Source organism: Corapipo altera, unplaced genomic scaffold, assembly GCF_003945725.1.
Source record: "Corapipo altera isolate COAL_440 unplaced genomic scaffold, ASM394572v1 46, whole genome shotgun sequence".
NCBI lineage: Eukaryota > Metazoa > Chordata > Aves > Passeriformes > Pipridae > Corapipo > Corapipo altera.
The window spans coordinates 11,828,515-11,972,693 of NW_020884883.1; the positions used below are offsets into that span (position 1 = coordinate 11,828,515).

At 38.4% G+C, this 144,179-nt stretch overlaps 2 protein-coding genes across 12 annotated transcripts; one reads left to right on the forward strand and one right to left on the reverse strand.

Moving 5' to 3' along the window:
- Window positions 1–40,338: 40,338 nt before the first annotated feature.
- Window positions 40,339–94,121, reverse strand: FAM49A (family with sequence similarity 49 member A). 11 transcript variants are annotated; one of them, XM_027641033.1, is made up of 14 exons: window positions 93,992–94,121; window positions 78,156–78,206; window positions 76,301–76,369; window positions 59,527–59,606; window positions 59,259–59,338; window positions 50,478–50,599; window positions 49,451–49,556; window positions 48,557–48,693; window positions 48,396–48,473; window positions 48,008–48,124; window positions 47,833–47,912; window positions 45,944–46,070; window positions 43,245–43,366; window positions 40,339–42,509 (listed from the first exon to the last, which is right to left on the reverse strand). In XM_027641033.1, the coding sequence occupies exons 5-14, from the start codon at window positions 59,329–59,331 to the stop codon at window positions 42,446–42,448; spliced, it is 1,026 nt and encodes a 341-aa protein (XP_027496834.1). In that variant the 5' UTR covers window positions 59,332–59,338; window positions 59,527–59,606; window positions 76,301–76,369; window positions 78,156–78,206; window positions 93,992–94,121; the 3' UTR covers window positions 40,339–42,445. The 11 variants fall into 11 exon arrangements, with proteins under 11 accessions (XP_027496834.1, XP_027496839.1, XP_027496833.1 ...); XM_027641038.1 differs by lacking the exon at window positions 59,259–59,338 and adding an exon at window positions 63,473–63,618; XM_027641032.1 differs by lacking the exon at window positions 59,527–59,606.
- LOC113946060 (basic proline-rich protein-like) lies at window positions 93,250–94,275 on the forward strand. Its single transcript, XM_027640926.1, has one exon. The coding sequence runs from the start codon at window positions 93,250–93,252 to the stop codon at window positions 94,273–94,275; it is 1,026 nt and encodes a 341-aa protein (XP_027496727.1).
- The last annotated feature ends 49,904 nt before the right edge of the window (window positions 94,276–144,179 follow it).

Consider the following 144,179-nt stretch of genomic DNA (forward strand, 5'->3'; position numbering starts at 1 on the left):
GTCTGGTAAGCCCACAAAGGAAAATAATTAATCCCCTACAGTTACTGGGAGAGGCTATTTTGGCTGCTGTCTATCCTCCTGATCATCAAGCCTTGGAATTTGGATAGTAAACATACTACCTTCTTAACATTCCTCATCCAGCAGTGCCCAGAGAGTCATTATTACCAACTGCCTCCAGAGGGTCACAGTGGAGTTGTTTATTGAGCACTGTTAGTGGGGCTGGCACTGCAAAGCAAATAGTAGGAGATGTGAACATTATCCCGAAAGAGAATGTTTGTGATGTCTATTAGAGAAAGTACTTCTGAGACACAAGCTTCTGCCTTTGGTCTTGGGAGAAAATGACAATGTAATTTGTTTGATCTGAGTTTGAGAAGTGATTTACATGTTGCATATTGACTGTTAAAGCTAGATTCTCACCTTGTGTACAAACAGCTGCTTAACAGAAGGACAACTGATCCAGCATTCCTGGGGAAATTCCCACACATCTTACTGTTTGTGCTGCATCTGTTGGTTTCTGCCATCTCCTGACTTTCACTTTAGACTCCTCTGTTAATATCTTTAAAACTGGGCCAGACACAATCTTTTCCTTGTGTGTTGGTATCACACAGGACATAAGAAGAGAGCCTGTGCAGCCCTATGATGTCTGTACCACTTGCTGGAGCAGCGCGAGATCAAGCCAGGGCCTGAGCCAACTGTGCCTGTACAGATGTGTGGCCAGAGCTCCAACATAAGCAAGTCTGGGACAAGAGTTGGGCCATCAGGCCATTTGGGCTCCAGTGTAGACTACCCTGAAAAGAGAGACTTTAGGTGGGGTTTCACATCTGCCTTGAGCTCATCTACTCTTCTTCTGACAGGATAATCTTGCTCTGTTCCTACCCCGACTACTTCCCAGCTAATCCTTCATACCAGTACAAGTCTCTTTATGACATAAACTACGCTCCTTGTTTCCAAATTTGTTCTCACAATACATATAAAATGTAAAAAGTAATTTCTTTTTAAATTCAAACCCATAGAGCCAAATACATTATTCTCGACAGACACCACTATGATAGTGAGTGGGAGCAGAAAGGACCTGTGAATGGTATTCACAGGATCATAGAATGGTTTAGGTTGGAAGGGACCTTAAAGATCATCTAGTTCTAGTCCTGCTTCCATGGGCAGGGACACATTCCACTAGACCAGGTTGCTCAAAGCCCCAGCTAAACTCTTCTCAAAACTTGTAGGGGTGTGGCATCCACAACTTCTCTGGGCAACCTGTTCCAGTGTCACACCACCCTCACAGCAAAGAATTTTTTCTTAGTACTTAATCTAAATGTGCTCTCTTTTGGTTTAAAACCATTCCCCCTATTATGAAGAGTCCTTCCCCAGCTCTCTTGTAGCCCCTTTAGGTACTGTAGGTCTCCACAAAGCTTTTTCTTCTCCAGGCCAAAGAGCCCCAGCTCTCTCAGCCTGTCTTCACAAGAGAGTTATTCCAGCCCTCTGATCATCTTTGTGGCCTCCTCTGGACTATTTTTAGGTCAAACCTTGCTTATTAAAATTGATGCAATGTCAAGTTCAACATTTCTTTAGCTTTCTGTCTGGGGTTTGTAAGATATAATTTGAGTAGACTGTGTAAATCATTGTCATACACAAGTAGAAGTTCAGATAGCTTGCAAAGTAGCTATATCAGAACTTTTTTACTTCTTACAATATTTTGTCTAGAAGGATGGGGGATATCTCTTTCAATATTGTATTCAATATTTCAATATTTTTATTTTAATCATTAATGAGAGGGGGAACATTTACATGCCAAATAATTCACAGAGGAAAATGAACACTGCCTCCAGCATGCTCTCCAGCCAGCCCATCTTACAGCAACATTCCCTAAATGAAATTGTAGTGAAGATGTACAAACATAGACCAACTAAAAAATACTGAATAAGGTGTGATTTTTAAGGTCATTTTACCGAGAAAATATTTCAATATCACTCTTTCATTGCAAATTACTGTGGTTTTCCAAATCAATAATTCTAAGTTAAAGATCCATAAGGATACTATTGTCAGATAGCATAAGTGATTCTACAGGAAAAGTCTGGAGGGGTTACAGTTTCAGCAATGGGCAGAAGGAGACTTATAGGCAGGTTAGGATACTAACTACAGAATCCTACTACAAAACTGAATTCGAAAGAGTATATTTTTGAATAAAAAGTCTTGTCTATTTTGAGAAGTTCAATCACTTGTAGTTGAACTCATTCTCATTATGCTGTTGAAATACAACCTGTTCAGAACTTCCACACTAGCTGGATTTACTCAGGGTCAGGACACTCTTTAATCCTTGACCCAAACTAGCTCACAATACACAGATTTAGCTGCAGTGCTTTCTGGTGTTGTAGCCTGCAGTCTCTGACAAAACAGCACATCTGGGGAATTTTAAGCATTCTTCTGGAAGGGTCCACACATTCACAAATTGTATGAGAAGCTGCTATTTCCCTGCGATTCCTGGGCTAGGGGGGAGTTCAGCTGGGTTAGAAGCCAGTTATGCTGTTGCAGGACATTTTTCATACCTGTGAGTTTAACATTACTGGCATTTCATTTTTCTCTTAATCTGCTTTCAGTGGAGTTGATCTTGACTTAAGATAGGGGATGACCTCTCAAGGTCATACCCTTTCTGTCATCTGAAAAGCATTAGCCATGGGCCAGTCTAAGACTTTTTTTTCAATTGGCAAGCTTGTTGCCTGAGAGTAGAGCTTCAGATTTTACTTTTAGTGCTTTATAGTATGAACTTTCTTTTTCTTTACAAATTCTTCTGTATACAAATTCTTCTGTACATATTATATTCTCTGCCTGTGAGTATGAGATTTCAACTCTTTCCAGTTCAAAATCAGTGTCAGCAAACTGATTGTTCTGAGCAGTAAACAAAACTTGCAACCAGGTCACTGTTCTTAAAAACAACAGTGAGAAAGTCATATGGTGTTTTTCATGCCCTTTCAAAAAATTATATCTTTCTAAAGGCACAGACTTGACTAAAGCTGGCCATTCCCCTGATAATTTCTTTCAGTGATGTATACATACTAACAATAATACATTTTAACCCAAATGTGCATGTCTTCATCTTCCAGACACTGGTTCTTGTTACTTCCTTCCTCCTAGATTGAAGGGTTATTTAATACCCATTATGTTCTCCCTGTGAAAGTAGTGTGATTGTGATCAAGGGCAAAACTACCTCATGCTGGCAGAGGCATCCAAAGCATCTGAGCTGTCTCAGTTTATAGCAACCAGCACAAGAGATAGTGTAGAGAAGTGCAGCACAGACATCAGCACTGACTGCATGTGAAAGAGCCTGAATCCAGAGAACAGAAGAGTTGCATTTGCAGATAGAGTTGCATTTGCAATTAGAGTTAATCATCAGCACTTGTACCATGCTGAGACCTCACATTAGGGCATTCCTTCATTTTGATCCCTAGGTCTTTTTCAGGGTCCCATTTCTGAAAAGACCCAGATCATTTTGCCTCATTGACTTTTCCTTATGTACTATTTCAACAAGTTGTGGGGTTTTTTTCCAGTTTTTTTTTACAAATATTATCATAAGTGATTTATTATTTGCAATAAAAAATAATCAGTGAAGTCGTTGAATGGTATCAGGTCTGCTACTGATCCCCATGAAACTCCATTATAAGTGTGTTCAGCTGTTGATAATTTCCCAGAGACAATCTCTTTCTAAGATCTATCACTTAACCAGTTTTTAATTCATAAAACATTTGCTTTATTAATGGTATATGATGCCAATGTTTAAATCAGAACATGCTGTGCTGCAAAATTCAAATATTTTACAAAAATCAGATTACTCAAACAACCTTGCAATTTCATCAAAGAATAAAGTGAGATTTCTTTGGCATGATCTGTTTTTCATAAAACCATGTTGTCTGGAATTAATTTTATTTCCATCTTTTAATTATTTCTCAGCTGATTTTCTTCCCAACTTTCCTATTATATTTTCTGGAACAGATGTCCGACTAATTGACCAACACTGACTTCAGTCATCTTGACAGATTTTTTTGAATATTGGCCCACTGTAAACTCGCTTTCAGCCTTCTGGAATTTTCCTGCTATTCCGGAATGCGTTAAAAATGAGGAAAAAATATTTCCCAGATCAGTTTGTATGCAAAATATCTGTGTCCACTGAATTAGAAGTGTTTAATTCTACTTAAAGTCACTTTATATTTCCCTCAGACCATGACAAGACAGAAAGAAATTTGTTATTCTTATACTGTAGAAGTACAGCATCTGTATTTTATTTTTATGAATTTTAGCTATTCTATGTCTTCTAATAAGAGTTTGATGATTTGTTTCCAAAATTAGGACAATTTTATGCCAAGATATACTTTTATTCCAACATACATTAAAAATCTACATTTTATCATGCTAATATTTTCCCTTCATATTTTTAGCTTCTCACATAATTTTTTTCAGCATTTTTTTAACATCCAAGTTACATACATAAGTATTTCTACATGTTGTATATCATTGTGTTGGTTTTTCCCCCAAACTGCCACTATCAAACTGGTTTTGCCTTAATAAATTAAGCCTTTTTGAAGACACTTTGAAGTAATAATAAAAAAAAAAATTAATATTTTATATATACCTTCTTCGCCTTAAATATAGACAAATTGCAATCAATGGTCTTTAAGCAGCACATTTCCAGTTCAAGACCACTCGTTACCATCACTTACTGCATCCTGTTACATTGCTGGGAAAACTTGAAGGGATGGAAAGAAGCTTCACTTGTTCCATTTATTTTTAATCATGTTATAACTTATAATCACATTAATGACTTTTATAAACACATGAATCCCTGTCCTGAAGACTAAAATGAAGTTTTTCCCACTTCAGTGGAAGTAGCCTTCCTTATTTCTCTGCTAACTGTTCTAAACATGAATTCTCTTTACAAACGTGCTTGCCATGACTGATTATACAGACAAAAAAAAGGGAAAATTTGGAAACTGCATAGCAACTTTACATGTAAAAAGCCATTGAACAAGTGTCACAGAGAAAGGAAAACATGAAAAACATCAGCCTGCATGCAAAGGCAGGATTAGTAAGGTAATTTACAAAATATTGCAGTGATTCATAAGGTATTTAAGTGAACTCTCTGCTATCTGATCATATCATAAGCTTTGCAATATTCCTACAATACAGAATTTTTTCTGTATTTTAGTGTAGTTTTTTACTAGTAGGAAACTGTTCAAATGAATTGTTCAAGATCATACACAAAACATGCAGTAAAGCAGGGATTTGAACCCTATGCTGCAAAAAACTAGAGGCATTAACTTATGGACGGAGGTCCCTTTCTGTAAAAACTACAGCTGTTCTTTGGCTGAACAAGGAATGTACTTCCTGTGCAGTCAATTCACCCCCCAGAAGCTCTCAGATTTACTTTCTTCCAGTTCTGTTACGTAGTTTGTTTGCTCCTAGTTCTGAAAATCAGATAGAGAAATGGGCAGTTCTGGAATGAATTTTGTGATTAAATGAATTATAATAGTGCCAGGTAGCTTACTAAACTCTTATCAGTCTATGATGACAACAAGTTTACAATACTCTGTATTCCTGTCATCATCTTTCGTTGTTCTAGTTAGGTTGTTTGTTTAAGCCTCTTAACTTAATTACTGAAATTCGTTGTTCTCATTAGTGCCATTTGTCACCAAAAGAGAAAAAAAATGGGGTTTCTGATGGAATTGGAAAACTCCCAAAGTATGTGGTTGGCTCCAGCACTTCTCTCATTCTCTCAAGCTTAGGCCAGCACAGAACATCTTTGTTTTGCAATTGCCAGGGTTCTAAGCAGTTGTTGGGGTCTCTGCACACTTGCCATCATTTTTGGACAATATAAAATATATTGACAGCAACATGGGTATAATTCCCATATGAGATTACTAAAGGTAATTTTTCAGGAAATGTAAATTCTGTGAATTGATGCTAGTGTAAAGATTTACAGGAAGAGAACACAAACAAAGACTTTCCTGTGTCAAATATCATTCTTGTCTTGTGACAGACCTATAACTGGTTGTTGCCAAAGGAGTTTGCGGGAATTACAACTTGCATTCTTGGCCATCTCATTCCAGTTCATTGGCCAGACTCTTTTTCCCACAGTGCATCTATATTCATAACTGCTTTTTTATACAAAATTAAGTTCCATCTAGAAGCTCATCCTCTACTTAATTGAAAACATGGGAAAAGTGAGGATCTGTGTTAACAATTCTTCAGTCCCATCCTCAGACTCTAGTGTTTGACTTTTCATTTGCAAGCCAACTTTTACTACAGACTGTGGACATGGTCAGATAAAATTTCAGTTGGAAGTGCAATTTTTATTTGCATAACAGGTGCACTGAAAATATGTGGTGTAAACCCTTGGCAATGAGATTAGAGTGAGTGTCATTTTTTTGCATGTGACATGACTGAAAAAATGTGTGCTTGTTCTTGTATACACTTTGAGAACTTCCTTGTAAAAAAAATCTGATTTTTAGGATGACATCAAAATTTTCTAAACTTGTTGAATTTCAAGAGCTCTAAGACACGTGCATCCACACCATATGTGAAAACCTGTTTCTAAAATACAGAATTTCTATGTATCCTGTGTTTGAACACACAAATGACCTGGCATCTCTATTTAACAAGTCTGTGTTCTTTATGTTATTTTTCTGAAGCTACATTTTGGCCTCTTAGCTCTATCCATATATTAATAAACACATTGCATCTTATTCACAAGCAGAAATAACTACTCAAAATAAATTATCTAGCACAAATCTTATGCTGGTTGATTCAAAACTTATTTTAATGAGGTTTAAGAAAACAGTTTGGCTAGGAAGTAATAAGTAAAAACTTTACCTTAAGCCACTAGGGATGCAAGGAAAGGCAAAGAGGAGAAAGAGATAGAGGAGTTTGTTTCAATTTCTGTTTCATTTTACACTTCTGCTGTTATCACTGAACAAGCAGGGCATGAGGTTGAGTTAGAAAACTATGTTTAATCCCCAGTCCTACAAGCTTGCTGTTGTCTGTCCATAGGCGAGTTCCTTCAGCTTCAGATGTTTCTTGCCCTGTTATTTATCCATCTAAGTTATGGATACTGCTCTCTTCAGCAGCAGTTGACACAGAATTAGTGCCAAAGTCCACTCAATAGCATCACATCATCCAGTGGGTCATGGACATGCTATTTAATGTTCAATATGTAAAATGGTACCTTGTTCCTGATTGAAAAGGAAAGGTCCTTGTGCCAGTTATTCCACACAGGTAAACTGTACCTAAAATACCATTTCCCATGAGATGTCCAGTGCCAAAGCATGTTGTAATGTAAATATGAACTAGAAATATGCAGCAATATTACCCTTTTTACCTGTCTTCCTCTTCTTCCCTTCCCTTTGCCTCCACCTTGAGCTTAGTAGTAGAAGCAGTCACTTTCTGGCCTTTAAACCTACTCTTCTTCAGACCACAGGTCATAAACATATAATTCTTTCCTGATTTTTTCCTTCTGCTGCAGTGAATAACCTGATCAGTTAAAACATTCCTTCCTGACACCATGATGAATCACAAATCCCTTAGATACATAGGAACCTGAGTCAATTTAAGGGAAAGAATCCAGAAAATCTAACATTTTACTTAATTTTGTAAACAAGACCTGCCCTTTTAGTGTTTAAACAAAATATATTAGAATAAAATTAGAAAACAGTTTCAATTAAGTATTTACATTAAGTATACCTGTAGAATGTTTTTTTATTTCCTATGTAGGTAAAAGAAGCATTGACTACACTGAAGCATGTTGCTGAACTATTATTATTTCAAAGTGTTAAAGCTGAGTAATATGGAGGTATAATTCTTCAATATTACGAACTTAAATCTTAACTTTAGTGGATCAAGGGGATGGCAGCTTTTATTTCTATGGTACTGAGATTTCACCTTCTGTGGTAAACTCAGCAATTCCCTTTGCTCACAAAGTGTTTGGATGAGGCCCCTAGGACATTGCAAAGACCAAAGCATTTTCGTCTTCAGAAGCTTTTCAGAAAGGCCTAGAAATAAAAACAAGCTTTTGATTTGGATGTGTCTGTAGGGTCAATTCCACCAGGGCAGGAAGTTCATCCCTTTTTCCTTCATGGAGCTCAGGGGAATGGGAAAAAGAGGATCCCCTGAGTACATACACTGAGTTCATCCTTCAGTAATGAATCACATGCTTGTTACTAAGCAAGCGTAATAATTATATTATATCCATGTGCAGCTTTTTATATTTGAATTAACTGAGTTGTATTAACATATTATTTGATTAATTTTGCAATATACATATAATATTTCGATCTCTTTCGCCAGACTTCCTGAGTTACAGTATTTTATGCTGAACAGTTACTTACTGCAACACGGAAACATATCTGCACCAGTAAATTAAATTTGAGCCATATTGTTCTCTGCCACTGAGGTCAAAGGACACAGTAAAACCTGTACTTAGAACATTGCACTCATTGTGAATGCCCAAATGGAGGCCATTCACCCAAAGTGCCTCCTGGAAATGGTATGTGCATACCTGTGAGAACTTCTGAATAATTCTGAGGCATTTGGGGTAAGCAGGTTGGCTCCAGCTAAAGATGTGCCAAGGATCTCCCTAAGAATTTAGCATCAAAGATGATGAATCCAGGTATCTTCAGTGGAGTCATTAGATGTGCAGTAATATATGACACAGCTGAACAGCAGCGGGACGAGGACTCAGAGCACATCAAGCTGAGACCATCCAGCAACACTCTTGCCTACATTCTCTGCCATCACCTGTAGGATTTGAAGGTGCTAGCGAGTGTGGAGGAGGATAATAGGGACATATGATAGATGCACCGCTAAAGCCAGCCAAATGATTAATTTAAGTGGTTCTGTGACTGAATAAAGAGTTAACAGCTGATCTCTGACTGTAGGATGGGATGCAGTGTATTTAGCACTCAGAGCTAATTTCATAGTTGAACCCAGTAGGTGCAAATCCTCTGCAGTTCTCTCTTCTGAGCTAATTCTCTGACCCTTGATTAATAAGACTTGGTGGAAATTAGACAAACATAGAGCATCAACACAAATAGAAAATGTGTTCTAATCTCAAATAATTTGAATCAGCATCTTATCTACATTTCCTGCCTTTTACAAGTGTCAGTATTTAGCTCACCACAGTGACTTCAGTGTCAGTATATTTCACAACTCAATTGGTCATTCCCAAGTGAAGTATTGTAATTGATTCTTTTTTTGGTCTCCACTGGTGATAAAGGTAATGAATATTTTTGTCAAGCAAATGGACTTCCTCTAAATATCTGCTTCTCCATGTCACTGCCTCCGAAGTAAATGGAGAGGTGTATTTCTATAAATAGACAAGTAGCTGGCAAGAGGGAAAAAAAGAGAAGGGGAAGAAAGAGTGGAGAACCATATATTTCCTGACATTGCAACTTTCAGGACGGTTTAATTACCACAAACGTACATTCTTAAACCACTCTTATCTCAGGGAGCATTGCAGGAAGCAGACAATAACTTGAATGCTAACAGATATTGCTTAAAATATGAAAGGAAAATGAATCAAATGCCCCCATACAGTGTCCGTGGTTTCAGTTTGGGGGAATTGATGTTTCCAGAAAAGGCTGAAGTAGCACCCCAAACTAAGAGCTGTGGCTTACAGCAAGAATTGATATAACATCCTCCAGCAGCTGGTCTGCACTTGAAAAACAGAGCAAGCAACGCCTGAGAAAAGCAATCAATCAGCTGCATTTGTCACAGCTCTCTGAAGTCCCCAGTTATGGATATCATTATCTGAACACAGTTTCCCTGTGTGCAGTGAGGGGCAGCAGGCCAAGAGCAGGGTTAGAGTTACCTCCAAAAACACCCCGATTGCCAGGTTTTAGGGCCTTTCTCTTCATGTTGCTTCCTTTCACCACGTGGAAAAGACTTGCAGACCTAAGAAAAATCCTGGTTCACATTAAAATCCCATCACATAGGAACTCTCTGGGAAGAATTTTTTCCTCATGGAAACCAAATCTGCTGATTCCTTGGCTTTTTGCCAACACTGCGATGTAACAGCACAGGAACGTCTGGCATCTTGCCAAGAACGTGCACATGGTTTTGGGAGGTGCATGAGCAGCCAGAAGTGGTAGAAAAATGTTTTAATTTATCTGTCAGTAGTGACCCTTTCCTTCTCAGAATTGAAAGGAAGATATTAAAATAAGAAATTTTGGTATTCTGAGATTTCAAAAAATTAAAAGATAATGGGGCTACTGTGGTTCCATCTTTCCATTTAGCTGTTATGAAAGAAGGTCATGCATCACACACGATGGAATATGCTTCACCGTAGTCATGAAACCTGTTGGATCTGACATAAATCAAGGACTTCTAGAACTGTACCAAGAGAAGAAATATTTCAGAAAATTCTGATGACGTTTTCCCTAAATTGTGTTAAAGCCCTTCATGCTGTTGCCCTTGGGTGACACAAAAATGTGATGGAGGCCTTTGCATATTGCAGTGCATATTTTCCAAAGCAAAACATATTAATCTGCAGCCAAATTTGTTTGGGGATAGGTGGTTTTCTGAAATTTCTCAGCTATCTCGGTAACTTATATCTTTTTTCCTCTAGCCTGTCTTAAAATCTATAGTGGTACTGGCATGTTCTTCCAGTACACTGCAGAATTTTACATTAAAGATGGATAAAAATGTCCATAGTTTTTATAATAATTAGGAAAGTAATATGAATCAAAAAGTCTTATATGCTAATATAAAGTTGGATTTATTATAATTATACTTATAAAGGATTGATTAGATCTCATAACAGTAAGATTTAAAGTTGGCTTTAATAAAAAAAATATACTTCCTAGGAATTAACATCTTTAACGCTTGATTTTTTTCTTTTCTTTTTAGTTTTTAGGCATGGAAGCACATCCACAGATCAACACCAGGGACTTCCTGACATTCAGTTCAATTCAGTTAACACATACCCTGGATTAAAACAGCACTGCTTTTTTGATATCCAAGACATTTTCATACCATTTCCATACTGGTGTGCCCAGTCTTTGCTCAACAGCAACACTGAGCCAGTGTTCTTGTAACACCCGATACTTCAAGTCTGAAATATCAGCCCTTCTGCTTAGTATTTTTTTATAAACAAAAACATTGCATTTGATCACATAAAAGTTTTGTATCTGCAAACTCAGATTTATAGTTTTATTCTTAATTTTTACAAAATTACATTTTAAGAAGTAAATAAAAGCCATTTCCATTAGTCCACTGCTCTCTAAGGTGTAAATGTACATTGTAAACTTGCCAGTTTTAATACAGACATGTTCTGTATCTTGACAATTGTCTACAAGAAATTAAACTAGAGTCTGATGAAACATAATAAATAATGATTAAGGAATGGAAAACTACACACCAGCAAATAGAAAATATAAACTTTTAAGAAGTCATACTTGGTTCTATTACAGCCACCTCTTCAAAAATCAAACATTCAGTTTCTCATTTATAAAGTACAGCAGTACTGCATTACCCTTATTGGCATATTTGAATGAAGATCTTTTAAATGAAATACTGTCCATGGAAATAAACCAAGTGAACTACAACTACAAGAAACTTAGACTAATTAACTCAGGACAGGAGTAGTTCTTTTTAAAAAATATTGACTGTTGAATTTCCTTTTCCTAGTAACCTATATGAAGTCCCTGATCATTTGGAGGTTTTTAAGAATCTGTTAGTTAAAGTAGTACATCTGATTTGAAACTAAGGATGACAGCTTAAAGGTTTTCCTTCTTCCACAGGTAAAGAGCACTATAAATCAAACTTGAAGGGCCAGATAACGTCTCTATGAGCCCATGGTCATCATGTGGAATTGTATCTTGTTCCTCACACTCAGCAAAGAGAATGCAGAGTTCCCATGTGGGATGAAAAACAGCTGACTTCAGTGGCCTCTTGACCATTTGAGTTGGTGATAGAATAGCCCTTAACCAAGAAACAGATTTTATTTTTAGATTTTTTTTTTCTCTCTACTATGCTAACCTTCACAAGACTTTTTGTGTCAGTATTTCTTTTCCTACTGATAGAGATGGGAATAGAGAAAGTACCACAAATCACTTGGCTCTTCTCAAGACCACAGCTACCTCCCTAGCATTTTCTATTTGGTGAAAATAAAACAGTGTTATTTTGAGTCCACATCCTTAGCTGATGCTTTATTAACACGATCTTACTGATTTTGATGGCTGCTGATGCCAGTTATTTCAAATAAGAACTGGGCTGTCATCAAAAACATCATTTAAGTTTCAACCCTCCTTTCTCAATTGGATATTATGTTCTGCTTTATGTTATGTTCATGACTGGTTATAGTCCATGTATTTTAAGTAATATTTTGTAACATATTTTCAACTATGTTCAAGTTTAGATACCTAATCAAAGCTACTTATCAAGACACACTGCTCCTCCATATTAGTTATATATGTAGGCACTGTGAAAGAGTGTCTGTAACATGTCCTAAAAACAGCTGGCCTGAATGCCTCTCTTCAGATGCTTGCTTTTTTCTGTAGAGGGTGATCTTTTCAGCAATTCAAAAAGAGAGGAAAATCTGGGGTTTATAGAGACAGGAAAAAACAATTTATTGATAATAGGAGGTTGTACCAAGCTTGCTCAGACAACTGGATTTAGTTTAGGGATAAAATACATATGTTCCCAAACCAACTCACTGGGTCCATTAGCCAACCCTGGGAAACTGGAGGTGGTCTTTTTGGAAAAAGATAAAGTTAAATAAAGTTTGGATAAAGGAGTTGCAGATTTTTTTTTCCCCCTGTAAATATAAGAGTACTCTCTGTGAAACCTTCTCTGATCCACAGCTGCACTGTAATAGCTCAAAGTACTCAGGGATTGAAAAGGGAGCGGATGTGGCAGAATCGCACAGAGCAGAACTGAGATGGTACCAGCCAAGTTCACCAAGCAGCAGTCAGGGACCGCATACATCTGTTCCTCAGAGCTCAGCAGGCCAGCTGCGATGGAGAGAGATTAGCTCAAATGAAATGGAACATGAAAAGTCTGGTGGAATTGCCACAAATAAAGTAAAGAGTGGTTCCTGGAGAGACAAGCAGTTCCATCTGCAACAGAGCTAATGAAGCTTGGGGTTTTTAATGGATTTGTGCCTTGTGGTTGGATTCTTTGGTGTGAGTACCAATTAAAACTCTTCCTGTGGTTGAGGCAGCCATAATAGTTGTCTTCTGTGTGAATTCTCCAGAGGATGGAGAGCATACTGCAATCCTGTAATCAGAAAAGGTCTGACTCTCTTTGTCCGCTAATGACATCTCTTGTTCCTCCTCAGCCACCTATTCCTACAAAACTGGATATTTAATTCCTGTTAACTTCTACTGTACTGGGTTGAAACCAGTTAAGTGAGTCAGAATTATTGGGATATAGATGGATTTGATGGCAGACCCATGTGCATAGATTCCTGTTTATGTACAAGTGGAGTGTAATCTCACATTGTTCACTGCAGGGATCGTCATATGGACTTATGATATTATCTCCTGGGTAATGTTGGCTTGTGATTTACATAATAAAAGCTGAAACACGCTTTGTGTCAAGGTGATGATGTTTACTAAGATGACAGTTCTCAAAGACCCATGTCTTTCAGCTTAACAGGGTCAGTATAGCCTAGTGGGAAGATTTCCTTAGTGTGGGACAAAGCAAATATGAAATTTAACTTTATTTGGAAAAGCGACTTAAGCTACAATTCCTGTTTGTAACAGAAAAAGAGAAAGTCCACAGCCCTAATGTAAAGGTCTGCAAAATTAGAGTGAACCTTTTTGACGTTCAGTTATTCTTGGCAGTGGGACAAGTGGATCAGTTCTCTGAGCTACTTACTTAACTCCTATTTTTAGTAATCATTAAAGAGTGACAAGAAAATAGGAGAGATGGTGTTATATTTGGCACTACCAAAGTAATTTCCTGACTTGGTCACAACTTTTCTTTGTCAGTTGAAATCTTGTACCATTTTTTGCACTGTCTAACAAGGTCACTGTAAGCTACTACTCCTTTCTCTTTTTTAGGTATAAAGGTACTAAAGCAAAAAAGTCTACATACATCCATGTAAATATTAAGTCAAGATTAATATAATTCCAAAGCTACTTAGCCACTCACAGAGATAGGATGAGTTCAGAAAAAAACTATTTGCAGAATTCTTATTCTCCTCATTATTTTAGCAAAAACAAACAAGCAAACAAAAACCAAAACTTTTTTTTTTTTCCCAAATCTTCTCTCAGCTATAGATTTAAACATTAAACAGAACATTTATATCAGGGTAACTATTTCACATTGTGTTCAATGATTATAATAATTATAATCCATTGCTCCAGAATTATTGCCCTAGACTCACTGCTGTGGATTTTGTTGTAATAGGACTCTCAGAACAAGACCATTTCTAAGATCCAGTCAAAGTAGGGATCCTATCTGGTTGCTGTCAGAACTGGAACATAGATTAAAACCAACTCTTCCCAGATGTCAGCAGAGAATTGCCATGTATTTGTGGATCGTATTCTTGAGAAATGTTATGCCAAGAACACCCCCACTTGGCCAAGGAAAGAAATGGAATCAGAGAAAGATCATCACATCTGAAATATATTGCACAAAAAACTACTATTCTGTTCTCATTTTTTGGAAGTTGCTGCCCATGAATGTCAGCGTGAATGAAATTGTACAGTTCACTGAGGGACAAAATAAAGCTATAAATGACAATTTTTAGTGTTTTGGTATTGTTCATTGACAATTTTTCACACAAACCACATATATCAGACTGTAGTGTAAACGCCCAAGTTATCTTGCCTGGCATCAATAGTCAGGCTTCTACAACATCATCCTTAGTACAAGCTAGCTTCTTTTGTTGTTATGGGGAACGTGTTTTCCTAAATAATAATCTCAGCTCTAGATATGCAAGTCTTGTGTCTACAGGAACTGTATCATAATGTATATATTTATTATTGAATTCTTTACAGATGGCTGTTTATGTTCCCATTCTTTAATTCACCATTAACTCTTAATTTCTAGAATCTAACAAGCTGTTTTAATCCTCATTAAGATTCCCTTTGAGTTTTTCAGTGTTACTTTAGTGATGCTTGGACTGTAGCTTGGTCAGATCCCATTGAGAATTTAAAGCAAACTGCCTGTTACAGAATTTAAAGAATTGAAAGAGTAATGGAAATATATTACCAGACTTACAATCTCATGAAGGATTCATATAATAATTTTGCATTGAAAGAATGCTGTGAATTTTAACCCTTTTTAAAAAATTTATTTTTATTTACTTTTTTCTTTTAGCAAGAAGTTTTGTACAGGGTTGAACACTCACAGAGAAGCCACGTACGTACAGCCATGCACAAAGCACAACATCACACAAGCATTTTTCCTGCAACCACTCTCAACTTTCCTAGAAGAGCAGAAAAGAATCAAGAAGGCCTATTTTATTTGCTGTAGACAATCAACTTTGAATCATCACTAATTAGGCTTCTGACAAGATGTCTGATTCCAGTCCAGAAGTTCATAATCTCTATAGCTATCAATTTGAAGAGGAGTTTTACCTGAGTGAGAATTTTGAATGAGGTCATGAGGAATGAGTGAGCCTTGAGGAAGCAAACGGAGCCTCACCCTTGTGCAGATGCGCAGGTGAAATTACAAGGAGAGTCACCACTCTCTGCGATCTTTTTAGTCCCCTATAGGTAAAAGGCTGTAGCTCTAGTATGGCACAAAAGGAATTTAGAAGCATCCACATATGGTTAATTGTGCTTCAGAAAAGGAAAAGATCCCAGGAAAATCAAGGAAAAAAAATGTAGGGAAAAGGAATTCACAATAAAGTTCAGGAACAGTAAAGCTTTAGGAATATGAAATGAGGGTTTGAACTTGACAGTGGGTTTCTGTGAAAATAATTAACAAAACCACCACCACCAATAATAATAATAATAATAATAATGATAATCAGTTTGTGGCAGGAGACTGGGAGGAAATTATAAGCAGAAGAGCAGAGGAGTAGTGCCAGTGAGGAGCTTGAAATCAGCTGCCTGAGAGGGGGCTTTCTGAGGTCCCTGTCCAAACCTTCCACTCAGGCCCCAAAAAAGCCTTGGCCCGAGAACATGTGGGTCTGTAAAAGTGAAGACAATGAAATGAGAAAAAGGAATGGCTTTACAGACAGAATGTGGTGACATGGTTGTGCTGCTGTGGAAAGACAAGGACCAAGACCCTGTAAAAGGCATGTCTCCCCAGTCTGACAAATTTAAAGTCTCCCGGTATGTAGGTAATTGGATTACTTAAAGTAAATCACCTCTGTAACAGCAACAAAATCATACACTTTTCTTAAAACCAATGTATTAGTTTTCTGAAACAGCTGAAGAATTTTGGATAAAATTTTCTCTGCATGTACACAGAATTCCACACAGACTTGACTTAAAAGAATAGCCCAGAAAACAGAAAAAACTTCTAAACAACTGAAATTAGATTCCTGTATGCAGCAATACTTCTATTCTTAATACCTAATAACCTTAATAATAACCTTAATACAGGTCACCCTCTAAGACTTTAAAATATGAATTCAAAGATCTGGCAGACTGTGTGCACATAACAGTAGACAGATGAGGAAGGCCTGTAAACATGACTATAGCAATCAATATGTATGTATTGGCTGTGTAATTATCTTCCTATAAATGCTAAATTAGCTAAGGTGTATTTCAGAGATCTGTTATAATTTAGAGGATTGCTGATAATTTTTATCTTGTTGAAAAAAAGATTATTCCCTATTGGAAAAGCCATAAAGCAAACCTGAAAATCTTTACCTAATAGCCCACGGTGTCGTCAATAAAACATGTCATGGACCACTCACTGTTGCTGCGCAGGCTGAGAACTATTAAAAGCAGGAGGTGTTGATAATTTTCTTTCCTGATGCACCCTAACATGTGTTTTAATGGTTGTATTGCTCTTGGATCGTGTCTCACTCCTTTAGGATATGTCAGTTTCATCACCCAGTTGACCTATTCAGCATTCCTGGCATACCTTCAGTCAAGTCCAATGAGCTGATATCCATAAAAATCCACTTTAGCTGACAGAAAGGGGTACAAGACCCTAGTTTTAATTGCCTGTTTTTAAAAATCTGCTTCATAAAACTTATTTTTGCCTGAGACTCCAGTTCAGTTTTCTTTTACGCTGCAAGGAGCAGCTTGCATCTTCCCCTCTAGCTGATACCAAACAGTTTGAGAGATAAGGCATTGGTTAAATATCTCACAATCCAAATGATAAGTCTCACAAATCACCTGTGGGGGGAAGAGTCTGCCTTTTCAAGCTGTTATATATTCTGTGCATGCTGCAGTTTCTCTACAGTGCAGCCCAGGTAGTTTTCTCAGGATTATGTGATTTACATTCTGCATAGGCCTACATGGATCCATGCAGCTCAGCAGGAGTGATTTTTACAGATTTACTGTAGCAGCCAGAGGCCAGGGGGAAGAATTTTTTCATACTTAGATGTGATTCACAGCAGAGTCTCAAGTGCAGAACAGCCCCGAGCTGCTGCAGGTTTAAACTCCTGTGAAAATCATACCTGTCCAAGGTGGAAGGTCCTTCCCAAGGCACAATCCCTGTGTAAGACTTTCTAAAGGAGCTAAAGAAAACTGAGGGCTCTGACTCATGATCAAGTTGTTGAATATTAATGAGTTACCATGCATCAGCTGAACCAACAGCTCCTGCATACTTAATCCATTGCTGCCGCCAAGGATAACATACGAGTATTACCTCTTTTACCGAGGTCTGTTGTGACTCATTTTATCTACATTTGCTACAAACTAGAGCCACGCACACAAAGTGAGCTACTACCACTCAGTTGACATACACTAAGTCATAAAACTACAGTCACAGGGGATATAGGAAAACCAGGAGTCAAGTTCACCAAAGTTGCTCATACACTTCTGAAATGCCATGTCAAATGTCAGTATGGTAGAAAAAGCATTAGCAAATATCTCCTGTCTTAAAAAAGACGTCCTTCAGCTATCAAGAGAACAGCTTCAGTAGTATGCTGAGCACTGCTTTGACTTTGCCTACACAGTAGCTCTGTTCCTAAGCTCTCCCTCCTCCCAAGGAGCTTGTACATCACACCAAAAGACCTTGTTTCTCACCAGAACTCCTTTGCATGGCCACCATGCTCTTGATGAGGGGACAAAGAAATGGTTTGCTGATCAGTGTAGCCCCACCTTCAGTAAGATATTTCAGTCTGGTCCTCTCCTCTTCAATATGCGGCACATTGTAGCTTTTAAATAATATCAAGTTTATGCACAGAAGCAAGTCTTGTAAGTTACTGAGAAAAGTGGTTTTCTGGATTTTGGAGATGATTTGGTTTTGTTGGGACTTTTTTTTTGCGACTGCAGTAAATGGCATATGGAGTCTATGCACAAGAATTGCTTTGCTTTTAGATAATACCAGCCAGTTGTGGGCAGGGAGTAGGACCGCTAGTATGTAATTGGCATTTTGGGTACTCTCAAGGGGCATAAGCCACTGAACACCCTTAAAATGGTATTGCCAAGGAGGAAAATATGCTCAGCTAAAGTGATCATCAAAAGTTTATGAACACAAATGCTGGGAGAGGAGACTTTCTATGGCCCACCAGGTGTTCCAGTGTAAGAAATGTTAGATCCTTGCTTTCAAAATTCCTCCCTGGAAATACATGTTTCAAGTGTAACACATTAACATAGCTTGGAGTTGTCTATATTTGTTCCTATTTTGGTACTGTGCAGCTGCAATTCAGCCTCACTATTCTAAGGGAATTGAGTATTCTTATAGGCCAAGAGAAGTAAAATCTCACTTTAGCTTAATTCAAGCTATCAGCATGCAAATACAAGAGTACAGTGCATGTGTCTGTGATGTTTGTGCATCTAGACCTCCTGTTCACTAATCTGAAAAATTACCTTTGGTTGGGTTAGTTGCACTGAGATAACCTGAAGTATAGAAATCTCTTTGCAAGTCCATTCTTCCCTACTTCCTGTAAAAACTGATTTAAAGAAAGGCATATTCCCTCGTTATATATGCATTACCTGCATTCTGTCAACCTCATTGATTGTTTCCCACTAAAATCTGAATTTTCCAGTATCTTCAAAATGAAAATTCTAAGGTGGGATTTCAAAAAGCATGTCATTAAGTGAATTTTGCACAAACCAAAGTCACTGGGAAAACTCCAGAAAGAGTAGAGTTATGTCAAAGCTAGTAGATTTTCAGAAAAAAATATCAATCCAAAGAATCACTGACCAAGAACTCTTTTGCCTGCTACTGCAAAATAACTTCACAAAGTGAGACAGGACCATATTGTTTTGACTGGTGAAAAAATAATAGTGAGAGGCTAATAATAATGTGAAAAAGACATTTCTTTCTTTTCATAGCATTTAAATTCCAGTTCTGTTATCATATCATACTGATGACATGCAGGAGTAATATCAATTTAAACCATGATTGTACTTTATTTCCATAGTACATAGTACTCTTAGCCATCTGAGAACTTTATGCTTTTCCACACAAGACAGTTTAAGACCTTATGAAGGCAGGATTTTTGCCAATAGCCTTCACTTTTTTGCACATTGTTAAATCAACGGACGTTTTGCATCCTCACTTTTTTTTCCCTCCTCACATGCATTCCTTGGAGCCATGAATCATAGAATCATAGAATCAGCTGGGTTGGAAGGGACCTCTGAGATCATCAAGTCCAACCCTTGATCCACTACTGCTGCAGTTGCTAGACCATGGCACTGAGTGCCACATCCAGTCTCATCTTAAAAACCTTCAGGGACAGAGAATCCACCACTTCCCTGGGCAGCTCATTCCAATGTCTGATTACCCTCTCTGTAAAGAAATTCTTTCTAATATCTAACCTAAACCTCCCCTGGCAGAGCTTAAGACCATGCCCTCTTGTCTTGTTGATAGTTGCCTGGGAAAAGAGACCAACCCCCACCTGGCTACAACCTCTTTTCAGGGAGTTGTAGAGAGTGATGAGGTCTCCCTTGAGCCTCCTCTTCTCCAGACTGAACAGCCCCAGCTCCCTCAGCCTCTCCTCATAGGGACTTGTGCTGGAGTCCCTTCACCAGCCTCATTGCTCTTCTCTGGACCTGCTCCAGCACCTCAACATCTTTCCTGAACTGAGGGGCCCAGAACTGGACACAGTACTCGAGGTGTGGCCTCACCAGCGTTGAGTACAGGGGAAGAATCACTCCCTTGGACCTGTTGGCCATGCTGTTCCTGACCCAGGCCAGGATGCCATTGGCCTTCTTGGCCACCTGGGCACACTGCTGGCTCATGTTCAGCTTCCTGTCAATCCAAACTCCCAGGTCCCTTTCTGCCTGGCTGCTCTCCAGCCACTCTGTGCCCAGCCTGTAGTGCTGCTTGTAGAATAATTCATCACCCTCATCATCCTGACTGGGTGGTCTGTAACAGACTCCCACCAGGATATCAGCCTTGTTGGTCTTCTGCCTGATTCTGATCCACAGGCACTCAACCTTATTGTTAGTGACTTCAACTTCTACAGAGTCAAGAGACTCTCTAACATATAGAGCTACCCCTCCAGAAGCCTGTCCCTTCTGAAGAGCCTGTAGCCACCCATGATAGCACTCCAGCCATGCGAGTCATCCCACCACCTTTCTGTGATAGTGACTACATCACAGATTTCCTGCTGCACAATGGCTTCCAGCTCCTCTTGTTTGTTACCCATGCTGCATGCACTGGTGTACATGCACTTCAGCTGGGCTGCTAATTTGACTCTTAACTTGGGCTGTCCACCCTTAGGCTCCTTTCTGGAGAGCCTGGTTTCAACCCCTTTCCCCTTCAAACCTAGTTTAAAGCCCTCCTTATCAGCCCCAACAACTCATGGGCTAGAGTCCTATTGCCCTTGCTAGATAGATGAAGCCCATCTGGTTTGAAGAGACTAGGTATGATGGAATTTGCCCCATGGTCAAAAAACTCAAAGTTCTACCAGTGGCACCAATCCTTTAGCCACCTATTGATAAGATGGGTTTTCCTACTCCTTTCCTCATTCATCCCTGCTACTGCAGGAACTGAGGTAAATACCACCTGTGCTCCTGTCTCATCAACTAATTGACCCAGAGTCTTGAAGTCCTTTTTAATTGCCTTGGTACTTCTTTCATTAATGTCATCACTGCCAGCCTGGACTACCAACAGTGGATAATAATCTGAGGGCCAAATTAGCTGAGGGAGTCTCCTACTAATATCCCTCCCCCAGGCCCCAGGAAGGCAGCAGACCTCCCCGTGCTCCCTGGGAGCACAGAGGAAGAAAAGTCCCATCCTTGGTCTCCCAGATCAGTCAGTAAGAGCTGCCCATGACCACAGTATTAAGCTCTTAGAATCACAGAATAGTTTGGGCTGGAAGGGATCTTTAAGGCTCATCTGGTCCAACCCTCTTGCAAATGGGTAAGGACATCTTCCACTAGGATCAGGATGCTCAAAGTCCCTCAAACCTACCTTGAATGTTTCCAGAGACAGAGTATCTACCACCTCTCTGGGCAACTTGTTTTCGTTGTTTCATCATCCTCATAGTTGTAGATATCCTGAATCTACCCTCTTTTAGTTCAAATTACTCCTTGTCCCATTGCTACAGACCCTACTAAAAAGTCCATCCCCATCTTTCTTATGAGCCTCCTTTAAGTATCGAAAGGCTGCAATAAGGTGTCCCCAAAGCCTTCTCTTCTCCAGGCTGAACAACCCCAATTCTCTCAGCTTATCTTCACAGGAGAGGTACTCCATCCCTCTAATCATCTTGGTGGCCTCCTCTGGACTTACTCCAACTGATCAATGTCCTTCCTGTTCTGGAGATCCCAGAGCTGGATGCAGTGCTCTAGGTGGGGTCTCACCAGAGTAGAGGAGCAGAATCCCCTCACTTCACCTGCTGGCCAAGGTGTTTTAGATGCAGCCCAAGACATGGTTGGCTTTCTGGGCTGTGAGAGCACATTGCCGGCTCATATCCAGCCTCTCACCCACGAGCATCTTCAAGTCCTTCTCCACAGGGTTGATCTCAATGAGTTCTTCTCTCAGTCTTCACTCGTGTCTGGGATTGCCCCTATCCACGTGCAGCACCTTGCATTTGGACTTGTTGAACTTCACGAGATTCTTGTTGGCCACTTCTCAAGCTTGTCCAAGTCTCCCTGGATGGCATCTTGTCCTTCTGCTGTGTCAATTGTACCACTCAGCTTGGTGTCACCTGCAAACTTGCTGAGGGTGCACTCAATCCCAATGTCACTGATGAAGATATTCAACAGTAATAATGAAGATATTAAACTGGATTAAAGAGTCCCCAATACGGACCCCTCAGGACACCATTCATCACCAATCTTGGTGCTTCCAGAACAAATATCCTGTGTTCAAACTGGTACTGGGATAAGTTGTTCTTGTAGAATCAAAGATGCCTCACACATACCAGTCTATGTAGTTTAGTGTTAAGGCGCAAGTCCTCACTCTCTACTAGTGCATGTCTAATAGATATTTTTTTACGTTTATTATCTGCTTAACAGATACCAGAAAGCTTGCAGGGAGTTGTGTGTGGCTTTGCACAGAACATGGTGTCAGTGATACCACAGACGGGCAGAGAGAGACCCGGACCCCTGGCTGGGAAAACGCTGGCAGAGGTGCAGGGCCGCACGACAGGGAGGGTAATGCAGGGAAGGTAACGCAGGGAAGGTAAAGCCATAGAACATCTGTCCCAAAACGATTGCTCACTAACTCACTGGCCAGGCAGCCCCCGGCTCACCGGAACTCACATCAACGCTCCGACGCGGGAGCAGTTCCAGACTGGCCAGCGAGAGAGACAATGGACAAAGTGGGGCCCTTTCATCCCGGGGCTGCCGGGCAGAGCCCCGGCGGGTGATGGATGAGCAGAAGCCGGCATGACTTCCCGGCGCTCCCGGACCGCGCGGTCCCTGGCCCGGCACAGGGAGCCCTTCTCCCGGCCCGCGACCGCCGGGGCCGCAGCCCCACCAGCGGTCGGAGTCGGGACTGTGCCGAAGAGACTCTGCTGGGGAGTGTGACACTGCTGGGGGAGTGACACTGCTGGAGGTGACATTGCTACGGGGTGACACTGCTCAGGGGGTGACAGTGCTGTGGGGTGTGACACTGCTGGGGAGTGTGACACTGCTGAGAGGGTGACACTGTTGGGGGTGTGTGTGACACTGCTGGGGGGGTGACAATGCTGGGGGGGGGACACTGCAATGGGGTGTGACACTATTGTGGGTATGTGACATTGCTGTGGGGTGTGACAGTGCTTGTGGGGGTGTCACAGTGCTCTGTGTGGGTGGCAAGGGCACCCAAGACTGTGGACCTTTCACTGATCCATGTTCCTGGATCTTCCCTGCCATCACCCCCTCATACTTTTACTCACCTATGGCACTGGATGGCCCACTCAGCTCTCTGTCACTTTAGGTACTCTGTGCTTTATGTTTGTAATTGCCATCAGATGTAATTGCCAACTGCACAAATGCTATGGAATATATTCTTTAAGACTCCCGGAGGAAGACATTCGGAGAGGAACAGGAGCACAAGAGGTGTATTCCTCCTGCTCCATCCTTCACCGGACACTTGAATCCACCCTTTCACAAGCATCAGCTCAGAAGGATTTTAGCCCGTGAACATACACGGTGCTTGTCCAAAAAGACAGAAACTATCTAACCCCCTTGGAAGGTCAAGACTTTTAGGTCTAGTTGCTTCCATCTGCAAAAATATCCATTCCACACCTCTACAGCAGCTTGTTTAGGTCTCCAGGGATAGAAACATCTAACTCTGTAATTCAATCACTTCCTACAAAATTGTCCTAGATCACAGAATCACAGAATGGTTAAGGCTGAAAGGGACCACTGGAGGTTCCCTCCTCCAACCTCCCTGCTGAAGCAGGGTTCCCTAGAGCATGTTATTCAGGACTGTGTTCAGGCAGTTTTGAATATCTCCAGTGAGGGAGATTCCACAACCTCTCCAGGCAGCCTGTTCCAGTCTGTAGGCACCTGCACAGCAAAGTTCTTCACTTTCACGTGGGATTTTCTATACATCAGTGCCTACCTGTTGCCTTTTGTCCTATTGCTGGGCACCACTGACAAGAGCCCAGCTCCATCCTCTTCACACCCTCCCTTCAAGCACTTATAGACATTGATGAGGTTCCCTCTCAGTTGTCTCTTCTTGAGGCTGAACAGGCCCAGCTCCCTTAGTCTTTTCTCACAAGAGAAGTGCTCCTGTTCCCTGATCATCTTTGTAGCCCTATTGATGTTCTAAAGTATCTAAAGTTCTCTTGGATATGTACTTCAAACTTATATTTAGAAAAAAATGAAGCTTTAAAAATTCTGGTAGCACAGCAGTAGTGCCACTTTTAAGCTAAAAAAGGATCTCTGATTAGAAAGCAGGAAACACGCTGCAGTTTAACCTGGATTTTTTCAATCGCTTTCGATTATATTTTAGATAATGAGACAAGAAGGATCATGAAGGATTAAGTACAAATATTATAAAAGAGATAATGTAATTAATTGGGCTAGGGAGGGGATAGGGACTGAATGAAGAATAAGTCATCTTCAAAAAGAGTTTAATGGAGGGTTATGTGTACAAAATGTAGAGTATTTCTAGATATTATTATCACAGGTTTAGAAATACCACACCTATGGCCTTTTTTTATGCATCAGCATAAGAGTGTGCTTTCTCTGAAAACAGTTATTGAGCATAGCTAATTTGGGAGGGGTTTTTGTACTTTAGGGATAAATTACAGAAAGGACTAAATGTTTGTCTTTGATGTGCGCATACACATGAATCAGAGGCATAAAAAGAAGGTTGGGAAGCTTGGGAAAGCAATGAGAAACTGTCTGAGCTTGCTTCTGATAGACCTTGACTGATATGCCAAGTATTCCCTGAGTTAATAGGCAATATAAAAAAAATAATACTTCAGCGAAACACAGAAAAACTGATTGATATAGAAGCTTTTGAGTCCACAGTGTTATATAGCTCACAGTTTATACATTTAAACTTCAGGTGAGCAATGAAGAATGCACACTGTTACATTGAATAACAACACTATGATGCTAAACAAGAAAGCATTAATATACATGACAACTACATGGATTGGAAAAGCAACAAGATAGAAAGTTTAGGTGAACTGCTCTGACTTTCAAAGGTAAAAGGTAAACCTGATTTCAGCTTTTGGGTTCTTTTGCTTTGTAAGACTGGCAATTTCCTGACCTCACAAAACACACAGACCTGTTCTTACTAATTTCATGAAGCACTTCACAGTGCTGATGATCAGACTTTGTTTAGATTTTGTCAGCACATAAACAGGCCATTTAAAAGCAGTGTAGTAAAGTAATTTTAGGCAGTAAAAAAAATTATTTACATACAATATCAGATAGGTTTTCAAAAAATTAAAGCTCTGATTGGCACTGCATACCAAATGCTACCCTTCTCATCAAGGGATGGATGGATTTATCTAAAAAAACCCACAAAACTCACAAACAAACAAAAAGCCATTCCAATTCCTTTATTTCTATAACTTGCAATACATGACTTTAGATTGCTTGTTCTCAAAACATTGCTGGCATTTCCATGCTGCTCAATGTATTTGGTTGGTGAAAGCACTTTTCTGTGCTCAGTTTAAGGCATGAACTGGTGGTACCTATGAAAATTTTTCAGAATTTGCAGAAAGTGGAGTGGTCCTAGTTAATTAATAAATGGTTCATTTTGTAGTTTACTGTGATTAGCAAACATAATTTTGAGACCCAGGTGAAGTTTAACTGTTGCCTTAGAGGTTCCCTCCCACACCACCCTGTAACTTGCCCATTTTCTGGTGCTGTGACTTTTGTTTCTGAGACCAGCTTTAATAAGGCTGTTGGGGTGGTGGAGCATAATTGTTTGCAAGCTCATAAGTTTTGCTTTGAAATCACAGGTGATCTTGACATTTTTAGCAGACAGAACTTGCACTTCTGTAAAGTTGCTGGATTCAGTCCAAAGAATTTGACCTGGATGAGTGAATACAGCCGAACAGAAGTCCTGGGAATACTTCACTATGACTCAGAGAGGCACTGCTGAGCATAGTCAAAATATTAAATTAAAATTAAAAACCTGCTTGTTTTGTCATCCATGTGTTTCTGATGATTTTAATGAAACTATTCACATAGGGGAATTGTGCAACATTTATCCCATTTTCCAATGAACACTACTGCATTACATAACATCGTGCCATTAAAGTTTGGCTATCTGCACTGATAGAAGTTAGCTGTGTCACAGTATTTATTTTTGTCTTTCTAATATGTTCCCATAAATTACAGTATGTGATCTTTCTATATACAGTCCCTGTCCATGTGTGAAAGTCCAACTTGTTCCTTACTGTTCTTACTAATGAAAAACATTGCTATGAGCAATTTTCTCTCCACATATATTAACTTTGGATTAATGAGATTGCTTAATGAGATTATAATTTTCTGTTAAATATTTCTGACAGAGAATATACAGTACAGAATTTGGAAAACTTCTTTATCTCATGAGGAAACCAACTTTTAGAAGATTTTGTTGGAAATATTCCCAAGACATTTTTCACAGTTCTGCGAGAAATTATCCTGCATAAGACTAACAAAACAGAATTAGTTCAGGTTGCTGCTGACAGCAAAAAGTTCTTAATTGTTTCATCCTATCAGGCTTACACACTTGGAAATTATTACAAGCAACTGCTAGGAACAAGAAAATGAACATGGGAAAAAGTGGAGCAGGACTTTTGGTTTTGGCCCCTTGGGATGATCATCCTAAACTGGATTCCAGCTCAGTCATCTGGATGAAGTTGCCTCCAATGGAGCACATCTCCAGACATGGGCAAACATTCAGGCTGGTTTTCTAGGAATTCCAATTTTTACAGAACCTTGGGACTATGCTTTATTATGCAACACTGGAAGAGTAGGGTTTAAAGGGAAGATTATTTTTCTCAAATTAATTTTGAAGTAAGCTGCTATACAGCAGTGTGCTTTACTCACTGATGTTCACAGGTAGGAATTCATCTGGTTGTAGGGAAGGTGGGCTTTGCTTATTTTTGGTATAGTTTACTGGGAGGATTTTTGCTGGTTCCTATTTGAGATGCTGCAGCTCTGGCCAGCTTCATACAAATTTTTTCTAAAGGTGAATATTACACCCTCCTGTGATTGCTGGGAGATCAGGGAAGAGGCTGAGCCTTTGATGTTGTTTGTTGTCCTGTTGATTGTGGCAATAAAGAAGTGTAGACTAAAGCTCCACTAGCATTAAATGACAATGAATTTGGCCCAATTTATTGTTTTGGTCAAAAAGGAGTGAATTTGCAGAGCAAAACTTGTGGTGTTGATATGATATCCCCCGTATACACATTTGGGGGGTTTTATTTAAGGCCAGATCTATTCTGGTGACATGGACTGAATGCTCATTAGAAACCAGAGCTGTGAACTTTTAGAGCACATCACCTTGTTTATTATCAGGGCAAAGTAGTTGTTTCGTGTGCTTCAAGACAACTCCACTGCATGGGTCAGAGACCTGCTTCAAAACCTGTGATCTAAATTAAAAAATTAAGGCAGATACACCCAAATATGTTATTACCATGGGGCCTGCTGCATATGGATTCAAACTGCCATATCACTCGCCCTTATCTCAGATCCAGCCACGGGTTACTATGCTTGCACAACAGTCTTGCCCCCACCACACACACATTTCATGTGCAAGAGAAGTGGGGGTAAATGCAACTCACATTTCCTCGACTTAACCTGAAGATTGGATATTAAGGAAGTGGGAAATATGTGTCTGATGACCTCAGGCTATGTCTATGCTTGAAAATAAATGAAGCCAAAGACCACAGCTTGGCTCACACTCATACAGCTCTCTTCCCTCCAAACCCAGGGACTCCTCAGGTAAAAGCCCTGATTTTTTGTAGTGAAGTTGCACATACCTTTCCTCCACTTCCTGGGGTTTTTATTGTTTAATGTTCTCGAGAATTGAATAAAAAGTTCCATCAGAGTCAGATAAATCTTTCTCTTCAAAAAAGTGTCACTACAGCTATTTCTCTTGGGAATAATAAAACTTTCTAAATTTGTTGTACACTCTGGCAAAGACTGCTGAAAGAGTACGTGATGATGAAATTAAGTCCCCCTCTTTGGGGACTTGGTATGATGTACCCATTCCTTATTTTACCATCTCTGATGGTAAAATGTAGAACGCAGAGTGTATGAGCACACCTTAAGTCTGCAGCACTTACCACCTGACCTCAGAGACCACGCTTTGCAGAAAACCAGTACAACTAAAACCCATTCTGAAGATTCTATATAAGTGCTCAGCTTTCCTGCCACTGATGAAGATGCTGCTGATGCCCAGGGGTCCCAGTCATCATCATTTCTAGTGTGAGTAGTTCTGCAGCTGATGTGGTCTAATATGTAAAAATTGCATTTCATCCTCAGCTCATATTGGAATCTTCACAGTTTTCTACTTTTGCCTTTTGCTTTTGGATTTTTTTTTTATTTATAACTGAACACTGAAAATAAGAGCCTGTATTTCTACACAGGCTTCATGTCTCTCCTGTTGTCTATCCACAATTAAACCCAACATGGAGGTCTTTCCTCATTCTTCAAGTAGACCTTACTCAGGTGGAAACCTTGTGGAAAGGTTCAGCTCACCAGAGATCTCAGCTGCCTTCTCTAAATATCATTCTGTCTTTATATGAATTTGCTTTCACAGACAGGCACTCCAAAACTGTACCTGCACCCTTCTACAATTCAACAGGGTACGAGGCCTATATAATTTCCTATACTGCCCTTATTACCTTCCCACCGTGAATGTGGCAACATTATATGTATCTAACATGTGAGATTTCTCTTCCTAGGCTTTTACCAGAGGGATAATAATTTATTTTCTTAATGTTTAGATTAAAGGAAAGTGTTGTTTTGTTTTTTTTTTTTCTGATGTGATTTAAACTAATGGAATTACATTAGAATATAAACAATATGCAAAAGAAGAGATTTGGGCTCCTAAGTCATGTTTACATACATGTCTGAGTGAGGAAACCCTTGTTCTGGGCGGCACACACATAGTTCTCCATGAAGCATGGCTTGTATAAAGCTGCATTGTTCCCTCTTCCAGCTCACTCAGAGGCCTTTTTGTGTTTTTTGCTGCTTTCCTCACACCCAATCCTACACACAGCCCATTTTTCTCCTTCGACTCTTATTGCTGCCGTGTTCTGCTTCCTTCTTTGGCCTCTTTGCAGGATGTAACAGAGCTTGCACTCCTGCCTTTCAGCACAAATGGTATCTCTCCCTAAGCCAGCCTGCAGACTGCAGGAACACACTGCTGCATCAGCCCTGGCCAGGGACCGGGAGCTCCTCTGAAGCTCCAGATCCCAAGACCCCTGGTTTTGGTAGCAAAGTGAATCACAGGGTGGGGAAGTCAATGGCTCAGCATTTAGCCTATGTCAGCCATAACTCACATGCCACTGGTTTTACTCCATAGGCATTAAAAAAACCCAAACAAACAACACAAAAACCAAACCAAAAATATAAAATGCATAATACTTAAGTTTGCTTCCAAAACTTTGTTTTCAACAGTTTATACTGAAAAGAGAGAAGGGTCTTTTCTTCCCCAGGTAAGATCAAGAGTGATGGAAGTGAGATAAAGAATGGTTCACAAAACTCTGCTGTTGTTTAGCACCCATGTTTATTAAATCCAGCATAAGTATCAGACTTTGATTTGTTCTTGTTTTACTTATTTTGACCATCTGCTGATAATGATTATATAGCAAGAATAAGAGAGTGAAACTAACATTTTTCCCATATTCAGTTATACTACACTTCACCTTTCTTAGATTATATTAATTAAAATTCATGGCTTTTGCAGACCACTCATAGTTAAAGGGCACTCAAATAAGGACGAAAACCAAACGTAATCTCTGACTCCAGGGTACTCATACAAGCCCTGGTAACGAACTGATTAAATGACCCAGCCTTGCCTAATTATTCCTGTTTTATGAACTGGTAAACAAAGGCAAAGAGGTAGCTTTCCTAGTGAGAACCAGCACAAGGATATTTTATCCATTCATTTCCACTGAAGCTTTAAAATATTATTATTATTAGAATGTTAGTATTTTGTCTTAATGTTCATAAACTTCAGTCAGGATAAATTCTTACAGTTTAAATCAATTAAAGTGCTTCAGCAGAGGATGAGAGATGCCTTCTAAGTCCTTCATATTTTAGACTACATGGCAGAGTTGCTATTTCATCACCTGGCTACAGTTTTATATAATACCAGTTACTAATGAACCATTTAAACGAATGTTTTTCTTAATACAAACTAACATATTTTAGTGTTTGTTTAAAGGAATAACTACACAAAAGGTGTAATGTAATTCAAAACATGTCTGGTGAACCATTTTTTTCCTCATCCAACATCTCTGCCTTCTTGAATCATAGTTATAGTAAGATCCAAAGAGCCTACGCAAAAAGGTTATATCACTACTGATAAATTGTACACGTCTAGTCTCTGGCCAGTGGGCTGACTGGCATGATAAGGCTACAACCATACCCTTGTTCTGTCTCTGCCTCCAAAACAGCACTGTCACAACTGACACAGCAAAGGCTGAAGGCATTTCTCGTGGGACTGAAGTATGCCAGGCACTGAGAGGCTCTGGGCGCTCACACCTGTGCCCTGGCCCCTGTACAGCTGGAGTGTCTGCATTCCAGGGTTCACCCTGTAACAGATTTATCTAGATCACATTCCTTTAGCTGTTTACAGACCATCTGTGTGAGGTGGTATCAAAAGCTTCATGGAGGCAAATGACTTGATATTGCTGCTTCTTCTCTGCTACTTTTTTCTGTTGAGACTGCACTGCTTTGACATGGTGTGACACAGCCCATTATCTAAGAAGGCTCTTATTTTCACACCCCGACCTGATTTCTAAGGGCAGGCACAAGACTCACCTCTCCTTTAGAAGTGTCAAACTACACTCTGTGCTAAGCCAGTTCATCAAATTCTTTATGATGAAGTTCATCAGACCCAACCTGCTCCAGAATATTGCAATTAGCTAAGGCTGGTGTACTGAAGCATGAACTCAGTATTTAAGGATATTACTTGCAGCATATCTCCTACTTGCTATGGGATAATGGTGAAAAACCACTAGCTAATGGACTGAGCAGCAAGTAACACTGTATAGCTCTTCTGTTACTGGAGTTCTGCTTTCTCATATCAGTATTGTGCCACTGGAAGTATAATTCCTTTCCTTTTTCAGTCCATTTTAATGCTTCCAGATCTTTAACATTTTATGTTGAAAAAGTTTCTTCTCTAAAAATATCTCCATTCCTATCAGTCTACAGTAACCCCATCAAGTCAGTACAGCAGTGCGCACAGGACAAAATTTCTGTTTTTAAGTATTCCAAAGAGCTGAACTGCTTTTCAATACCTCAAGGTCACGGCCTAGTTCTAGAGGCTTTTTGTGAATCCTAAACATTTCCAGGTCTCCCTGTCCCTGGTTGTTTGTATTCGCCTCTCACGTTCTGATTTCACTGTTCAAAGGGCAAGGAAAGTTTACTGAATGGAAAGACCTTAGAGTCTACAATATCAAACAGCAGAGTGACCTCAAAGGAAAACATATTTCATTAGAAAGAAAAAAGAGTTTCCTTACAAATCCAGCTTGTTTTACCCACCCAGATCTGCCTTTTTGCTGCCTCTGTGGTGACATATGTTTTGTATGAATCTATATTAAGATGAATTTTAACCTACAAATAACTAGATACAGCCATGCAGTAGGAGGGAATTCCTACAAGATGATGTAAAGTTTTTTAAGCAGTAAAATTAAAAATAGCACATAAAACCTGACCAGTAGATTTGGATTTGAACCAAGGCAACACATTTGGGAAACATTATCAAGTTTATCAGGGGTAACATATCACAGAAAATCTGCTTCTGTTTATATGCCATTTATTATTCATTTTTTACATTTCCCTTTTTTCCTCAACCTTTTTTACCTCTAAGCAAATATATGTTAGACTTAACTGAAATGTGAGATAACAGACCAGTCTTTTAATTTTCTTTCCCTATAAGAAAAAAGCAGATCTGATCAGAAGTAGAAAAAAAAATAAAAAAATTCTATGAAATATAAGTACAGGGAAAAAAAGCTGCCAGAGTAGGAACTGATAATAAGGGAGAAATCTGCCTCACAATGAAAACCAAGAAAAAATAAATGCTAATAAGATTAAACTAAGGGTCAAATTCTATCCTTCCCTATGCTGCATTGCATTTCATGATATAAACAGCACATTACAGCCTTTGCCTCATGCAACATACCATATCTGTGATAAAGGCTGCTTTTTATGTCTAGGACACTTATATTAATAGGGTTATGCCAGCAGAGAGGTTTTACCCATGGTTGGTAGAATGTTTGCAGTTTATAGCAATCAAGTGTAACTCAGGGAAAAACACTAACAGTGAAAGCAAATTCAGTCTTAGTAAATGACCCAGTCCTTCAACTTTACTCAGAAAAGTTCTCACTCATATCATCAATATAAACTTACAATGAGAATGAGCTATAACTTAGTCATGCCTGATCTATCTTCAGAATAAAGGTAATCATTAAAAGTCAGCTTAAACCTGTCCCAAAGTCAGCCAAGACTCATGTAGTCTTTCTACTGAATGCAGTTCAAGTTGAAGTTCAACTTAAATTTGAATTCTTTTGTTAGCTGTTTGCCCATCAGTAGTTTGTCATTTTCTTCAAAGGCTTTAAATGTAAAACATCAACACAGTTTTGAAAGCTGTTATTGAACAGTGGTTTGGTCTGATGTTGAAATCTCCAGCTGAGTTGAATGTTTACTATTCTTTGTTTGGATAAGCAAAATTTTTGGAGTGGTTTCAGGAGCAAATCTTTCCTCTGTGTGCTCTAGAATCCACACTTAGACCCTGTTCTATCAGTGAACACTCCTTATATCTCAAAGAAAGCAAACACAGTAATGGGCATAAAATGGGGAGTATATTTATTTTAAAATGCAAACAAACCCCCAGAATATAATAATATAAACAGATATTATTTGAATTTAATCTTTAGTTTTATTTTAGTATGTGCTGCAGTTTTGTAAGTAGAGACTTTTTCTAGAATCTGTTATAAAACAGCTCTGTGATTTTATGAATTGTTGCATACTGTTACTGATGTAAGTGCTCTATCTATTGAATAGTTCCAATTGAACAATTACTTGTAATTAGAATTGAAAATTATTTCAAACTACAATTAAGATTCTTGTAATTACAACATACAATGAATACAGAATCTCAACCAGACATCACTAAAGAAATTTTGGGTAACTCTCCACCACTGTTGCAGAGCACGAAACGTGTGTTTGGGCAAATGTAAGGTAACATGTCTTAAAACATTGTATTTAGAGGACATTTATTCTAAGTGGATACAGATGGAAGAGACCAGAGAGAGTAAGTCAAAGGAGTTCCTAGTAACCCAGTAAGGTTGAACTGCTGAACCCTGTTGAGGAAATTAGCATTGCTGGTGATGCTGTCAGGTAGCTGAGTGCTACTAGACAGAAAAGATGATTTATTAGCACACATGAAGAAAAAGTTACAACTTGTAAGAATAAAGAGGTTTTGCTTGGCCTTTTTTTGGTTTATTTTCAGCTTGGCAATTTGAAGGCTAATGACTCAAACAGGCTTTGAATCAGATCCTCAAAGATAAACTAAATGAAAATGAAAGCCATTTCATTTATTTTATATTGCTGCTTTTGTTGCCTCTCTCATGCTGTTGCAGAAATCCCAGTACAGGATAGCAACAGGCAACGCTCAAAGCAAAAACTATCAGATACTGGGAACACTTTCACAGTTAGTCACCTCTCCTGAAGGTAATTGTAAGAGATGGCATTTCATCCAAGGTAATAATCCAGGATCTCCACAGGCAACAGTGGAGAGACAGAGAAGTGGGCCCATGGGAATCTCATGCAGTTTATCAAGACCAAGTTCAAGGTGCTGCACCTGGGTCAGGACAATCCCTGGTATCCATACAAGCAGGGGGCTGAACAGATGGAGAAGAGCCCTGCAGAGAAGGATTTGGAGTGCTGGTCGATTACAGGCTGCACATGAGCCAACAGTGTGCACTCACAGCCCAGGAACACAATTGTATCCTGGGCCACACCCAAAACAGTGTGGGCAGCAGGGTGAGGGAGGGGATTCTGTCCCTCTGCTCTGCTCTGCTGAGACCCCACCTGGAGTGCTGCATCCAGCCCTGGGGTCCCCAGCACAGGAAGGACATTGACCTGTTGGAGCAAGTCCAGAGGAGGGCCACCAAGATGATCAGAGGGATGGAGCACCTCTTCTATGAGGAAAGGCTGAGGGAATTGGGATTGTTCAGCCTGGAGAAGAGAAGGCTGTGGGGTAACCTAATTGTGACCTTCCAGTACCTGAAGGGAGCCTACAAGAAAGATGGAGAGAGACTGTTTACAAAGGTGTATAGTAACAGAAGAAGGGGCAATGGCTTCAAACTGGAAGAGAGTAGGTTCAGATTAGGTATTAGGAACAAATTCTTTACTGTGGGGGTGGTGAGGCACTGGAAAAGGTTGCCCAGAGAAGTTGTTGATGCACCATCCCTGGGAGTGTTAAAGGCTCTGAATAACCTGGTATAGTGAAAGGTGTCTCTGCCCATTGCAGAGCAGTTGGAACTGGATGATCTTTAAGGTCCCTTCCAAACCAAAGCATTCTATGATTCTGTGATTTCTGGAGGCAATTTAGTCTACCCTAACACAAAGAATGAGGTTCTTTAGAGGTCTGTCTCTCCATACTCTTTGGAGGACTGCACATAGGACATAATTTCCTACCTCAAGCAAAGCCTATGGCTGTTCCAAGTGTTGTCCCCTGAAATGTCATATGAAAACTAAGGTCGTAACTCCTGTCACTTCTATTTTCAAGATGTTTATGGCAGACAGGACACAAAATTCTATGCTTCAAAAAGCATATCAGGTTAAGACAAACAAAGCTATGGAAGAATTAATCTACTTCAAATGGAGGCAAAAATATATTTTCTAATTTTGAAAAGAGATGATAAAAAGAAATTAAAAAATTAATACCACTAAAAAGAGGGTGAGAGGATGACATTTTAGGAGCTCTGATACCAGTACTGCGACCATTAGTTATTTTAATTTTGCTTTCAAGATCAGGGAGGTAAATGACCTGTCACTGCCAAGTCTAGAATGCTATCTTTCATTTTTATGCTTCTTGACCCATGAAGTCAATAGAAGATGTCCCAGAGAATTTTGCAGCAGAAGTTTCTAATTGTGATACAACTGAATGAACACCCCAGGAGAACTGAACTTTCCATATACACGCAAAATCAAAAATGACTTTTCATGAGGCCAAATCTTTGCCATTTCCTGGGCCTTTTGTCTTACACATAAATAGCCCCACTACTACCTGGCATGAAAATAATCTGAATTAAATTGAAGACTGTACTTTTCAAAAGCTAAAACCCACAGTGTTTGCTTGTTAGACTGTATAGGCTGATTTCTATTAAGTACGGCATTTCAAATTGTTCTTGGGGTCAGAGAGGAATGGCTTTTTTTTTTTTTTACATTTCATCAGTATGAAAGAACTGAGGAATCTCTAACTTTCCAACATGAAGAGTGATCATTGCCTTGGGCATCTGGGTCAAACTCTTAACAAAATTGTTCTGTGTTTTCTCAGCTCAGTTACACTGTGCTTCTTGATTTGAACTACTTGCACACTCAGGTAATATCTGTAATAGTGACCCCCCCAGGTTTATATATATGAGAAGGACTAATGATACTTGTTTGAAAAATAATCTTGTCTCAGAAGTTTTCAGCAATTTTCTGGTAGCATGCATTTGAGTACTTTTGCTGACTTCATTTAACCTACGCTGGATTGTATTATTTAAAAATCTGGACAGTTATATAGTGAATGACAAAAATAAAGAAAAAAAATTGGTCTTATTTGTGTCTCAAAGTAATTACAGTTGTACAACGTATAATCAGAATAGTGGGCTTCAATGTGAATGTGAAACTACTGAACAAAAGTAATCCTAAGCTTCCAAATTTAATAAAGCAAACGTCAATTTGACAGGCTGTGTAAAACAAATGTGGTATTCACTCTGTAGTTTTAAAACGCAGCTGCAAAGAATTGGCTGTCAGTGGTTAAAAGAATTTCTCATTGTATGAGTATCATTGATATTATTATGAATGTACACCTGGGTATGGGTAATCCAAAACTGACCAGAAGAACCAATACATACATTTCATCAGAAACACATAACAAAAATCTCCACAAAATCCTTTAATTAGGTAGCACAACTTTTCTTTCTCTAAACTGAAAACTTCCATAGAGATTCAATGGCTGCTTCAGTCTTCTATTGATATATTCGGTATCTCAGCAGCTAGGACCACATATACGTGTTCAGTAAGTTCACCTAAGAAATCTAATTCAAGTCCCCTCTAAGGAATCTTGTTTGGGAAGGTTTCTATTAAGGAGCCTTTGAGTTTTGATGCTGCATGTTATTTAAGCCTGAGTTTAATAGTTGAAGTGTTTATAATTAACCACAGCCCTTATATGAAATACAAAAAAAAAGTACATTAAATTGATTTAAACATTTGTTTTCCCAGAATCTACTCCATCAGATATTTCTTTATTATGAGTAAAAAGACACAAATAGGAACTGCATAGACAATTCTAGTACAAAAAATTAAAATCATAAAACCCACAGCATTTGATTTAGAAATATATCTGAAATTGCCAAATCTTAATATTATTAAGAAAATTGTGCAAGACCAGCTTTTTCAATAACCTTATCAGAAATGTTCTCAAAATGAGGTTCAATGCCCATCTCTCTAAATTCATTCTGTGTAAAGGACCAGAAGGCAGATGGAGGTTGCACACAGATGAGCCAAAGTGAGCCACCCCACATTCCCTCACACACTGCTTTATATTGGTCAGTAACGACAAGCACCAAAGAGCAGAAGTCATGGCCTGAGGAGGGTCCTCAGGCAGCAGCTAGAGTGGAATCTGAGGCTCTGCACAGTGCTGTGCAGCTGCCCTGGGGAGAGAGGCAAGGTTGGAGAGACCCCCTAAGTTTCCTCCTACCATGGCATCCTAAAATTGTGTTTGTAAAGCAAAGTTTCTTCATTTTGGGTAGAGTCCTTTCCTGGTCAAAGCCTTTCATGTCAGTCTAACACGGACTTGGATGACATTGCCATGTCAACCACCCACGGGACAGGTGACTGCGTCCATGTTGAGCCTCCTTCTTTGTTCTCTCTTCATTATGGAAGATCTAAGCTAGTTGAGGTTGATCATCTTTCACTGTCCTCTTTCAGCTTCTTTTGTGTGTTTAGAGAAGACAAACTCTTCCACAATTTTCAAGACAGTAAGAGAGCGGTTGTTTGACACATCACTAAAATCCACAGAAAACTTCTTTAAACCTTGGAATTTCATTGAAGTGGATGCAGAATCAGAATGAGAATTATCATGAGTTGTAACAGCAACTTTGATCCAAGTCACATAGTAATATTTTAACCTTTAAATTCTGTTAGCAATTTTAAAATGTCAAGAGGTATGCTAAGTTCTTAATACCCAAGTCTACATATTTAATTGTCAACAGCCGAAATATCCAAGACAAGAGAGTTATATTAATTCCAGCTGGACCCCAAATTAATATCTGTTAGAAAATCATGATATGTCTTCCTCTTAAACAAGGAATAGTACTTGGTTGGTCTACATTTAAACTATATACTTATTTTCTGGAACACCTACTGCATTGTTCATTTTAATTTTATTTATTTAATTGTTCATTTAATTTTATTTTCAAAGCAGTCAAGCACAGGAGATCTTTGCAAGATTATCATGTTATGTCATTGATCCTCACTAGAAGTCTCAATTTGTTCAGCAGTAAGAAATTTGGGTCAAAGGCCATGGCTGAGAAAAGACAAAGAGTATCATTTACACCTGTGTCGATCAGAAACAGGTCTATTGAAATCAACTGAGTTACCTTTGTCTCAAATCAGTGTGAAAGAGAATTCTGTGTTTGCAGAATCTGGATTATGTGGCAGTCAGGAATTCACATTTATTAGTCTGTAGCAGGAAGCATTACTAAAAGATTGCTAAATTAAAATCCTAGTTTTTTCATGATGGCTTTTTAATCAAAATGGAGTTTATCCTCTTATTGGCAAATCAAATTCATGTCACTGTTTAAGCCTGCTTGCTTGCATTGTGTTATCTAACATGCTTCAAGGTATGAAGTAACAGACTCTGTAATTTTGCCTTAGAGAATTAATCTGAGGTAAGAGAACAGTAATTAGTGCCCTAGTTTTTAAAGCAAAAAAATCAAAACCTCACCTTTTCCAATTATTCATAACTACTAGCAAACTTTTGGATACGCAAGATTTTGTATTTCTTGACTTTTGATGTTCACAGAATCATGCACTTCTAATAGTCCTAGAAAACATGCAATTTTAAAAAGCATATTTCTGACTACACAGCCACAAGATGATTTACGAAAAAGATTTTGCTTGGGAGTTTTAACTTGGCTTGTTCAGGGATCTGGTTGGAAGCATTGCATGGGATACAGCACCGGAGAAACGATCTTGCCCAGGAGAGCTGGCTTATTTCCATGGATCACCTCCTCCAAGCTCAAGAATGGCCCTTCCTGGTAAGCATGAAACCAAACAAAGATGGCAGGAGGCCTGCAGGGATAAACACAAAGCTGCTGGATAAACTCAAACAGAAAGAGGAAGCATGCAGGAATTTAGAGCAAGGATGAGACACTCAGGAGAAATGTAAAGACTTTGTCTGAGCACGCATGGTTGGGCTTAGGAAAGCCAAAGCTCTTCTGAATTTAAATATGGTGAAAGACATGAAGGTCTACAAAAAAGAGCTTCTACAGGTTTATCAGCAGCAACTGGAAAGCTATGGAAAATGTGTGCCTGCTGCTAAACGGGGTATGGGACCTGGTGATAAAGAATGTAGAAAAGATCAAGGAATTCAGTGCTGCCTTTCCCTCAGTCCTTTAATGGTAGGATTTGCCTTCAGGAATCCCAGGCCTCTCAGACCAGAGGAAAAATCTGGAGCACGGAAGACTTAACTTTTGGCAGAGAAGGATCACATTGGGAACATTTAAACAAACTGGACCTACACAAGTCTATAGGACCTGATGGGATGCACCACAAATGTCGAGTGAGCTGGCTGATGTCCCTGAAGGCTTGTTTATCTTAACTTTAGCAAGGCTTCTGATACTGCCTCTCATAACTTCCTCATGGATAAACTGATGAACCACGGATGAGATAAACAGGCAGTGAGCTATACTGAGAACTGGCTGAACTCCAGGCTCAAAGGGGATGTCATTAGCAGCACAAAATGCATCTAGAGGACAGTCACTACTGGTGTACCCCAGTGGTTGATACTGGGACCAATACCATTTAACATCTTCGTTAGTGATGCAGAGGGCAGGGCAGAATGTACCTTCAGGAATTTTGCAGATGATACAAAACTGGGAAGAGTTGTTGATACACCAGATGGCTGTGTTGCCATGCAGAGGGACCTTGACAGACTGAGAACTGGACACCTGGACTGCTTTCATTCAGATATGGTATGAAAAAATGATGCAGAGTTTTCCCAAATCTACTTAGAAGTCATAAATTATGTTTCAAACACATTCATTTGAAGTGACAAACTTTAGTCTTTTAAATTCATACCACTCTAAAATAGTATTTTCTTCCACCACAAAACTAGCAAATTTGTAGGGCTCTTATGATCCAAACTGTTCACAGTCATTTATGAACATTCTGAAGTGCTATCACTACAAGGCTTAAATATTTATCATACCACAAACATGTATTCTTAGATAATGATGAGACAAAATAAGAAGAAACACCATCAAAATGGAGAACAATAACTTTGACCATTAGTCTACACAGCTCTGCTTCCAAAAGCAATCCATTTGCACTTATCTTATGATTAAATCAATCATCCTCTGGTGACCTTATTGACTGTAAACACAAACCTGAGATGGCCACCATAGGCTAGGATGACTAATGTGAAGATATAAAAGTCACAGAAAAGAGACTCATGCCCTCAGCAATATCAACATTTTTCCCTTATCAAGATGACAGACAAGTGTCAAGAACTGTCAGAAAAAGACAGGAATTGTTTAAGTGACGTGAGGTTATACTATTCTAGCGTACAAATGAAACATCTTCAATGGTTTTAAAATAAAATATAAACTGGATACATAAATGTGAGACTACTGTATCACTGATCCAAAACATTAAATGAGGTATTTCGCAACCTGTTTATGTTGTCTCTAAACACAGGGAGTCCCAATGCTTACTGTACCAAACTTTTTATTATTTCAAACAAACTTCTGTACAAAAACATCAAAGCAGGCAAAGAAATTCTGTGACTTCAGCAAACAGCACATGACAACTCACGGAATGATTTAAGGTTTACACTTTTATTATACAAGTGACAAACAGCTTTTCTCTGGGCTACTTAAAGAGAAGACTTAATTGTTTGACAAATAATTGCAGGTAAGCATGTATTAACTTCAAAGCTCAACAGAATGATCTGTCATCCACCTAGATTCACCTAACTGGAAGTGACTATGAACAAAGCAAGATTTTCCCTAATATACATTTTTAAATGTCCTCCCATTAAAAATGGAGCTTGTAAACAGTGGATTTACTACTGGGAAAAAACAGTGTGATCATTGCTTCCAGAAAAAAAACAACAACCTAATGTGAGTGCTAATTCTGTTCCCGACAACAACACAGTGATCGGCTGCTGCAACTGCAGGCATGTGACAGGAATGCTGGAGATGTGGTGCTGCCCCGTATCACCACATGTATGAGTTGGCACCTGTGGGTTCTGATCAGGTCTGAGAAACCTCATAGTGGTTGTTCTGCTCAGAAATAAACTCTCAAGCCAATCCCTATTCCAGAGAACTTGTGATATTAATACTGTTTAAGAACTGAGTTCAATGATACAATTTGTCACAGTGCAGCCAAGTTTCAGCAGACCAAATGCATCTTCAAAGTCTCAAGGTAATGTTTTTAGAAGTGATATGTATGAAAATTCCAGTGAAAGCATACAAACCCTGATATATGTACACAGGAATAAGCAAACGTAAATCTGAATCTGTGCACAAGCACTGGAGTTTTCACACATATAATGCAAGCAAAGTACACAAAATCAAACACATTTTCGGAATGTGACCTCTGCAAAAATATGTACAGCAACTGCAGACCACCCAGAAGACACACTTAACAGAGCATGAGCACTTTGCTGCTTTTGGCAAAGTATTTCTATTCCATTTACTGGAAAATTTACTAGAAAGTAAGAACAAACAACGCAGCAAGGAACTCAACTCCTTGAAGTATCAATCACATCTCAAAAACCAATGAAGAGCTGTCAGCTGACAAATATTTCTGTGTTGACTCTGAATCATCTAATGAATAACATTGTAAGGAACTTGATAGAGTTCCTAGGAACAGCTCAGCTCTTAAATTTATATCATCCCTAGTTTGATAAGGCCAATTTGACACTAGGGAAATTTGCTGCTACAGACGAGTGTACCAGTTTAGATCAGCAAAAAAATTACTTACCAGCTAGAGCTGCCAAAGAGCTAATGTTCATTGTGATATACTTACACTGACAAACTCTTTCAGTTAAGTCAAGGCATTAGTATTTTCCCTTTTCTTTCTAAATCTAATAAAATTATACAGAATTTTCAAAATTTATCAGTGGTCTTCAAACACATTTACTGTTTATTTATATTGAATCTGAAAAAGGATATTAATTTCTTCAATTGTCGAAAGGTACATTATACTTAATTAAAAAGGTAAAATTACCTCTTTTCAATACATTTTTGGATGACAGCCAGCATATAATTCTTAAAATTAGGTGGCTCTCCACTTATTACAGGAAAGACAATGTGTTTTATGAGAGTGATGAACATTCAGGTATTCTCCTATTCATAGTAGTTTGATGAGATCCTAAAACTGACCAAAAAACTGCGCACATGTTCTTAAAACACATCCAATGAATTTTCCTTTTCCTCATATTAACTTTCTCTTTCTTTAAAGCTCCTTTTTTGTGGTACCTTTGACATTTCAGTTTATTTGATTTCCATTTTGTCTTCACTACTACTTAATTCTCTGATAGAGAAGGTGTTTAAGGATTAAAATGCACAGATAAACTGTCATAACTGAAGTATCTAAGTAAAAAAGTATTTTAAAGGTCAGAAGATAAAGCCTAGCATAAAACCAGGCTGCACTATATAAAGTCAGTCAGGTTATGAACAGATTCATATATTTTAGCAATGTGAAGAAAATGGTTATGTAAATACACACAAGTATTAACATCAAACTGTATTAAATTATGTAAACATACACATCTTCTGTGATCAATACAAACATCTACTTGTCTCAGGATACTACTGCAGCATAGCTCGAATTTGTTTTGAAGTAGATTCATCGTTCAGGTGTTTTGTAGTGAACCTAGAAATTACAAGTTAAAACAATATTTTATAAAATGAATGGGCATTAGGGAAGTCTGAAAACTTGAAGCCCCTTTTTGAAATCAGCACAGTTCAGTTTCACAAAGGAGGAATTTACATGTTTCACTGGAATTTAACTGGTAATAGTCTGGTGCTCTTCATCTTCTAAATACTCTTTGCAATAAATTATTCCCTTCTAAAAGATGGAGAATTGTGGCTAAATCCTGTTTTCTACCAATCTACAACACTGTCATAATTTGGGTCAAAATTATCTCCCTTTTTTTCCCAGTTAAAAGCCTCAAAAGAAGCAAAATCATGGAAAGACATAAGAAATATGGTAAATATTAAAAGTACTTAGGAATTCAGACTGACTTTTGGCATAATCTATTACTTAAAGCAGCTTTCTTAAATGTCCTGGGAAGACTGAAGAGCTTTATTGTTTTTTTTTTTCCAAGTTTGAGAAACAGAAATCCTACACTTGGCTTCTAAAATGTTCTAGTTGCTGGGGCATTTTATATAACAAATCTTAGCTTAGATACACTGTTGACAATATTTATAATCCTTGCTTATCCAACTGAAATGAAACTCAGAGAAATGAATGCTACTTAAGAAAACTCCAGGTAATGAAGGCAAACCTCAAAGGACAGTCTTAATAAATCAAGTTTCTAAGGTGAAGAGTCTTAATTATAAAGAGAGAACTTTCTAAGGCTGAATCACACAATTATTCCATACATACCTGAGAGCATTCAGAAGTCCTTCCACAGTGTCAGGTGGTTGTTCCTTTAAAACTTTTATGCATCCCTTCATCTGGGAACAGAAGCATGCCACTATTGAACAATAATATATGAACTGCACTAGCTGAAAACAAGGAAAAATTTCACCATAGACAGGCAGGGTTTTTTTCCTACTGAGTGTTAATGCTGCTTTACATGACACAATAAAAGCATTAAAACTTATTAACAATTATATCTAAGTTAAAAACCCAACTTTGGAGAAAATATCTCCTTTAATAAGCATTTGTAGAGAGTAAATTACATATCAAGTATATATATTTTCACTTGAACGTGATTTCTCCAATTCCAAGTTAGAAAAAAAAAATTAAGAACAGCTGATACAAGCTAAAAAAAAACGATTTGGGGAGTTCCATCTCATTGTTGTTAGCAACTATCAGAAGAGATGTTTTAACTTTGACTTTTATTTTTATGTTTGAAGACAAGGAAGTAATTTTCAGTATTCAGTTTTAGTTGTAAATTTAACTGGTGACATCTTATGATTAGTTTCATAACAAGGGGTTACAAATTTAATCTGAGATAAGAAGTCCATGATGTTGACTTTAAACACTACACTGACTGAACATCTTTGTGGAAACTGCAAAAAACAGGCTGAAACTCTGTCCAAATTTACAAAAAGGGAAATAAAGCAGAGAAAGCAGGGGTAGAACTCATTTGACCCACTGTACAGACTCCTTATCTATTCAATAGAGAGAAACAAGAAATCTCTCTAACCTATTCAGAATATACTTTTATATGTAATGAATTATGCCCCAGAAGTACCTAGTTCTTCCCACTGTTATGAAGACATCTAATATAGTTATCCAGAAATTAGTCTAGATGAATTCCATCTTATTCAAAATTACAGATAAATGCACGGTTGACTCAAGATCTGAATCTTCTGATTTTCCAGGTCACATTAGAGTGCTAAATCTATGCACCAGTATTTTCTTTGCAGTTAAAAGGCACCTCTGACTTATTAAGGAAGTGGTTGATGAAAAACTTAACTGAAGTCAGGGTCCATTTATTTGCCAACAAAAATTACTCAGAAAAGTAGTTCAGCCTCCTTGGCAGTGACCAGCCTAACAGACACTGATTACTGCTCAGTTGGCTCATTTCTACCTGGAAAGAATAACTAGCTTTGCAAATAGGAGATCAGATGAAATTCTCAGGGTAGCACCATGTGTTTTGAAGTGACGCCGCTACTGTTCCCAAACTAGAGACACTCAAGACTATATGTACATCACTCAGTAGAGTGTACACGTCCTGTCAGATCCCCTTCAAAGGAGATGAAAATTCAAACAGTTCTTTTTAATTTTTGTTAGAATCAGAATCCCTAGAACAGTCAAAAAGAGAAGCTATTAGGCTGCCTAAGCTAGGAGCCTGTAATTAACAGCTTGAAATACAGCCTCCAGTTTTGAAAGAGTAAGGAAAGGGTAATATACTCCACTGTCCCTGAAATTCTCTTGAAATGGCTCCCAAGAAGTGGGAGAAACAAATTGTTTTTCACAGTAAAACAAACTCATCATCTGAAATATTAGAAGATGTTTTAATTCGAGAAGAATCACTAAACTAATTAGTTTTAGTCAAGATTTGGGACCATGTAGTCATTAAAAAAAACCTGAGTCATACATCTCCCACTTCCCATTTACCTCTCCATAACTTTACTGCAAGATTACAGGGCTTTAGGATAAACGTGAGAAACAAAGTACACACACTGTATATTTGGTCCTATCAAAATTTCACTTGTGTTATCTCTGTAGGCAAGAAACTGAACTGGCAGTCAGGAAATCTGCATTCAAGTCCCACACTCTATCTGCTTCATGACCTTGAGCAGATCAATTCACCTCTCTGTGACACATCGTTCCCTCTGCACAGAGTCAAAAAGGAGATGCGGCAAAACACTGGTATCTGCAGAAGCAAAATGCTAATGAAGACCCAGGGTCATGGAGGGCAATAATATATATGTTTTTTCTTTTCTTTTGAAGCGGGCTGTCTTGTAAAGGGAAAGACTTGGCATCTTTTTTCATGAATAACGGATTATTTCTGCTGAAAGACGTCGTGCATAAGATTTAGGTTTGTAAAAACATGTAGAAAAAAATAAGAGTGCTTTTATTACATGTGCTTGCAGTTTTTGAAACGGAAAAATAAGGTTGATTTCCCTGTGACTGGCCATGCTAATGCCAAAACCAAAGGGTCATTATCAGCATTACAACAGTAACATTTCAGTTCTGCTACTTCAGATCTCACACAAAGCAGAGACAATGTCGAACATCTACTTATTTACAAGAGAACTACTGCCAAAGAAGAGCATTTCAGGGTCAATAAAATACGTGATTAAAAAAAAATTATGACCATGGACCATATTCCAGGGCAGATGTAATAAAAAATTATTTTAGTGTAACTATACACTTGGCAAGAAAGTAGAGCTAACAAAAAAAAAATTATTATCTGTATCTGGAAGAAAATGCAAATAAAAAAAATTGATCCTTATTTTACTTTCAAACAAACTGATGTATTAAAGTACACAGGTGAAGACAAATTCTAAATTTTGCCATCCAAAAGGAATTAAAATTATTTGTACCAAGTCATAAGCTCGTGCTGAAAGAGAGCTGTAGACTAGTATTCCCAAACCTACAGAGTATTAAAGAAAAGCATCTCTTACATCAATCTTTGATGTCTTTGAGAAAGCTCCCACAGGATGAACGTGATCATACAGAATAATAACTCCCACCATTACTCGCATGCAGAACATAAGGGTCTCTTCACTGGTGAATCTACTCCTATACTCTCTGGAAAACAGAATAAAAGAAACAAACAGTCTTGATTTTTTCTAGACAATTAAAAAAAATTAGACAGTGAGTGCCTGAAATCTGAACCAAAAGTGTATTTTAAGGGTGAAGATGCACCTTAGTAAGACTTCAAAGATCTTCGAGTATCATAAACCCTTGCCAATTTAGAAGAATGGTTAGAAAGCAAATAGAGAGATGCAAACCTCTGCTAATACTCATGCACAGTTGAGATCCTCACTTCACAAAATGAATGTGAAGATGGCTTCACAAAAAAGGTCATGAAATATGATGGAGACTGATCATACTTCTGTTTAATTTCAGAGACCCAACACACTGGAGTCCCAGTATGAAGTACCACTAGATAGGACTGGTCTGAATTAATTCCAGAGTTTTTCTCTGACTTTCCATAAGAGTATGAATGGCACTGTTAAGACAGCCCCTCTAGGCTGTAATCCCTGAAACCATTGTCAGGAAATGAAAAATGAACTGCAGCACAGAAAAATAGAAACTGGGAAAAAAATAAATTATCATATTTATTCTAATAAATATTATTTTGAGTATATAATACATAGATTTGTTTAGTGTCATTAATTTCAACAGAAAATTCATTTAAATATAAATTAATTTATAAATATAAATAATATGTAGAAATATTTCAATATAAATATCAATTTATTTTCAATACAAAACTTGATTTTTTCACTTAAACGACATTAAAAATATTAAAATCTGTACTACAGTACCTCTCAGTTTCCAGTTTGAACTTTTATTCTTACACAGCATCATAACATGAACAGATTTAAAGGCTACGACATTTTGATGTGGTAATGCTTGATTATCCCACAATTAGAATTAAATATCAGATAATCTTCTAGTAGATGAATCACAACTTTGTTTCTCTTCTTTGGCCAAAAAAAGAGCTGACACATAAGGCTACTTTTCAATTACTACTCCTACGATGTCCTGGGATTGTGAGATGAGTCCTGCCCCAATATATACTTCTCCAGAATTTTCATAAACAAACCTCAGAAATTCTGCCTTTTACATGGTGCCATGAGCAAACGATTCAAAGGCAGAAAACTCTACTTTGGCTCTATCTGGTATGTGTTTTCCACTAAAGAGACATCTAACCTAAAAAATACTCCGCTAAATGCACAGCAAAACAATAATAAACAACCCCACTGGCTATTAGCTACACCAGTAGATATGAACACAACTGTATAGCTGAATACATTCATATGAATGAAAAAATCATACAGCTGAATTTTTTCATATCTAGAATAAGATGGCTGCATCCAAAAAAATATCTACTTCAATGATCCTTGAAATAATCCTTGTGTATCATTTGCTAAAGCTCTGTGAGGAAGAGCCAAAATCTTGTCTCTGTGTGCTAATTATTGAGCAGCACGGGCAAACAGAAGCAGCAGTTGGCCTATGGGCCAGGCTAGACAAGACATGGACACTGAAGCCTATGAGTGCATGAGATTTCACTCATATTTTAAACTTTTGTTGAAATGCAGGCTGACCATGTAAGCTCCCTCGAACAAAACTCAATGCTGATTCACAAAAAACATCATAAGGTGGTTAAAACAGGAGGCAAGGCTTTCTAATACCAGGCTGTGCTCTGTGTACAAAAAGAGGTAACAGCTTAAGGTAAAGATACAGTTTTTATTGGAAAAAACTGAGATGCCCCAGGTGGCAACTTAAAACACAATACAGGTTTCTCTCATACAAACCCCCCAAGATTTAAGATAAAACTTACGGTGTTTCCAACATGACTTTACATACACTGGCCATAGTGCTTAGACAATCCGTCGTATTTTCAATTGGTAACGTTTTGTTCTGGAAGGTAAAAAAAGAAGTCCATGTTCAGTAAACCACCATGCAAAATTAAAATCAAGGATGCCTGTGTTAGACCTTTCTCCCCCATTACCTACTTCTGATACAAAATGTGTCGTTGCATTACTGAGTGTCTTCAGCATTGGTGTGGCTTCTGCATAAAACAGGGACATCCTATTGGCCATTTCATTGTTCACTTCATTCTCAATGTCTAGCTGATGAAAACAGGAGAAAAAATAGTCAGTAAAGCTCTTTAAATCTTGCCAGCAGCAAGAAAAAGATACAGTACATGTTCATGTCAGCAAGTAGATTGTTGCATGAATAGTTCCACTCTAATTACTTCATCCGGACTGCTGATTAACTCTCAGTGTGAAGGAGAGAACACGACAGCTAGCGAATCAAAAGCAAAAACTTTACTACAAATGGCATAAATGTATCCTGATAAATACCTCAGTGTGAGCAGGAGATCAGAGTTTATTTACTTACATGCATGTTGTTTATTCTGTTGCGACTTATTGTCCGCCTGTAATAACTGAAGTCATTCTGAATTGCTGGGTTTCTCATCTTTCAAGAAGACGAATAGGAAATAATCAGTTTTGGTTCAAAACACATGGCAAAATCAAAATGTATTAAAAGATTTTATTAACCTTAAGTTCATCAAAACGAAGAGTAAAATGTAATATTTCTGCAAACTCTTTTGCTAGAGCCTGTTCCCGTTCCAGGTGCTGAGTCGGAGTGTAAGGAGGGCAGGTCAGTGATTCCAGTAAGCTCTGCAGGGCTTTCTCTGAATATAAAATCAGAAGCACAAATTCTAGTCAGTCCACATTATGACAAAGTTTTAAGTGCATATCTAAATATACTACTTTTTAAGGGAAGGAACCCTCTGAACATGCAGAGCCCTAATAGAAATGCTTTTTCTTACTATCCTAAAGTGAGAAACATTAGTCAAAGTCAGAGCCTCTTCAGGTTCTGCCATTTTCTCTTCATTTTGTATCACTGAGCTCTTTTCCCTTTATCTGGGATCCCTATCAAGAATTCTAGAGGAACCATTTTTCTTGCATTCAACTCTTATATTCATTTAAGATATTCAGCTCTTTCTCTTTCATCTTCCCCAATTAGCCATCAGCTCAGTATAGATTATTCTGGCATCTCTGTTACTAAAAGTGTACTCCTAGGCACTGATAGCAATATAAATCAGCTCTTGTGGCTATAATTACCAGCATAACTCAAAAAGTGAAAGACGGAGTTAGCAGGATGCTGTAGAATTCCCTTGCATTGGGAGCTCTCCCACTTCATACATATATTCTTGCAAACTTTTTTCTTCCAGTCCTAATTCAAAGAGTAATTATATAATTTTTTGTGTTTATAGAGATGACAAAGTTAAATTAAGATTAAAAATATGCCTTGACAAATGTAATGCAGTTAAATGCTGATATCAAACAGAAAGAATATTAGTTCTTTAAAAGTCTGTGTATAAAGAAAGTTTCTATTTTTCTATATATAAATAACCTATTAAACAAACATACTAAAACAGGGCTCACCTAATCTGAGTGAAAACTCATAAAACCGCTTCAGCCTTACAACCAGAGGACAGACTGAATTCCATGCTTTTTCTTGCAACTGGATATCATTGGGATTTTGTATTGCCTGAAATGAAAATATTACTGTAAAGAACTGTGATAAACAAATAACAAGCAAAAGGTAGTCTGTAATTTTTCTACATTATTTTAAAAAGTAAGTATTGTAAAACATAGAACAATTCTGAGAAATTATATTACATAGGAACAGAAAATTAATAAGTAAAAAAATACCATGTTTTTCCACCTTCCCTGTCCCCCTGTAACATAACGATTTAAAATCATTCATTACAGTGCACCACTGACATAGGGAAACATGCTCTAGTGTATTCTCTTGGGAACAAAACTATTGTAAAAGCACCAGGTAAAAAGCCTTTTATATGACTACTGGTTACAGAAGTAGCCTTTTATTCAAGGTTTTGGTGATTTTGAGATCTTCAACACGTTGAAGTTCTTAAGTAATCAACAGCTCACAGTAACAGTAACTGCAAAGCTGATGCAGGAAAAGGTTTGGTCACCTGAGTTTGTAAGTTACAGTTCAAAACTGTACTTCAGGACCAGTTTCACAGAATAAAGTAGATGTAAGGTTAAAATTTACTGTGGTTCATTATTCCACTTACACAGAAGAACAACTACTCTTGTCATGTATTATTTAATTAAATACATCCAAGTATTATTTCTTCCATGTCCTCAACTTCTCTACCAGGAGATACATGAAACAGGGTATATAAAATGGTGTTTCTTAAAGTGAAAAATAATTACTAATTACTAACAGAAAACCTAAAAGAAGTTCCAACAGCCATCATTTAATGACTTCACATTAGGCATTTATATTGAATATTATGCATAATCTGTAACGTATTTTATAGATACAATTTTAATGAGACTTTCATATAAATTCATTCAATGTCCTTGGATAGAGAACAGAAGCTAGGAACACATTGAGTTTTGCTTGATTTTGCTTCCAAAGAACTCTCATTAACAAACATACATCTCTAATTTCTTGTCCTGCTCCTTTGTAAGCCTGAAGGTCTGCAAGCATACTTTCCGAGTCCTGTAAAACTGCACTGATCTGATTCCATACCTCCCTTTCTCCATCTGTGGGCTGTGCATCTATAGAAACAGAAAAGCAAAATGCACAAAGTCAAAAGGAAGCTGCAATACAAATGGCAAGATTACTCAGTTCTACTTAACACTATATCCAGCTTGACTATGAGTAACTCCATACTGATGTAGATTTTTTTTTAATATACAATTATACTGCATTGCCATTCTGCTAACATCCAAGTCTCTGCCTTTTATAGCAAGGAAGGAAAAATAGTACAGTTTTTGTATGCTCTGGCTCATAATGCCTCTTCTCAAAATGCAGCATTTTAAAGAGCAGCAGTATCATAAAGCAATGTTATTAGAAAATAGGATAACGCATCAGTCCCTCTCTTTTATGAGCTCCACAGCTCAATTACAAAGAATTGTTCACTTTTCTTGCAGCTTGGGGATAAAATCAGGTCTTTCAATGGACAGAGCAGTGGGATATTACTCCACTTTGACTTTGCTCTGGGTTTCCTTAACTAGGGTAATTTATTTCTCCTTTTGTAAAACACAGATACGCTACTGTTAAAAATACATTTTTTCTCAGTATGCCAGAGATCATTTCTGTCACTAAAATAAATCCAGATCTGCCAATAATCAGTTTTCAGGGTGGGAGTGACCTGTAGACCTTTATTGTTCAGAGGAATGACATTTGAAAGTAGATCAATTTTCCCATTCAAATCTAATCCTATAGGATTTACACAGCAATGTGACACCAAGGAGTGATGTTATGACCAGAACATAGGCATGTTAGACAAGGTAGAGATCTTCTGTCTTCTTTTGCTTTAAAACATAAAGATGACAAGCACTGACCAAAGACTAGATGACCTATATATGGGATTGTAGTCAGTATGTGTAGGAACAATGACATTGTCCTAGCAGATTTCTACAGAGATACAACTATTTTTTTTTTTTACTTAGTTTTGTATTAGCTTGTAAAGACAGAATTTTAATTTTTAGGGAAGAAAAAAATTACTTTGAAGGTGAATCTTAGAACTCAGTGACTATTTGTCTGAATTAAAAGGAATGAGATAACTTCAAAACTCATCAGTTAAGACGAGCTACAGTACACATCTCTACATTACTAGACAAGAATTATTAAAAATACTTTTTCTATTTAGTCTTATCGCTCTTCTTAAGACAACAGACACATTTTTATACCCATGTATCAGTACAGGATTCATTTACCCAGCCCCCATCAGAAGCAAATGAACCAGTTCACATTGGAGTGTATGGAAAGAACAGTCACCCTCTCCATGATGTTTCAGGTGAGGATAATTTGTTTAGATGTTTCAAGTTATCTATGGACCTTGCATGAATGGGACACAAATGGCTGAGATTTACATGTCTGTAGTTCTGAAGCAACTAGCACATAAAATCTTTCCTATATTCCTATGACATCATGAGTACCATGAGACTGGCCACATAAAACAACATTGATTTGACTTTTATTCTGGAAGTTTTCCTTAATCTTATTTAAAAAGTGAAAGCAAACATAAGCTGGGCTTACTTAGCTGGGTTTTATAGCCAAAATACTTCATGTGACTAAAAAATTCCATTATCTTTCAAAAAGTGAGGGAAAGTAGCATTACAGGGAAAAACCCCACAGGAAAATCCCATCTGGATGTTGAACCAGTTATCAGTTACATTAAGTTTACAGTGTTCCAGACTGGTTCTTTCCTCAAGCTGCAAGAAATCTCAGGTATACACAGGAAGGGGTCTGTCACCTTGTGATAAAAAAGCAAAACAGAAGACCCTTCTGAATTTAATGAGGAAAGTGGTGATCTTACTAAGCAGCTACCAATCATATAACAACAGAGTAGGGAAAGGTAAGAGTTGCACATAAATCAGTATCTGTATTTTAATAGTTAAATAAAAGTTAATTAAAATAACATTTTCAGTGAATACTAACACCAAAGAGAACAAATAACTTGATAATGCAGCTCATGAATGTAAAATTTGCATGTGAAGCATGTTGTTAACCTTGTTGGTTAATAAAGTACTTCTATGTTACTTTTCACAATTTCTTTGCTTAAAAAAAAATTAGTGCCTAAGAGGGATGCTATAGATTGCTCAGCACTTTTGGACTTCAAAATGGCCTTTAGTTACACCCTTTATTGTAAATATTTTTCAAATTTATCTTTTGGAGTTGGGGAAGGAGGAATATTTGAAACTCATTGAGCTTTCTGTAGTATCACAGCACCTGGGGAAGTAGGAGCAAGAGGAAGGTAGGTATGTGGGAGATGGGAAAGAAAGAGAAGGGAGAGGAATAGGGCTGCAAAGGCTACAGAGCAACAGGTTTAGCTTGCATTTGCAGAAGCTGTTTATATTTATGCTGGAAATGTTTAGCTTAAAAATAAGGTAGGGAGGATGATTCAGGCTTTTAAAAAAAAACATGCATCTTATTTATGAAATACATGTTATGCAAACAGATGTTCTGAAAAGACTATGGCCATGTTTCAAAAGGGATTTTACATGAAGATCCTGCCAAAAATGGTCAGCTAAATTAACTTCAATGGATCACTTTGAAAACAATTTTATCTTACTGTCAACAACAACAATAAAAACAGCAACAAGAACTAAAAGGAATAGAGACTTCATGGCAGATTTTGGCTTTTAAAACCGGCTTTCTATTCCAACGATACCAAAGCCTGTTTCTCTGTTCTGAACTAAAAAATGCCAGTCCTGAATCACTGTATGGGATCACTGCCTGGCAGCGCTCACCACTTATCCTCATGCCACCACAGAACCAGCACACACTTAAGCAATCTGAGCCCATTTATAAATAAAACCACTGCCACTGACTAACTCATGCTGGATGCAGGCCTTCTTAGTAATAAGCTAATGACCAGACTTTGATTTCAAGTCTGAGTTTTTGGAGTACTCATGAGTAGCATTCAGAGCATGCTGTCTTTAATAAGATAAAATAGAAAGCCCTTTTACCTCCCTTTGGCCAAATATTTCTAATGTGAACACTAAACCCAACAACTACATGAATCCCAGTAGAGGTCTGAATCTTCCATATACAGATTCTATCAGTAAAATTTCAAAATTTTAGCTCTGGAGAGAAATGCAGTTCTATTGGCTCCATCAGAAATAACCAGGACATGATAATTCATCCCTTCCTCATGCTCTCTTTCACCTTCATGGTCTGTACCATGTTTTGGATGGCACTTTGCATTTCATAAAAACAAGGAGGAAAGCTGGATCCAACACAATCCATTTGTAGATGCATTAAGTATTTCAGGTGAATGGTCAGGCATGAAAGTGGGATCTTCATTATTTTCTTCAAAAAATACCTGTCATTTGTTTCAGAAAACCCCTCCAGCAGCGCGAGGTATCTATCTCATCCTTCACCAAATGTGCATTAGAAACTGCTAGGGAGGTAAGACAGTTGTACTCATAGGACCAGATTAAATATAGAAAGGATATGAAGCCTTTATCAGTACAAAATGAAGGATAACAGTATCTCAGTAATTAATTTTAGTGAAGAGATAACAAAACAGTACTAAAAGAAGCACTTCAAACTCACACACCCTTTCTCAATCTGAAATGCAGACCAAAAGCTCAGAAGTTTATTCCACTCTCAGGTGGTTAAGAAGATTCCCACTGAGGATGGTTAGTGCTTCTATTTCAGTGAATATGGAATCATATTTGTCATAAAAATACCATACCCTTCTGACCTCAATACCACAGTAAAAGAAAGTGAGTTAAACAAGAGCTCTCATAGGCTCTGCTTTCAGCTTTTCATGTCATCTGCTGAAGGTGGCCAATAATTCCATCAGCCAGCCAGTTAAGAGAGCAGTACACATATTTAACTGCATAATGCTAAAGTCCTATTTCAAGTTTGTAACCATGACAATATTTTTTTCCATGCCAATTTGGCACAAAATTAGATGAAAAACTCCTAGAAAAGAGCAAAGGCATTACAACTACAGTGAGTAATACACTTTAGAGGGTACCAGAACCTTCTATACTCCATATATTAAAAAACCCTAGTACTGGACAGCACCAGTACCCTATCCAGGCTACAATGGGTTCTTGAATTTTATCCTACAGGCAGAGTGCTGTGCCAAGGACGTCAGCGCCAGGCTCAGCTCTGTGGTGGACATGGAATGGACACCCAGCCTCTCTCCAGCTGAGCTGTAGCTCCTGCTTAGGGCATTCTGCACAGGAGGTGAGTGTAACTTTCTGCAGGCTGGGTCCAGATCATATCCCCAGTCTTGCTGCCTGTGCAGTAAGGGTATTAATTAATATCCTATTATGTCTAAAGTGGGCAGTTGTTTTGCTGCCAGACATGTGCTAATAATAGACCCTTTTAATCATACATGAACAATAACTGAAAATTTCATGAATCATTCTAGGGATGGGGGGGAATCTTAGAAAATAAGAATCATGGGGGCTATGAGAGGGATTAAATTAGGATCAGGTAACAAGCCTACCCAGCTAACATTTAAGAAAAAAAGGAACCTGCTCACACTAAGGTTAGAGAGTTTGGTCTTATAAAAGGTATTTGAGGAGAGGATGGGACTGTAGATGTCCCTTAAGGACACCTCCTCTCAATAATCTATAAGCTTTAGTCTTTTAGATTCAAAATAAATTGTTGTTGCCTCAAACTCCAAATTATTTCCAAGAATTCATGTGGAATTATTTGTTTACTCTGCCTGAAAAAGGTAGCAGTAATTTGACAATAGATTTTCTGCAAAAAAGAGCAATTGTAAGCTGCTATGCAAAGAGCTCAAATACCCAGAATTCATCTATCTGTGACTAATTTAAATAAGGTCAACATCTAAAGAACAAAACAGTTCTTGAACTGACAAAATCCATTTCAACAGAATTCACCCTGTGGGCTTGTGAAATCCTGAAATCCAGGACTCTCAAGACCTGCCAGGCACTCTCTCTTCCTAACATTATTTTTCAAGTTGAGAGCTAAGAAGAACTTAAGGTAAAGTAAGTGGTACATAATCAAATCCAATAGGTAGCAGTTTGATTAAAAATACCCACACCAAGATCCCAGTATAAAACAGCCATACAGTGCCCTTTCCAAGAAGCATGAAATTCTTTTTCCTTATGTAAACCTTTCAGTGGACCTTAAAAAGAGTAATTTGGCTAAATACATATAGTTTGCAATTCACCTCAAAGAAAAGGCTTTTCCACCTGCATAGGAGAACACTATTCCCCACATGCCCACAATTCCCATTTCTCATTTGCTTTCAAGGCTGGATTGAATGTTTCTTCAGATTGCTTCTTGCACAGATCCAGAGTAACTGCCTAACGCTAAAATTAATACTGGGGAGCAAACAGAATTGCTTTTGCTATACAACATTAACTAAAATGAATGCTGGATTCAAGTTTTTTCAGGTATGACCATGGAGTTACAAAACCTGGTTCCCAATTTGGATTGAAGAATAATGTCAGCAACAGGTGTCAAAAGGAATTACAACTGATGATGTGGACAGCTGCAGGAAAGCAGTGGAAAAGAGATGATTTTAAAGCTTTTTTTTTTTAACCTAAACTTTTCTAGGGAAAAATTAAAATAGCTATTAAAAATAAAAAAACAAAACCAAAAAAACCAACAACAAAAAATGGAAGATGAAATTTTGAAACTTACTTCTTTTTTTTTCATGATTCCTTCCCATTTTCAAATATAGCACAAGGCAGAGTTTGAAAAAGTAACAGAATACATTGAAAAAACTTAATTTTTCTAAGTGTTCCTGTTTCTACCTGCCCATTTTTCAAGACCTCAAGAATTCCTTAGAACAGATGCTGAAAGGTTAAATATGAAAAAATCCGTCTGGTGAAAAATATGCAAGAGCAAAGTGAGCACGCAGCTGATGAAAAGCAACTTGCCACTAAGTATATTTTAAACAAACAAAAACCCATAATGGAATTTTTCAAAAGATGCAAGTTTGTTCTCAAATGTTTCAGCAAAACAGAATTTTGCTCTGGGGAAGGGTAATTAACAAGAAAATAAATTAATTTTTGTTGCACAGAACGACTCATCCTTGCCTCTAAAATTTGTTAGTTAAGGATAATAAGGGAAAATAACAGAATAAAAAGCTACTATACTGACATAGGCTATCGATAATAAATAAAATCCAAACCATAAATAAATCTAAATCCATACAAGTGCTTGCCATCCTCTCCTGCATTTCTGTTCCCATCCATGTGCCACTGCTAGGGCTCCTCCAACCACACCATCATCCTCATCACCCTGACCTGACTGGACGAATACTTAGTAGATGGGGGAGAGAGGTAAAGTGGTAATTTGGTGGGGTCTAGTTCTTAGTAAGTTAATTTTCCCACACAGCTGTCATTCATGATGAGTGCAATCATGTGTTTGTTCATCTCAATTTTAGCACAAGGATATGAGACCATGTAGCCAACCATCACCCATGGGATGACCCCTTTGGGAACAGCACAGATTAAATCAACTGTCAAATGAAGTTGACACCTTAATGTTATTTTCCCACTTTCTTTACATAAACACATTAAAGCCTCTGCTTTTTTGAGGCACATAGACATATTGTATCTCTTCTTCCCCTGCCTAAGAGAGAGAAGGCTGTTTCTTGCTTTTTAAGCAGTATTTGTGTGGCACATTTTATACGTAGCAGGGAGTATGTCACACCCCCTCCTTTCAGACACAATACATACCAAATGAAGAATAGCAAAAAAATGCCAGGGTAGGAGAATCCAAAATCTCTGTAAACATTTCAGAAGCAGTGCTGACATATTTACTTTGAGATTTAAGCTCCTGCCTAATGAAAAAGTGCACAAAACCTAGAAAGCAATATGCTGATGCAAACAATGAATACAGTAAATCTGCTCAGCATACCCCTCATCCTCCAAATTGCCAACTGAAGTGACCATTTTCATCCATGAGCTCAAACTGACAGCTCAGGTCACAGAAAGTCACATGTCCAGCAAGCACACACCACACACACCACACACACCAGACTCTGAACTACATCCACTGAGAGCATCCTTTTGCACTGTAAGATGGTCAATTAAAGGAGACCAAAGCACACAACCACAGCCATCTTCAGTCACACCCCTTTGACCCAATACAGATTTTGTGTCAATAAAAACCTCCAGGACTGTATTTCACAGGAAAAACATTTTAAACTTCCACTCATGAGCACCAAACCCACGAAAATTTGGAGGTGACAGTTTCATTCCTCTGCATGTAGTTGTGCCTGACTAGTGTGCACTGACCACTGGACCTTCCCTGGGAGAGGGCACTTCAACACATTCAGTCCTTGGACATGTGCCTTTAGAACAAAAACCAACCTTCACTGCCAAGGCAACAAACCTTATATTTTCCCCTCTCATCACCACCTCTACCAAGGCTTCCCACTGCCAGACCACCTCTTTCCTGCAGCCTGGGTCAGGAACACTTTCTTATCGTCCAGGCCACAGTGGGGCTGATTAAATCTGGAACCTCAGATCAGCTGAAAACTTCCACAGTACCTTGGCAAAGCCACAGAGCACAAGGCCTTCAAAAGTTTGATTAAAAAAAAATAAAATTAAGTGGTGGTTTGGATAAAGTTCGTCATCCTAGGATGATAATACAATTTTCAAGTGATACAGACAGTGGAGGGGGGATACATGGCTCACAGTACCTTGTCCTAAACCCAAACTAACCAATTAACTTTTTTCATCAATTAAAAATGATTCTTCATAATGAGGTTATTATGATCTAGATGAGAAGATATGAACACAGTTACAGTCATACACCCTAGCTGACTTTTTGAAGCAGTGCTTCAGAGTGCAGACACACACATACACTCAGAATGTGTCAGTTCCTTTTTTCAGAATAATTCAGGAATAAATAACGAAAGAACAAAACTATTTCAAGATGATAAAATATGTGTTTAAACACCCAAAATGCTCTCTTAAACCAATGCTACAAAAGAAAGTTATTTTAAAGACACTGGCTTTTCTCAAATTTTTTAATTTTTTTTTTAGAAGAGAGGTATTAAGAGACAAAACATCACACATTGTTAGTGTTTTAAATAAAAAGCATTTCATGTATGCAGTGAAGAAAGATTAAAGCCATATTAAAGGATTTTATGAGAATGTCTAGAAGTACATGCAGGGATAATATAATCAGCAAAAGTGAAACAGCTTTGAATCAAATATAGACATGACAAGGAAATTAGAATGCCGTTCTGCAAACTCATAACCATGCAATTAAGAGAGATGCAATCAAGTGCATACACTTTGACCCCTTTACTATTTTTTAGAAACTATAATCCCAGTTAAATCATCACTGAACCAACCAAAATAGTTACACCCCAACTGCTTATATTTTTTCAGCTTTTTATTTCAAATAGGTATTTCCATTCAAGGAAAAATCATAATTTTTTTTAATCCTGATTTGTTAAAAAAAGCCAAGGCTGAGTTAACTCATATGTAAATTTAACAATGGTTCATAAACGTTTTGAATTTAACTGAAGGTAAGGTTTTACTTTGCATATCTACCTTTCTGTCCCTTTCTCTGCTCAGAATGAATTGAAGGAATTTTGTATGGTTCTTTAAATATCAAAAAGCAGTATTCTACTGAAGTGTAATTTGATTTGTTTGCAAATCCCTTTTGAATTGCTTTATGATGCATGAGCACATGCAGTTTATTAGGAAATAATAAGCAAAGAAGGCAAGCCAGGCAAGAAGCTTTGCTCACTTTCAAAGTCAAGGAAAAAATTTGGCCCCTGATCAAGCTCTGTGCAAGTGAGAACTTTTAAAAGATTTCCCATTTGGTTCCTGAAAAATAGAAAAGGAAGAGAAAAGGAGTCCTGAGTGAACAAGTGATTTTAGAGACAAGGACTTGGACAGATTGGTTGTGGTGGAAAATACACACTCTAAGCAATCAGATATTAAAAGTTTTTCCTCAATTTGCTGTTAAGTCAGGGAAAAGAATCTCTCATTGTCTTGTAATTGTTTGAACTTACTTTCAAAATCCAGGAAAAAATGTGGATAGTTTTCAATTTCCCTGGTAAGGACCTTAAGAAGATTACCCATCCCAGCAAACCTAGTAAATGCAACAAAATCGTAAACAGTTATACACATAAACACAGAATGCTACAGCTAAAGGCTTGACACAGTCTGCATCATATATTCTACACTTTGTCACATTCTGGACCATGAGAAACATTTTGATGGTCAGTTCTGTGGTATTTATAAGTAGTGAAAGAAAGAGGAAAATCTTGGACAAACACAGAAATAATTCCAGTCAACAAATGGAAATTTAAACTTCCATATAACATCCCAGAATATTAACAGGTATTTATAAGTTTATTTACTTAGCAAGAGAAACAAACTCAGAGCTACATATCTATTTGTAAATCCTCTAAATTGCTGGATTCTTTATTAGTGAACACCATTTTAAAGTAAAAACTGAGGTCTTAATACTTGTCCTAGGTTCCTCAGCATAAATCCATGTTATTTTAAGAAAATAACCCAATTTAAGAAAAAAAATCTGTTTCCAATCAGCAAGATTTTATAAAATATTACTGCAACAATCTATCACAAAGAACAGCTCTTTTCAACTTTTAAAAATGCATGTATGCATTAAAAAAAAAAAAAAAGAAAAAAAGAGGAGGTTCAAACTCTATCTTTTTATCTGTTATTCCTATCTTTTATCATCTTGGAAGTCTTTGCATGTCAAGTTATGAAAAACTCCCAAAAGGAAAAGTGACCAATTCTTAAAAAAGGAAGTCTCTATGAAAGATAAGTAGGAAGGAGATTTGAAGAAAAGTTTTTTACCAGTAAAGTCCTTAAGAAGATAAATTATTCTAAAACTATGCAGAAGTAGAGCTTTCTTGGTCAAACTTAAACTTTTTGTCAGAAGAGAGAATAATTAAACCATGAAAAGCACATATAGGGACAAAGAGGTTTGCCTGGAGGGATGTAGGAAAATGTAATTTTAGATTTAAAATGCAGGTTGAAAACTGATTTTTGCCTCAAAGATAAATATTCTCAGTACTCTATGCCATAGCTCTTGGGGCTCAGATCTGATGTTCATCTGTGATTCAGTTTAACTCTTTTCCCACTTAAGAAATCAGACCACAAAAAATTATTCTAAGCATGTACATGGCTGATACTACGAGACAAAGCTTTTTTCAAGTTCTCCCACAAGCATTACAGTAGAGAAAGTATCATCAATCCTAATTTCTACGTACATATAAGGGATATATTTCTATAGCAGGAAAACCTAGGAAGGTAATGTGAGGCTTGCAGATTTCAAAATAGCCACAATCATACCATAAAATGATATAAATTTAATCAATATTCTCTTCAGAGCATGCAGTTTCATGTAAACAAGGCTTTTGTTAGACAAATGGCTTTGTTTTGCATTAAATACTACTTCAAAATTTTCTCTCCAGAACAAATCCAGTGAGCAGACTGTCAAGCCCTTTGCAATTAGTAGCATCTTGCATATACAAAATTGAAACATAAAGAAGCATTTTCCATTATTTGTAAAGTTACATTCATTTATATGCAGGAAAAAAAATACACTGTTCCTAGAAAGGGGAAAAACATGCAGACAAAGCAAAACAGATTTTATACAGTGTTAAAACTTGTATCTTCAATAAATTAATATTTTCATTAAACTGGCATAATACATTTTATCAGCATTAGCTAAGAGGAAAAAGATATTGTGTATACGCTTATTTTCCTTTTCACAACCTTGAAAGAAAAAAATTACACTATGCAATAGTAACACAATCTAAATGACTGACTCAGCATGGATTCTTCACTTTCAACTCATTTTAAGCCATATCTTACCTCATTGCCTTCAATCTTCAGAGAGCATCCAACCATTTCTTCTACTGCCAAAGTTTGCACTGCATCCAGAACTGGTTTAGCTGATAGTATGCTTCGAACAGTAAGAAACCCTTTGTGCCAAAAACCTGAGGATATGCTCCCTCATTTGCACTGAGTAGCTTGAGGTCATGTGCCCAAGCTCTGCTTTCTGATCCTTCTTACACAAGTACAGCACAACTCGGCTTGGGAGATTTCTGAGTATTTTTCCGGAACTTTTGTTGTATTTTTTAGCTTGTTTTTCATTTTATTCCCCTTTCCTTCAATCCTTGTGTAAAAACTGATTCAGCTATTTAGGTCACAAGTATGAAACAGAACCCCGTACAAACTTATACATATGTTCATGGCCAGGCAGAATTTTCCAATGATCCTGAAGGCTCTGGTTTGACACCATCTATTTTCAAAGTACCTCAACTCCAAAAATAGTCATATTCAACATCAACATTCAGAAAATATGGTTCAGGCAGCTGCTAAACGTGCTATAATTGAATGCTATGAATTGAAATAATTTCTTAATGGTTTTCTAAAAAACAAAACTAAAAGCAACATCTAGTTCCAAGAAGTTTTCAAGTATAATTCATTCAACACTAAGTTTTGACTCCGAATTAAAAGGCCAACCTTCACCTCAATGGATGTGCTAATAAACACAATTCCTTGCCTCAAACTGAATTATTTTATTCTGGATAGCTTGCTGCTTCCCAGTACTTGGATCTTCCAAACTGTCTTTCCTTAAAAACTCTAACAACATATGCCAAACCTCAGGAACTGCAAGTTACCTCCAGGATAATTTTTAATGGAATTTCAAAGTAACTAATGGAAGGCATTCTGAGCAGGTCAGGATATATACTGTGGTTGCAAGAAAAATGCAAATAACAGCTGACGCACAGAAGCAAATAAGGAAGGTTTAACTTAAGAGCATAAAAATCCATTTAATAAAACTGGAAAGCATTTTATTTTACTTACTGTAAAATCAGTTTAAATGTTGAAATGAGACTCAATGCATATATAAAAATATTGCTGATGTTGCACTACTAAATGACAGTGGCTTCTCTTTAGTCTCTAAATCCCTTAAAATTCTGACTTTTAACTACACTTTAAAAATTATGACATGTTGAAAATAATGTTTGCATTTTCTTTTTCTCTACTGCTACCCAAATCATTAAAGCTTACATAAGCATATAGAAAATACTTTTTTAAGATATTGTTGATAGTTTAAAGCTCATTGCTTGATTTTTGATGCTCAACACTTAATTAGTAGCACACAGACATAAGCCATAACACCAGTAATGAACAAGAAGGTACGTTTAGAATTTTGTGGTTTATTTACCATTATCCAGTAGCATATTTAAAAATCTGAGCTTTGAACAAAATAGCATGGGCTGGTTTTCCAACACATAACTTTCTTCCTAAAATTTCATTGATTCAGTTTCAACATTCTAGAGGTATTACCTAGGATGGGAAAATATATTTCTTCTCCCCCACTAAACCAATCAGATAATTTTGAATTGTGATATATAAAATACTATGCCCCCTCCCCCAAACAAATCAGAACTCAACCCTACAAATTTGCCATGGATTTTATATACCGAAATATATTCTTATTATATATTTAAATCCAGTTTTGAAAATGTAGTAAGTGTTCACAAACTGGGTATTAGTAACTAAACATTGAACGACCAAAGCTAAATATCATGTTATTTAACTCTTCTTTAAAATCTTTGTTTACACACTGTTTTAAGCAACTACATAATTTTCAAGTGTGGAGTTTTGCACTTCTTTCAAATGACAGCTACAGTAAAATATAAATTGTTAGAGAAGTACTAATTGATTTCTTCTCTTACAGGACTAATTTAATCAGCACCAACCCAAAACTATCAGCAGCATTGCAGCTACACTGAAGACAGACAGATAAAGCATTTAAACCACGTTAGTGAAAAAGGACACATTCACCAGCTCAAGCCTTTGCTGTTCATCAGTGCTCCTTTGCTAGATACTGTTTCCTAAATCTGCCTGCTTGCATAAACATGGTCTAAAAGGCTTTTGTCAAAATGAGCTGGATCAGCAAATACTTACTGCTTAAACTCATTTACATCACCCTAACGTAGCAGGGCTGTGAGTGTTCTCATGAGCAGCTCCATTGGGAGTTTCAGGAGAAACAGAGGCTCCCAAGCTCAGCAGAGGCACTGAAAGATCCGGAATGATAAGTTCTAGTGGCACACCTGCATGAGTAGAGACAGGAGGCATCCAGTCCACAGTCTGAGAGAACTATACGAAGCACATCAGTGCCATTAAAGCACTGGAACTGACCTTACTGCATGAATAATTAATTGTGGTTTCAAAAATACACCAGCATCTGAACAAACTCAAGATGTCTCAGATCAAAAGCGGGATTCCAAATCACTGTGATATTCACTTATACAGTTTGTTGAAATGCTCGTAAGGAAACAGCAGAAGTGCAAGATGCAAAAAATTTACTTGGAGAACTGGCTGCTCATGGCTTGGATGGGTGCACTGGACACTGGGTGAAAAACTGGTTGGATGGCCAGGCTGAGAGAGTGGTGGTGAGTGGAGTTACATTCAGCTGTGGAATTACATCCAGCTAGGGGTCAGACACTAGTGGGGTTTGCCAGGCCTCAATACTGGGGCCAATCCCGTTTAATATATTTATCAGTGATCTTGACAAGGAGATTTGCATTGGTGAGGCTGCACCCTGAGTACTGTGTCCAGTTCTGGGCTCCTCACTTCAAGAATGACATTGAGGTGCTGGAGCATGTCCAGAGAAGTGCAATGAAGGTGGTGGAAGGTCTGGAGAGTAAGACTTATGAAGAGTGGCTGAGGAAGTGGGGTTGTCTAGCCCGGAGGAGGCTCAGGAGTGACCTTATTGCTCTCTACAACTACCTGAAAGGAAGCTGTAGCAAGGCAGGGGTCAGTCTCTTCTGCCAGGCAACTATCGAAAGGATGAGAGCACTTGGCCTCAAACTGTGACAGGAGAGATTCAGGCTGGACACGAGGAAAGATTTTTTTCATGGAAAGGGTTGTAAACATTGGAACAGACTGTCCAGGGAAGTGGTGGAATCACCATCCATGGAAGTGTTCAAGAAATGACTGGATGTGGCACTTACTGCCATGGTTGAGCTGATCTGGTGGTGATTGTTCGAAGGTTGGACTTGGGGGTCTTTTCCCAACCTAAATGATTCTGTGATTCTCTGATCGAGTGCACCCTCAGTCAGTTGGCAGACAACAGCAAGTTGGGCATAAGTGTTTATCACCTGGAGAGCAGGAAGGCTCTGCAGAGGGATCTAGACATGCTGGATTGATGTGCCGAGGCCCAGTGGTATGAGGTTCAACAAGGCCAAGTGCCAGGTCTTGCACAACTGGTGACTACAGGCTGGGGGCAGAGTGACTGGAAAGCTGCCAAAGGGAAAAGGAGCTGGGGGTGCTGGTCGACAGCTAGCTGAACATGAGCCAGTGTGTGCCCAGGTGACCAAGAAGGCCAGTGGCATCCTGGCCTGTATCAGTCATAGTATGGCCAGCAGGACCATGGAAGTGATAATGAGCAGTGAGACAAGGGGAAATGGCCTCAAGTCGCAGCAGGGAGGTTTAGATTGGATATTAGGAAAAACTTCTTCTCTGAAAGGGTGGTCAAGAATTGCAACAGGCTGCCCAGGGAAGTGAGTGAGTCACCATCCCTGGGGGTATTTAAAAGTCATGTAGATGTGGTGCTTAGAGATGTGGTGGATTTGGCAGGATCAGGTTAGCAGCAGGACTCAATGAACTTGAAGGTCTTTTCAAACCTAAATGATCCTATGATCCTATAATTTATTCCCATCAAACTCTACAGTAGGTTTCTTTTTAATCATCTCTCCATTTTTATTATAGTTAAGAATATTTGCATGGATATGTTATTATCATTATCTTCCATTGTTTTACTGAAAAATGTTTAAATCTTATAAATTGTAGTTGCATTGACTAAGAAAAACATAACAACTGGTATTTAATAGTCTCAATTGTGCAAATACATTTAGTTTTCAAAAGTGGTATTAATCCTCTATGGAATTCATTTTAGAAATAAGTTTAAGACTGTATTGTTATACTAAGAAAAGAAAAAAGTAAAAATAGTCATATATTTGTGTTTGAGATGCTAATTGCACAAAATCCCCAATATATATAAGATATTTGATAGTGAAGTACATACAGTATTCTTTTTTTCTTTCAGAGAGAAAGCTACATTCATTTTCCAGAAAAAAAAAATTATCCCCAATGCTGGCCTCTAAACCCTGTATTTATAAGATTTTCATAATATAAATGACATACATAAAGTGCACCAAGAGAAAACCTACATGCAAGCAAAGAAAAATCAGTGCCACACATTCTTTAGGCAGGTGAAGCACAAACAGACAAAAAGAAACCCCAACAAACTCAAAGCCAAAAAATAGATATAAAGAAGTGAAAAGTGGAATAAGAGAAGAAAGTCGCTCAAGGTGAAAGTAACTCAAGATAAAAGAATCATTCCTCCTTTGAACAATCATTTTATTAAAATTCCTAGATAAGCAACACTTCCAGCCAAGAGCTTTTGCTGTTAACTGATATGCAGATTGCAGGACACAATTAAAACCTAAAAAAAAAGTGAGGCAAGTAAAAGGGAATTAATAAATGGTTTGTAATGACAAATACATTTTCACTAATCATAAAATGTTTAAAGACTTGGCCATCAACATTAGTACCCGTAGCCCCAAGGATTACAGAGCTTGGCTTGTGGTTTCATTAAAATTAAGAGGTAAAAAAAGAAAAAAATTACCTTAGATGAACTTAAAATTTATCCAACAGGGGGATTTTTCTATATGTCAACTCTCATACCTGAATATACTTTGAACAGAACTCGTATGTATTTTCAAAGTAAATAATGTCAGAGCAGCCATCATGAAAGAATGAAAACCAGCCAACCAAAATATCTGGATTTTGATTCACAGGTCATAATAATAATAAAAAAACCCCACAACACAAATGAACCAAACAAAAAAACACCAACAGAAATGTGAAATGGAAGCCAATTGGGTAATTAGAATAAAATTATATTTGAAATCAGGAAAACACTGTTGCACTTTGCTTATTCTGTCAGAGTGTAGAGTAACTACAGTAACCTAGTCTGAATATGCACTGCCTGCATAGATGCTTTACAAAACGGGGACATAATTCCTCTGTACATGGTAAATGGAGCCTCTATCAGTTGATGCTGTTAGATAAGCAAAGCAGGATACCACTGCTTACCAAACTGATACACAGCAGGGAGAGTTAGTTTTAAGTGTCTCTTCCTTCAAAACAAAACCACTGTATTTTTTCCTAAGTGGAGTTTGATTTCTTCCAAGCTTTTGTAAGAGAAGGGCAGCCACAGCAACATCTTCCCCTTAAAAGTTTCTTGTCCTCATAATTTCGCACCAAAATCATAGTGAAACAGGAAGTAAGCCATCTTAAACACCATTCAGTTTTGGAAATCTAATTATTTGAACATTTGAGAAGGTATCTGGTTTCAACATCTGTGAATATAATGAGTAAAAAATCTATTCTTGATCAGATAAGTTCTTAGATACATTCTTAGATACAGAATCAGAAACAGACTCTTGGGTGAAAAATTAGAAACAGAAAAAAAATGTTACTGGTCCTTTCTGCCTATAAATGACTGCTGATTATTGTCTTCTGACTGTGCCACACAGAGTATTTTTATCATACTCACAGAAAATCCAGTGGAAGTGGTTGAAAAAACTAGATGAAAACCATCATTATCTAGTTTTTTGGGCAAAGATGGTAAAAACTTTCCTCAGTTTGATTTTATTTTCAAGTTATTTTTTGTACCAGTTGATAACAGGAATAAGTCTTTGCATCCTAATTTTCTTCTTTCTCTATTTTACTTCTCATTTTAATACATAAATGCCAAAACAGTACATGTAATCTCAGTCAAGTCCTGAGATATAAAACCATAAATCCTACAGTGACCAAATACTGTGTATTTGCCAGTGATCTGCTCTAAATGCGTCAGTAGGTAGAACATAATGCATTTTGCCATTTTGTGTTTCTGGTTTGTAGGGTACAAACCAGATCTGTAGGATACAGATCCGAAACAGTCTTTACAAGTATTGCTTCCTGGAAAAGGGGAGGGAAGTCAAAAAATATATTAAAGTACTAAGTAGACAATACACTCAGATCAAAGATATTGACATTAGTGGAATTAAGAGAGCTATGGCTGACTATATGTATCAATAGCTCACAATTTGAGGAATTAAAGATGAAATGTGGATCTTTGTAGGGATTAGTTGCTATTAGTTTAAAATACTTCCACTTGTGCAACAGTGGTCTTATTTAATATCTCATTACACAAAATAAGAAAACTTCTTGACCAATTTCTGTTACAAAGCTGTTGATGGAAATAGCAAGAGTTCCACTAGGCAAAAAAAAATATTCAAAAAACCACTGTAGATAAACTGGAGGTTAATACAGACTTTAAGAAAATTATTTAGAACTTCAGAAAAAGCTCACCCAGGTGTCTCTGGGTGAGGGTAAGCATGCAGGAGTTACAGAAAAGTATAAATTTCAATAAAACTCCCCCTTTTTTCTTAATTAACTTTGTATCACTTTTAAAATCCTTCTGATATTATTTTCTTAATTCCTTTTCTTTCACATTAAAGACTTAATTCATTAAGACATACAGGGTAGAATGGTTCCATGCCATTTTTCTGCAAAACAGCCTGCTTTGAAAATTGCATTTAGTTAGTAGACAAGCAAATTAGCCCTCTTAATGATGCAAACACAAAGAGATTTTTAATTTTATATTGTGCTTAATACTTTAAGAAGTGCATTCCCTAGTAAATCTATTTTCAAAACCAGTGTTTTACTTATACTGACTGCCAAACAAGCCTTGTGCCCCAACACGAGCTAGCTAAACACCGTTGTAACTTTTTTGGGTATATTAACAAATCTGCTATTTGCCTAAGATGACAAACAGGGAAAGACCTATTGCAGATGACACCAAATTAAAACCATCCTCTTAATTAAAAATTAAGATTTCTTGTAAACATAAAAAAATTGAAATTACTTAGTGATCCTGACAGGCTCATCAGTTATTAATCCTAATCACTATTCCTAATTTAAGAATGAAATTTGCACGGTAACTTTTTATTAAGCAGATAAAATTGATGCACAGTCGTGACCTTATACTCCACTCCTTTGCTTTGCTATATATCCATTTTTAGCTGACTGACCGCTGTGGATGGCGATCGGCCCCAAAGCCACTGACGCCGGTTTATTCCCTCCCCAGCAGGAGATGCACAAACCCCGGAGGTTCGTTTTCCAGGGAAAGCGGCGGGAGCGGGACACGCGGCGCGGGGGCGCCCCCTGCTGCCGCACGGCGGAACAGCCCCGAGGCTCTGGAGATCCGCAGCCTCCCCGGGCACCCGCACAGGAAAGCTCCTCCTCGGGTTCAGCTGGACTTCTACTGTGCATCAGCTTCTTGCCCGTTGTCTCTTGTCCTGGGCACTGCCGGGAATATCCCGGCTCCGTCCTCTTGATGCTCCCCTTTTCAGATAACTAAAGACATTGATGAGGTCCCCTCTCAGTTTTCTCCTTTCCAGGCTAAACTGGCCCAGCTCCCTCAGCCTTTCTTTATAATGAATGAGGTGCTCCAGTGCGCTGACCATCTCCAGAGCCCATCTCCCCATCTAAGTAAAGGCCAGGATGAGCCCTAACGCCAGCTGAGCTCAGCCTAACATCCCTCTGCAGGAGACCCACGCATCCGCCTGGATTCCTGCAGGGACTCCAGCTCCTCCATCAGTAGATGACCTTCTCCTCTACCCTTACAGCTTGAACAAACCCCAAACCAACCCAGACAATATTTTAGTAACATTTAATACCAATATTAAAAAAATAATTATATCGCTTTCCCTTTTTTCTGGCTGAAATTCAGAACTTAGTTTAAAAGTAACTGTGACTGCCTCGAAAATTACCACAACTGTCATTTCCACTCAAAGGTTGAACAGCACACAGGGGCTGTTTAGGCTTAGCAGGGTGAAATCCCGAGGGTGGTGAGTGTTCTCAGCAGGGCATCTGACACATTCCACATCAGCCCTAGCACCAGTCCTGTTCTCTCCTTCTGAACAGAAATAACATTTCTATTTACACTTATTCAAGCAGTTTTGATTAGCATTATTTCTTTTGAAGTTAAGCAGCACTCTAAAAGTTGAGAAAGAAGAAATGGTTTGGTAGTCTGATTAAAGAAGAGATACATGGTATGAGATACACTAACTTTAAAATGCCAGTTACTTGCTATGAAAAATGGAAGGAAGCAGTCACATCCAAGATTTTCTTACTGCCTTTGCTGAATCCTGTTTGAAAGGCATATCATGGAACTATAGAAAATACACTATATTTAAGTTTAGAGCAAAATTTGAAACTGCTTTCGCATAACCTTGTTTCATTTTCAGTTCTAACTAACTTGCCATTCACATTTAGAGGTGGCATAAGTCATATCTAAAATAAATACATCCTTGTAAGGACAACATTCATTAGTTTCTAAGAAAATTTCAAAGTATAAGCAACTATTTAAATAGGAAACTAAAAAATATTTAGAACTTTGTTGAAAAATTCAAATTGTGTAAAAACTACACAGGCAGACACCCCTCCCCTCCCCAAGCACATGCATATACTCATGTACACAAGGAATTCCACACAGCACTTGAAACATCTCTGGAAATTGAATTTCGTTTTATTCTCCTCTGACCCAATTACTATTTTAGTTGCAATTTATTCAACCGACTTACTAATAAAAACAACATCAATAAAAACTCCAGAAAAGCCTGAGAAAATAAGTAAAAAATACTCAGTGATTGAAGATTATCAGGTTTGCAAGTAATGCAAATTTACTTAAGTCAAAAAAAAAAAAAGTTTAAAGAACAGAGTTTAAAGACTGAAAAGAAATTGAAAGACCTAAATCAATACACATTTCAAAAGTGCAAAAATATTTTCTATAAAAAAAGTCTTTAAACTGCAAAAAGATTAATAGTCTTTTATTATAGACTAGATTTTTTTTTTAACACTAATGTTGGAAAAAATATACGTATATGAACAATATAAACTATATATATGTATATCTACATTGGTATCAATTTTTATATATTTAAATTTTATATGAAATACACCACATTATTAATACTACCATCCAAACTACTTTGTAGAATTTTTATGAAAGGAACATATTGAAGAAATGATTACTGTAAATAACAGTGGTGGAACACACATTTGGTGCCTATCTCACCTTTCTGATCTTCTGAAGGAGAATTATTTGAAGTCTGAAAAAGTCCAACTCCAGCAAGGCCCATTCGAGTTCTACGCTCCTGTTTTGGGTATGGCCTCCACACTGTCACCCAACAAAAGGCAATAACTACTCTCAATCAGACCTTGACTTAATTTGAACTTGAGTCTTCAATTCAGTTCTTGAATTACAGGATTGTTCTAGTTCAGTGTTTGCCCAGCCACCCATCTTCCAACCATAAGGGTTAAAATGAAGCATTGCCTAAAATTACCACCATAGTACCAATTAATATTTTATTAACCTAAAGAATCAGAGCAAAGCGACCAAGATTGTTGTTTACTGTTTCAAATCAAATTAAAAAACCTTACTTTCCTATAAGAAGTTTAAAATTCTGTAATAAATAATTCCTACATTTAACACACTTAATTCAGAAATTGAACTGGCTATAATAAAATTCCTAAAATGGGGCTAATAATTAAAGGTTCTTTGAAAACATGCTATGTTCAGCATATTCCCGGCAGGAAGAAAACTCCAATACAAATCAAGATAGCTGTCCAGCACCTGATTAGGTTTTGGAAGTGGGCTGCAGTTGAGGCAGTTATCCACTAAGTGGCATTATCAACCCAAACACCTAATTTTGACAAAAAATAATCATTGTAAAGAACATTTTACCCCCTACAAACTAACTGATGGAAAACATTTTTTTTTTGAATGATTCATTTTATTCCAGTTTTTCCTACACTTTGGCATTGTTCCAAACAGCATTATCAATTTACTTTTCACATCAAGACATTTGGAAATATTTAGCAGGATGGTCAGGTTAGAAATAAAACCATCATGACAGACCTATTAAACAGAGTAACCAAAATCTGGGAGCAATATGAGTTCAAATTAGACACATAAACGTACAACAAGGTATTTTAAAAGTAGCTGGGGTTTCAGTAGTGCTGCAAATCAACAATTCGAGTATTTCCTGTTGTGAAGTATAAAAGTCACACCAAATGTTTACTTTACTTTAGATGAAACACTTAAAAAAAAAGTAAATCCAATAAATTAGATATACTGATGCTACCTGATGCTATATAGTATTAAAAAATTACAGTAATTGGGAAAGTAAGAAAATGACGCTTCACTAATTATTTAGGGATTTGTTTTCAAAATGTTACTTAAGGATTAATGACTGTAAATATTGGGGGATTTTGACAATTGTTTGCTGGAAAAATGCCTTTAGGAACAGTAGAAAAACCAGAAAAAAGTATTAGAACAGAACTCTCATTTTAAAGTAGTTTTCCCCTATTCCTATTGTTTGTCCCTGGTCTTTTATCACTGTCAATTTGTTCATACATAAATAGCTACTGAAAATAAAGGGGGAAAAAGTCAGTATTATTGTAGACAAGACTACGGAAAATTTAAATGAGTAACTAGTGTCTCCCTGCCTCATCAAAGCATATATTTTAAGCTTGTGAAATGTCCTATACATGCACTCAAAATTCTCAGCATACTCCAATGCTACGAGCAAGACACTCCTTTTTTTTTTATAAGTGATTTTTTTTTTCCTCACTGGCCACAGAGGAATTGCATTTGGACATGGTCCTTTTTCCCTACATCCGCCTACTACAAACATTTGCTGCAAGTCAGTGACTCCAAAACCAAATTGTTTACAATTAACTCAAAAAGCCATTAAAAAATTGTTTCTTTGTTCCAGTTGGAAAGAGGGACAGCCAGATGTGTGGCTTGTTGATCTTGCTCTTTTCTGACCTCTGAGTGTAGGAAGAACTGCAGCTGAGGAAGGAAGTCAGCAAGTTGTGCTAATGAAGGTGAACATTGCAAAAAAAGAGCTTGCAAATCTTTTTCGTGAAAGAAAAATCTCTTGCAAAATTTTTTATTAAAAAAAGAGATAACACAAAGCCATACTTTTTGCTATTGATGAAATATTAGAGCCTTTATTTCAGAAGAAGTCAATAATGTGTCTTTTGTTACTTTAGAAAAAATTTACCCTTTATTTCAAAAACTTCATTAAGTTTCACTGCTGTAAATTAGCAAACAACTCATCATTAACACCTGCTGGGAAACCATCCTTCTTTGAGGATGCAAAACTCAGAAAAAGCATTTTAATTTTAGGCTCTGACTGAGTCACAGTCTAGCACTACAGACCAAAATCTAGCGTACAGCCGAATTCCAGATTGAGACTGTGCCCAGTTCTTGGGAAAACACGTCTGGCCAACAATGCAAGGCAGCCCCCTACAGTTATCAGAGTACTTTTCTTCACAGGTCTTCCTGAAACATGATTATGCATTATATCTGTAAAATACTTGCCAAAGAATTAACTAGAAATCAGTGTTGAAAACCTCATTACATGGTACTCCTTGCAACAGTACAGAACAGGCCTGTACAAGGTACTTTGTGGGCATAAAAACAATCTCTCAAAGACTGCATAGCAACAGGTGTGAAATGTTATCTTGTTTATAAACTTTTAATTACTTTCTAAAAAATGTGTAACACGCATTCTGGATTCTAGACCACAGTGCTTATTTTATCAAGGTAGTTGAGATGTTAGTAAGTTATCGTGGCCTGAGGTGATACCCAAGGACACATTTGTGTGTGAAGTACAAATTCACTCCAGAGATTCAGCTTTAGATATTAATTCTGGCACCTCAAGCAGTTAGTAAAGCATACTTCAGGCATCCAACTTAATTGTGGAAATTAGGTTAAATGTTTGATGTTGTTCTCCCTGCACTGCTAACTTCATCTTAACAGTTCACACTGCTTTTGGTAGAAAATGATGCCTAATTCTTGTCAACCAGTTACTATTTCAGAATATACTTACCATCTGAAGACCTGAATCATCATAGTTCACCATCATAGTTCTTTGTCTAACTTAGGTCTACTATGATATTATTTAATTAAGAAACTTGCCTATGTATACTTAGAAAACAGGAAATTGAAAATGAAAACTAGTTTACTCTCTTCCCACCTCACATTCTCCTACCTCCAAGGTCGTTTAAAAGCCAACACAGACACAACTATTTAATCTCATAGGAAAATTCAAATTCTGGAGAACTAAAGCAATATTTAATGTCATACTTTTCCAAACAGTTTTAAGGGATACTGGTCACTTTAAAAACGGTCCACGAGATTCAGTCTTTCTCTTTGCACTGAGAGAAACGAAATCCTTGTCATGTGAAATTCCCAGCACAGCTCAAGGAGCTCAGAGCTATGAGCACAAAGAATTGCTTCTGTCACATTAGAATTTATTATTGGCTTGTCACTGTCATATTAAGATTTGATTTTCAGAATATTTTCTTTAAAAAAAAAATCTTCAGATGCTTCTATAGCTTGCATTTTGTCAGTCTTCTGAAAAAAAAATCAATCTTTAAAGTCATTAAAGGCATATTTAAGGGTTTCATTTGGAAAAAAAAGTCTTAATAACTGTAAAAGGTCTCTAATAGCAAACAGAACTTCAAAAATACATCAGGTAAAAGAAAAAAACTAACACATTTTCCTACAGTTGTAATTCCTATTATTTCCTGCCAATTAGCTTAATAAAAGCAGTGAAACATGCTGTAGTAATATTAACTTTCTATGGAATAATATTTGAAATAATCCGTAATTTAAGAAATCTCTATTTCCTCATTTCACCCTCCTTTTTTCTCCTCATTTTCTGTTTCTTCTGACATGTCAAGAGTATTTATCTCCATTCCTACCATTTTTCCTTTTATTCTCCCTTTTCAGTCTACTTGTTCTGTCTGTAAGACCTCAGTCCTCTCCACCCCTGGGGTAGATAAGCTCATGCAGAGCACTCGTTTTTGAGATTCTGTCCTCTCTGGCTCAGAAGGATCATCCTGCATTTAAAAAGTAGCTTGGGCCATTAATTAGTTAAATTGCTATTATAAAATTTAATAGGTATGTCATATACATAATTCCTACTTCAAATTCCATACAACTCCAACAAAATGGAAGGCTGGAAGGCATTTTAAAGGAGAAAATAAAAATAAAATACGCAAAGTAGTTTCGCTGGTAAAGTATACAGTTCTTCCAAGTTTACATCATTAGTTTAAAACACAGAGAAGAATAATTTCCTACACTGCAGAAATTGTCAAAGCTTTGACTGCAGCCTTTCATCTAAGTAAGTCTCTCCTGTCACCCCTCACATTCACCTTCTCTGTTGGTCCTGGGTTTATTCACCCATCCAGTGAACTGAAACAGGAATATTGCTGTCTTTCAACAATGCTGGTTCCACATCCTTTGTGGCCTTAAATTAATGAATCTCTACACCTTCCAAACACCTCTGCACCTGGCTTTATTTCTTTTGAGTATACCTGCATGATTACAAACACCTTTATTTTGACAGACTGCCCTGTGTCACCTGGATACTGTGAACCTGCTTTAACAGAAACTCAGTCAGGCTGCTGCCATGTTGGGTTTGTTTCTACCTGCAACAAATGGAAGTTTTTGTGGTCTTTTGCCCACAGCATTGCTTGTTGGATGCCTTTCACAGCAGCTTAATTAATGACATCATTCACTGTTAATAAAGCAGGGTTAGCTCAAAGAGTCCTTTCCATACGCAATGGCTTCCATCTCTGAGAAAACATCAGATCAAAACTACCATCTAGCATAGCCTTACTTGCCATGATAAAGATATTGCCCTTCAGATCTTAAGTGTTAGATGCTGCAAGTGCCCAATTTCCTGTGTGTTTCATGTTTCCCAGCAGCCCAGAAAGGGTTGGTAAACAGCAGTGGTTGGGGTAGAACCAGCAGACCTGGGGTCTGTGACTCGCTGCCTGGAAGCCCCGGTGTAGTGCTGACCTCAACTTGGCCACATGTGTAGTGTGACCCTGAGATCTCCCTTCTGTTCCTTGTAACCTACGCAGAAAACATGGATAGCCAAATTGGCACAACCTCTAGTATTTCACTAAAAAAAAGCTAATCTTCAGTGACAAATTCTCTTTTAATTACATCTACAGATCAAAACCTTCTAGCTTCTCTGCTTCCTCCTCAGTTATTGAAGTCCACAGCTGTTCACAACCCCTTCATAGACTTCCTCATATATCAAACCTTTTCTTGCAGCAGAGAGAAACAAGAAGTTTAAAGCCAATAAAACAATTTGTTGCTGCAGATACTGGCACTGATTTCCTTGCATTGACACCAGTACTTGTTTGAGTCTGTAGTGAGCTGATGCAGAGTTCTAAACTGACAAAAGTAATCCTTCAGGAAGCCTCTGCAATCCCACAGATTTTCAGCAGCAAATTCCCTAAACCAGCATATCCTGCTGAGTGAAGGTGTTGATAGAAGAAAAGGGGCAAACAGAACTCACCTGCCACTTTGGACGGCAACATGATGATCAAACAACTACACACCCAATCATAAAGATAATCCTGCACATAGATGGTCATACATTTGTTGGTGCAGTTTCTCTCAGGGAATATTAAAATTTAGGGCAAGTGAACTATTATTATTTAAAAGGTCAAATAACATTGGACTCATTCAACAAAGACATAAACACTGCACAAAGTAAAGTCCAGCATATTGCACTCTTTAGCTTTCTTGCATTTCACATATAAAAGAAAGGGAGTACTTAACACAAACACTTGGTTATGTCTTACCTAGGAATACAGTGGTTCCAATTCACATTCAAAAATCCAAAGAGGGGATGCTAAACATTCAATGTCCGTCTGTCATGAAAAACATTCAAGATTACACTTGGGATCATTGTGCTTTTCCCTATCTCAATTTTCAGATTAAGCTTTCTAGTTTAAAAAAGAAATTCCCAAGAAAAATAGAAATTATTCTATTCAAAGTGAACTTTGTATCATCCAAAAATTTTTGGAGCAATACCATTCAAAAATGCAGCTGGGTCGAAACAATCAGGTACTTAAACTAAACTTTATCCCATATAATTCTGCAAAACAGAATCAATTTAAGTTGGATTTTATAGTGAGCTGTTGCAAAGGCTGGTAGAACCAAAGGAAAATAATGTTCACTAATACTGGTGTGCACAGAATTAAAAGATACAATAATGAAATCATGAAAATAGGAATACATTTCCAAAACATTTAGCAATTTAGTACAACGGCTATACTTATTTAAAACAGTATTTATATTGAAAAAGTCCAGTTAAAGCAGTTCTAAATTCAGAAATTAATTTTCCAATCCCTTGTAACTACTGAAATGAAGAATGTAATTTAAATGCCCAATAGTGATAATTTCATTCTGCAAGTGTGAGGGAGAGGGGGTTCTAATGTAAAAACAAGGGCACCAGATCCTCCATAAGGATCTGCAGGGACAGTTATTCTAATGTCACTTTTTCAACCCTCTAAATAAAATAACTTAGAGAGAAGCAAGTTTGCTTCTAGAATAAAGGCAAAGGTAACAAGAAAAATAAATTCACTACAGAAAAACTTGGAAGTGAACTTCCATTTCAACCATAACCTCAATAATGTTAATATAACTCCACAAACACTCTTCCCAGATATTCAGGTTCACTATCCACAAAACCTCAGAGGCCAAGCCATCAGGTCCATAAATCAGCTTAATTAAGTTTTAGCTTTGAAAAACACATAGTCGTTTCTGCAGCTATATTTATAGATATATGACTAAAAATTGGTTCTAATCTAATTATGCATTTTTATCATTTAAATTCAAAATAGTAAGAGTGCTTGATTTCTACCTGAAGAGGAATTATCTTTTGAAACTCAGGGGAAGGGTGATGCGGTGCAGATTGGCTTTTTTCCTAAAAATACGTTCCTTACTGCAAATTATAACAATTCATTATAAAAGCAGATTAAATTAAATCAAAATGCAACACTAATTTCCCAAGTAGAACACCCACACAGGGAACTAATTAGCAACAGCTCCTCTGTGTAAACAAATCTTTGTACCAATTAGTAGCTGGTCAAGGCAGGGAACTCCCTTTCTCTAGGGGAAAAATGTCTATTTTCAGCATTGCTTTATTTTGCTGCTGGCTGCAGATTCTCTCCAGTTCTGTAGCAATGGAAGGTATTTAGAACTTATATTTCAGAGAGTTTGATGGGAACTCAGTCAAGATCTGGGGAAAAAAATGGCAGTAGAAGCCCTGTAAAAATCACAGAATCAGGACTTCAAAAGGGATGAGAACAAACTCTGGTCTCTGCCTAAGCCAATTCTGTCCCAAGGGTTTACACAGACCAGAACAATAACAGTGAAACGACTCAAAACAAACAGTGGAGTAAATGAAAAAAGTACATGGGAAGAAGAATTCTCAGTTGTTATTCCATAATAAGAAAGGCAAACAAATAAAAACCCCAAGGCGAGAATATAATGCCCAGATAGCATTTTTAAAGCACCAGTTAGGTGCAACAGTAAAACTACATAATAGGATGGCATTCAAGGGTGGCTGAGTGTTCATTTATCATTGATGACATTCAAATCTGCTAGACAGCTGTTCTGTGCAAGTCTGAAAGTACCAGAGTTGACTCTTACCTTGTTGAAGATGATCCAGAGCCTTCCTGATATTTAGACAGAGGCTGCAATCTGTGGATTTTAAAAGTTGTTTAAAAGTACTGTTATTAATAAAACTGTTTCAATTAATAAGTAAAAATCAGAAAAGTTACTTAAATGCCTTAAATACTGAGTAATTTGCCTTTTTTTCAAAAACAAAGAGTATTCCTGCAAGGTATCTTCTACTGTGTATTACGCCCAGAGTAAAAGGTCAATCGGTCTCTCAGTACAGACAGTGAACTACTGTTTAGGACACCAAGTTCACCCTGAAAAGTGATGCATCTTACATGGGAAAGAAGATGGGAAAGAGGTATCAGAGAACAGGCAAAGCAGGAACACCTCAGGATAGGGAAAGTGCAGCACCTCACAGAACCCAGAAATACCCCTTTTCCTACAGAGCAGTTATGTAGTAAGAGACAACTTCTGACCCTCTGGCGTGACTGGGTTGTAAAAACCAGCTCTAAATATCATTGATTTTTACAGCATTTACTGGTTCAAGATATATGAAAACATGTCCACTTCCCTCTTGACCCAACAACAATGATGGTCTGAAAGACTTAGGAACTCCAGCATTAACTAAATTTATATAGAAAAATTAAATTTTGGAAACAAAAAACCAGTAACTATCAAGGAGTAACTCCTGTTCAGCTTTATCATAAAATTATAAAAACTTTGCAACTTACACAGAACAGCTACTCCTCAGCACAACTTAAGTAGAAGCTAGGACTAAATCAGATTTTTAACAAAATACACATTCCATTCTGGAAACTTGCTTTTAAACCTTTTAAAGAATTTATCACAGATATCCAAATTTCAGTATAAAACAAAATCAAACTAACACAAAGATCAAATGGGATCTAAGAACAATGTCAATCCAATTCACAGAGTTATTGTGATGAACCAGTATGAAATGGGCATTAAAAAAAGACCAGATGATGCCAGGAAGCACTTCTTGTTCACAAGCAATAACTGTGTGGAATGGGCTGCAAGGTCAGTTCATTGAGGTAACACATTTGGATTGAGAGAGATGTGGTTGAGTGGGAGAGCAAGTGCCATGTGAAGGGAAAGAGGATAAACCACTCTGCAAAGTTTCAAGTTTCCAGTTTCAGGTATTTAAAAAGGAATATTCCTTTAGAACTGGAGATGAAGAGCCCAAGATTGATATCAGAATTTTCCACAGAAAAGCTGAGGGGAATGAAGAGAAAGAACACTTTAATGTGTTTATAAAATAAATATAAAGACACTTCTTGCAGCATTGTGACTTAACCACAGGGTAAAAAAAACAAATTTATGAGCAACCACTCTTCTCCTGGAGAGAATTTGCAAGTTAGAAAGAAAGGAAAGTGATCATTCCTTAACATCAGTAAGATAAAAATGGACAGAAATAAATAAGACACTCTGGGAACCTTAGCAAAACCTTAATGCTGCCTTAAGGGAAGGATATCAACAAGGAGGCAAACCATCACATATTAACATGGAAGAGAAAATTCTCTTTTCCTGTTTTGGTAACATCCAGTAAGTCAATTTATCCCTAGTTAAAATGCATTTATACAATAAAACACAGGAATCAGTTTGGTTCCCTCAGCGTAGTAGTCTGGGGGACCTGCTGGGAGTAAAGCTTATTATCCACCCAGGGATTTGAGCAGTCGTAGTTCACAACCAATTTGACTTAAGGAAAAACACAGCTGCTATTTTGAAAGTTTCCTGCTGTGTAAGAAATAATTAAGGTTGTATGATCAGTATTCAACGAAGCATAAATAGCAAAGATGCTAAATTAATTCTATTTGCAAATGAAGAGTTAAGTGAAGCCGCATTACAGAATGGACTATGTAATGTTGTAGTTCAAAGGCAAAACAGAAGAGTTAAATAAGATGAAGTGTGTGTCAGAGGCCAGACTCTCAATCCTAACTATGCAACCACAATATTATTTCATGTTTTAGAAGTCCTTTACCCAAGAACTAGAAAGTACAAGTTCCAAAATCAAGCAAAGAATTATATTCTGATTTAAGATACAAAAAATAAAAAAGGAGCAGCAGCTAAACACACTTATCAATGTATATACTGAAAAAGCACAGATTCATTAAAACCTTTATTACCAAGTTTGTCCTATATAAATATTATGCAGAAAGATGCAAACGATGTTGATGGCAATGCAGGCAACTCAGGGTAGCTCATCCTTAAAGAATCCTGACCCTAGCTTTGATTCTCTCCCCATACAATCCTCACACCACAAACTGCACCAGACAGCAGGAATTCCCAGCACAGGAATGGCACTTAGCCTGTCACTGTCTATGCAGGGACTGGAAGCTTAGTTTCTGACCACTGGACCACTTCCAGGTGGAGGAATATATGGCAAGTTCACCAGGACGCCTACGCCATCCCAACAGCTATTCCTCAAGTACTACAGAAGGAAGGTGGTGAGACAGATGGTTGTGCTCCACAGACTAGAGTCAACCCTTGAGTTGTCTGTTGGACCAGACACTGTTAAGTCATTAGGACTCTAATACCTTTAACACTGCTTAAAGAAAAAAAACACCCACACACAAAACTTCACACTCTTCAGTTTTTGCTAAATATAAGGTTAGACTTGCATCTCCTTGACAAAGGCAAACAGCCAATTAGTAAAAAAGGGCTGAGACATTTGCTTAAGACAGGGATTCCCCAGGGAAAACCCAAAGATCATGCCAACTCAGGTTTGCTAGTAGGTTGCTGTTGCTCCTTTAGCTAACAGAAGGCAAAGCTTAGGTCAGGGATAAATTTTACTCTACTGCCAAGATATACATCCTTTGGTTGAGGACACTGTACATGCCATCTGCTTACACTGAATTTATTAATTTTGACTTAAAATGCCAGGCCATAATTCTTAAAAAATACATACATTTTTTTAAGCAATTGTTTTCAAAGTTGTTGATTATACCTGCATATTCCCTGGGGTTTGTCTTACAAAAAAATTTGTGAAACTCAATTATTCTATGATTTTAAGTTGCTCTGGATTATTTTTCCTGCTTTCCAGACATAGCCTCTCACTTCCAGGCTTGAAAGAATTTTTTCTCCTACCTTTCAAAGACAATGCTGCCATTGCCTTCCCAAAGAAGCATCTGAATCCCAGCTTCCTGGAAAGCAGGATCTGTGGCCACATGTATGTCAGAAAATAAAACAGACTAAGGCACACAGCCACGCTCTGGGCTTGGAACCAACAAACATGGTACAGCTTGTAGCTGGACAACTAAAATCCTATTCCTCCAAAACAGCCTGGCCAGATCCAAACAGCCTTCTGGAAATGGTCCATCTCTCTCCTAACCCCAGAACTATGCTTGGGCATTATCTGTGAGAGTGTTAGTTGGCACGGGACAAAACTGTGTCATGAGCAGTACTAAAAATGTAACAGTAGAGTTGCACGCCATATTCACTCCTTATTTAGTTTCTACTATGAACATGCATCACAAATACAGTACCCAGCTGCTTCTGGAGAATATCATTTTTAGAAGTTAATTCCATAAGCAGCCAAATGCATTTCAGAATTAACAGGTCACCTTTTCCAGGCTTTATAGCTCCTAGCTTTAATATCACATCCTCACCCAGGTGGTTGTTGCTTTCAAACCAAGGGAACAGAACAATATAAACATGTAACAGTTGGGCATTTGTGTTTCTGCATGTATTATATGCAGCACAAGTGAAAATTTGCACTCTAGGTTTTTGCAGTTTTTAATGTGTTCAGGTAGACTAAACATGAGTATCTGACTTCTTAATTTCGGCAAGCCTGGATTGCTGCCAGTAGAACATTGGCCCTGACTGTCAGCTGGTATAGAGTGGGCATAGCTCTACTGACAGCATCTCAATGCAGAGCAGCTGAAACTCTGCTTCTCCAAACCCCACCCACATCAGTGTGACGAACAAGGAAGAAATTCACCTTATCAAGATCAGCATTTTTGGGACAAATCTGTGGTTTTTTTTCAATAATTCACAAAGTTATATATGTCTTCACAAATTGTTTCTCTCTTCTAAGTCAGAAATCCCAACTTTAAAAAATTTAATGCAAACCCAAATCAGAAACATTTACCCTTATTTTGCACAAAAAAGAACATAAGTAAGAAGTTCTTGTAAATACAAGAGAGACACATAAAATTTTTCCAAAGCAAAACACAACTACCATGGTGCAAATCTGGATGTAAATATTATACTTGGCAAAAATTACTGTGTGTAAAACTTTGTATAGATGTGATTGTGCAGTGTCATAGGGTACCAAAAAGTCATCCGGACAGTACAAAAAACATACACCCCTTTTACAGCTGCTGACCTAAAGATGATACTTCTTCAGTCTCAATTCAGCTTACCTTCTTGTCTTAAAAGTGTAAGGGTATTGTGTATTGGATTTCCGTGGCAAGGTTTTGGTAGCAGGAGTGAGGTGGAGGGGAACAGGACAGGATGACACAACCTACCACTGGCCAAGGCTGAGCCCATCAGCGATGGTGCAGTACTTCTGGGATAACAGAGTTACGAAGGTGGAAAAAAACTGCTGCAGAACAGCGAAAGAGAGGAGTGAGAGCATGAGAGTAACAACCCTGCAGATCCCAAGGTCAGTGCAGAAGGAGGGGTAGGAGGTGCTGAGATTCCCCTGCAGTCCGTGGTGCGGACTATGATGAGGCAGCTGTATCCCTGCAGCCATGGACGTCCACAAGGGAGCAGAGATTCACCTGCAGCCTGGGGAGGACTCCACTCCAGAGCAGGTGTATGGATGCTCAAAGGATATTGATCCCATGGGAAGCCTATGCTGGAGGAGGCCCCTGGTAGGACCTGTGGACCCATGGAGAGAGAGGCCCATGCTGCAGCAGGTTTGCAGGCAGGTCCCCTCACAGGGGACCCACATTGGAGCAGCCTGCTCCTGAAGGACTGCATCCTGAGGGAGGGATCACAGTGGAGCAGTTTGTGAAGAACTGCAGCCTGTGGGAAGAGTTCACATTAGAAAAGTTCATGAAGGACTGTTTCCTGTGGGAGGGACCCCGTGCTGGAGTAGGGGAAGAGTGTGAGGAGGATGGAGTGGTAGAGGGGTGCTGAACTGACTGCAACCCCCATTCTCCATCCCCCTTGTGTAGCTTGAGGGAAAGAGACAGAGAATTTGGGAATGAAGTGGAGCTCGGGAAGAAGGGAGGGATGGGGGGAAGGTGTTTTAGGATTTTAGTTTATTATTAATTATCCGACTCTGATTTGATTAAGCCAAACTAATTTCCCCAAGCGGAGTCTGTTTTGCCCATGACAGTCACTGGTGAGTGATCTCTCCCTGCCCTTATCTCGACTCACAAGCCTTTCATTATGTTTTCTCTCCCCTGTCAAGCTGAGTAGGGCAGTGATAGAGCAGCTTCAGTGGGCACCTACAACCCCAACAGGGTCAATCCACCACAGTATTGACAAAACTGCTTATTACTCTGTCAAACCTTGACCACCCATTTATAACCATTGGAGTACTGGCTGCCAATCTGGTCCAGTGAGTTCACCTAATCATCCACCTAATAACCACCTGCCTCAACCTAATAGCCCCATATGATGAACTGCCATAGCCTGATTTACCCAGGAATAGTTTAATCATAGTGCCTTGAACTACAGGTACAATTTCAGTCTTCCAAAGAGATGAAAAATGACAAATTTATCTCAACAGTGGCATCAACACCCAACTAAAGACCATCACTCCAATTAACCAAAAAACCATCAGATCTTTCAAGAAAAACAGCCAAAAGCCCACCCACATATGTTAATCAACAAATTTATTAAATCCCAGTGATAATAACACTGGAGGCATGAGACAGACATCTGTTTTTCACAGATCTTGGCCTACATCCTAGTTCTGATATGACAAAAAACCACAAAGCAACAGCTAAAAAGAAAAATTAAAAAATTACTTTAGATCCAGAATTAGTATGATCCTTTTCTTTTGTTCCCAGGATACCTACAGCGACACTAGAAAAGGGTGATGCCAGAAAAGGGACTGCTCATTAAGATCTTAATTTTCTCCAGCTCCCTTTGGGCTCCTTGACAAAATGCTTCATTTCATATGAAAGTAAATGTTCGGGTCAAAGATCTCCACTTTTCATAGCTGTCAAAGGAAAAAGTCTGGTTTACACAGACACATCCATTCTGCTGTGATTTCTAAAACATCTTGTGTTGGGCTGAGCAAGAAGAGAGACAGCTGATTTACGTGCCCCCATGTCAAATCGTTTCACAGCATCAGTAAATAAAGGGAACATACAAGGCTGACTAAACCCAAGCTGATCAATACTGTGAATCATCGACTCAGAGATGGCTTTGAACACACACACAGGACATCAGCTGGCAGCATGGTTGGAGCTGACCATCCTGGTGCTGGCAGAACCAGGAGCCCAACACACCACCTAGTAACCCATGCTAGAAGCTCATTTAGAGCTGTTAATTGCCTTTGCTCTATGGAGAAAATGTGACTCTCATCAGTGGCAAGTGCTTTTTCTCAGAATATACCAAAGGAAGTCAGGCAACTCTTGCTCCACTGTACACCAAGAGTCACTATGAGACTGCAGAGTAAGCAAGTTCATGGACTTCTCGCAAAGACACAGAGTTATTCAGATTTGGTCTCTGAGTAAGTCCAGAGAATCACCCAATTAGTCTGTTTTCTGGAAAAGCTGGAGATGAAGCTTTTTAACAGTCCAAAATTAAGCAATGAATTCAGGCATATCTACCTACAGTCACTGGCACAAGATGGGAGAATACCACATACAGTCATTCCTTAAGAACCAGCAGGAAAGTGTCTGCAGGTTTGGAGGATAGCCTAATCCCTAGGAACTGGGGCTATCTCCTTTCCAAACACATTTATATCCGGTTTCCTTTTAGAATCTTTCATCCGTGCAGAAAACAAAAAAAAAAAAAGAAAAGAGAAGTTATTAAAAGAATGAAATGTTTCACTTCAATGTCAGCTGAAGGAAATACTACCACATGCTTTGCTAGTAATACCACATTAAAACACGGAAAGCAGAATGTCTTGTACCATGTACAAGAAACAAACCTACCTGAATAACTTCCCTCCCCCCCTCGCCACCTCGTCTTGTGATTCTCTCTAGAGCAAGTCATATGGCAGCACTTTTCTCCTTTTATGGGCAAAAAAAAAGGAGAAAGGAAGTCAGCAGCCGAGCAGGACTGAAGCGCCACATGAATCAAGCAGCTCAGAGCTGTGCTACTCCTCACTCATCCCTACCTCAGTGCATTATGGATATACACCCTGAAAGAGGGACACTATGAATCAACTGCCACTTAATGCATATATAATTACATGTCACTGAGTGTTTCACGCTGAACTCGTTACTACAGAATGTATTAAAAACCAAAGGATAGAAGGCATATAATATATTTGCATTTGCTTATCTACCATCTCCTCCCTTTGTGTGCATGTCCTGTCAATAGCAGGCAAAGCTCTTCTTTGGGAAACAGCTGTAGTGATAGTGTGACACTGAGCAGCAATTAAAATTATAGTGCTTTCTGCTGCATGAATTTCCACGTGTCCCACACTGCCCCAGTGCCCACCACCCACACCCAGCTCAGTCCTTCTCTTCAGCTGCTCTACAAGACAGATTCAGGGAAAGTTATTCATGATCCAACTCAGCAAATTTGGCTTTTTTTTTTTTTCTTGGTGAGAGAGAACAGTGGAAATCTCATTAGCTCAGTTTTAGGGAAAGGTAAATGATACACAAAATTCCCTATGTATCAGGCAAAAAAAAGGAATAAAAGCCTTGTTATTTTATCAATAAAAAGAAAGAAATCATTGTTTCTGCCCCAATAACCAATACCAAACAATATGAGGACTCCCATCTGTAAACATCTACCGTACTGAGAAATTGTAAAGAAACCCACCTCTTCTCCATGTGTAGGTGATGGTATCAAGAATTTGTAAGAACTCCCCTCTCCCGCCCAAGCACAGGCAACAGGATCCATCAGCCAGATCACCACTGTGTACACATGGCCACCCATGGGACACCTGCTGTGGAGTCTGGGAACATACCTGTCAGTCCTGCAGGTACCCATCCTCCATTCAGAGCCACCTGGCTTTCCCTCAGCTGTTTATATGCAGTCATTCCAAGTGTTATCTGATTATTAATTTGACTATTACAACTTATACTTGACTGCTTTATTTGGGAGTGATGATGAAAACAACTGAATTCAATTACATGAGCTATGCTTGCTGGGTCATGGCCCACGCATTTAAGTTAAAATGCAGATAAGCATTTCCAGGGTCAGAGGCTCTGTCCTTAAAACATTTTTTTTTTTTTAAGGAAGGAAACAGTCTCCCTGGTTATCAGATCATTATCAGGTCAGATCAGATGGCCAAAACAGCAGAGTTCAGTAGGGAGTTTAAAATAATCTCATCATTTTTTGAAGTCCAGCACTACTCTTACACAGAACATGGAATTTTTGTTAAATATATATGTATAATGTATATATTCCTTACTGTTAAAGATTAATCCTTTATTCCTTGAAAGCTTTGAAGTGTTTCAAGAATGTATTTAATTCTCTATTGACAAATGTTATTTCATTATAAACATGGACAGTTTCTTTAAAAAATAGTATTTTAACCTGTAGGTGTCCCTTTGCCTTATAAATTAGAAGACATTGAATAACAGCAACCGCCAAAGTACAAACACTTTATTACAATTGTGGTGACTCAGACTGTCAGGATTTGGCAGCCCACAGTGTTCCTCAGCAGCAGAACAAAAGGGGATTTTTTTTTTGGCAGTTTTACTTTTAGTTCAGTAAAGGACAACATGATACTGTCTGTGTCTTAATGAATCAAAACCTCAGTAAAACAAAGGCATAAGTAGTTGGAGCCCAATCATTTTGTGTCTCACGGTATAAAAATGGACAAAAAAATAGATATATATTATCTATACATCTAAGGCCCCTAACACATGTGCTCTCCCTTTGTCTTTTGAGAAAAAATAAAATAAACAAAAGTAGCACTGTTATCTAGTTGCAGAAATACCAATCACTTCTACAGGCAACACAATCCCAAAATACTTCAAGATCAGGAATTATTTTCTGTTTTCCTGTTGAATACAAGAGATATTGACAGAAAATTTTAAGTGGATTTTTTAATCTTTTCACTAATTAAAAATATAAACCCCATAGACCTAAATATCACACTATAACAGAACATAAAACACATTTTGAGAAAGACTCATTTTCCAGCATCCCCATCATGATCTCATCTGGAATGGCAAACTATCCCCACAGTTAGTGGTATTACAGAGCCCTGCTGAAGCACAGACTTGTGAGAGGGTGAGGGAAGTGCTCCAGTCCTACAGGGCTTTTATGCTTTAATAATAAAAACATAGGAAAAACAGAGAATTAGCAGATTCAAATTCCTCTGCCACCATCAGTGATTAGGGAGAGGATTACAGACTTATTTCCAGAAGCTTCTAAAGATGCCAACGTCCATCATGAAATCTTTATCTGAAGGAGTCACCAACTGCCTACAGACGATCCTTGAAGCAGAGCACTGTGCAGTTGCAGAGCTATACAGTACATGGAGTCAGACTATATATGTGTGGGTGGCAGAAAGTATAACTGAGACAAAATTAGACTATTCCTGGAAACAAATGTAACAAATTTAACAACCTTAATAGCCTTCTCAAATCTAAACAGGTCTGAACAACTCTTGAGAAATACTATTACAGAATTTTCCCCCACCATTGCTTTCCTCCCCAGTTTCCACAGCATGGAGGGGATTACAGGAATCACTTCCAAAAAATCAGGACCAACAGATCACCTCTACTAAATAAATACCACTGTACATCTCTCATGGAAGCTATTTAAACACAATTCTAGAATCAATTTACTGGAGATAGGATCATACAGATCAGTTATCAGAGAGAATTTTCCTTCTTCTCCAAAGCAATTCTGCTCTGTAAGTGGCACCATCACTCAGCATTTCCACACCAGCTAACAACAGTAATGAATTTTTACCCCACAGCTCCACACCACTATTAAAATGCATGAGAGAAAACAGAAGATGAACTTTCTCCCCCTCTTCCCAGAAAGCCATTAACTGAAGCTAACCTTCCAGATTTAATCTGGGGCAGCTGCAAAATGAAAATTATAATGATCAAGTTAGGTATTAAATACACTTGCAATAAAGAAAATAAAACAGAAAGCAGGTTATCTGTGAAAAACAAGAAAGCAAGCCCTTCCTCCCACTTCTTAGTCTAACCACATTCAGCCTAGGCAACAATAGTCTTAGGACACTACTGAGCTCAGTTCAGTTGCAGAAGCAAATAGTATTCAGCTGTTTTAAAATATCCCACCTTATTGGCAGGCACTACAGGACATGGATCCATACAAGACATGGGTCTCCTGGTAGCCTCACATCTGCACCAAGATGCAATGGATGTCGTAAAGCATCTCATCAAGGACAAGACACCTACACTGGACAACTGAATTAAACCAGACTCAAATTGTGTTCTAAACTCAAACTAAAGACTTTCTCCTGGAGTCCTCAGTCTTGCCAAATTCTGGCCTCCAAACCCACCCCCCAAATTTATACTCTCCTTAGATTTATTAGTCCATATGAGCCTAGAAGCACAAATTGGACTCAACAGGAGAATTTTGAGCATGGCTACAACAAATTTGGGTAAGGGAAAGTAAGATAACTGGGATAGTAAGCAGAAAACCATCTAACCTAGTAGGTAACGAAGTTCTGAAGGTTGTACCTTAAACTGATGTCTCCTATTCCTGGAAGCTCAAGAGGTACCTATGTTATTAAAAAGGGTTGTAAAACCCTCAGGCCTCCCCAGTAGCAAGATACAAAGTTATTCTTTTCACAAGCTCCTGAGGAAAGGAGTCATGCAATTTTGAAGTTTCAGATGAGAGAGCAGGAGCATGCCCCCAAGCACCATCGAGCTACTTAAAAGCATCAGGAAAGCAACCACAGAGGAAGTAAAAGTGGGTGGTAGGCTCTTTTCAGGTTGAGAGACTGGCTCCCAACCACATCTCTGCACACCAGGGTAGTGCCCTAAACCACAGTCCTAAGATTATTCCTGCTGAAGCCATGAAATGGAAAAATATTCACTGGATGAAACAATGAAACACCTATAGAAACCAGATTTCCCTCACCTGAATGCCTTAATCACAGGGTAGGAGTCACTCTCCCTCTGGCCTAATTATTGTTTGGGGTGTTTTTCAAAGTAACACAGTTGCAGGTGAAATAAAGGACAGCTTATGACACGCTGCTTGTTGCACTCTCTTGGGAAGAAGGTGATGTTAGCTAAAGGTACTTAAAGCTGAAAAGAGGACAGAGAATCAAGCATCATATTTAATGAGTATGGGATGCAACTAACGCAACATCAAACAAAGAGAAGAGAGAGATATTAACATCACTGCAAATGCTTCTACCTCAAGTTTGAGGTAGAATGCATTTATTTCTTAGCAAAACAGGCTTTTCAAATCCTGAGGAAACATTTCCATCTCGGGATGCCAAATGCAGTGAGGCAGGAGAGAGATGCCACTCTCCAGAACAGTCTCTGGTAATAGCTCTGGATGGATGCAGAAATGAAGCTCTGTGCATCTCTTTTTCCATAAAAAATATGGAAAAGTGTGCTTTCAGACAGGGGTTTTAAGACCATCAACCTTAGCTTTGAGGTATCTAATTGTAAAATAGGCCACTCAAATAATTTATGAATTCAGGCAGTAATACAGCAGGGAAAAGGATTCCCCCTCTGCCCAAATCCCATAAATTATATATGAAAAAGCTTCTAACAACTATTTAAATTTTAAGTTAAACCTATGTGTATCAGAGAGATACAGGAGAGTACAGTCAGTGTAAGTCTACACATCCCCTTAAAAACACCAAACCACCTCCAGTGTTATTAAAATTGTGAAAACTCGCACTTTGTCATCCAGAGCTCACCACAGACAAATAGGATCAAACTCAAGATCCCAGTATGCTTCATGCCACATTCTAGACATGACAACTCCCACGCCATATTGATGTTCTTCAACATGCCTGAGGGACACATGCTTGTGACCTATATTTATTAAGTCTTGAACCAAACCAGACCAGCACACAGAGGGACACATAACAGCACTGGAAGGTTCCACCAGGCTTCAAAATTAACTTTACACATGTTACAAATGTCATAAGTTCTTTACACAGATTTACTCAAAAACAAGCCTGGGACTTATGCATTAGCTTCACCTTTCGCACAGCCAGTTATCCAAACCACGATGTTAAAAGTCAACCTGTCCACTATGAACAGTGCTACGGAAGTACTGTTGTTATGGATAAAAAAAAAAAAAGCAAACAGAAGTCCCAGAGAGCACTGGTTTTGTAATCTATTGAGAAGTTCATAAATTAGACAAGAGTATTTCAGCTGTTAGCATGCAAAAGTAACTGTTCTTGAGTAAAGGTAAGGCTGACTGATGTTTAACTAAATCCCATGGTTGGCATTATTTCTAAACATTTTAAATCCACAATACTAAATAAAAACCTTTCAAGCACCTGTGCTGTACTGGGTCACATCTGTTCTAAAAGGTATTTATCCTATATCTATTACTGTTAGTTTTTCTGTAGAATCCAATACTGCTACCAGTTTAAACCAAGAACTTCTATAAGCAGTAAGTAAAGAAAAGACACACCTTTCATTTTAATTGGAAGTGGGAACTGGAATTTTGAGAAAGCAGAAGAATGGCAAATTCTTGGTACTTCACAAGAATTCAGATCTGTACATCTCACATCATTGATGTTGCTCTCATCATCATTCCCAGCACTGCATAGCAGCTTCTATTACAATTTTAATTTAAACAACAAAATTAAAATTTATGACTGCATTTTTTGTAGCTCTCAAGCTGCCCCATATATTAAGTATTTTAATTCATGCCTCTCAAACTGTTTTCTCTGATTTAGTGTTACTGTTTTGCATTCCTAGATAACATGAGTAGAAAGCACTGCTAAAAGAATGATTGGTAATATTGAAATGGATCCAAATACATTCTGAATTCAGTACAGAGGAAACACTAAAAGCTTTCAGCTCCTTCAAATCAACATACATTGCTGGCATGCATATGCCCCTGTACATTGATGTTATAGGTCACATTGACACAGTCAGTTTGTCTCCAGGGATTTAACAGACCTAATGATGTCTGGATCGTGTACAGGTTTGGGATATAGAATAGTATTTTTCTGGTTTGTATAAAATCTGAATTGAATTATCAAGTTCATATGCTGCTGCATGTAGTGTGCACCTAGTGCTAAAGAATGCCAGTGACTCTACAAAAATATTTTACAGTTTCTCTAAAACCTCTAATTAGGAGGGTATTTGGAAGTAGATAGAAATACGACTGACTAAAGAGGTCTTACTTGTAGTATCTGTACATCTATAAAATATTATTTCTGTCAAAGTACCGGAATGGTTATTCATCTAAATAACATTTTATATTACTGACAGACATTTTAAGCTCTCGTTTTGTATAACACATAACGTGCAAATCTGCAACATACTGCACATGCAAATCCTCAATGTCTTTGTGAGGCTACCATACTGCTGAGGCCAAAACATTTCAGCCTGACAAAACAGTGTCAAAAATGATGTCATGAGGACAAGCTAAGCACACTAACAATGAATTATCTTCTCAGCACTGTAAAATTCTCTAATAGACTCACTATTATGGCAAAATGACATCTGCTGACAGTAACTATGCAGTAGTATCCAAGATGGTCATCAGTTTTCCTTTTTGACTTAATCAAGGGGTTTTTTTTTCTCTAATTACTGGTATACATTGTCTTTTTAATCACTTGTTGTTTGTTCATTTTCTGTTTTTAATAAAGAACAGAAGTTCACAGGAAAAAAAATGCATCACTGCAAAAACAACACAGAAGGGTACTGAAAAAGTACAGAGCAGAATATAATAAAACATTGCACAGTCTTTGAGAAACCAGAACTCAGAAAACCTTGTAACCTTGTAAACCAGTAACTCAGAAAGCCTTGCTTATGTTTGCCGTAGTCTACATAGACAGAAATTTCAAAGACCAGATAAACTATACTACAGTTGTTCAAGTTGAAGAATTTTATTCTTAGTTGCTACCTTACGTTTTTTATGAACCTAAGTCAACCCCTTCATGATATTCCCATGATCTGTAATTTCATTTCATTAAAACTTTTTTTTTTAAGTCTACCCTAGAAAGTAGTAGGGGTTTATCATTAGTTTATAATTTCGGCCTAGTGAGGTGGGAGAGTGGCGGTGGTATAGGAGAGTAGAAAATATATTTAAACATGAGAAGTTACAAAGTTGATCTTTTTATACTACTTTTAAAAAGTACATTGCTGATGTATCAGTCTTCCTAACACCTAACACAAAAGTTACCATAACAGTGAAAAGGGAAGTATCAGCTCAGTTCTTCCCTGTGTAATATGAGTTGGGGTATTTTTGTAGAGCTGTGCTGAGCATGTGAAAATCTTTGCCCACAAGGGAACCTCATGTCACGACATTATTTCATGCCAGATCTCCCCACCTAAGAGTTCACTGCCAAAGTTGTTTTCATTTTTTTCTGACCTTGCAGACGGTCAAAACAGAAGAAGCAAAAGAAACACACCTCTGTCCCCCTTACCTTACTCTTTCCCCATACACATATAAACTGCCTTTAGAACTGGTAAACAAAAACAGAGAGCACAAAGATGGGCTGTACGACAACCAGAGACTACCAGGAACAGGCTGGAAACCAACGCACATCACCACCCTCGGCAAGTTATTAGCAACACCACTGAAAGCCTGTGCAATTAAGAGCCTCGCTGTGTTGCCAGCGAATTATGGAGCATTCGATTTTACACAGTGGCGTCATATATTATCTAAACCATAGCACAACAAACCCCACATAAATAAAATTAAAGCTAAACGGTCTCGAAATCAAATTACGGGAAAAAGTAATAATAGGAAGAATGGATGCAAGCGTGGTATCTGTTCACTGTAACACCTCTCAACATGGACAGCGATTCCAACGAGAGGAAGGCAGCATTACAGAGCCTGTTTTTCATCTCTCGTCTAGGTACATCCCTCTGGAAACACCACGCTTATGCCATCCCCCATCCAGCAACTATCAGCAGCTGGAGCAGAAAGTTTTCGGTATAATCAAAGTTGGAAGCTTAATTTCCCTTTCTCCCCCCAGTACTCACTCCAGCCAGGAACAGCGGCGTGTTGTGTGACCAACACCCCAGGCCAGCGCTGGAGCCCGGCCGGACAGCCCCGGGCCGGGTCCCCGCACGGGCGCTGCTCGTCCCCGCGGCCGCGGCGACTCCAGCACCACCCCCCGGCAGCGACAACCCGGACACTTCCACCCAGGAGGGCCAGTGGCTGGGGAAGCGTCTCCCCAGACTGGGGCGAGGCCAAGCGGGGAACCTCCACTGGGGCTCGCACCGCACCCGATGCCTCTCCCGATGCGGCTGGGAGTGAATGCAGCCCCCCCCGGCACTCACCGCCGCGGTGCCGCGGGCGCTGGCAGCGCTCCGGGGACGGCGCTTCCCAGGCAACAGTTGGCCGTGTCCCCGCCGTGTCCCCCGGCGCCACCCCCGCGGTGCGGTGCGAGGGGCACCGCGGGGAGGGTGACTCGGAGCCGGGCAGCGGGCACAAAGGCGGCTGCGAGGGTTCGGGGGGCTCGGGGAGCGCAGGAACCCCGGGGCTGCAGCGCGCCGTCCCCGCCCCGCTGCCGCGGGGTGATGCGGGGGCGCCGAGCGAAGGAGCGGCAGAGGCGGCTCAGCCCGCCCGCTCCCGCGCAGCCCCCGGGGGGGTGGCGGCCCCCGGCGCCTCTCCGCCCTTACCTGAGCCGCCCGTCGCTGCTGGCCGCTGCAGGGACCCTCGTCCATCCCCCGCTGCTCCTCCGAGTCAGTCGCCGGCGCTGCGGCGCGGCCCAGCCCGCCCGGCCCAGCGCGACGCTGTGGCAGAGCCGCCCCGCCCCGCGGTGGCTGCGTGCGGCTCCCGCCGGCGGCCGCCCCGGGCGCGGCTCCCCCGGACCCGCCTCCCGCTGCCCAGGGCTGGGGGGGCGAGGCGCCCTCCGTGGGGTGGTGGATGGGGTTGGGGGATGGGTCGCTCACCCCCGCACTGACCGTCCCTGGGGTCCTCCTGGCTCCGCAGTTCGGGGGTCTGGGGTGTCCGCTTGGGAATAAGGGCAGGGCAGCAAGCGGGTGTCACCCAGCCCGGGGACATCGGCGCTGACCCCAACCCTCCCCGTCCTCTCTCCTCGCCTCCCAGCCCGTGGGTTCTGTTTTGGGGTGGGGGGCAGGCGGGACGGGACGAGGTGTGCGTGTGTAAATGCTGGAGTTCGGTACTGCAGATACGTTTTTGTTTTTTCTTTTATAAATTTCTGGCTTTGCAGAAGGCAGCGCTTCCTCAAGACGTAAAAAAAAAAAAAAAAAAAAAAAAAAGATCTGAGCCCATTCACAGCTTGTGAAAATACTTTACTTCCTCTTGCTGTGGTGAGGGTTAAATGAGGTTAAAGTCGCTAGAATGGCTGTGCGGCGCTTGATTTCCCCCTTCCCCAAAAGCCAGTCTGTGAATCATTTACAGAACAACAGAAAGAAAGCAAGAAAGAAAGAGAAAAACAAGAGCCTACAAGTGACAATACTGGAAGTACAGCACAGAAATACCTACTTATTTGTTCATACCAGGGTTTTGCTTGCTGAGCTCTTTAAATGTGAGAAGCTGTGATGCTGACCACAAAAGCCATCACAGCTCTGTGCCAGTGAACCTGAGAGTTCACAGCTGCGTCCTGCCTGGGGTAGATGTGTTGAATAGAGCTGTGTGCCCCAAAAGGTGTGATTCTCATGAATAAGGCAAGTTTTGGAGCATTATGAAGCTGAGTGGTTTGGTGGAGCTGTGAGCACGTAGGGCCTGCTGCAGACTTGACCCTCTCTCCTGTCACTCCCTCTGACCAAGCATTCCAGAGCAGCATCACTTCCATGCTTTAACTTCTTCCCTTTACCCAGACTGTATCCAGATGTCCTTGAATTGTTCTTCTTTGGTCTGAAAATTCCAAATTTTCTAGTTAGAAAATAATTCAAGTGACATACTTAGTCTATTAAAAGGCTGTGTGTCTGTTGCTGTAGCACATATCTAATATAGCTACCCTTACAGCACCCAGCTTAGTAGAACACTAAGCTGCTGGCTTGTATTTTTTACCCACAAGTCTCAAAGTACCCTTTAAAAGAAGTAAATAGCATTGCTCCACTTTCAAGTGGGAAGAAGGTCACATGGAAAACTTGAACCAGGGGAGAGAACTGAACCTCAGGTTCCCAGCTAGCAGCTTAATGTCCCCTTTTAATTATTTTTCGGGGGCATGCATTCTGACTGCTGTATAATGGATGTGTCTTAACCGGATGGTTTTACAAAAGAAGAGGCAACTGTCACGTCATTTGGAAATATTCTGACTCTGTGAGTGCACGCTCTCAGGTTGCTTGCACTGAATGCATCAGGGACAGCCAGAAGAATATTTTTATTCTGCATATAGGTAATATTTAGGAGTTAGAAAAGTCCAGCTTTTAAGCCCTGCCAAAACAAAGGGACTGCTGTATATTGATGAAATGAACTGTAGAACATCAGAACATAGCTGTAGCGTAATATACCACCATAAGACCGGAGTTGAACAGCCTGTAGGGGAAATGGCAGGCAAGTGATAGATTTCAGATTCTCAGCTTTGGACAATGACATTAGAGATGAGAAAACAATCATTTAACCAGCTACTGGTGTATCAGCCAAACCACAACTGTCTGTGTGAAACTGTTATCCCAGTGCTGGTGCAAGACAAATTCAGTTTGCAGCACATCGGTAGAGATCAGATTAGAGATCAGATTCCTCAATAAAGTAAATTCTGATCACTTCAACTCTGTGAGGGATCTCACATAGTGCCTAGTTTTTGATTTGAAGAGATATTAGATACCTAAATTTCTATCTTATCTCTACCAGCCCCATTCTAGTACCTCAAGCACCCTAAACTTTCTCAGGTAAAAGGATGTTCTTGTATTTACACAGGTGAATTGTGCCTCTAAATTTGGGTATACAGACAGCTCCATTTCTTAGACATTAATTAGGTGTCTAATCTCCCATTACAGGCAGTACTAGAATCCAGGTGTGGTGTTTTCATAAGGTTGCCTCACACATCACAAGAAACAGGTGCCTACAATCAGTTCTCAAGTGAGTAAAGCAATGGACCAGCCAGTAAGAGTCTGCATTATCACAACTTAAAGCTACCCAGGTCCTGATCCATGGGCAGGTTAACCAGAAACATTCAGAGATTCTTAAGATGCTCTTGGTATCTTGTTTTGTTCTCTACTGGTCTTCCAGAAGCCCTGGATCTCCTGTGACCTATAGATGTAGCTCAGAATGTCCACTGCCTATGTATCTGTCTTCACCACAGTGGATATTTAAGACATTTAGCTAAAGACACATGCATACAGACATCTAAAGCTTAGGAATCTGAATCTCACACTAAATTCCATCCAAATCGATTTGCAATCTCAAATCTCAGGGGCATTAACACATTTTATTTCACAGTTATGACAGTGTATACACAGCCAGTTGCCATGGCTCATAGCATCTTAGCAGCAGTCTCCTGATTTTTTTAGGTGCTGTCCTTATAACATCTCCTGGAATCTGAATGGTGACATAGTTATATTTATTTTAAAAAGGAATGATTCATGAAGTCATCTACAATGTTGGCAAATACTTGAATTTTATCTACCTGGAACAGTGTTGTTTAGTCTTTTGTAGAGTATGGTTCCTTGCAGGTCTTGAAACTCATGGCTTTATGCAGAATTGTACCAGCAGTCATCTAGATTCAAACAGCGGTCTCAGAACAGATGGGCACATGAGTTTTCAGCTTTTGATGTTTAACTTGCTAAGCAGAACTAAGGCATTTATCTAGCAGTTTTCTCAAGTATTGCATGTAGGAGTTGATTTGTGGAATAAAGATATCTTCCTTAATGCTCATTTTAGCTCTGTGCACACTGACATGAAAATTAGTACAAAGACCATCAAAAAAAGAATAATAATAATAATAATAATATATTCTATGAAGTAAATTATATAAATATTAAGTACAATCCTTTTGTCTCTTGCATAAGTCAGAATACCACTGATATTGTTTGGAATTGTAGCTCTTTGTAACTTCTGAAGAGGAACCACAATGTTATTTTATAATTTAGGAACATAGTTTTCTTTCTTGGTTATAGCACTGGAAATTAGGAGTGAAGCCAGCAACTTCTGAGACATGACAAACCAAAAGAGAAGAGGAGGGAGTTAATCTATCATTTTACAACTCTGAATTGTGTTTGAAATTGTTTCTTGTGAAGCCACAGTGCTGCTGTGGCTTCATCAGTATTTTTCTCTCCTCTCAAAGAACCAGCCATCAGTAAGGGAACAGAGAAAATTTCTATGTCTCAATTGTTTTAGGTATCTTCAGCTTGAAGAGCTTTCTTTCTCAGAGAACATGGAGCCTTTATCATGGTAAACCCGTAGTTTGTCTCTTGTGTCAACTGATCCATGACATTGGCAGAAGCATGGGCAGCCAGCCCTTTGCTGACAAGGGAGCAACCATGGCAGATTAGAGTGGCTATATCACTCACAAAAAGTACTGGAGTCTCATATGAATACAGCTGGAAATCTGATCTGTGTTTATCTACCTGTTTAGAAGTCAATATATAGGATGTATAATCCACTTTTAAATACTTGTACACACTTTGAATGGCACACAATAAAAATTAAATTGTTTTGTGCCTTAATTATCTTAATTAGTCATTCAATGCAAATTAACTTTACTCAGAAAAGTGATATGATTAAACTTCTGGTATAGGCTTTTTAAGATATTGATATGTGTGCATCCAGTTAAAAAAATTGAGATATATAAAATACATTGCTTAAAAAAAAATTATATTTTTTTATTTTTAACAAGTCAGAATAATATACCTTAAATAATGGGACATTGTCTGTGTCATTGTACAGAAGTGTGGTTAGACCGTGGGACTTCTTTGGGTATGGTTCCCAACTATACCTACCTTAGCCACATATACATGGACAAAGCACAATAATAATGTTTCTATACATTAGGTTGTTGCTAATGCTGTAGCACTGAAAATCATTAGAACAATTAACAGGAAACTTACCTTTTAAATTCAAAAGTTTATCAAGGAGCAAGCATGGAATATTTGTTCATTCTGCATGCTGCTTGTACAATTAAACTGCAGTGTATTTTAGCAGAAGTACATTGTACAACTAGTTCAGATTTGCTTGAAATAATATTCCTTTTGCAAAACAAATATCAATAGTTTCAACAGCTCACTGGATATGTAATGTTTCACTTATCACTATCAGTGTTAATAAGAAAATATCTAAGTACCAAACTATTTTAAGCTGGTCGGTACAAACCCATTTTCATTTGCATCTAGCAAGAGGTATCCTGGCAACCGTATATTTTTGGATTCGTAACAATTTATTCTATTCATTTTATGCAAATGAGGGAACCAATACTGGAGGAATCATGAGAATTCAAGATGGATAACTTCCATCGTTCAGAGCTATAGATAGATGATCAGGAATCTATTTGAGTGAGTTTTTTTTTTAAATAGTCCATGAAACATTTTCTTCAGTGTTTCTACCGAGGTAAAATGTTTATTTGGCATAATTCACATACTTTTGCTCAAACATGGAAAGCAAGTAGTAACCCAAGCTGTGCCCTGTGAAGTCATGATTATCCCATACCACAGCACTGCTTCTGCTCTGTTATTTTCTATGTTGAAAATCCTTCATTTTTCCCCAAACTCACATAGAACTTATGAAGAAAAGAGGAGGAGCAGAGGCTCTCAACACTGATCACATCTAAGCATGCTGACTTGAGAGCTTGATAAGCTAACACAGTATCTACAGCAAACACCAAGTTGAAGTGCTATGTATATGTGTTATCATATCATATGTGAATTTAATTGAAAGGACATTTTTTGGAGAGCTGTCTTCTGGTTTTGGTGGGTATGTGTCAATTATTCGTTTGCATTTGCTATAGAAGACACTTTACAGAAACCCTTGTATCTTCAGTATATTCCATCACTATAAAAACTTCTTTTTCTTTTTTTTTTTTAATTTTTGATAAGATTAAAGGAGTTCAGCTTGCGTACAGGTCTGTTTATAGAAATGTACTGTGTATAATACCCTACAAGTGCAGAACACTTATAAAAGTAAATTATTCTTTTTTTTTTTTAACTTGTGTTCTTCAAGAGCTCTCAGCCTGAATCAAAATCAGAGAATCTGAATACTCTTAACAGCCAGGCCTATGTAGTTCCTTTCAGAGCAACAACAATAAATGAAGCTTTCTGTAGCAGCATAGCTGGTAGACTGAACCACAACCCTACAGCTACTCCTCAGTGAACATGATAGCTGTTGTTCCACTCTAAGAAAGTAATCTTCCTCTGCTGACCTGTAGGACTCAGTTATACCCAGAATAAATTCAAATTAGACAACTAAACTGGTCCTCAAACACTTTTCTTGTCCTCATATCAGGGTTAAATGTACATATAACAAGAGAACAGTTTCTCAAGCAACTCTTGAACCATTGAAGTTTTCAGGTGGCTTAGGACCCTTCTTTCTATTTACCTTCATGCACGCTACCTATGACCAACACAGTACTTGGACTGTGTTTCATGAGATAACCAGTAGAACCTTCCTTGAGTACAGCAGGCTCTGTCAAAGGACAGGAGGACATAGCTGATGGAAATGGAAATTTTAGCCATCTAATTTTGCCCCATTGCTACATGGCAGTCAGTGAACTTCAATTTGACTTAGTAAGTTAAAAGGCCAGGACTCCAATTTGAAGATATATGAAGCCATAAGCAGTTGCCACAGGAAATTACACAAGTGTGTTGTAGTAATAGTTGGGTTGCTAAATTAGTTTCTTTGCTTTTGTAATAAGAAAAACCAGGGTTTGAATTGCACATATTATCTCAGTTTTTGTCCCAAAACATACACTTTTCCAAAATCCATATATATGAATGCCCATGGTCTAAAAGCCAACACACAAAGCCTCTGCTTTTCAGTCAGAAAAAGAGGGTAGGTACCCAACTGGGCTATGAGAAGGGTATATTTGAATCTTGATTCTGATATTTCCTAAATCTTAACTCTGCAGCTTTAAATATTGTTTTCAGCACACGCTTTATGGATGTAGCACCACTGTGAAAAGAATATACCAAATTAAATTAGATCTGTCTTGCATAGACTATATGGAAAGGATTTGCAGGATCCAGGTCCTCCTTATTAGAAGCATTAAGTTGTGAATGGATGTCACCTACTCAGTTCACTGTATTGGTACCACTACATCACTACTCTCAGCTTGCCTGTGTTTATTGTCCCCAAAGATTTGCTGGGTTCGTTTGCTAATACAGTCAAAATGAGACAGTTTAGATTAAACAGCTTAAGTAGTAGGTCTCTCCTGGGTCACCTCATTTTGATTGAACTATATGCTCACCCTGTCAACTCTACAGGAAGACATGAGTAAATGTGACAGCCTCCAGGGCAGAGTGGAGAGAGAGAGGCGGGTTACTCCTGGAGTGTGCACCTGCTTAGTGCTCAGCAAATTTAGGGAATTTAAAACTGAATTCTCCTTCAAGTGTTTGCCTCTTCTGCTACAGTAAATAAAGCACATGCTATAGCTTTTATTAAAGTCACTAAGATTTATCTGTTGTGTTCTGTGTCAAAACAAATATCAGATTATGTAAAAATCATTGAGGGTACATCTAATGAGTTTTTCCTGCAGGGGTCTTTTTTCTCTTTATCCATGCTTCACGAACTGTAGAGGACATATACTGCATGCAAGGTAGTAGAAGATTGGCCTCTCTCTTTTTTTTTTTTTTGTTTTATTTGAGAACAAGGAAGGGTAATAAGTTTAAAATTGTCTTACATATCATCTGACAAAAAAACCAGAACACATTCCAATAATAATTTTTTTCACCTAAAATCTGAAAAATCAAGAATGCTACCCCTTTAAAAAGGAGTGCTTCCCTCTTTCAGACAAAAATTCAAAGAAAATTTAAGTGTATCAGCACTGCTAAAGATTCCATTTGAGATGGTGCCAACATGAAAACAATTTAAGTCCTCTACAATCTAGACATTCCAAGATTAGTCTATCATTTGTCTAGTGTGTAATGCAAACAACATAGCAATAGAAGTGCTAGGAACATTAAGATAATGCTTTCTTCACTTCCCAAAAGTGCATTATTCTTTTTTCTGTCTTATTAGAATTAGAATAATTAAAGCTCATATAATATCCTCCTGCTAGATGATGTTAAAAGTACTTAAAAAAAAGTAAATGTCCTTATTCTTGGTTAACTATTTGGGCCTTTTCTGCTATCTAAACTAGGAAAGTGAAACATGTTCTCATGTGTTCTCTGAATAATCTTATAGTTCTTCTTGCAAGCATTGAGTCTATATGTAAATGCAATAAAATATCTCTAATCTGAAAGATAAATACAGCAGTAATTATGGAAAGTCAGTAGTCCACAGTCAAAGAGATGTTTATAATGAGCAGTAATTAATTCTGAGTCAATTCTAAGGATTAATGAAAAGTTCATTTATATGTGTGGAAAAAAAGCTGTGTCCACAAAAAAATCATGGGCTCACAGGATCATTAAATAATTCATGTTGGAAGGAACCTAAGACAATTTCCAGTCCAATCTCCTGCTCAAAACAAGGTTAACTGTGCAATCACACCACGTTGCTCTTATGTTTATCCAGCCAGGTCTTGAAAACCCTCAAGAATGGAAACTACACAGCATATGTGGGAAAACTGTTCTACTGCTGACTGTCCTCGTGTTGAAAAGACTCTGCCTTACAGACAGTCTGAACTTGTCTTTTTTTCAACATACGTTGTTGAATCTCCTCCACTTGCCACACATCGCTTGGGAGAGCCTGGCCCTGTCTTAGAGTCACGGAATCACAGAATGGTTTGGATTAGAAGAGACCTTAAAAATCATCTAGTCCCAATCCCCCCACCACGGGCAGAGAAACTTCCACTAGACCAGGTTGTTCAGGGCCCCATCCATCTTGGCCTTGAACACTTCTAGGGATGCAGAAGGGGTGGGTCTTCTTGATAACCTTCACAAGGGCCTTAGAAAGCTGCTACTAGTTCCCCCCAGTAGTCATATACAATAGATAGTAAATCATTGCCTTATTTTTCCCATCAGATGTTATGAATAGGAAATAAATATCTTATTCCATCTTACTTTCTTCTGTTTACCCAATAATGTCACCTCTCCTAATCCCATCCTCCTCCCTGTTCTGTCTTTTGAAAGCCATTCATCCCAAAGCCCACAAAACCACCTTCCATCATGACGTTACCTTGAGCTTTCATTCTAGGGAGAGGAGCTTTTCACCACTAGTGACAAGAAGTTTATAAGGGTCAGTGTCTCATTGTGTTGGTGTTGCTTCTTGCAACAGTCCTAGTTAAGACATCCTGAAGTTCTGTCTTGTAGAATGATTTCAGGTTTGTCACTGTGGTGCAAAACAAAGTATTTCTTTAACAACAGGATATTCAAATGGTCTTTTCTAGCTTATTAATAGGTGGCAAGAGAAATCTATTTCTCCTGTGACAAAAATTCTGTTAATTTAGTTGTTAAAAGGAACAACGGAGCACTAAATTGTAGAACAATTAATTTTGCATAAAATGAATGAAACATAAAATTCTTTCCATTGACTTCTTACAGATCTCACAACAGGAAGCATATTCTTTAAGTCTTTCAGTGTATTTTCTACATGTCTTTTCTTAGATGGCGTACTGCTGCTGGTATCACTTGTAAAAGGATCTGTAGGACTGAACTGAGAGCTCTGTCTCTGTGCAGCTTTAATAAGAAAATGTCTAACTGTGTCACAGCTTCCATCAGGACGAAGACAGAAGAAAACCACAGATGAAGATTGAAAAAGGATTAAAAAATTTACTAGACAAGAGAGTCTCTATATCTCAAGGATGGCAGAGAAGAAGACATTAAAACACCTTTTCTTGCCATCGTTACTAGATCAAATCATAAGCAGACCTCTCTGCATCACAGAGCTTGATATTCAGTTAAAATCTGGGGAGAAAAGTATGATTTAGGTGGATGCTGATACTCCTAGTACTGCACGCAGAGCAGAAACGAGCTGTGCCTTTTTCTGAGGTTCAAGATGAGGGAATGAATTTCCTTTCTGTGTGTTTTATTTGTGTGACCAATGATTACAGATGGTATTTTCTTTATCCTGAAAGTTCAACAGTAATAGAGAAAGCCATGCAATGGTCAACACATTATGTGCCATTAGAATTTTTTACTTCCCAAGCCTTAGTTTGTATCACATTTTGTGCTGAACTGTACTAACTCCTCCCCACCAAGTAAAGCACAGTATAAAGAGGAGGCTTAATGCAAAAGAGTCAGCGAGGTGGTGTTTTATTCAAACAAGCAGGTTCAATTCATGCAGTACCAGATATGCATTTCTAGCTCTGCTTCCCTGACAATCTTTACTATTAATTGAGCACATCTAGCTTGCAGTTTGCTGAACAGCACAAAGAAGCCACTCTGCTGCACATGGCTTGCAGTCCACTGATTACCCTACAGCAAATGGAGGAAAAAAGGGAGAAGGTTAGAAGTTGTATTTTAACCTCTTAATGGCTATGAAACCTACGGAGTTTAGGGTCTGTTTTGGGGTTTCAGTGTCTGGCAGTGGCAGCTCTCAGATCTCTAAAGAGTTCTTCTCTCTCTGAGGGTAACTGCCCTGTGAAGCTCGGGGAGAAGCACAGATATGCATATTCAGTCCTGGATACAATAGCTCCATTCTCACAGTCAGGTCAGCAGTCAAGTTCAGTGTAACTCCTCCTTCTGTGTCTGAATCAGGACTTTCTGGAAATGCTGAGGGTTTTTAATAAAGCAACTCTGCTGTGAAACAAATCTGCCCTTCGTGACAGCACTTTGCTAAGCAGCGCCACTGCAGAGCTTATTAAGTTAAAATTTTAAAGTTCAAAGGCAGCATCAGGTTTCAGTAGGCGTTTCTCCTCATCTGCTCTTCACAGCAATATAATTTGCTACCACCCATATTTTTATTACACAAGTAACGTCTACAAGCTCTTGCTGTTGTAACACTCAGTCTATTTTAGTAACTAGTGAACCATTCACACTTCTTTTTTTTTTCTCAAAAGCTGAAACTTCAGATCTTTAAACTGATTCTCAGCCTTTTTGTACATAAATTCATCTGCACTCAATGGTTTCTAACCAGTGACAAGCTCTTCCATAACCCTGGAAATGGTCATTTTCAGTGATCCATATCACTCTGCAAAATTAAATTCATGCATCACAGAGCAGAGAAGAATATTATTCCCTGACTCTAAGTTCAGTCATTCATATGAGCTGACTTATGGTCAAATCTTGCTTCACAGAATATAATTTCTCATGTAGGTAAATTATATTCCTTTAAATCTTAGTGTTATAACCTTTTCAAAAGAACAATTGTAGGTGATTATAACCCTGAGTGAATTCAGCAACCAAAAAGCTTCGTTTTAAAACAAAAATACAAAGCATGCCATTTCTCAAATAAATAGCTATTTCCCCATTATTGTTACAGAAACTCTAAAAGGAAAAAAAAAAAACTTTAACAAAAGTAGTTTTTGCACCAATTACTGGAACTTTCTTCTGATTTTATAGTAATTTTGGTGCTTTGAGCTGAATCACATGGAGCCCGCTTTTTAAGCACAGAGGACCTGTAGAAGTGTTAAGCGCATGGAAAATGATTTCCTATAAATGTCCAGTTCTTGTGGTGTTCCGTAGGCAGAGTAACAGTGAGCCCTGCAGTTCCCCCATCATTGTGAATCCAGCCACTTACTTGAATGTAGTGTTTCTAACTTAGTGACTGGGTCTCTGGGTCCATTTTTTGAGGATTTATGAATGTAAACTTACTCCTTTCCTTCTTTATCCCAAAAGTAACCCTATAGATAGCTGCTGAGGATAAACTCAACCTTTTTTTTTTTTGTTTTTTTTTTTTTTATTTTTTTGTTTTGTTATTGTTGTTTTCTGTCAGAGTTTCAATTTTCTGTGCAGGAAGTTTTCACTGAAAGAACTTTGGTGTCTGAAATGGTATGTGGCATTTCATGCGAGGTGACAGCAGAGTAAATAGGATGCCTGCTAACGAAAGTGAATTTCCTTCTACATGGTCATTACTTTTGTCATACTAACTTTCCATATCCTGTAAATACGAACCTCAGCTTGAGCAGGAAACACATGTGCACACGTTCTTCTCATTGGAAAAAATGGTAAAAGGCAAAGTTAGCTGGCACTGAACTTTTAGTCTTCAGTGTTTGGGAAAAGTCACAAATATACCAAGAGGAGTTTTATGTAGAAATCACGAAGTATGAAGTTGTAAAGAAAGAGCTGAAAATGAAGAGTGATATTTATTAGATTTTCTTAAACAAACCTGAGCATTCTAATATGCTTTCCTTCACTCTAAAACTGTTTCTTGTGCATATAATAGAACCTAAGAAAGCCTCTAATATTAAGAATTCATCTTTGAAGTCTTACAAGTGTTATGATAGTGTGTCTACATAATCCCATAGCTGTCAAGGACCAGTTTATGTTGTAAACTGATAAAGTTCAAAATGCAGACAAAGTACACTTGCCTGTGTACAGTGACCTGTGTTTCTGTATAAACAGAAATCTTAGGATTATTTCAAAGCATAACAAAACCCCATCTCATTGCAAACAATTGTTCTCAAGGGGACTTTATACCTTGCACAGAAAAACATTGCTCACATTGAATTTTAATGAAGTTTGGGAGTGAAACTTCAGGGAGCCATTGGAGAATCTAATGAAGAAAATATTGGATAGGTTTAATTACAGAGAGGCTACCTGCAAGGAAAAATGTGAGTCCATCCCTGTTTTCCCATTCACAGCTGGAGCTATATGTGCATCTCAACAAGTCATAATGTCTGTGGTGGCCTGGATAAGTTGCTAAGACCAGCAGTAGTAGACTGGGAATATTGACATAGCTATAGCAATGACACAGGAAAGAAAAGGAAGGAAAAAAAGGAAAGAAAAAAAGAAATCTCACAATGTATATGACAAAAATGTATCATGATTCTAGAAATCTATCTTTTCTGTAGCAGCTGTCATCTCATTAGATACAGGTGATGCCTTGTAGTGATGAGTGCAAGTTGTGGTATTTAGGGCTGAGACTGAAATTTGGCAGCTTAATCTGGAAAGCAGTTCTCAAAATCCCCACTTCATTTCACAGATACCTCAACGTTTCATCAGTAGTGCCTCCTACTTGATTTGAGCCTTTGCTTAAAATTGCTGTCATTTTAGAGCACACATCTACATTCTCATTTCACAAATTGAGCCCATTCTAGGAAACAGGCATAGGCACTCTGCTTCAGCCAGGCGATGGGTACAAATCATCAACACATTCCTGATGTGCACTGAGGGTGAGGGTGAGAGCAGATCTCTGTCTGGCAGCCTGGCCACACTTTGGGATTGAAGATGCTCTTGGAGGTCCTGAGCAAAGGATGTGGTGTATTGAGCCTCTTTCATTCGTTTTCTGCAGAAACCACTTTGGGAAGGGCTGGGGGTTCTGTGTTTCAAATGATATGTCATGGAGCAGCAGAGTGGTGGGCAGAGTAGGGGTATGGAACCAGGGGTGCCCTTGCTCCCCCAGCACCAGAGCCCAGGATGGGGGAACGGGGTCAGTCACGGGCCCTGCCATGATGCACCATTGCCAAGGCCAGCAAAATCTAGTCCTGTTATAATTAATTAGCACTGTGTTTCTGTAAGAGATATGAATTTTAATGGAAACTAATGTGTTTTAGGCTTAGGCAAAGAGTTTTCTGAGAAAAACAAAGCTCCTAAATTCTGTCTTCCCACTTGTTGTGTCAGAAAATAGTAATTATTTTTATTAATAGTTATTTAAAAATCCAAAAGCCCTTTTTAGCACATATCTCTTCTGAATCTTCATCAGAGTCCAGTGTTTCTGTCCAACCTGCAATGCCCATTGGGGCATTTTGTCAATTTTTGCCTCAGAGATCTGGAACTACAGATTTTTGAATGTAACATGGGATCTGCCACAAGTCAAATGTTTGTAGACATTTGTAAATGTACAACTCTGTTCTTGATAAAGCCTTGTATGGCTTTTCTTCTTTGTAGGTACACACTTGCAGTTAACTTTTTTTTATGAGCATGTTAAATGAAAAGAAACAAAGTGTAGGGCTGATGTCCCAACTGCGACCAGAGAGGTCACTTGAGAGAAGGCTTAACTGTTCAAAGAACTGGCAAATATGGGTGTTGGCAGCTTCTGTGCAACCAGTTCTAAAAAGTCCTTACAAAAGATCTAGTGAAATAGGATCTTCTTTAAAAAAAAATAAATTACTGCACATACTAAAGTGCTGATTGTAGAAAGTGACATTAGGAACATTTGTTACATTAGTAACAAAACTATATTTGTGTTATAGTCAATGAGAACAGCCCTTAAGAGTCATTGCACGTCCTTAAAATGTTGCTATTTTTTTTTTCCTGTTGAGTCGATTTGTAACAGAGTCAGGCCAGTTATGGTAGCAGGCTTAGGCTGCAGGAGGTGTTCATTCCAACTGCGACAATATTTGTAACAGAACATTCCTGGGAGGTCTACTGGCTTATTTCAAAATGATTTTCTGTAGAGACCATCTTTCATTTGAATAAATATGTAATTCTTTTTCTTGTTTCCCCACCTTTTTTTTTTTTTGTGAAAAAAATCTACAGTGCAAAATTCAAGACAGTAAAAAGATTGCAATATTCATAACTTTCCCAGAAACATAACAATTATAGATAATACAGAATACATGGAAGTACCAAAAAAAGCCATGTTACAATAATCACTAATGTACTTTAAAAGCAGAGACAAAGGATAAAAAACCTAAGGCACATAAAATCCCTTTTAAGAAAGATTCACATCTCCCTGGCTACTGCAAAACGTAGGTTATTTTCTCTATCTCACTTTCTCCCTTATAGAAATCTTCTTTTTCTGGGTTTCTCTGTTTTCAATTTGTATGAAATAGCAAGATGTTAAAAATAGCTAAACTGTGATCCATTACTATGGTGTCCAACACTTGCAGGTTTCAGGCTTTGGGGATGCAGAACCACATCATCCAAGGGACTTGCCAAAGAGAGAAGTTTTCTCATTAAGAAGGCATATGAACAAAGATAAACAGTACTGCCATAAAGGCTTAGAAAACACAGTTTTAGTGTAAATACTAGGAACATGTGTATTTATGTCATATTTAGATTCTAAAGGTTCCTTTCATCCTTCATCTGACTAACTTATAGATGCTTTACAATCCTTTGGCTGAGGATATTTATGTACCTCCTTCAACATTAAATCTTCAGGCTGCACAAGAGCTGGTACTTATCTGAACCCATACAGTTCTTCAGAACCACCTTTGAAGGATATTCAGGTTTAGTCCTTTGTGTCTTTTCCTTCTTTAAGGATTTCTTGGTCCTTAATTCCATCAAGAAGGTGTTTCAGCTTTTCTGTCATTTCATGGTTGTTCAGCCCCTTGAGCTTTAGAAACATGCTGTGCTTTGTCACAGCCATATGCAGTTATTACTGCCTAGCAGTAAACATGTGGCATTTTCATGACACCAAAGGCAGTTTGACAGTGAAGCTTCCTCATCCTCCTCATTCCTGTTTTCTACTCTTTCTTCTGCTCCTGTTTGCTGGACTTTCAGATTATGCCAGTTATTTCCAAGTCCCACAACGTCACTGATCTTCTTACAGTCCAGTTTCACAAGGAATTGTATTTGCATAAATGAAGATTTGATGAATTGTATTAAAAGTGAAGAGGAATTTTCTATGCTCAACAAAGGATTTAGTAAATTATTCATCCCAGCAAGGCCTCATTCAACTCTCACTCTTTGTTTAGAGGACAGAGTAAATTTGGTTTAGGATTCCTAGCAGCAGAACAAAATGTAATAAGCACATGATAATAACAATTATTCTGGTATAAACCAGCTGTGTAAATTTAAGTCTCTTTTAATGATTAATTTATGTGAGGTATGGACTTTGCAGTGCTAGATTTTATGCAAAGAAAGTCATTGTCTATCTGATCCTCCTTATGCTGCATAAAATGCTTGCTGTTCTCCCATGTTCAGAATGGCAAAAAACCATAAAGCCAACTTAAATTTTGTGCCATATGTTTGAGACTAATGCTGTGAAAGCACGATTATCTGCTTCTTTTAAAAATAAACCATTTAAAAATGCTCATTCAAATATTAATACTGATATACCTGTTTTCTCAGGTTGAAACTTTTAATTTATTGAGACATAAATAATAACATGTGAAATGGCAATCATGCATTATACAAATATATAAATAGACTTAATCTTTCTGGCTTCTGACAACTCCAGACACCATGGTAACAAGTCGCTTTGGAAGGAATGCAACTCCTCCCTTCAACTCTGTCCTTGAGGGATACCATGGTGCATGATTCATCTGACCTGACTTTAGATGTGTACACCTGAGTTAGCCATACTGTATAGATAATGAAGGGAAATGAGAATGTGATTCATCTGACCTGTTTTAACCATGTACTTTAAGATGAGTTCAATTGCAGTCTAAAAATGTATCATAGCCTCCTTGACTAGAAAATTATTCTACGAGATCTGATCATATGAAAATGTCTAAAGTAAGACAGGTGAATACCATTTAAACTATCTAAAAGCAGAGTCTAAACTACGTAAGACATTTTACAAAAGAAAAGGAAAAAAAATTGGGTATGGAAGCTACTCAATTCCAGGAAAAATTATAGGCATCAGGTACTTGCCAAGCCATTCTTATGTTGCAAAGGGATTCATAAACTCAAAATATCCTCTGTTCACTTGCTCACACATAAGCATCCACTGCTTTTTGAGATGCCTTGGATTTTTGGAAGACCTGAAGAGATTTGTCAAATATAAGGCAGATGATCCACCATTTTACCGTGGCAGGTGGAGACCAGGTCAAACACTAACATGTATCAAACAATCCTAGAAGTCAATGTGTGGACAGTCACATCAGCTCTCTAATGGCCTTCTAGAAATATATCTAGGAGGGACTTCATCTCGAGATGGAGACACCTATGCTTAGGTTTCTACCTGTAGGAGTCTGTATGTGTTCATTATTATTCAACAAGACTATCCAGTTCAGAGGCGGTTGCCAACTAAAGACATTTTAACAATTAAGGTAAAGACACCAAACCCTCTCCAGGTTCCAGTCCAACATGACTAATTTGTATTGTTCTGTATAGAAGTGATATATCAATTCATACCTCTTACACATTGACCCCAAATGTTGCCAGTCAGAATGTTGCTGCTCTACAATTACTTTGGCATGTTTAAAGAATGAATAAATCTCCCATATCTTCAAAAGCATCAACTTTGTCATGATGGCCAAAATCACACCTTTTAATATGCCATTTGACCTGTTATTATCTTCTCTTTATTCTTTGTGTTGTAGAATTTTGTTTCTGTGCTGTAGAATTCAGTCATTTGTGGTAGACTTATTCAGTCATCTTGAAATGTTTCTAGTTACCTTAGAGCATAAAAAAGAAAAAAAGTCCAATTTTCAAGTCCCATAAATACTCTTGTGTTTCTAATTTTCAAAATATTAGTTTCCCATTTTAAAATATACTTGTACAGTATGTCACAAACTACCAGGAAGATTTAAGTCTAATATTTGACAAGTTTTATAACACCTGAAATACAGATAACATACTTCACATTTGCATATGCTTCTAGTGGAATTATGAAACACTTTTTTTCATAATTCTACCAAATTTATTTCTAGATTTAGCTTTCACATTTATTACTGTTTATGTATACCTTTAGTGTCATACAGATCACAAGCACTGGAAAAAAATGTGTGTTTTACATAAAAGTATAACACAACTGAATACTCCATAATACAGAGATTTCTACATTCTGTCATCACAAACCTCCGAAAAATATCAAGAGGTGAATTGTGCAAGTGGAAGGCCTTGTCCACACAGTAATTTTGAGCACTACTCAGAACTCTGAATATAAAAAAATTCTAGATATTATGTGAATACAGAAAAATAATATGCTTTATGAAGGTCTTCAAGCCATGACAATATTTATTCCCCTACTTATTATGATAATAAAGCAATTACTAAATAAAGATTCAGATCTGGCTTAAAATTTATATACGTTTGAAGCAATTTACTCTCTGTTAGTGCAAGTGCAAATTATAAATCTTGTTGCTTAGAGACATGATAAGACTGGACTATCTGCAGAACAGTAACTCACTACAAACACATATGTCAGGGTCCTGAGCCAGTCTTCTAAACACTATGTCTGATTTTCCCCCTCCTGTTTCTCCTCCCTTCCTAGCAAACACATAAAGTATTTCTCTGAGCAGAGAAACACTTTGCCAGGACTCACACTTATTAATCAACGGAGTTGTAGTTTTTCCAGACAGACTATCCCAGTGAGCTTCCCCATGGTGTGTGGTGGTGCGGGTGTCCATCTCTTTTTCCCAAGTAACAAGTGACAGGAAATGGCCACAGATTGCACCAGGGTAAGTTTAGATTGGATATTAGGAAAAATCTATTCAGCAAAGGAGCTGTCAAGTGTTCAAACAGGGAAGTTGAGTCACCAGCCCCTGAGGCATTTAAGACATGTGGATGTGGCACTTAGGACACGGTTTAGTGGTAGATTTGGCAGTGCTGGGTTAATGGTTAAACTCAATCTTTTCAGTTAAACTCAGTCTTTTCCAACCTCAGTGATTTTACTATTAAGAAGAGGATGAAAACTGTTTTAAATTAACAAATTAATACTTTTTAGAAAGGCTTCTAGCAAAGTTTATGACATTTGATGCTTTCTCGTTGAGGTAATATTGCTGTACACATGTCTTATTGATGAGTTCTTGCTTAATATGAACCAGACCAACTGTTCCTTACTTCCAGGCCCTCTCCACCTCCAGACAACACTGGGGCAAATATATAATTGTTGAATGAGTTCTACTTTGTTTCTACTGAATATGCTATTTGGCTAACATTTTATTATTTCCTTTTCATTTATTGCTATTAATTTTATTTTTATAAGCCCTTATATGTATCTTTTACATATGGTTTTATCATCTCTTTTTACCTACGTATTGTTTTAGGACACTTAGAATAGAGCAGGTGGCATGAAGCAGTGCCATCTTGTGGCCCTTGTAAGGCTATTTCCTGATTTTTCAGTTATATTAGTTTATAAGGTCAACATCAAGAGTGTTAATTTTTGTTTTGATATCATAAACACCCCTAATTTTAAAGTCTTCAAGGTTATCCTTGAAATGTCCAAGAAAATATAATTTCCCTGTTCACCCAGGAACATTTGGAGATCTTTCATTTCATTTTTGACAAAATTTTCAGACTGTTAAATAGAAATAAAAAACTCCTAAGTCTTCTGAAAGACATTTCAGGATTTGAAAGTAAACAAACTGTCCAATAGTGCTATGAAAATATGTTGTTAAGAAGATAGTTTGACAGGTTGTCCTGATAAAAATAGGGTTAAAGGAAAGTCATTTGTTTGCAACGGATGAATACTGTTCTGGATAGCAACATACTGTAGATAAACCACTGAATATCTGAATTATGAAATGGTTTAAAAAAACCTATCTACTATTACGTGCACCTGTCTAACTGGCTATTTTCATCCTCCAAAACTGTGGAACTAATCAATTTTCCCCTTTTTAAGTCTGTGTTGATCCCAGTAGGAATGTTAGCACCTGGGGAGGAGGAATCTGGTTCACTGTTTATGAGTATGATATATATATAAATAAATTAAAGGATTAGGAAGAGAGCTTTCCTTTGACTTCTGTTCTCCATTTGACCTAGAGTTAGAAAAAGGTAGTGTGAGATTTTCAAAAGCACTTGACCTTGACCTGGTTCTCCTCTAATTAAATCATTCTTAAAACTCCCATTCAATAAGAGGTCATTTAGGCCATAACTGAGGACTTTAAAATTAGTTCAGTTGCTTATTTATGCTTCAGTTCCTTCTCCCTGCGTAATGTCTGTAGTAATTATCTGCTGTGTAGGAGTTCCACGAAGTTTCATTAGTGCTGGATAAAACACTGTGCAAAGTGGTGTGTGCTTCTACTGAAGTTGCATTTTTGTGTGTCTCCCCGGTATTTTGTTGTATAGCTCATAGGAGGGATTCTCCAGCTTATAGAACTTCATTAAGATGTTAACTTAAAAATAGATAGCATGATATGGTTATTAATTAGATAATAATTGCAGTTAACTGCAGATTTTCTCTGGAAATTTAGTTACAGTTCAATGAAACAATGTTACAATTATATTAGAGGAACACAGAATCCACCAGTGTTTGGTTTATATGAACTGGCTTGTATGTGCTGCAGTGAAGACTAAGAACATAAAGGACTGTACCAGTAAGGCCACAGCCACAGGAAGAGGGATGTGATTACTGCTGTCTATTCAGTGTAGCAGTTGCAAGACTCCATTGAAAGTGCTATGTCCAATTTTGTGCTTCCCAGCGCAAGTAAGACAGTGATTAATTGAACTGAGTATGGCAGAGAGCCATCAAAATGATTGGGGGGCCAGCACATGTGACATGAACAGAGTTGTAGAGAGATGGGTCTGTCCAGCCCAAAGAAGAGTAAGTAAATTGCTTTTTTTCAACAGTTTAGTGAGTCTTTATAGTGAAAATGGAGCCAGACTCCATTTAGAGGTGCGCAGCCTCCAATGTTAGGAAAATGGGCACAAGCTGCAGACAGCTAAAATCCCAATTAAGTAGCAGGACAAAGCCAATTACTATAATGAGAGTGATAAATCTCTGGAATGGGTTGCCCAGAGAGCCCGTGGGATCTCCATCCTTAAATACAAAATTTGACTTGACAAGACCCTGAGAAACCCCATGGTTTCAAAGTTGGATTCAGCTTCAAAACTGGTTCTACTTTAAGTGGGGACTTGGACCACAGGACTTTTAAAGATCCATTTAAACCTAAGTTATGGTACAACTCTCTGATTGTACCTCAGTAAAGGTGTTTTAATGTTATAAGAAATTTCAAGAACATTCTCAGGCAGTGAGAGCATCAGCTTCTTCCGTCTTTCCATTAATATTAATATATTTGTTTCCACCTGCTGTGCCATCTGGAATACATTAGTAACACTAGTGCTGCTCATTTCAGTTTTTGAATATCGATGGCATAAAATGATTTCCCATGTTTTTATTCTGTCCCCCAGCAATCTATTTCTTAGTTTATAAAACCCTTAATATTACCATTTGGAATGCTAGAGTCACATGAAAACTAAAGAAGAAAAAAAAAGGCAACATTTTCATAATTTTTTTCACTTCAGAAGAAAGGAAACCTCTGAGTAAATTATGAGAGTGTTTTAACATTCACAATGATGGTTCTTGCTCTACCCTTTGCAGACGCATACTATTATCTAGAGTCCTATGTTCTTCATATATACACAATGAAATCCAAAGTAAGAAGGAATTTATTTACTGCAAACATTGTAGACTGCACATTCCATTTGGTCTACACATTCCATTTGGTCTGCATATCCCATTCTACCAAAGGAAAAATAACAAATGGAAATTATCCTGAGGTGATTTCTGTTTGACATGTGTCTTTTATGGAGTAAATGGCTTGAATTTTGGGGCACATGGATAGAACCCTCTCAAATGTGGTTCTAGACATGTTCTATTTTGCTCCCTCCCTCTGCACTAGTTAGTTTTGCCTTTGCCCTCAGCAACATCTCCATTTGTCCTGAATTTTTGGGGAGAAATCAGGGTGTTTGTGACAAAAAAATAAAAAGCAATTGCAGAAGAGAGGATTTCTTTTTATCTCATTCCCTTTTCAAGGTATAGCTCAGTAAGGCTACTTTTGTGCTCAAAGGCATTTGGAGCAGTTCTCTTCATAAGTGTACTCAGCTGCACACAGAAAATAATTGTACATTAGTGACTCAGTACAGATAACAAAAATGTATTGTCATTTTTTCCCAAAGATTTGCATGAATTACTTGTCAAAACCCCCTCACTTTTGCAAAATGAATGTAAAAAAATTTAAGCAACAGCTTATAAAGACCAGTGTAGACACTTTAACATCACAGCTTACACATGCATAGTTGGAAAGACTTCTAAAGTAGGTGTCTCAGGGATGACAAGATAAGATTGTGTTTTCTTCATAAAAGTCTTATAGCCTCTAATGGGAAAGTTCTGGAGTCAGTGAAACCAGACCTTTCAGAGAAATTCATCTAGGACTTTCCAAAGAAAAAATATGTCGGAGTATGGTTGTTACATTACAAGGCAGGATAATAAATCTAAAACAAAAGTGGAAGGTTAAAAACCTATTTTTACATTTGTATCTTCCAACACCAAGTAAACATGAGTCTGATAATTAAGATTAGAGCTTGTCCTTCCCCAGACACCGTCTGGGCAGTGCTTGCCTGGTGGTAAAAGCAGATTAGTGTTTGATACATGAGCACACAGCTGTACCACTGACCACTGATTTATTTCAGCACTTCCAAGACAGGATGTAATCCATGATATATTAAGTGCCTCTCCTGTGTTTAGAAACAAATGATAAAAAATATTCAGTTATCTATTTTTATGAGGACTGGGAGGATATTTATATAAAAGGTGTTGTCTTTGTGTATAGGGGCAAGACCTCCCTCCGTCAGCTTGTACGTGTGTGTGGGAATAACCTGTCCTCACCCCAAGAATGAGTATTAGTGCAAGCTGGCAGCATCCAGCAGATGGTGCTCAGAACTAACAAAAAGAAATACAATAAAGGGGAATGAAAAAAAAAAAAAAAAGGAAGAAGGAAGCAGGGAAAGCTTGTTGTTATTTATATTTTCCTGTGACTAACAGCTATTTTGGCATTTGGTTTTTTTTGTTTGTTTTGTTTTTGTGATTTATCACCCTGCAGCTAATATTATAATGTTGTTCACAAATGATCATAATGAGTTTTAGGTGGTAGATAGGTGAGGGGTGTTGATTAACTGTTGGTAGACTTTCTGCAAGCTCCTTGGGGATTCAAACTGCTTCAAGATTCCTATAAATTCCTATAGACTCCATTATAATGTGAGTGGAAAGAAGAGTTAATTGCTGTGGAAAAGAATCAGATTTTTAAGGAAAATTTCTGCACATCCTTTAGAAATCTAGTCCTTGTACATACTATTCTCTATATTATATTAAATAATATTTGGCAGAGGGGTCATATCTTTTAATTATTTGAAGTCAATATTAACAAAAATCCTTAGACTATACCTTGGGATAGTGATTGAATAAAGATTAAAAATAACTCAAATATTGTCCATTACAAGTGACTTTCTTCCCAGTCTAATCAGATATCACAAAGTAAAACTGGAGAAATATCTGATAATTATTTTGGTTTTGTACAAGAAAGAACAGCCTTGAGGTCTGTTGTCAATGGAGTCTGACAATGACTTGGAAACCACCTGGCAGATTTTCTGGAGGCTGGACCTGTGACATCTCCATGCCTTAGGGACAGTGCAGAGCCATTGGTAGCTGGGCAGTGCTGTGAATTCCATGTAGAGGGCACAGACTGGCTTCACTGTCCTCAATGGCACTGCATCGGGAGCTGTGTCCTTGCTGGCAAACAGTAAAAACTACCGGCTGTTACTCTGGTGCCGAGATGCCAGGACAATTCCTCAGGGATGGTCATTCCCTTTTTAGTGCACTGCTGTCCTGTTCCACGGCAGATCTAACTTCATGTTTAAGTTTGACCTTTTAAAGACATTGCTGTGTTGACATTTGCTCGTTTCCTTCTTTTCCTCCTCCATCAACACAGAAAATAAATGTTATAATCCCAGGCCCAGGGAGAGATCAGGGGCAGATGACTGAAGTTACTGATAATAAATCTACAGCTACTGAATCCTCTCCCTTCAGAAATCAGGTTAATCTCTGATCTCACTACATTTCAAATGAAAGAAATCTTTATTCCAGTCTGTATCCTAACTATGTAAATAGCAGAAACAGAATTAAAAGCGTGAAATAAAATTAAGTGATCTATTTTGCTAAATACAAAACTTCTGAAGCATGAGGCAGCTGTATTCTCCTCTTGTATTGTATAGGGGCTAAGAGTGAGTACAGAATCGTGATGACAACTCCTTGCTTTAAATAATGTTGCTACTGCCTAGAACCTAAGCACTGGGTATAGTAGATATATTGCTGTGTTCCAAAGCAATCATACAATGTCATAAGGTAAATTAACCTGTGTAAACCCCAAAAATCCGTCTACTCTCAGCAATTGCACTGGTGACATATAAAAACTGGTAGAAAAATATACCATTGTAAGAACCTGTAGAAAACTGGAATTTTGACAAATTTTCCATTGACAATATGCTTTTATTTGCTAAGTAGTAACTTTTCTCAATTGCAATATATGCAAACATACACATATGTACTTTTCAAACAAAAAAAGAAATGTTAAGATTTTCAGGAATAGCATAAACAATTTATATAATATTGCACTCAGATACTTTGCTGTCTGTTTAGGATCAGTTCTGAGAAATGTTTCACTGGTAGAAGTGAATAATAATCCATAATTTTCTTTCTTTCAGGAGGGCAATGGCAAAGGAATAAGAATAAAGAGTAAATTAAGCTCATTTATTTAAAACACTCCACAGTCCTGATCTAGTCTGTGACAGACTACATGTGGCAGTATAGCAGAGCACTAAACCATGTGCCCATATTTGATGGCCCCAAGTCCCAGAAACAACATTTTTGTAGGTTTTCTGCAGATGTGATGAAACCTGCCTGCTGCCACAGCATGACTCAGAATAAAGGATGCTTGCATTTGTGAAATGGGGAGATTTAATGGTATTGCCTCCTAGCAGGTAAACTGCCCCCAAGATTGCACTAGGATTTGTCTTGGAGATATATTGTTGGGCATTTCCAGAAAGAAGCAGAGAAAAGAACAGTGCTGAGTGTGGGGAAAGTGCTCAGCATCCCTCCCCGGACACGCCTCATTTTGCAATGCAGACATACAAAGACACCGTGGAGGAGGAGAAAGATGAGGAGGAGGAGCAGGCAGCTGTGGATTCAATATCCCAGTAATGAGGTCAATCCACCAAAGCTAAGCAGCCTGCATGATAAAAAGAGTCAGAGATTGAGACACATTTTCTCCTGCTTCAAACCTCCAGATTCCATCCATAGTCAATGAAATGATGTGAGGACCTTTATGTCAGTGGCTCAAAGTGACAAGAGATGCAATGAACAGATGAAACAAAATTAATTAAAGAGATCATATTAATCAAATTAAAAGCATTCATTGTAGAAGATCTTTGGACACTTTCATACTGCAATATTCTCTCCATGTATGCAAAAAGTAGGAAGTTTATCAGATGAGAAGTCTTCTATTCTAAGGATCATTCATAGCTTCTGGGAATTATATCAAATATGATTAAATTAGAATTAAAAAAGATTGCTATGGTAGGACTATGTTACAATTACAAATTACACTATATTATATTATTCATTTAATTATATTTTTAACATCAGTCATAGTCTCACTTTACCAGGAAGAGTTTCAGTAGCAATAGACTTTATTTTAAGAGCAGAAATAAGAAGTTATTTTGGATTAAAGTAGAAAACAATTGTCATCTTCAGTATTTTTTGCTGAATAACAGTGTATTTAGAAATCTTCATTATGGCATTTTATCACTTATTCAGATTAGTGCAGAAATTAAATCAGCTTAAATGTGAATAAGATTTCAAAACAGTAATATTAAGAAGGAGTTGCTAAATTAATTTCATGTGTAGACAAGCTCCCAAGAAGCCAGTAAAAAGGCAGAGTATCAAACAGTGTGCTGAAAAGAGGGGAAGAAAACATTTAAAAGGAATATAAATGGAATCTGACAGGAGGTTGAGTCTGAGTATTTATAGGTGGTAGGGTGTTGATGTATTATGTAAAAGGAAACACAAAGCTGGTTTCTTTTTCTAGTTATTACACAAAAAAACCCAGTTTAGTAGAAGCATATTCTATCTACAATGCCATGCTCCTTCTCCAGTTAAAATGGAGTAGCCTGAAGAAATGAGGTTCAAATCATCTTTATTATCCTGCATAATTCCTCAGGGGACTGGGGGAAGGCTGGTGACTATATATTCAGAGAAGAAGAAGTCTGCAACAGCATGACCATTATAATGCTTTGTACCATTCTAGTGCTGACTTTTGCTGGCCTGTCTTCAAAAGTCAGTGGACCTTTTTATTAACAAAGATGAGTCTTGCAGACAATGCTTGAGAGGATAATGCTTTATGACCCAGGTACAGTGCAGGTGGAACTTTGCAGCTGCTTGGAAGTAGAGAAGCAGGATGTTAATGCATGAAACTGTGTGGCCAGTTACTAATGGACCAAATAAAGCACCCCATAAGCAAACCTTCTTTGTGTCCTTGAACATAAAACTAGTCTTTGCATATTGTGATAAACCACTTAGAAACTGAAAGCTCCTAGTGTGAGTTCATCTGATCTATCATGCTTTTTATATCATATGAAACATGCTGTAGTGTCACACTCAGCTGTTGCTGTGTTTCAACAACAGTTTTGGTTGGGGCGGAGAAAGTCATCCTGTCTTTCCTTCAGTCCTCCTTCTCCCTGGTGGTAATTTATGGCAACCATTAGTGCAACACTAATATCTGACTTTCTGGCTCAGAAAGGATTGCCACAGTTTTTGATGTGAATTCACAATCCAGGTAACCTGAAATCCAGACAAAAAGGGACCTGGGGGTACCGAACTTGAACTGGCAGTGTGCCCAGGTGGCCAAGAAGCCCAGTGGCATCCTGGCCTGTATCAGCAATAGTGTGTCCAGTAGGACCAAGGCAGTGATTCTTCCCCGTACTCGACACTGGTGAGGCCACAGCTCAGGTGCTGTGTCCAGTTCCAGGCCCCTCCATTCAGGAAGGACATTGAGGTGCTGGAGAGTGTACAGAGAAGGGCAATGAGGCTGGTGGAGGGTCTGGAGCACAAGTCCTATGAGGAGCAGCTGAGGGAGCTGGGATTGTTTAGCCTGGAGAAGAGGAGGCTCAGGGGAGACCTCATCACTCTCTACAGCTCCCTGAAAGGAGGTTGTAGCCAGGTGGGGGTTGGTCTCTTCTCTCAGGCAACCAGCAGTAGGACAAGAGGGCATAGTCTTAAGCTGTACCAGGGGAGGTTTAGATTGGACATGAGGAAGAAGTTCTACACAGAGGGAGTAAGTGGGCATTGGAATGGGCTGCCCAGGGCGGTGGTGGATTCACTGTTCCTGGAGCTATTTAAAGAAAGACTGGCTGTGGCACTTAGTGCCATGGTCTAGTAGACAAGATGGTGTTAGGTCAAAGGTTGGACTCAGTGATCTCAGATATCTTTTCCAACCTAGTTGATTCTGTGATTCTGTGAAATCAATTTGACCCTGAAGTATATTTTGGAAAAAGTGTCATAGATATTTTTTCAAGTTATCCTGTGGAGATTTTCACCTTTTTTAGCTCTAAGGTGAGCATCCTTTCAATGGGGAATATGGATGTTAACAGCTTTTCAGCATGTGGGATTAGCTATGTGAACATGAAAACTCTAATTTATACAGAAACAGTTTATCCAGCTTGTAGATCAGACACTCATGCTTGCTCTGCTTGGACTATCAGTATAAGTCTAAGCATAGCAGCAACTAAATGCATTTATTTTGCTTTCAAGGCCAGCAGCATAGCCACTTAGCACAGTTCAAGACAACTGCCTGTGGGTAACAGACCTGTTATCACATCAGTAAGATGTGTTCCAGGAAGCTGGAGTTCTCAAGGTTACATGGAAAAGACAAATAGCTCTATTCCATGTCAGCTGCTATCCAGAAAGATTTCTTAATTTTGCCTGAACACAAGCTCTGCAGGAGACGTGCTAACTCCTGTAGATCCTCTCGTGGGTGTTATTGCTAGAAAAAAAAACAAACAAAAAACCCAGAAAATTAATTCTACAGTGCCATTGCACACATGCAGTTAGAAGTACAGAAGGAACGAAAAATAGCTTGTATTTTTCAGATTGAGCAAAATCATGTTTTTCTAAAAAGCACTTAGCCTTAAATCCAAAATCCTTTCAATGAACAAAGTTTTTTGCCTCATATATTCACTTTTTTATACTCTAGTCGTGTTTAGTATCATCATTCTCAGAAACACTTTGTCTTCAGGAGGGAATATTGTTGCCATCTTCTCCTCATATCTTGTATGAAATTGTATATTACAGTTTCAGGATTATTGTGTAGATAAATTGTAGTTTTCTAAAAACATCAAGGCATGACAGTTTCTTAGGATCTAACCATAACCAAAGTATGCTGACCAATATATATAAAATAAATATGTAGTTGCTTGCTTCCAGGTGCTGCATCTTTGAGAAATCATGTGATATTCAGCTTTTACAAGAGATATAAGATCTGAGCTCTCTTGTAATTGGAGATATGACCTAAAAATATGCTGAGGTGCACTTCAGTGGTGCAAAACCTGGGCTAAATAAAATGAAGAATACTGACACTACCTTGTAGGAGTACTACCACCACATACAAACTGTCACTTTAGGCTGCTTATTAATGTTGAGATTACTAGGTTTGTACTTAAGGTTGAACATTTGAGAATATGCTCTACACAAGTATAATTTTAGGGCCAAGACAAAAGGATTTAAGTTCTTAAAAATCTTGTTTGTGGCAAGAAGCTTGCAGCCAGCCTCATATGTCAGAGGGTGAAGCCTGAAGCTGTATAAGGTTAACAGCCTCTATCCTCTTTGAGTCTTTGAAGTTTATTAGAGTGAGTTTCATAGAATTAGTCCTCTAAAATTGCTGTATCCTTTAGATGTGCTCCTTCTCCAGCTTACTCTTCTGTTCTCATGCTTTGATAATTCTGTTCACAGAGCAGCCTCATGAAGCATGCAAGAAATGTGCATATAATAAAGTTGTCTTGAGCAGTTGCTTGGTAACTCTATGTATTAAAATGCTTCTAATATTCAAGAGACACATGATTACAATAATAAAAATACAGAAATACAGCAGGGAATCACTAACAGCTGTTAGGGATTTAACACCCACATCCAGATGCTTGAAAAAAACATGTTGTACTAATAAGCAATGGATTATTAGCTGTTTGAGTAATTGCTTTGGATTCAGCAGAACTATGAATTTTTGTAAATCTTTTGCATTTTTTCATAGTTCCTAAATGAAGAATTATAGTATTTACCTTCAATGATCGTACTGGAGCCTTGCCTGGCTCTGGAGCTGCTGTGGAAGTCAGCCACAGTCTGTGATGGGGCATCAGATCAACTCTGCAGGCTGGAGGTTAGGTGAGAAGTCAAACACCAGCTTTCTGATCCGTGCTCCAAAGACTATTAAAATCTGTTTATACAAACCTTAACAGATCAGTTAGGAAATATCAAGAGGATATTGTATACTAGTACCCAAGATATTAATGCAAATTTAAGAAAAAAAAAAAAGCTCTAAACTGAAGGTAGAAATTAAACTCTAGTTACACCATATGTATTGGACGAACATTGTAAGTTCAATTCAATTACCTATACTGTTATCTAGTACCATTTCAGATGTCTTGGGCCATCCTATAAGGTCTGTAGTTGCAATCCTAGAAGAAAAGGCGTGTCTTCTACAGGCCCTGTGTCATATCTATTAGCCACTTGTAGATGGCAAGTGGCACCTCAAATGCCCTAGACCTCTATGCTATGACTGGAAGTTGGTGAATGTCACGCCCATCCACAAAAAGGGCTGCAAGGAGGACCTGGGAAACTACAGGCCCGTCAGTCTGACCTCAGTGCCTGGCAAGGTTATGGAGCAGATCATCCTCAGTGCAATCACACAGCAACTACAGGATGGGCAAGGGATCATAAATCAACCAGCAGGGGTTTAGGAAGGGCAGGTCCTGTCTGACCAACCTGATCTCCTTTTATGTTCAGATGACCCACCTGGTGGATGAGAGGAAGACTGTGGATGTGATCTATCTGGACTTCAGCAAAGCCTTTGACACCATCTCCCACAGCATACTCCTGGAAAAGCTGGCAGCCCATGGCTTGGACAGGGGCACTCTGTGCTGGGTTAGGAACTGGCTGATGGCCGGGGCCCAGAGAGTGGTGGTGAATGGAGCTGCATCCAGTTGGCAGCCGGTCACTAGTGGTGTCCCCCAGGGATCAGTGTTGGGCCCAGTTCTGTTTAATATCTTTATTGATGATTTAGATGAGGGAATTGAGTCCACCACCAGCAAATTTGCAGATGACACCAAGCTGGGGGGAGTGTCGATCAGCTCGAAGGCAGGAGGGCTCTGCAGAGGGACCTGGACAAGCTGGAGAGATGGTCTGATTCCAACGGGATGAGGTTCAACAAGGCCAAGTGCCGGGTCCTGCACTTTGGCCACAACAACCCCCTGCAGAGCTACAGGCTGGGCACAGAGTGGCTGGAGAGCAGCCAGGCAGAAAGAGACCTGGGAGTTTGGATTGACAGGAAGTTGAACATGAGCCAGCAGTGTGCCCAGGTGGCCAAGAAGGCCAATGGCATCCTGGCCTGGATCAAGAACAGTGTGGCCAGCGGGACCAGGGAAGTGATTCTTCCCCTGTACTCAGCGCTGGTGAGGCCACACCTCGAGTACTGTGTCCAGTTCTGGGCCCTTCAGTTCAGGAAGGATATTGAGGTGCTGGAGCTGGTGAAGGGACTAGAGCACAAATCCTACGAGGAAAGGCTGAGGAACCTGGGGTTGTTCAACCTGGAGAAGAGGAGACTCAGGGGAGACCTCATCACTTTCTACAACTCCCTGAGAGGAGGTTGTAATCAGGTGGGGGTTGGTCTCTTCTCTTGAGCAGCTATCAGTAATACAAGAGGGCATGGTTTTAAGCTCTGCCGGGGGAGGTTTAGGTTAGATATTAGGAAGAAATTCTTTGCAGAAAGGGTAATCAGGCATTGGAATGGGCTGCCCAGGGAAGTGGTGGATTCTCTGTCCCTGGAGGTTTTTAAGATGAGACTGGATGTGACACTTAGCACCATGGTCTCGTAACCATGGTGGTAGTGGATCAAGGGTTGAACTTGATGATCTCAGAGGTCCCTTCCAATCCAGCTGATTTTATGATTCTATGATTCTATGATTCTATGATTCTATGATTCTATGATTCTATGCACTGTTGGATTGAGCTGGAGATGTCTGACTTCCTGCCACGCCCAATGGACATCAGGCAAATCTCAGTGGAGCCTATGTAGTACTTCAGCTCTTCTAAAGTACATCTTAGGGACATTTCAGCTGACATAATATGCCTGTGCTGCTAACAAACTCCTCCTGACTGTGCAGACAACAGCTCCATCCTGGCTGCTTCTATACTGTCCTTCAAGCTCCACTGTCTGTACTGAGTACATCTCTATAACAGGAGTTCAGCATAAGTAGATATCTAAACTCAGGTGTTTCAAACTCAGACTGAATCCTGACTTTGAATCCTGATCTGTGCCTGTCCACTGGGTCAAGTATGTCACGTAGCATTAGGGTAAAATATAATTCTTGAAATTCCAATAATGGCCCCATCATGGTACAGGTTTCAGGACTTTGGAAATTTTATGTTGTGTTCCCCAAGAAAGAAACACCTCAAAGGACTTGAGGTTATTTCAGAAATTATAAAGGTTTTCAGTAATGATTATTATCTGGGATTTCAGTGTCATAGTCTTTCATGGAAAATATTATTTTGTACATTTCATTAACATATTTGCAAAAATATCTGGGACTTGTTTCTTCCCCAAAAATGCATTATCTTCTGTGTTAGCATGTCTGGTAGTAGTAATAGCAACACACAAAGTATTCCTCTCCTCTTTTTAAAGACTTTCCAATAGGTGATGAAACCTCAGGTTCCTAATTTATCTCCAATAGCTTTTATCTTCAACTAGGAGTTGAAGATCCGGTTTTACAGCAGGAAGATAACCTTAACTTCTAGTGACATTTTTGGGGAGGGTGAGTGGCAAGGAGGCTTCTGGTTTGGGTTCAGTTTTCAAAGTCCATATTATGAAATATTAGTTTCAATAAATCTTTCCATTTTTGTCTGTTACAATGGACACATATTTAGTGTCAAGCATAACCACAGAAGTGAAATGAGTTAAGTCCCTAGCCTCACTCTACTAAATGCAGAGGAAGGGTAGGTACCTCCTCTCAATACACTTCATTATTGTGAGTTACATGGTTCAAAAGAAGGGAGTGAGTTATATTCTCAAAATGTGTATATCTCAGTTTAGATGTTTAAACACAGGCTGCCTAAGCATGTGATTTGGGATGTCCTACTCTGTCCAAACACCTGCATGGTCTTGACAAATACAACACATGTCTTGGCGAGTCTTGTACTCTTCTGTAGCAGGAGCTGGAGGTTTCCCGAACAGACAGGAATGCTTATGTTCAGAGAACTGAATTGTCTGTTGTCTCTCTGTTTTGGATAGAGAACAAATGTTTCAGATTTGCATGGCAAGATTCTGGTAGCTGGAGGTTTTATAGGGAAGGCTTCTCTGAGAAGCTGCTGGAAGCTTCCCCATGTCCAACAGAGCCAATGCCAGCCGGCTCCAACATGGACCTGGTGCTGGCCCAGGCTAAGCCAACCAGTGATGGTAGTAATGCCTCTGTGATAACACATTTAAGAAGGAGAGAAAAAAGTTATTGGGCAGAAGTAATTGCACTTGAGAAGAGACAAGTGAGAATATGTGAGAACAACAATCCTGCAGACCCCAGAGGCAGTGAAGGTGAGGGAGGAGGTGCTCCAGACACAGGAGCTGAGATTCCCCCCTGCAGCCTGTGGTGCAGACCTTAGTGAGGCAGCTGTGCCCCTGCAGCCCACGGACGTCCACAGGGGAGCAGAGATCCATCTGCAGCCTGTAGATGACCCCGCACTGGAGCAGGTGGATGCCTGAAAAAAAAAAAGTGACTTTATGGGAGGTCTGTGCTGTAGCAGGCTCCTGGGAGGGACCTGCAGACCCATGGAGAGAGGAGCCCACACTGGAGCAGGTTTTCTGGTAGGACTTATGACCACGTTGGAGCAGCCTGTGCCTGAAGGGCTGCATCCTGCGGGAGGGACCTATACTGGGGCAGTGTGTGAAGAACTGCAGCCCATGGGAAGGACTCACGTTAGAGAAGTTTATGGAGAATTGTCTCCAGTGGGAGGGACCTCTCTGGAGCAGGGGAAGGACTCTTCTTCCTGAGGAGGAAACAACAGGAAATGAACTGACTGTAACACCCATTCCCTGTCTCCCTGTGCTGCTAGGTGGGGAGGAGGTAGAGAATCATGAATAAATGTAAACCAAAGAAGGCAGGAGCGGTGGGTGGAAGATATTGTTAAGATTTATTTTATTTCTCATTATCCTGCTCTGATTTTGACTGGTAATAAATTCAACCAATTTTCCTAAGTCAAGTCTGTTTCGCCTATCACAGTGACTGGTGAGTGATCTCTCCCTGCCTTTATCTAGACTCATGAGACTTTCCTTATATTTTCTCTCCCTTAATTAGCTGAGGAGGGTAGAGATAGAGCTGCTTTTGTGGGCATTCCGTGTCCTACCAGGGTGCAGCACGACATCAAAGTCAGGTAAAATAAATCCAATCACAGAATCAAATGAAATAAATGTGATGGATGGCAATGTTGTGCAGATGTGGTAAAAGTCTTGTAACACATGTGAGAACTCTCCCTTCCATCCCATACACTTTTTCCAGAATTAATTATCTGATTACTTTAGGGTAATTATATGTCATTTATTACAAAAGAAATTGTAATAACACTGCAACCAGTGATTATTGTGAAATATAGTATTTTGAGTTTCCTTTGTTTCCTTCACAGAAACATAATGTCAGTAAGATCAGAATTGTATAATTCTTTCACCTGTCCCCTTAGAAAAAGATTCTTCACCCAGAGGGTGGTTGGGCACTGGAAGAGGCTCCTCAGGGAAGTGGTCACAGCACCAAACCTGGGAGAGTTCAAGAAACGTTTGAACAATATCCTTTTGGGCATATGGTATAATTCTCGAGGATGTCCTATGCAGGTCTAAGAGCTGGACTCGATGGTCCTGATGCAGCCCTTCTAACCTTGTATATTCTGTAATTCTGTGAAATAGAAATATAAAAAATACTGACCTATCACTCACCCTGTTAGAGGAGAGGTGCTATGCAAATACAGAATACTATAGTACAAAGAAGTCATGTTAGCTGTCTGAACTCATAACAATTTAATTACTCAAGCAAATAAGAAAATCAAGATTTAGTGTGCATTTACAGAGATACAAAAATCTAACCTTTTATAATATTCTTCTGCATGTTCACTGCTTAAATATTCTACTGTTCCATTTTAGTTCTTTCTGTAATGGAGTCCACAGGTTAGAAAAGGCATACAGTGCTTTCGGAAAACTCCATAAAAGAGTATGGTGTAATAAACACTTGAAGAAAAGTGCCAGGATCAGTGTTTACAGAGCCATTGTGCTGTCTACTCTCTTATACGGAGCTGAATCATGGGTCATCTACTGCCACCACCTGTGTCTCCTAGAACACTTCCATCAACGCTGCCTCTGTACAATCTTAAACATCCACTGGTCAGATTATGTGACCAATACATCTGGTCTAGAAGAAGCAACAGTCGCAAGTATTGAGGCCATGTTGCTGAGAACACAGCTGCGCTGGGCAGGGCACGTCTCAAGGATGAAGGACCAACCACCGCCTCCCTAAGATCTTACTTTATGGTGAACTTGCCACCGGCTGCCACAAGAGAGGAGCCCCAAAGAGAAGATTCAAGGACTCCCTGAAATAACATCTCAACCTTGGCCATATTGATCAACATTACTGGTCTACCCTGACCTCCAATCAGTAGGCCTGGAGACACAACATCTATAATGCTGCTGCTTCTTTTGAGAACGCATGCAGGATCACTCTCGAGGAGAAAAGACAATGCAGAAAGAATCGTGTCCTGCAGAATATACCACCTAAGGAGTCTTTCTGCTGTGCCTTTTGCAATCGGACGTGTCTATCTTGTATTGACCTTATTAGCCACCAACGTGTTTGTAACAAATGTGGATAGAGCCCTTCCTAAATCTTCGTTTGCAAAGCCTAGCCATGATTGAATGGAGTCCAATAATGTTATGTATACTAGAAGTTGTGGACCCAATGATGAGAGTATTTGAAAAAAAAAGGACTTTATTTTAACAGTACTGAATTTCATCTGGATATACTACAGCTCAAAGTTGGGTGTTAAAAGAATTTTTCTTTTATGGATCAAGTGATGAGAATCCTTGCACAACTTATTTTACAAAAGAAATTGCTTACATTATAACACATATTTTTTCCCAGCAAATAAAAGCTATATCTGTGATATAAAATTCTAACTCCCATAAAATAGTCATTAGATCAATCATAATACAGTAATAAAAATTAGCTATTTTATAGTTTTTAAATTATTCTCAAATAACCAAATCGCCGTTGGTAACTTAAGCAGTGAATTAGAATCAAGGAATTAATAACATTTTAGCAATTACCGTAAGTGGGTCTACCTTAATGAAATACTTTGCTTGTAGAGTCATAGAACTGAATAATAGTTTGGGTTGAAAGGGACATTAAAGATCATCTAGTTCTCCCCATGCCATGGGCAGGGACACCTTCCAGTAGACCAGGTTGCTCAAAGCTCCATCCAACCTGACCTTGAACACTTGAAGGGATGGGGCATCCATGACCTCTCTGGACAACCTGACCTGTGCCAGTGTCTGACCACCCTCCTAGTGAAGAATTTCTTTCTTATACCTGATCAAAACCTGCCCTCTTTCAGTTTGATGCCATTCCCCCATATCCTATCACTACATGCCCTTGCAAAAACTCCCTCTCCAGCTCTTTTGTGACTCCTTTGGGTACAGGAAGGTGCTATAAGATCTCCCTGGAGCCTTCTCTTCTTCAGGCTGAACAGCCTCAACTCTCAGCCTGTTCATAGAAGTGCTCCAGCCCTCTGAACAGCTTTGTGGCCTCCTTTGGACTCTAATGCATTCATGTCCTTCTTATGCTGAGGATCCCAACACAGGACACAGTTCTCCAGGAGGGTTGTCATGAGAGCCTTGATCCACTGGTAATATTCCTTATCACAGAATCTTTGAGGTTGGAAAAGATTTTCCAGATCATCTAGCCCCACTGTCAAACAAGCATCACCACAATCACCTCTAAACCGTATCCTCAAGTGTCACATCCAGATACCTCGAACACTTCCAGGGATGGTGACCACTTTCTCTCTGTTCAGTTTATTCCAATGTCTAACCACTCTTTCAGTGTGTTGTTGTTGTTTTTTTTTTTTTTCCTAATGTTTAATCTGAATTATTTGATCTTTTGATGCAGCCCAGGATGTGGTTGTCTTTCTAGGATGCAAGTGCACATCTCCAGCTTTTCATCCACAAACACCACTAAGTCCTCCTCAGGGCTTCTCTCAATCCATTCTCTGCCCAGCCTGTATTTGTGCTTGGAATTGCCCTGACCCAGATGCAGGACCTTATTGAACTTCATAAGGTTCATGTAGACCAACCTCTCAAGCCTGTCAAGGTCCCTCTGGATGGCATCCCTTTCCTCCAGCATGTTGACCACACCACAAAGCTTGGTGTCATCACCAAACTCTCTGAGGATGCACCCAATATATTTATAAAAGTATTTTTCTAAATGATTACAGAAAATGCAAGGACTATTTATTGATCATACGTTCAACTTTGTTTGGGAATAGTTGACAGAGATTCTGCTTTCGATTGTCTTTTTGTATCGTATTTACAAAGTGTTCAGTTATTTGAGTTTAATTTTTCATCACTATGCCATGTACAGTCATCAGATAAGTTTTGGCTCGGCTATCTGCTACCAATGTAGATAAAGATATTTATACTGACACAGAGAAGGGAGATTTAATTAGCAGTCCATAAATCATATCATATTGCCAATCTGGTATAGTTATACCAGAAGGCTTTGAACTAGTCTCAATTGCTATGTGCACCAAGATTAGCTTCCTTCTTTTTCCACTAATCACCAATTCCTTTGGTACTCTGACAGATAATAATAAGTCACACACTTAAAATAAAACGCTCTGAATAGTTTAATTGCTGTTTATACCTTCACAATTTGACACCTTGGTTTTCATCTTAAATTGTTACGAAATTTCACAAGAAGATTTCCTTGCAAGTTGTCACTTGGGTGACTCCTGCCTACAGCAAAACTGCATATACATCATCAACAGCAACATGGAAAACTCTTCTAGTTTGTGCACTTGTGTAGTGGGTTGGCTTTTGGATTTTTTAGGCCTTCCTTAGCAATGGGGGTCAGAAATCTAAGGAAGTATTCCATATCATGCTTTAGCGTAACACAACATATAAACAAGGTGGAGATAAGAGAGGTTACTCTCTTCTCTCTTCCAGTGGCTGAAGGCGACAGGTCTCTCCGCAGACGGTCTTTGCTTGTATAGGCCAGGGCCTGTCTGCTTAGACCTGCTGTTATCTCTGGTCCCTCTGGGAGGCCTGAGGAGTTGGTTGGTGCTTCGCACAGTTCTGCTGTCTCGTTCAGGGAAGTATTTAATTCAGTTTTTTGTATTTATTCACTAGTTCTCTATTAATGGGGTACATTTGAAGGATATTTGGGTTTTTAGGTTTTTTTATCTCCATTTCCCCTTCCCTTTTCCCTTTTTTCCCTCCTGGGAGCTCCCTATCGTGTGTACAATATATTCAAATTGTATATATAATTGTAAATATATGTAAATATATATTTTTTATATAATTTGGTTGGTTTCGATTTCTCTCAGTTTTCATAGTTTTTTTTCCCTTTGTCTAAAGGGGGAGGGAGGGAAAAGGCTTTTGCTGAGTTTTAGAGATTGGGCGGGAAGCCAGCTCAAACTTGCTCAACTTGTTTTTTTATTTGGTACACTTCAGATGGCTGTGGACAGAGAGAGAAAAAAACTCAGAAAATGTAACCCCAAAGACTGGAAAACCCAGTGTTAAATTTTTTAGTCATGTACGATATTATTTTTACTTCTTCAGTGGAAGAAATCAAAGAATTCATTTGGCTTTGACTGTCTAATCACCTTTCCCAAATATGCAGTTTTTTGCTTTGTATTGGGGCCTGATGAGTGCCTATTGAGCTGCTGTGGACTATGCTCGGAAGGCTAAGGCTGAGACGGAAACTCAAACCCTGCCACCTGAGACCAATGACACCTCTACTACATGCACTGAAAGCAGAACCCAGACTACACCACCCGAGATACCTCTCGCCCTCTAGTGAAAAGAAAGTCGTGGGTATCGGTGCCCGAAACTTTAAGCCTATGACCAGATGAGAATCAAAACAAGTCAGAAGATAACGGAGGGGGCTCAAGGTCACCCCCTCTGCATTCCTTCTCCGTCCCGGTCCAGCTTCAGGAGGCTTTTGAGCTTCTCAGCTCCTCTCTCTCTGGTGCTGCAGCATTCCAAAACTCCTCTCCATAATAGGAGTCCATCTCCCTCCTTTCTAGGAGGGGTCTTGAAGGAGTTTGGGGTTTTTATTCAGTTCTTACCCCAAACTCTGTCTCTCTGCTGTTAGCTCTCTTTCTTCGGACAACACTGTGTCTCTCCTGCTTGGCTGTAATGCCTCTGCTGCTTCGTCTTCTCTCTCCTGGCTCTGTGCCACTGTTTCTCCGGTCAGTGCAGTTCTGTCACTGCCGCTGCTGCTCACAGTGAAAAAACATCTCCAGGTCCAGCTACAGACACTTAGTCCAGCTTAACACTGTTCCAAGTCTCCACAGTTTCCCCCCCAGCCGGGGCTGGGGGGCCCCAGAGGCCCCAAGGGGCTCCAAGCCCCCTTCCTCATGGTCTCACAACATGGCTACCTTCTTCTACCAAACTGCAACTAATCACCTTCTCTCCTTCACTAAAAATCCGTGTTCATACTTTCTTCAATATTCAGCCTGACTGAGGTCTAACTAAGCTTAAGAAATCTTGAACATTGCTTTAGTCAGAGAAGAAAATTCTGTAGCCAACTTAAATGATTAACTTTGGTGTTTTTAGTCCTGATAATGTGCATTAGTCAGAACATCATCACTATTCTTCACAGCACTTTCTTAAAATTAGTTTTGTCTAAAGGTGTCAAAACTGTTAATTAAAACCAGACATAATCATAACAATCTGGAATCTTTGACACAACCCTTCCCCACCCCCATTACAACCCTTTTCAGGGGGAACTGCTGGCTAATGTACTACAACTCTGCAAGAAACATTTCATCTACAGAGGAAAGAGAAATCATAAATCTTTCTTCATATACGTCAAGAAGCATAATTGCTTTTTTCTTTTTATTTCTTTTACCATGGTCTGTATATCCATGATATCTGACAGTGAAGCTATAAGTCATTTATCAAAGACAGAAAGAAATTAAAGAAAAGGAAGAAGGACAACATTCTAGCTTTAGAGTGATAATGGATAGATGCTTTCTGTAGTTTGTATCAAATTTATTGAATAATAAGGGAAATAATTCATGTTTCCTTGGTTACAAATTTCTCTACTTAAGGCATTAGAATCTGAAGGTCAAGTGCAGAGTAAAGACATACAGTTTAATATAGTCCAGACTGAATTTCTGGATTTCCTTCTAGAGTAGGATAAAATATATGTTGAATCCCAGTCAGTGAGATCCTCATTCTTCACAAGTCAGGGGTCCAAGCATTAAGATTCAGATATGAGAATATAGAAATGGAGCTGCCAAGGCTTTCTTCCTTGGATTATTTTTCTATTTTTAGGTGTTTCTTCTTGAGCTCCAGGATTCACTACTGTTCCCATGGGTCCCACTTGTAATACAGTTGTTCCAACCAAACTTGTGTTGTAGCAAAAGTAGACAAAAACGTAATGGCTTTAAACTGAAGGAGGGTAGAGATAGATTAGCAATTAGGAAGGAATTCTTTACTCACAGGGTGGTGAGGCACTGGAACAGGTTTCCCAGAAGAGTTGTGGATGTCCCATCCCTGGAAGTGTTCAAGGCCAAGTTGGATGAGGCTCTAAGTAACCTGGTCTAGCGGCAGGTGTCCCTGCCCATGGCAGGGAGATTGGAACTAGATGGTCCTTAATGTCCCTTCCAACACAAACCATCCTGTGATTCTATGATCAACCCCCTGATGAAAACATGATAGACCCCCTGTGTCAGACAGTGGGATAGTTTTGCTGTGACTAAAGAAATAGCCAAATGGGCAAAACTACTTGTACATCTTCAAGAAGTCCCACTCATAGTGTCCAGATCAATAGCGCCAGCATTAGGGAAGCAAATCAGAAACGAACAGCACATCAAAACCCAAATGACCTGATCATCATAAAGGTGTTCTTCAGCCAGTACTAAAAATAAGGACACTGAAGTGTGTTGGAATACTGGGATAACCAAAAGTGACTGAAAAACAACTTCAAGGAGGAAAGTCCCACAGCTATGCATCAGGTCGGGAATCATCTCTCCGTCCACTGGGGGATTCATGGAGCAGAGAAGAGCCCATGGAAGCCTCAGAGCAGGAACCACTATGCTCAGTACCAAGCTCCCAGCAGGACTACACCATCTCTTGTATGGAACAAGGAGGTTGTGTAGGAGCCTCTGTGTTAACCCAGAGGCACTCTCCCCCACTGCACCATCTGTACTACAGCAAAGAGAAGTCATGTATTTAATAAAACTGCATATATCTATGAGATAGATATGTATAGATATGTGCATGTTATAGTATCCAAATGTATTTACCCTTCCACACTGTTATTTGTTTTGATGTTTCACATATACAGGTTGGATGTACTGGGGCAAAGGTGAGTCAGTGGAAGCAGATCTTATACAACAGAAACCTTGAGGAGTTTAGTGAAAGCAAATGGATGGTTATGCCCTACTTTGATCGTTTTTGGAGCTGAAAACTATTGAATAGCACTAAGATCTGAGTGAGGAATCTGCAAGTGAAATGTGCTGACACTGTGACTGCTTGCACTCTGAAAGGAAGAAAAGACAATTTAGAGAGATCTTTTCATGTTGCTGCTTGCATTAGCATGATCTGTTCAATACAAACTCAAAATTTTCACTCTTTTGCATAGAAATGATTTTAATTATTTTTTATTTAGATGCAAAAACCTTAATGAAAATTTTTTCAGATTCTACTTGATTTAGATAAAGTATATAATTAAGCAGGGACAAAATGGCAAATGAAATGGAAATTATCAGTGTGATGGAAAACAATCTGCCTTTCACTTATCTAGCTGACCCTTACATGTTGGCTGCAGAGTGCTGAGCATTATCTCTGAGTCCCCAGTATCTTGCTGGCATTTATAACCTTCCACAGAGAGCAGTAATTTGCAGTAAATCTCCTCACACAGGGTTATATTCAGAATGAATTCTTATCTGAATGGTGCAGTGAATACTGATGATAAAATACCAAGCTTTCGTGCTTGCCAATAAGAAACCAACAATTTCATAACTTCCCTCCAGAAGATAAAGACAAAATCAACAGGTAGGAGAAAGGAAAAAAAGGTAGCTGAAAGATTAGAACCTAGGAAGAACTAAAAACTCCAACCAAGCAAGCAAAACAAAACACAAGAGATAAATAATTACTTTGAACAATGTCATTTTGTTCTCAAGTCTGCTTTTTTTCTTACCTATTTGAACTGGCAAATTAATCCTTAAAGAGCACACACACCCCTCCCACTATTCTGGTTTTTTGGCTTCATGTACAAGACCAGGTATCTTTTTCTGACCCTATTGAAAAGTAGCTCAAATATTCTTCAATTCTTTCAGGCCCCAGTGAGGGAATGTGGCGTGAGAGCAGAAACTCCTTTAGTCCTATTCAGTTTAATCTTATAGAAAATCAGATTGCTGTTAATGAAATATTTGCAAGTCTTGTAGCAGAAGTACAATTTTCATCTAGTGCATACTATTCTTCTATAAGGACATTTCCAGGAGCAGGTCTTTCCTCTCTTCTCATTTGCTGTATCTGTGCAAATAAAATAGGTCAGGTACATTCTTGATCATAATGCAATCTGTGTCCATACAGCTGGTCTTCCTTATTCTCATAAAACACAGGGTTCAAAACCAACTTTTCTGTTGGTTGTTGTCCTGTCAGGTGCTAACCTTGCAGCGTGCCCAGGCATTGTCTGTGGGAGTGTTAGTGAGCTGGAGCCAGACCTCTGCCATGGATGATACCAACTTAAGAGCTGGAATTATCACATGGCAGAGCTCAGGTCCATTCCTTGTTCAGTTTATTAGTGCAAACACAGACATGGGGAAGAGCTGGGTCTGTCAACTTCACACGATTTTTGTGCTGTTGAACACTAGAGTCACAGATTTAAGGAACTTTTTGTTTAACAAGTGGAATTGTCTCTCTCTAGTAAGCATCACATTTTTGAGGTTTTTGTCCCTAAAAAAAAAGAATATTTTGGACAATCTAACTTTGCTAGGACAAGAAAAATGGAAAGAAAGTGATTTATCTGTAAAACATTTCCTTTGAAAGAAGTTTGAAATGTCAGAATGGAAAAATCAAGAAGCAACATGGTCACCTATGTTTTGCGTTAGAAAAAAAGTAGAATTATCTGTATTGCCTGTTTTCTGTAGAAGATATAAGTAAAATAGAAACATTTATGCAAAATCTCCCAGTTTTTAATTGGAAAATCCTTTTGTAAATTTTTATTAACCCTTTTAAGATCTCTTCTTCATGTTTCCCTCCATGGTTCCGCTATATCTGCTGCAGAGGGAAGGATTGGTCATCCATTAAATGGGAGCAAACTTTATGTTTGGGGGAAAGGAATGACCGTTCTAGGATATTACAGTGTATGAATCCTATTTTCTTTGTCTGTGTATGAAATGCACCAAATTTCTAATTCATAACTGCTGACATCAACTTGTGCAGTATGCTGACATAGTCTTAAACCCATTTTACAGAACAGCTTTACTCAGAGTGTCCTGCAATGAGGAATACTGCTAGAATGCCCCAGCCTATTCTTAGATTTTGACTTCAAATGTGCCAGATCTGACATAGCCTCCAGATGCCACAGATAATCCTTCATCTGTACACATTGACATACAAACACCCAATTGTACATTTTTTAACATCAAGCTGAGTCCTTATCCCAATTATTAAATGACCTATATATATATATCTCCAATATTTAGAAAAAAGCATTCATTAAACATAGAATTTGAAGATATGAATAATTCAAACATTGTTAAGCGGAGACCAGATTAGTTAATAACTAGAAAAGAAATGTAAAGATGTTTAAGATAATGCAATTATGCTATAAAATACTTAAAAAAGCAAAGCCTTCCTCTGACATTTAAAATAATGTTGGGTTTTTTTCCCTTGGGATAATATATCACTTAATCTTACCTTTCTTTCACTTATTGGCTTTTATACTTACTAGGTTTTCGTACTCAGATCATTCCCGTCAGGAACTCTGGTACTAATGATTCCTTCAATAACACAACTCTGACAGCATAAGCTGTGACTAGACTTCAAACTATGTCATATTTTTAAAGGAAATCTCATCTAAGGGAAATCAGGGAAATCAATTCCTGCAGGTGAACATTCCTGATGTCTTTATTCTACAAACATCTAAAAATGCACTGTGTAATCTTGGTTTCTCTATAAATAACAAGTATCTTACCCTTCAGCTTCATACAGACAAAAATTCACCTGCTATTTTTTGTGTTGGAGTGAGCTGCTGCCATGCAATGAACATATTCTGTAGTAGACAAAATTATGATTAGCCTTGATAGAATTGTAGACAAATTTAATGGAGCTATGTTTAAGACTGCAGAGTTTATCCACTCCCCTCTGCTCATGGTATGGCAAGGCTCAGCTGACTCACTCTCTCTACTTACCTTGCAAATAAACTACCAGGTATTTTAACATATTTATTCATATAGAGCCAAGAAAGAGTCTTTATTTAGTGCACATCCACTATCAGTAAATCATGTCAGTTTTTTGGCCTGAGCACAGATATTACATTTATCTGTCATTAATTACAGACAAAATATCAGTGTATTCTATTGCTATCCTGTTAAAATAGATTGAACTGAATTTACTAAGAAATTTCCAGATTTGTGCACTCTTGACAGGAAAATGATTTTAAGTCGTCTATCCTAAAAAAATTATGTAATAAAGACATAGAGTATTACACTTTTATTCAGAAAAGCATTGAATTAAAGGGTATATTAGAAATTACAGAGGCTCCTGTAAATGGTTGAAATGAATTTATGAAACTCCTCAGTGGGAAAGAGTCTAATTGTATTGGAAGTGCCTGGGAACTTAGGCGGTAACTTTGAGGGGTTTGGTATTTATAGCTGGTAGTATTCTGAATGACAACATCTCCTCCTCCAGATTATCACACCTGTTATGACTGAGGTGCACTTGCAAGACCATTTAGAAATGATACTTTGAGAAAATCACCAACTCTTTCTAAAGAATGCTGCTGATGGTGAGTTTCCTCCTCTATCATCTGTGATTTCCATGAGTACTTTTTATTTAATTTGTTCAGAATTCAGGTGGTTTTTTTTTAATTAAATCTATTCTACTTGAGAAGATCCTTAAAAATGGTATTGGACAATTTCAGATTTCCTAGAGTTCATAATTAATGGTTGCTTCAGGTTTAAAACATCTTCATCACCTATTCTGTCCCATCACTTTTCTTTCCCCTCTTCACACCACACCAAGAGTATTCAGGTCACTGAGATGTTGTAGGATAAATTATAATTAAGAGATATTTAAATTATATTTCTTTTTGTTGCACATAGGAGGATAGTCAAGTTAACATCTGGCAGAGGGAATTACTTGGAAGAATACTACATGCCTTAAACACAGATTGGAAAAGAATAGATGAAGACTATTTTGATGAACTTGAACAAGGGAAGATGTCCACCTCTTACAGAAGAGATATTTTTCAACAAGAACACCCACTGTAAATCTAGGAAAAGGATAACCGAAGTGAATTCTCTCACCTTTTACTTGCCAGAATAATCTAGACACCTTTTTTCTCCCACAGATACAAGCTTTCCTGTGGTTAATTTTGACTACACTATTCTACATTTTAACAACTAACAAATTTTTCCAAGTCAATTGATGAATGCTGTCATTTTATTCCAGTAATTTTAGGATTTAATTTCTGTCTTTTGAGTGGGAAAATGTGGTGAAAGCATACTGAAAGTCATACTCTATGCCCTAAAATAGCTGCATCTTCATTTCTGGATGAAGTATAAAGTGCAGGTTAACAAAAATATACTGTAAGACATTATTTTTGGGCAGAAATGTATTGGGTGCTTCTCCCATTCAGACAAAAGCCACATGTGAGTCAGAAGAAGGAAGTCTCAGCAGCAGCCTCTTATACAGTTACAGCTGCACTGAGTATATTATAACTGTGTGGCAATAAACATAAACAACGATCTTTCATTCCTTATAAGCTCCCAGGTTTTGTGCAGGGCTAGACACACCTGTAAATTTAATGTGTTTCTCCTTTTTATAAAAGCATTGTCTTTTATAGATATAAATAAAATGCAGTGAATACATTCCTAATTTCACGACCAGATTGGTTCTTTCATTGATTTCTCAGTGTAAAATTAATTGCCTTTCTATAACATGCTTTGTGTACTTGTAATGTCTTGTATCTCAGAAAAAAAAACAAAAAAGAATTTCACAAAGGTTTAGGAATGAAAAAACTCCAGGTTAATGTGCTGATAAAACCCAGAATAGAAAAGTATTTAGTTATTGACAGCAATTCTTGTCCTTGAAATCTCAGTATTTTAGGCTTAGTCTCTGTAGGAGCCAGAAGAAATTGGCAAGTAGTTATTGTTCTTTGTTCAGTTTCCATAGCAGCAACAGTAATAAGTTGGGGTGGTTTATTAATTTTTTATTTCATCTTTACTAACCTCCCTTTTACCTTCAAAATGCTGGAAGTTTCTGGAGACGTAATATATCTATCCCCAAACATACGATTGCTCTGCTTCTGCCTAGGAGGAGCTGTGTTGCAACAAATATTGTTGTATTATATATAGATATATGCTTCGGAATTTGTCATTGCATCATAATGATCTTTGTAGTGACATGGTGAAGTTTGCTGCTTATGAATCTATCACGATGCAAATATACTTCTTCCAGGCACTAATTAATGTTCCAGTTTCCTTTTCCCCCTTTGGTAAGGAAAAAGCATTGTTGTCCGATGCTGTATCACAGGAAGAAGTTTAATAAGGCTGTGCAGCCTTACAGCAGTCCCAAAAATGTTATTTGATAAAACTCAGTGGTAGCAGTGCCCTCAGTCTGACTTCTGCAGAGTATGGCTAGTGCTAGTCAGCATTGATCCTGGTCCGAGGTGAGCTACATCCTACACCCAGACTTCTATGGAAAAAGTTCAAGCCACAATTGTGTATGGCAGTCAGATCCATCGGTACAGGGTAGAATGCAATAGAGGGTCACTATTTACAACAACTACTTACATTACAAACCACTTAGGTATGATCTGTAAGCTAATATGTAAATAAACAAATCAAATTTAAGAAGGGAATAAGATAGACCTAAATATTCTTCTCTTTTCATTAGCTGACTGGAGTATTTATTCTATTTATATTTCATAAACATTTAGGAAAAAATTGTGGACGAATGAACAGAGTTTTTCCATGCGTAAATTGAAGGTACTTCAAAAATTATTACATATATTCAGCATTACAAAATTTAAAAATCACATAATTCTGCAAATATTTCTAAAAATAAACTCATTACATGCAGTCAATACTCTGAGAAGGGAATAAAAAGGGAAGCACAAGGAAGTGATGTGCCTTGCAGGTAAGACCAAGTGCATAGAAAGACAGTTCACCCCTCTGACAACTCAACCCAATCTCCACTTAAATGTTCTTCTTTCTCTTTACTTGTACATATAATTTGGGATTTGCTAGTCTGACCACTTTGGCCTGTGCCAACGGAACAGCCTCCACTTTGTCTTCCTGTGCTAAAACAGCCTTCCTTGGGCTGTGGCTGAACCTCCTTGGTTACTGCTCTGTTCCATTGCTTATTTCATGCTCAGATGTGGACAGAGCAAGAGAAATGGTAATTCCTGTGTTATCACAGGGCTCTACTCCCGTTCTTATTTGCCAGAAATTCCACTAGAGAAGACAGGATTAAAATTTTCCCATTTCTTTCAGCACTTTCCTCACAAATTAAAATCTTTCTACTTCAGCAAAACAAAGCAATAAAACCACAAATCCTTCATATGGCAGGTACTCTGCAGGTCAGACATCTGGCCAACATATTTCTGTGGCCTCAGTTATAGTCTTTGATAATGAATTTCACTGTCAATCACTACTAAGATGTTGCCCATACACAAATCAACAAGAAATAGGAGGAATTTTCCAAAAGGCTAGAGAATTGTTCTAGAGAAGGAAGTGCTGGGGAGGGAGACAGGACTAATAGAAACTGAGAAAGAGAAAATGTAAAGGGAAAAGGAGAAAAAAGTCCATCCCACCCCACAACAAAAGACAATATTCCTCACCATGAGTCTGACTGTAGATATATGTTTATATGCTCCCTCTGCCTAATAACCCTCCTGTTGAGAAATGTAAATTTAATAATACTAATCACAATATGACAAAGTAACCTGTCAAACAGTACCATCAGTTCCATAAGGCCAGGGAATCTGTCCATCACAACCTTTCCTTGACATCATGTTGGCATCCTCTGACTTTGGGACAATTCTTACTACAGGTTTACTCTCTACAGTCCATAGACCATCTTGCCCTACATTTCTGGACGTATTTCACATCCATACACAGTCATCCAAAGTAACCAAGAACACAAAATTTAGTGTCAAATATGGTACCTGGAATCACAGAATCAGCTAGGTTGGAAAAGACCTCTGAGATCATCAAGTCCAACCTTTGACCTAATATCACCTGACCTACTAGACCATGGCACTAAGGCCACATACAGTCTTTTCTTTAATGCCTCCAGGGACGGTGGCTCCACCACCTCCCTGAACAGCCCATTAAAATGTCTGATCACTCTCTCTGTAAAGAATCCACTTTACCAATTCTTACACACCCAAACGGACAAATTGAAAGCAGCAATTGTACCACTCACATAAACAAAGTTTACATATAATTTCAGGAGGTGTGGCCAGAAATCCTCTGAGAGTCCACAGCCATGTTGCTTTTTCTATCGAACTTCTCTTTTTGAAAAAAAAAAAGAGAACGGAATAGTAAAGCTAAGTGGGAAAATTAAAACATTAGAAATCCTGTGAGACAGGGAAAGATGGAAGAATCTTGCCTTACGGAATAAATATCTCTAAATTAACTGCTGTTCTCCCATCTGATTACATCCCAAGTTCTCTTCTAACCACACTGGAAATCATCCAGTCTATATATTACCTTGGGGAAATATTCTTATTGCTCTTTCTCTATTTTTTTGGTTAGTTTTTTTTTTTCTTTTCTTTTTTTTTACCTAAATACATAGCTAAGACTACTAATGTTTAGATTTTTTTTTCCCTAGTGGTGAAAGATTTACATTGGAGAAACAAAACAAATAATCCAGCAACCATGAAGCCATTACTAAGACACGGAGCTACACTACTGTCTAATATGCAGCTCTTGAATAAATGTGAGATTTATTTTGAAAAAAAGTTCTTTTTAAAATCCGAAATGTCTTTTGAAATTTATAATTTGTATCATCCATTCTAAACCATATGCATGAGAATACCCAAAGCTGGAAGTGTTTATGCAGCTTTTCTGGGAAGAAAAATTAGGTAAGTTTATGTAGCTTTTTATTTTTTAAAACATCATTGATATAAAAATATTTGTCAAGTTTTCATCAAAAATCAATAAAATGTTTAAAAGTTTTCATAAGTTTTAGAAGGGAGGAGGAAGAATTATTTTGTGACAGGTTAAGCCACAGTCATCACTAGGATCAGAACTCAGAAAGCTTGACTCTATTTTTCCATTTTTCCATTCCTCTACCAAATGTTGCCTACAGGCCTTTTTAATATTTAATAATATTTGCAGGTTCGTTTTGGCTAAACATCAAATAAGTTCTTGGTCACTTGTGCTTAAAAAGAACCTTTGTCTTTAACTAGATCACAAAGAAGAGGAACTGTTTCCTACAAACTATAGAATGTTCTGCCGGAATCGCTTTTTCCTTAAGCAAAATTCCTTTTTGTTATATTGAATGGATGAAGCGAAATGACAAGCTCATCTAGTCTTCAAGATGTAGCCTTATGCTACAGGAATGTGAGGCAAAAGCTGAGGACTTACCAATGGAAGTATAAACTCCTTAATACTGAGATTGATCTAGTCTGCAGAGAAGGAGGTGGCTGCGGTGCATACGAATGAAGAAGCAGTGCATTTGGAAAGATTACAGTGAGTCTGATCTCTCTGTAAGCAAAGAGTGAGGTTGTTCACTAAATATCGCAGCCTTGAGCTTGAGAAACCATGTATAGGAGGCAAAAAGAAGATAACATGAAAGATGAATGAAGAAGCAACTACGATCTCTGTGACTGCTCTGATTAAAACACAACAGAGGAATCCATTCAAGGGCCAAAACAATGATAGGAACTGTGTGCAAATTAAACAATGTGGACAATTGTATGTTTCTGTCTGAGTGTACCCTTGCTTCATTTAGTGTATCTCCAGGCTTGAATCCAATTTAGAGAAATACAATTAAATATTTACAAGGAGCTACTTGCATGAAGTTCCCTCTGAAATGTTTCCATCTTCTCCAGAAAAAGAACTGGAGGAGATGGAACACCTGAAGGAGATGGAACAACATTTACATATGTGATAGATCTCCACCCTTTGGGCTACCACATTTCAAAACAAGAATCAAACTTATCTCTTTTTTAAAAAGATATCTTGGATGAATATTTTTCTAGAAGGGGATTTTAATCCCTGTGGGCAGATAGCTTCCTTAGTTTCCCATTCACTCTGTGTATAAAAGTTCTCAGGGAGGTGATTCTCAGAAATATGTTTGTGTCAACCATTTGTATTGTCTCCATCCATGTATCAGCACTAGTGTGGCCAGCAGGACCAAGGTAGTGATTGTCCCCCTATACTGGTGAGGCTACACCTTGAATCTTCTGTTCAGTTTTGGGCCTCTCACGACAAGAAAGACATTGAGGTTCTGGATGTCTAGTCCAGAGGGGACCTTTTCACTCACTGCAACTCCCTGAAAGGAGGTTGTAGTGAGGTGAGGTTGGCCTCTTCTCCCAGGTAACCAGCAACAGGATGAAAGCAAACAGCCTCAAGTTGTGCTAGGGTGGGCTAGATTAGATACTAGGAAAAATTATTTTGCAGAAAGAGTTGCCAAGCACAACAGCCTGCCCAGGGAAGTGGGGGACTCATCATTCCTGGGGGTGTTTAAAAGACGTGTAAATGTGGCATCTGGGGACACAATTTAGTAGTGGAATTGGCAGTGATTTACACTTTGATTTACATTCTATGGGAATACTAGAGGGAGTAGAATGATGCCCATTCTAAATTTTTTTCTTTATCTGTACCTAACAAATCTATAAAATCTTACACAAATCTCTGCTGGTGAATAATACAGTCTTCTGTTTGCTAGCCTTTGGCACATGTTTTGTATTCTTTCCATGAAAGTTCATATGGTATTTTGTTCCTGAAAGGAGGTTTCTTCAAATAGCAAATGAAACTGGTTTTTACAATAATGTGAAGAACTACTGGAAGCAAATTGAAAGTTTCCCAGTCAGAAAAAGCTATACGTAAAAAACCCCAAGATCATATCACCCTGACACAAAAATACCTCATTACATGCATTTTCTGAGCACAATCAAAATAGTAATAAAAGCCCCCTCTTTGCCAAACTAGGATGTACTGTCTGCCATCTTCTGACATCAGAACCATAGCAATTATTTGTTTCAGCTTTAATCTCTGTAGGAGTCCTTGAAAAGTGAGCTTGTAGGACCAGATGAGTTACAGATACTCGTTTTGCTGTATCCCATGGAAAAACTCTTTGACTCTTAGAAGACTTCTTTGACTCTTAGAAGATATTAAGAAAGTTAGTAA

Excerpts from the sequence above, each read along its gene's own strand:
- FAM49A (XM_027641031.1), bottom strand. Across the intron at positions 48,125-48,395 it reads ACAGAATAAACAACATGCAT|CTAGACATTGAGAATGAAGT; the intron begins GTAAGTAAATAA and ends TGTTTTCATCAG. Across the intron at positions 47,913-48,007 it reads CGACACATTTTGTATCAGAA|AACAAAACGTTACCAATTGA; the intron begins GTAGGTAATGGG and ends TTTACCTTCCAG.
- LOC113946060 (XM_027640926.1), top strand. The coding sequence starts at position 93,250 with ATGCCATCCCCCATCCAGCAACTATCAGCAGCTGGAGCAGAAAGTTTT.